Below are 116,525 nucleotides of genomic sequence, written 5' to 3'. Positions count from 1 at the left end.
TAGATAAAATATTATTTTTATTTAGGTATGCGCTGATTCGCGATTTCAGGATAGACTCATAAATTTTCGCGAAATTTGTAATAACAGATATTGGACGGTAGTTCTCCAGTTTGGTTCTATTTCCAGATTTAAATATTGGTGTTATAATAGCAATTTTGAAGGGGTTTGGACATATTCCACTACTGAAAGACCAGTTTATCAGGTAAGTTAATGGTTTTGCAAGTTCTTTAGCTATTAATTTGATAGTTTCTGCTCGGAGATTGTCGATTCCGGGACATTTTTTATTTTTTAGGTTCTGTATAGTTCGCTCGATTTCTAATTCATTGGTTTCTTCTAGGAAAAAGGATTTAATTTTTCTATTTTTCAGATAGTTTTTTCTGTAATTTGGCCTTTTAAGAATGTCATTTGCTAGGTTTTGACCAACTTTCGTGAAATATCCGACGAATTCATTGGCGATTTGTTGGGGATCATTAATTTTTTCACCATCTTCTAAACAGATTTCTCTTATTTCTTCTTTATTATTTCTTTTGTTAGTAATTTCATTTATTGTTTTCCAATGCCGCAACAGATTTTCAATTATTTCATCAGTTCGGACTTCCATTGTCTAATATGATATAAATTGATTTGAAATTCCTGAAGAAATATTAGAAAAGAATAACCGAAAATAACAATTATATTTGAACAAAAAAAAAACTGAAATTACAAAGAAATAACATAAAACCAAACAACAACCAAAAAATAAAAATTGAAATATCAATAAAAGCTGAAAATTAAAAATTATCATTAACAAAAAATGAAAAATAAAAATTAAAAGATTTCAAACCAAGTTACGTCACGACGTTTCGATTGTCAGTATCCACAATCGTTTTCGGGTGATAACTGGACTGTTTCGCCGAAACCCATCTTGATTTTAGTCAGGTTGAAGCCTGGCTCCCTTCCCCTTTGAACTGATGTTTGCCAGAAAGACAAACGGGTCATAACTGATATGGGTGTTAAATGGTATGGCGGTATGAATATGTCCTCAGACATCAGTACCTCCCTTCACGGTGTACCCCTACCTGGCTGGGGTGGGTTGGATGAAGAAATTGTTCATCTTTCATCGGAAGATATATCAAGAACTTTAACTATATGTCATCAAAATATCCAATGTCTTGGCAACAAAATTCTACAGATTGATGAATTAACGGACTATGAACTTAAATGTGACCTATTGTTCATCTCAGAACACTGGCAAAACAATATGCAACTTGATGTTATAAAACTGAAAAATTTTAGTTTCTGTTCGTATTTTTGTAGAGTTTTCACTAAAAATGGTGGTGTAGCAATTTACAAGAATGATGAAAGCAGGTTAGAAATTTCAATAATTGATTTAACCAATTTCTGCATTGAAGGGGTCTTTGAATGTTGTGGCATTGCGTTATCTGAAAACAAAACGGTTTTTGCATGTATTTATAGACCTCCATCGGGTAGCTTTAAATGTTTTCTAAATTGTTTATACGGGTTACTGACATTATTAGGTGACAAATATGAAAACATAATACTAGGCGGGGATTATAACATAAATTTTGGAGTTGAAAGCAGAGAACTCAATCTCTTCAGTGATCAGCTGGCATGTTTCAACATGATATATACTATCAAAGAACCAACCAGAGTAACGGCTAAATCAAGTACGTGTTTAGATGATTTCATTATCAGAGATGATTCTGATTACCAAATAAAAGTTGAAGACTTCAGGCTGTCTGATCATTATGCTCAAATCATTGAAATTCAAGTAGAAGATATAAAAAAAGCAAATAATAATGTTCAAAACGTCCGGCGATTTTTTTCAGAAGAAAACATTCAAAACTTCAAGGCTGTCCTACTATAAAGAAATATGCCCAAACAAAGCTTATGAAAGTTTCAACAATATTCTTCAATATTATATTGAATTGATTTTCCCGGTGAAACGCTTCCGAAAGCAGACAAAAAAGCATAATTTTGACATTTTCACTCCGGAACTTCACGAACTGAAACACCAAGTAAACCTCTATTCAGAATGTGCTAAAGTTGATAATAATTATACGGAGATATATAAGAGAGTGACCCAAACGTATAGGGAAAAACTAGAAGCCAGTTATAAGCAGTGCGTAAATGACAAAATGTCTATCTCCAGCAACAAAGTCAAGTCAATGTGGCATATCGTACATACTATTCAAAAAAAAGAATACGTGGTAAATGAAATAAAAATTCAACAAGATGGTATTGAAGTATCAAACATAGACATGGCCAACAACTTCAATAATGAGTTCTCAAATTTCATACAGCCGCGAAATGTAGACTTCGATTACATGAATAGCAATATCTCAATATGCGAAAAATCAATGTTTTTGCGTCCACTAACGGAACCCGAAATTATAAAATTGATAAAGAGCTTAAAGCATTCAAACGCAAGTGGTTACGATGAGATATCAAACAATTTATTGAAAAAATGTTCTTATGAACTTTGCAGCCCAATGACGTATATCATAAACTTGTCTACTGAAAATGGAATTTTTCCGGATAGTCTAAAACTAGCAAAAGTAACACCAATTTATAAAAAAGGGGATAGAAACTCTCAAGTATTTCCAAGATTTTTGAACTAAATTTAAAAAATCAATTAATGTCTTTCTTCACAACAAATAACCTTTTTTCAGAAAACCAACACGGTTTCACCAAGAACAAAAGTACAGAAACAGCACTTTATGAGTTCAATGAGCATGTGGTTAATGCACTCGATGGTAAATTCCATATTTGCGGATTGTTCATAGACTTCTCCAGAGCTTTCGATTGCGTTAATCATGACCTGCTATTAGGGAAATTGGAAAGATATGGTGTAAGAGGAGTTGCCTTAGATTTAATGAAATCCTACCTGGAAAATAGAGGGCAACGTGTCAGTGTTGGAAACACTCTCAGTCAGTTGGCAACCATTAGGCAGGGTGTCCCACAGGGATCAATCCTTGGACCTATACTATTTTCGATATATGCAAATGACCTGATGAAATATTTTCAAGGATTGTCAACTATTCACACAGTAGCGTATGCAGATGACACAAATTTCATAGTGAAGGAAATTGATGTAACGACCCTACAGGAAAGAACCCAGGATGTACATAAACAAGTAAACATATGGGCGGAAAAAAATCACTCAACACTCAATACATCTAAAACTGTGATGATGAAGTTCACAATTAGTAAGTGGCCCGAACATTTTGTTATCCATGAAAATGGGGATCTGCCAATTGAATCTTGTACTTCTACAAAAATGTTAGGCGTCACCTTGGACTACAAACTCACATGGACTCCTCATATTGATACCCTCTGTATTAAATTGAGAAAAAACTGCTATGCTCTGAGATTCATGGCTAATTTTTGTAGTAAAGAGATTTTACTGAGCTTATACTATGCGACCATAAACTGCCACTTGAGATATGGAATTTTGAATTGGGGTACCGGATCTGCTGCTGAAAGAATATTTATTTTGCAAAAATATGCAGTAAGAATCATTGCCGGTATTGGTTGGAGAGAATCATGTAGAAATGCTTTTAAAAATTTCAAGATAGTAACTGTTGCTGGTCTCTATATTTATGAATTGTGTATATACTTTCATAGAAACAAGCATAATACACCTTTCCAGCAACATAATTATCCAACTCGTTCTAGAGACAAACTGATGCCCAATATTCATAGAACAACTCTTTATCAGAAAAGTTTTCTTTATCTTGGACCAAAAATGTTTAATAAATTAGAAGAATCAATTGAAATATCACCAAATCTTAACATTTTAAAATCAAGACTGAAAAAGGCACTTATTGAAAAAAATTGCTACACACTTGACGAATTTTAAACTGTTTTTTTATATTTTAATGACAAAATATCACAACTATGTGATAAAATTGACTTTCATTTATTTATAGTTATTTTTTTACATAATCTAAGCCAAACAAAAAATTATATGTATATACCTATATGTATCATATTTTTAGATTATTGATTACTACACATTATACTCTGTAACGTGTCCTACCCTCAGACGTTTTCCTTGTCACTGTACGTATAACAATGTACTTTTTAACAAGGAAATAATAAAAAATTATTATTATTATTATTATAGGGGCCTCATTAGACAGAGTATCGGGGCCTCCTATATCGGGAGGGGTCGTCTACAGTATAATCCATAGCTTCCCTGACTAATGGGTTTTCATGAGTTTCTGCATCATCAAAAACTCTTTGATTTCTCGACTCGATGGACTGCCAAATGGAAGGCAGCTGCAAATCTCTGCGGATGGCTTCATTCCGCACGAACCAAGGAGCATTCACAATCATCCTTTTTAGCTTGTTTTGTAACCTTTCCAGAATGGAAATGTTGAAGGGAGCCGCTTGTCCCCAGACGCCTGAAGCATACATGATGACAGACTTGAACATCGTATTATAGATGGTAATCTTGTTTTTAAGACTCATTTTAGATTTTTTGTTTATCAGAGGGCACAGACGTGCTATCCAACCCTCGATCTTAGATTTGACGCACATTATGTGTGGGTTCCAAGTGAGCCTACGGTCGATTAGAAGGCCGAAGTACTTTACCCGCGCTTGCCAGTTAATCTCCCTCCCAGAGATTCTCACTTTTCTGGCCGGAGAAGATTTCAGTCTTGCCTGTGCCTTATCCGGGTTCACTCGGATCTTCCAATCAAGGTACCAGCGCTCGAGGTCGTCCAATGCCCGTTACATGTAGACGACACCGAGCTCCCGACCCATGAAAGATGAGAGGAGAGCCGTGTCATCGGCGTAGAGAGATATCTTCACACGCTCAGGCCTCGGAAGGTCACTGGTGTAAAGTGAGTACAACGTCGGAGAGAGCACGGCCCCCTATGGTACTCCAGCAAGGATCTCTCTGTTGTTAGACAGAGATCCCTCTACTCTAACCTGAAATGTCCTGTCTTTCAGGAAGGACTCGATCCACCGGACGAGGCCCCGAGGTAGGTCGAAAGCGTTCAATTTATGCAGAAGACCTTCGTGCCAAACACGGTCGAAGGCCTTCGAGATGTCTAATAGGACAATATGTACTTTTTTATTAGTGTTCAACTTACGGATGGTGTTTTCGACCAGCCTTAGAGCCTGTAATTCATAATCCAGTCATTTGAGCTTAAATTAGGTGAGAATCTCGGAATTCGAGATACCCAGCCGTGAGTCTGTAAATACTTGTATATTGACACCCTGAAAGTTGTCTCAAAACCTACATATGGTAGGGTGTAAGCAACTATTAAATTTCAAGGTCAAAGGTCACAAAAATCGGTTTTTTGCGCTTTTTTTGGAAATATCTCATTTCCTATGGGTTTTTTCCTATTTGTATTCATTATCAATATTGTAGAATACAAAATTCTCTACAAATTTTATTCAAAAAAATTTTTTATTCGGTGAACCGTTTTCGAGATAGAGGGCGGAGAGCGCGCGGTCACAGCATCACTTCAGGTCAACCGGTGCCTCCGGTCGAAAACGCGCCATATATAGTTGATGAACTATCGATAAATCAATGATTATAAATATTTGTCAATTTTTATTAACTATTCTATTATATTTTATCATTTTCTTCATGCATTAAATCTATATCTATTCAATAATACTGATAACCGTTTACAAAAACGTTCATTATTGTTGGCGGATTTCTTCTTCATCATGTTGTATGGAGCAGAGAAGATACTTTTTCTATTATTTTTGATAAATACATGAATTATTTACAAAGGCATTACAGTTCCAAAATAATTGTTGTATTTGACGGATATTCAGACTACAGTAAGAACGTAAAAGCTATGGAGCAGCAGAGAAGACCTGCTGCACTTTCAAAAACCTATGAAGTTTGTTTCGATGAAACAATGGTTGTACCATTTACTCAAGAAAAATTCTTATCAAATCGAAATAACAAAGATAAGTTCATTAATATGTTAATTGAAAAATTACAAGCTGCAAATATTACTACTAAACAAGCCAGAGATGATGCGGATGTTCTTATTGTTGAAACTGCAATTGAAGAATCAAAGTCTAAAAAAACTGCAGTTATAATAGGACAAGATATTGATTTACTTGTCATTTTAATTGGGCGTACACTGTCTCACGAACAGGAAATTTTCTTTAAAAAAGTTGGGAAAGGTAATGTAAAAACGGAGATATACTCGACTGAAAGTTTTGATAATTATCCTCATTCTAAAAAACATATTTTATTTCTGCACGCATTAAGTGGCTGTGACAAAACTTCTGCGCTTTTTAAAAAGGGAAAAAAATCATTTTTGAAAGTTTTTGAGAAACTGACAAATTTGGATGAACTAGCTGCAGTATTTGAGGAAGAAAATTGTTCGGCCCAGAGATTATTAGAGAGTGGAACTCAAACCTTATTGGCAGTCTATAATGCTCCGAAATCTGTGAAAAGTCTCGATCATCTTCGTTATATGCATTACGTCAAGTCTACAAAACTTAATAAACCTGTGCAGCTTTCAAATATTCCACCAACAAGTGCAGCTGCTCATCAACATTTCAACCGTGTATATTATCAAGTTCAAACTTGGTTAGGACATGATTTGGAACTCCAGGTATGGGGTTGGGCAATGCGAAACGATTTTCTGGAGCCTATCATGACAATCTTACCACCTGCTCCAGAAGATTCGCTAAATACAATTTTCTGCAACTGCAAGAGTGGTTGTGGTTCGCGATGCGAATGCAGGAAAGCGGGCTTGCAATGCTCTTTAGCTTGTGGCCAATGTAATGGGCAAGCTTGTCTCAATGCTCTACCATATCAGAGCGACATTAACGAAGATGGAACCTTTGACCCCGAAATCATGGAAGAACTTGAGACAAATGTCGTTGAAGACGATAATGAAGACCAGTTTGAAATTTACCAGCAGCCAGAAGACGACGATGAAGAGGAAGAAGATGATTAAAATTATAAATTGTAGTTTTTGTACCCTTTATTCCATTTCTTTACTTTCAATAAAAATAAATGTATTCAATGATATTTTTTAATAAAAAGATTAATTCATAATTTATTTGTTTTTTTTTCATCATCTAAGAAGTTATAAATATTAATTAGGTTAAAATTCAAATATAATTCCTATATTTTCATTAACAATTCTGCAATTACATGGGTAGGTAGGACTTACAACTGGGTATCTCGAATTCCGAGGTGAACTTAAAATTAAGCTTTTTCAAAATCCTTAGGATTCAGACATTGAAACCCTGGCTCCGGAAGTCCAAATGGAAATTATTGATTTACTGTGCAGTGATATGCTTGAGAACAAATATCAAAATTCATCTTTGTTGGAATTTTATAAGAGTTTCCACTGGAACAATTTGATAATTTGCATAAATTTGCTCGTGGGTTATTTTCTGTTTTTGGTACTACTTACTTGTGTGAGAAAACGTTTTCCAAGATGAAGTACACAAAGAATGTTTACAGATCTCAATTAACCGATGAGCATCTTAAATCTCTTTTGATAATTGGTACAAGTAAAATTGATCCACAACTACAAAGTATTGTCGGTGGAAAATCACAATTACATAAATCTCATTAGTGTTTTTGTTTTACTGTGATTCATTTCAATTATTTGTTAGTTATTAATATCCTTAAACTTAGATACTTAAGTTAAGTTTTCTTTGTCATCATTTCTGTCGTTAAGTTTTACCTTGCAAGTAAATAAAACCGAGTAATTATCATTCTGTGTTTTCTTCTTCAACTTATCACAGCAATAGAAACAACAATTAGGTAATCATTGGCTGTCGCGGGCCAGACTGATGACAGTAAATCATTGGCTGTCGCGGGCCGGATTGATGACACTGGCGGGCCGGATTTGGCCCGCGGGCCGTAGTTCGGAGACCCCTGGCCTAGAACATCGAAGAAAAGTTGTAGATTCGTATCTCTCCTATAGATACTTCCACGGGAAGGGTTCAAGTGACTTGGCACTTATGATTCCACCAAGAGCGCTACATATCAGAAAAACACGACGGACTGTGGCTGCTCATCGTTTTGAGGTTCAACTCAGTACACCTCGAATTTCACTGTTTCAAAAAAAATCAGAAATGACAAACGTTCTATTGCAAATAATGTTTCATTCAAATATGTGTCTGTCTGTTTTTCCGTTAATCAGCTGTCGTCCCCATACGAACGACCACTCTCAGAAGTTGAGAAACTTGTGCGAGCTAAGGACTATCGAGGTCTTACCTTTCAACGTGTGATTCCTAACACGGTCCATACGAGCCTGGATATATATTTGGAAATTGAAATACATTCGAGAAAAGTTATCAGCTTTTCAAATTCAATTAATTGCTGTCGACCGGTATTGAACTATTTTAAGTGGAGAATTAATTGGAGATAACAATTTATACTGAATTGGTGAGTCGTTCAATTCTTTCCTTATTTCTGTTCAGTCGATCAATCCCAAGAAGACTGAAATGGTCCTTTTCACCAGGAGAAGAAGTTTAACGGACTTAAAACCTTCCGAAATCTTCAAAAGCAAACTTAACTTATCTGAAGAGGTGAAATACCTTGGTACTATCCTCGACAAGAAGCTAACATGGAACTCTCATCTACAGAGTAGAGCAAAAAGAGCATACGTGGCTTATGAGCAATGTCGGAGGACAGTGGGACGCGCATGGGGTCTTTCACCCCATGTGGTCACCTGGATCTACACTGCAATAATAATACCTATGTTAACGTATGGAGCCATTGCATGGGGACCGAAAGTTCTACAAGCAACGGCCATCCAAAAATTGGAGATAACAATTTATAATGAATAGGTGAGTCGTTCAATTCTTTCCTTATTTCTGTTCAGTTCGTTTCTGTGTCAATTTAGGAGATCAAATTCAATTAGTAAATCATGTTAGAAAATCAATTAAACGTTCTCAATCGCAAAAGAGGTATTGTTACGGAAAAATTAACAAATTTCATAAAGTTTCTGGAGGATTTTGCTCAAAACCAAAACTCATATAATGATGATTGGATAGTGGAACTAGATTCACGATTAGAAAGAGATTCTTGTTTGCTTGACGAATTCGAGCAAATCCAATTTGAGATAGATCTAGTTGTTACTGATGATGATTATCAGAGTGAAGCTGAGAGTAGATTAATTTTTTTTTTTCACCGTATTGTGCGCTGGTCAGGCCCTATCCCCCGAAGCCCCGATACATTCGGGAGGGCGCGCCAGCATAATCAACCAATGACCACTCCCCACACCGTGGGGTAAGTGATCATTGGGTCCGAGAATCATGTGCCCTGAGCAAACGCAGTGAGCCAAGAATGACAGCCTTCTGCATCTGTGCGGCTAAGATTTCTGCCTTAGTGCGGCAAGCCGGTATGATTTTGAGATTCGAGAGTAGAGAAGACATCATTCCACCAAGGACTCCAATAATCAGAACGACCATCTTGACAGAGTGATCTGGATAGAGTCTGCGGAGTTCGAAGAGAAAATCTCGATATTTTATCCGTTTTTCCTCCTCTTTTCTGACGATATTCGTCTCGCCAGGAGCTGAAAACTCCACGACAAATATCGTTTTGGTCTGGTGGTCGAGAAGGACTACATCAGGCTTATTAGCTTGTATGAGCCTGAGGGTGGGGAACGAATAGTTCCAATAAATTCGGCACTTCTCGTTCCCCACAACGGATTCAATATCCCCCGGAGCGTAGGGCAACACCGGTGTCTCGTCAATACCGTAAGAGTGCCGTAGATGGTAATATAGCACTCTTAGGGCCGCGTTATGTCGATGGATATAGGCCGAGACCGCATATGCTGGACATGCTGATAGCAAGTGCATTAGGGTCTCGGGCGCTTCGCGGCAGGCCCTGCACCTTGTGTCAGGAACCTCTATACCCATCACGCGACTGCGGTAGACTAAGGTGTTGAAGACACCATCCTGGCAAGCCATGATGAACCCCTCAGTTTCCGACTTCAGCCCACTCGACCTGAGAAAAGCGAACGTCAGGCGCCAAGGTCTTCAATGTTATTGAAGAAGACCCCATGCATCGGCTTATCCCTGTGTCTCCGCAGAAGTAAGGTGATCTCTGCGGCTTTTATCTGAGCTTTTTGCTGAACGGGTTCCAACTCGGTGACAGAGTTGTAGTCACCTCGTTCAGAGTCGAAAACTATACCGAGTTCATCAGCTGCTCGATCAGCTGCCCTAAGGAGAAATGCTCCAATTCCTGCTCTCTCATGGTCACGGACCATGCAGAGAAGGGGATCCGAACTCCTGACGACTTTACAGGCTGTATCCAGTACCATTCTGTCATGTAGACACTCCAAACTCAAAAGTCCACGACCTCCCTGTTGTCGGGGGAAGTACAACCGTGGAACGGACGATTTGGGATGCAAACTCCTATAGAGATGCATCATTTTTCGGGTCCTTATACATAGTAAAAACAAGTTAAGTTAATAAACTAAGAAGTCACATAAACTGTTTCCAGTTTGTGTGTGACTGTGAAATTACAATCAAAGTTAAAATCACTTGAAGAAAACTAATAAAATAATAAAAATACAACATTCATATTCAACCCTAGATATATCCTTATTTACACTTACATTAGCTAAAATACATATATACACATATATACATATATATATATATATATATATATATATATATATATATATATATATATATATATATATATATATATATATAAATATATATATATATATATATATATATATATATATATATATAACAGAATAATTAGTGACTGGATTAACTATAAATCGATTTAATTCGTGAGGTTGCAACCTCACGAATTAAATCGATTTATTTATATATATATATATATATATATATATATATATATATATATGAAACCAACAAATAATGGGGCTAAGCAGCAAATGAAAGAGTACTCTTTAAAGTTTGTCCAAGCTTTCGGAAATTTAATAAATTGTTTCCATCATCAGGGATGCTACAATTTGAGGGTGTAAGTAATATTAATATATAATTATGAATGGTTAGACTTACAACTTTTTGAGGATGTTTCATACGATGGTTATGTAAAATATTGGACACAACATGATGGATGAACATTGATACAATACATTTATAAAACTGGTTAAAGGATGTCTAATATTGGATAAAATATTTGTGAAAAACGTTACAGTTTAAAATTAATTTGAAGGAAGAATAATGTCACATGTCGAAATTTCACAAAACATTATTTTGGAGGGATTGACAGATAGTTGACATGACATATGTCAGTGGTTCTAGTGATGAAAGCTGTTACCAACTTTGACTTGTAAAGAATTATTTTTGGAAATTTCTACCTGTGCAGCTTTTATTAAAGTGAATGTAGATAATAACATTTGGATTGAAGTATAAAGTACATTATTCTATTAATGCTAGATTGGGTGAATTCATTGAAACGTTGTTATATGGATTTTTATCTAACGTCAAAAGATAGGAATATATCTCACTAAGATGATTAATATCTGTTTTTTTGTTGATGCAATTTTTATTTTCAGCAATGAAGGCCATGAAAGAGTACTCTTTCATTTGCTGCTTAGCCCCATTATTTGTTGGTTCTATATATATATATATATATATATATATATATATATATATATATATATATATATATATATACATGATATGTTTTATAAAAATACTGGAGTTTTTCTTGTTAGAATAATTGGAGTTCGAAATCAAGGAGATAAACCCAAACATAGTAAATATAGGGCTATTCTTATTTTAAAGCTGTGATAATATGGATGTTGAAAATTTTCCCCGACATAGAAATAACTATTTCACAAAACATAAGTATTTTGTTTACTATACACAATTCGCAATAACATCGATTATAAAAAATGAGAGATAATGATATAAGTTCCACTTGATAATTCAATATCAGTGTTTACACGAATCACAATGATTACAATTATGTTCAGTTCAACTGTATAGTCAGCCCATAACATACTAACATACTGGTTCGAACTGAATATTGAAATTTCCATTTTTCTGTTGTACCTCTTTTCGAAACTTGATTCACTGGCAGTTGCAGGGTGACATTATCATTTCGAAATCCATTTGCAAATATTTATTTTGTTATTTGATAATCGACTTTGACAAGGGATATTTTTGATAACACCGTAAGTTACGGTCAAAATGACTATGTTATAGTGATGTTCAGCACTAAGAACATCAGTAACTGTAAAACCTTAAATTTAGCATTGAAAAATATCTTACCCATAAGCAAAACGACAAATATTGTACTACTTTCAGAATGTAATGATCCAATAGATCACATTATAAATGATAAATTGAAAACCGCTATAAGCCGTTTCTCTCGACTTAATAGAAATGTTTCTATTGTACTCTTTGTCGACAGAAAACAACAGGGAAGTAAATTAAAGATTTTTCATAATCTTAAGAACCATTTAAATACGTCAAAATATAGTAATGTTGTTTTAAAAACAATATGTAGGACTGAGATAGGCGAAGATGAACATGACAATACAGTCGTGAGTATAGATACAAGCTCAGCTTATGATGACTCAGTAGTAAACTCAGAATCCTGTTCTGCTGATCAAGTAGAAGAGGACTCTTTTTTAGATATAAAAATTGTAAAAACGGTACATCTCTGATGCTCTTGAACATTCAGTCAATAAGAAATAAAGTAGATGAACTCTATATATTCTTAGATGACCATAAGTTCCCTAATATTGTTTTGCTAACAGAACACTGGCTGGAGATGGAAGAGCCTCTGCACGTACCAAATTACATTACTATTGCAAAATATTCGAGGCAGAACAGCCAGCATGGGGGCACATTGATCCTCATCAACATGGATTTTATTAAAAATAATTATTTCACTGAGATTAAAAACTTTGATTGTATGTTGGCTGAGAAGGAGTTCGAATTCTCTTGTATATATAGTGAAAATCATAAATTATTTATTATTTGTCTATATCGTTCCCCATTATCCAGTGAAAATCGTTTTTTAGAAAGATTGGAAGTCTTGCTATCACAGATTCCTTATAATGCGACTGTAATTCTCACTGGAGATTTCAATATAAATTTTAAAGACAAAGCCTCAATGTCAACAAAATCGTTGGAAAATTTATTAATCAGCTTCAATTTAGAGATGCATGTTGAATTGCCAACACGTCACTCAAAATATTCTAGTTCTATAATTGACTATGTTTGTTCTAACATGAAGGGTATCAAATGCGACGTCATCAATGCAGGTCTATCGGATCATGAAGCAGTAATGTTTTATTTACCTCAGACATTTGAAAAAAGTAGTAGAAAAAAATATATGGGTAGGATATTTAGCAAGAAAAACTTTGATGGATTTAAAAGAAGAATTGTAATATGCTCAACTGGGATCAAGCAATGATATGTAAGGATCCTTTATCCAAATTTCATTCAATTCTTTCTGATGTATTTAATATAAGCTTTCCTCTTAAGCTAATCAAGAAAAAAGCTAAAAAACCCTGGTTGACAAAGGGTATCAAAATTTCAGCGAAAAATCTACGATCCCTACATATGATTAGAAAATTTGCCAATGAAAATGAAATCTTCACTTCTTTTTATAACAGGTATAGGTCCATTTATAGAAAAACCTTGAAAATGGCTAAAAAGGTATACTATAGGAACAGAGTAGAAAATGCAAGTCACAGGCAAAAAGAGAGCTGGAAAATTGTCAATGACTTCAGAGGTAGAAACAACTCTGCTCCTGTGAAAACAAATTTAGAATGCAACGATATCAATGAATATTATTGCTCAGTTGCAGAAACTGTTTCTAAACAGATTATTTCCTCAAAGGATCCACTGATTTATTTAAATCACATCTCTGTTTCTGAATCTTTCTTTTTCACGCCTACGGATACAGTAGAGATGAAACAAATCTTTAATGAAATTAAAAATAAAAATGCATCTGGGTGGGATGACTTATCTATAAAAATATTTTCACATCTTCCCGACTCGGCTATTATGGTACTAGTTGAATCAGTAAATGTTTCATTTGCAACAGGAGTTTTTCCATCATGTTTAAAAAACGCAATAGTAATTCCAATACATAAGGGGGGTGATACTGATAATCCCGCAAATTTCAGACCAATTTCAATGTTACCCACACTTTCAAAAATAATAGAGAAACTCGTGAAAAAAAGAATAATGGCCTTTCTGAATAAGCATAACACTATTATTTCTACACAATTCGGATTTCAAAGAGGGAAAGGAACAAATGATGCAATTTTCAACCTTCTTCAAAACGTTTACCTGAATCTGAATGATAGGGAAGTTGCAGCAGCAGTTTTCTGTGATCTGACAAAGGCTTTCGACTGTGTTAATCACAAAATTCTGTTGCAAAAATTAGAGAAATATGGGTTTAGAGATGTAGCAATCCAGTGGTTTGAGTCTTATTTATCCGGACGGAGTCAAAGCGTATTTCTTCAAGGCAACTTATCACACAAATTAGAAATTAAATGGGGGTACCTCAAGGATCAGTTCTGGGACCCACCCTTTTCTTAGTCTATATAAATGATCTAGCCTCAATTGATATTTCCGGAGAGTTCACTCAATTTGCAGATGACACCACAATACTTTGGCATGATAAAAATGGCACACAATTGCATCAAATGATTGAGAATGATATTAGAAAAGTTAAAGATTGGTGTGATGCTAATAGGTTGTCTTTCAATATATCAAAAACTAACATCCTAACTTTCAAATGTAATCTTCAAGAACTTCATATAGGAAATCAGGTGATAAGTTATATGTCGGAAACAAAATTCCTGGGTTTATATATAGATGATAAATTGAAATTCGAAAGTCACATTGAAAAACTCAGAAGAAAATTGGCATCAGGATGTTTCGCTGTAAGAACCATTTCATGGGAACTTGGTGTAGATATGGCAAAAAGTGTGTATTATGCTTTAATCGATTCACATTTGAGATATGGAATCTGTTTTTGGGGATCATGTAGTCGATATGTCTTCAATATGATTTTTGTTTTGCAAAAACGAGCAGTAAGGTATATGTGCAAAGCTAAATTCCGGGATTCTTGCAAGCCACTCTTTATAAAACATAAAATCTTAACATTACCTTGTATTTTTATCTTAGAATCAGTATGTCTCATGCATAGCAAATTTAAAAACAAACCTCATGAATTGTCTCAATACAACACAAGACAAGCACTAAATATAACCTTACCAATTCCAACATCGACACAAATAAAAAATTCCATATTTTATAATGGTAAAAAATTATTCAATCACCTACCAAATGAGATAAAAATTTTAGATAGCAAAAAACAATTCAAAAGTACCGTAAAAAAACTTCTATTGACGAAGGCTTTCTACTCATTAGATGAATTCTACTGTATGAACTTTTAATGCGTGAAATTCGACTTCGTTATACATTATTATGTATGTGTTTCAGTGATACTTATATTTTATTTATATTTATATGAACTTCATTTTATATTTACACCTCTTTGTTGTTAATATTCGTACAAAGCAAATTTTTATTGTGACAATTTTAATATTTTATGTACATGCATTGTATAATTGCACATGTTGTTGTTAAGTGTTTTAGAGTTATATATGTATATGTGTGTGTATGTGTATGTATGTATATGTGTATATGTATGTATGTGTATATGTATGTATGTGTATATATGTGTATATATGTATATAAAATTGTGATCATTTTTATTATTTTCATGTACTTATATTTCATATATTGTATTTTATATTTCATATTTCATATTTTGTTGACCATTACGAGGATAATGTATCAAATTTCCTTTGACTCAGATGTGCGTCTATCGTAGTCCAATTATAATTATTATCACTTTTTCTACCTCACTATTTATCATATCGATATATATCTAAAGGTGATTGTTGTGTTATTTTGTTCTTTTATTTTGTAAACGACTTTGTCAATGAGAATTATGTTCTTCAGACAATAAAGTATATTTTGATTTTGATTTGATTTGATTTGATTTATATTTCGAATAATTACAAATCAAACAAAATGGAGCATACGTCGGATAGCAAATGCGCAACTTTTCTCCAAATCAACCTTCTTCGTATCCCTCATGGTTTTCGAGATCCCAATGGTGAGGATCGCATTTTAAACACATTTTAAACAAGGTTGCCCTTTTTTTCTCATGCAGACCTACGACTTTGTAGGTACGTGTGGCAGATACCCAACGGAAAAAACAGCAGCTAAGCCAGGTAATACCGCGCAAAGAGTTGAAGTGAAAACATTAGGCACCTGTGCAACGTTTTCGACTTGGAAGATTTGTCCCAAGTTATTCCCCACTATGAAAACCGGGAATTAATTTCGTTTGGTCGATTCGACCACCCCGGAGTATGCTTGTGGATTTGTTTCCTGGCTCTGTCTGCAGGTGGCGCAGTGGACCTCCCACTGAATCAACTGCAGAGATATTCTATGACTAGCTACAATTATATTTGTTTGGTCGTAATACTCAGACGGTTCACACCGTTCTGAAGGGACCATGCTCGGTACTGATGATGGGCCAATCACCCGAAACCGATCTATCGGTTGGTCGGATCGACCAAACGAAATCCATTCCAGCTTTCCGTCGTGGAAAATAACTTGGGACCAATCTTCCAAGTCGAAGACGTTCCACAGGTGCCTGATGGTTTTAGTTCAACTGTCTGCGCGGCATTAGCTGGGTTAGTTGTTTTTCTGTTGGGTATCTGCCACACGTACCTACAAAGTCGTAGATCTGCAAGAAAGGAAAGGGGCAACCTTGAGCATGTGGCGCGAGTGGTTACCTTCTTCAAAGGTTTTAACCTTTTCGGCTTCGTAAAGCGTATTTATGCCTCTTCAGGTAATCAGTTGTATATGTACCTGTACTCATTCGTATTTTATTACTTTTTTTTAATAATGTCCTATACCTATCTCTATCTGTTTTCGAGATAAAAAATAAATTGTGCTAAATATGGGCCAAGACATAGCCTTAATTGAAATTAAGTACATCAGTACTCTCGATTCATGGAAAGTTGATATTTTGATGATAGTTTGGACGAACTCGAAATATTCAAATAACACCAAGAAATCGACTCCATATCATACAGGGCGTGCTTAAATTACTATTATTTCCATTGGGCATAAAAGTAGTCAAAAGTTCATTTTTTCAAATGAAACCCCCTGTATATTACTAGATGAATTGAACCATGGTGAAAAATGCTTCTAGATGATATACATGTCCCTGTACCTAAATCGTCAAGTTTTCTTGATAAAGCCGTTTTTGTGGAAAAATAGTTATTCACGTTTTACCTACAAGTGTTGAAAGTGGCATTTCATTTTGGGAGAGGGGATTATTGCAAAACGAGCGTCAGCAAGTGGAGCAAACTCACGAGCAAAATAAAATCACTTTTAACAAATGTATCATACAGATTTTTTTGTATAACGTTACTGCTGATAATAAAAAAAAATTATAGGGTCCATGGGATTTGAACACACGATCTTTGGATTACAAGGCATATGTTACAACTACATACGCCAACTCACGTTATTTTAAGGAGGATTATTGGTTAGTTATGAAGGACTTCCTACAGTGGGACTCAATTCTACTTCGTCATCGTCAGTAACTTCACAGGGATTTAATATTACCAATAGCACGAACTGCATGTGTGAACTTTTCTAAATGATTTTTTGGTAGGTGTTCTGATTGAAGTGTTTCTATCAAAGAGATTTTCAAAAACAGTTGTACAAAAAATAATTTTTAAAGAATTTGATTTCTAGGTAGCCGTGGAAATATCAAGCTCATGACAGTTTGGTGACTTTCATAAGTAATTGATAAATGGTTATTGACGGTGTTTCAAAAAATCGCCAAAAATGAATGCAAATATTGATTATTCAAACGAAGTTCCTATGAAATTATTTATTATACACGGACAGTGTGATCAAATCATTGCCAGAACTTGTAGAAAATTCAACCAAATGTATCCTGAATTAACACCAATGAACGAGAGGAAGTTTGTAAGATTACAAAATAATTTCCTTAACTATGGCTCCATGTTAAAAGCGCCTTCAACATTACCAAAACCTGTTACTTCAAATGAGGACAATACTGTTAACGTTCTCGCATATTTTTATGCATATCCAGAAGCCTCCATTTGCAGTGCAGAAAAAGATTTAGGTGTATCACATGCTTCAGTACAACGAATTTTGAAAAATCACGGAATGCATCCGTATAAATTTACCAAAGTTCAAGCTCTAAAAGCAGAAGACTTCAAACGTAGAATGCATTTTTGTGAATCCCTTTTGATTCATACACAGGAAGATCGGGAATTTTTGTCAAAAATAATTTGGAGCGACGAATCAAAATTTACGAGGGAAGGTATTTTCAATAGGAGGAATAAACATTTTTGGGCTGATCATGATCCTCATGTTACAAAAGAAATGAGTTTTCAAGAAAAATTTGACCTGAATAACAATAAACAATAAAATTTGCTTTTTTATTTATGAAAACACACTGAAAGCAGAGGGGTATCTTCAAATATTTAGGACGACTGTAACCGATTTTCTTGAAAATTTGCCTTTAGAGGAATATAGGAATTCGTGGTTTCAACTGGACGAAGCGCCAGCTCATTCCACCGAGGAAGTTTCCAGAAAACTTGACGAACTCTTCGACGATCGTTAGTTTAGGCGTTTAGGGCCGTGAAATTGGCAACCGAGATCACTTGATCTCACGCCTCTTGACTTTTTTTCATGGGGTGTTTTAGAAGAAAGGATATACAGTACTCCAGTGCCTACCAAAGAAGAATTGCGACGGCGAATAGTGCGGAGTATTGAAGATCTGGATCCCCAGGAAATTGAAAAAGCAACCACAAGTCGCGTACAAAAAAAACATATCAAAGTGTTTGGAATGTAATGGACAACATTTTCAGCATTTATTGTGAAAATGTGATATTTTATTTACAATTTTGTTAATTTGAATCATCCTATTCTGTTATTGTCTGTACTTTCACATGTTTTAGCCCACATAATCTTACTTTTTACCTAGAAGTTACTGATTTTTGGTACAGTTGTTCCCTGGAAACTTTGAGCCATAGCTGAGGAAATTATTTTGTAACCTTACAAACTTCCTCTCGTTCATTGGTGTTGATTCAGGATACATTTGGTTGAATTTTTTACACGTTCTGACAATGATTTAATCACTTTGTTCATGTGTATAATAAATAATTTCATAAGAACTTCGTTTGAATAATCGATATTTGCATTCATTTTGGAAGATGATTCGAAACACCGTCGATAACTATTTGTAAATTACTTATGAAAGTAACCGAACTGATATGAGCTTGATAATTCCACTGCTACCTAAATCCAAATTCTAAAAAAAATAATGTTTCTAGAAGAAGCGACTTTATTGAGAAAACTTGACGATTTAGGTATAGGGATATGATGTATCCTCTCGAAGCATTTTTCACCATCTTTCAATTTACCGAGTAATATACAGGGAGTTTCATTTGAAAAAATGAACTTTTGACTACTTTTATGCACAATGAAAATAATAGTAATTTTAGCACGCCCTGTATGATATGGAGTCGATTTCTTGGTGTTATTCGAATATTTCGAGTTTGTCCAAACTATCATCAAAATATCAACTTTTCATGAATTGAGAGTACTGATGTACTTAATTTCAATTAAGGCTATGTTTTGGACCATATTTAGCACAATTTATTTTTTATCTCGAAAACAGATAGAGATAAGTATAGGACATCATTAACAAAAAAGTATTAAAATACTAGAGCAATTACAAAAATGTATTAATATACGGGGTGTTCCATTTAAAAAAATAAAGTTGCTAGGACTTTTTGATGGAAGTGGCAACGCCGCAATGCTGAAAATATTTTAGATCAATAGAACAGGTAAGGGAATGTGAGAAATGAAATTTTCAGAAAAATCTGCTCTGCGTTTTCCAGAAACGTCTAACCTACCATCGACCGTGAGTCACGCTGTATATATCACATACTGAGATATAAATGCATCATTGCATTTCAAGTGGCTGATAAAATTTGTTTCTTTGTTAACTATTTCCCTTTCCCTGTGAGAAATCTCTATAAAATATCGTGTTATTACGGATTGGATTAGTTTGTGTCAATTTGGTCTGTGAAGGTTTTTCAATTTTTACTTTGAAAATGATTTATATGTTTTTTTTGCTCTTATGTTTCATTCTCTCTGGAGGTAAGAAAAACTTTCATTGAATTAACTCAGGTTATAGTATTGGACATATAATTTTTCTAATGTACCTCCTCTCCACATTTTTTTTGAGAGAGAGGTTAGATGAACTGCATACAGACTTATGCACATTGCCCATTGCACAAATCAATTCCATGCAGAGTGCAACAGACTGTTGCTTGGCACTGAAAGTCACAGCATTCTGATAATGACCTCTGACTTATAATAACGATAATAATAATGATAACGTCTTTATTATTTCGTCTTTTGATACATTTAAATACAAATAATCCTTCAAAATATATTTAAGAAAATAAAGGGCGAAGTTCAACTCGACAGCGGAGAGTGCTACTCTGTTGTTCTTCCACTTAACGCTGGAAAATACCGATGCGTACTTGTAGAATGATACAAAAGAACAATGTATAAAAAAATATTAAAAAATGTCTATGCAGTTTTTAGTGAAAGCGGCAGTTTTCAACTTTGTTATGTGAAAATAATGAATAAAAACCTACTGATAAGTCCTGAACAAAAGATTTTCAAGTTGGGTTTCGAAAGTTTGAATACTTCCTGTTTTGAAATTTGGTGGAAATTTGGTGGCTGATAACTAAACGATCTCCTGAAGAGTTCAGTTCTGAATGAGGGGGACAATATTCCTCGATGTCTAATATTGACATTATGAACATCAGTGCGGAAGGTTATTTTCTGATGAAGATAGGAAGGTCGTCCGGTAAGGATGATTTTATGAAAGAGATTTTCAGAATGTAGAAATCTTCTGTTTTCCATATTCAACCTGTTTCACATATCTTGTTGGAAATTCTTTCTCGCTTCCTTATTCCATATATTAATCGAAGGCAAGTATTTTGTACTTTCGTCTAATCTATATGTTAGTTTTTTATAGCTATCTTATGGGGAATGTTCCTCAATTTGGGTTATTACAGCAAATGCAAGTTTGAACAAAATAAAGTTGAGTTTAATTCATGAGTTTTTCAAATTCACTTTGAAAAGTATTAAAATTGATGTTTCAAATGTTGGGTTTTAATTTTTAAAGGGATTTGTTTCTAATTCACATATTGGCAACAGCGCCTATATCAAGTTGAAATAATTTATAAGTACCTAGATATTCTACTTTAAAAAAGGAAAATCATCTTTATAAATCAACAATTGAGGCAAAATATTAATTATAGTTCAATACCACCTCCACAAGCCTCATTAAGAACAGTTGTTTTGTTATTTATTTATATAGAGGAAGATAGGTTAGGTGCACAAAATGTCTATATGGCACAGAATATCTCGGAACTCGGAACATAAGTGAACAGAACAGCACGCCTCTGAAATATGCCATCTTTGTTTGTCTCATACAGGTAACAGATTCATTGTCCTTCATTAGCTATAACCGATGTTGCCAAATGATGAAATAGAAACGAATCCCTTCAAATGTTGAATGCATTATTTCATTCTTCTTCTTTTTTTTTAAACTACTTGATTTTCGTCAGGAAGAACATTCCCCATTTTGAGAGAGATGACTATTTATAGGTCGTTCGAGTACGTTCACTTATCCCCGCTTTCCATTTTTCGCTTCACTGGTTCCGTGGGAGATGACCGTTTTGGCGGGAAATGGCCATTTTTCGCTTGATGATGGCTTTCCAAATGTTGCGTATTTCTACGCTGGCTTGGCTGAATAAGTTCTTGGACAACATGTATGCGGCTTTCTTGAATTTTCTCCTAAACCAATGTTCCTCTCTGTGCAAGATCTCAGCTTGGGACCACTCGATGTTGTGTTGATGGGTCCAAACATGGTCTGCTATTCCTGATTTGCTGGTTTCCCCTCGCTGTGTGTGTTTCTTGTGCTCGGCAATGCGAAAATTCAATGACCTCTTAGTTTCACCAATATAGGATTTTCCGCACTCACATGGTATCCGGTAAATGCAATTCTTGGAATCGCAGTTCGCGTTTGGTGGCCTGGGTTTCGTGAGGCTGCTACGGATAGTGTTACCGGATCTGAAGCAGGTTCTGATGTTGTACTTGGAACCAATTCTTCTTATCCTCTCCGATAATCCTCTGATGTAGGGAAGTGCAAGCACTGGTTGTGACGGCTTCTCTTCCTTGCGAGGCTCCTGCTGTCTTCTAGCCAAAGTCTTTTCTACCATCGCTTTGGAGTAGCCATTCCATTGAAGATCATTTTTGATGATGTCTAGTTCCTTCTCGAGACCTTCGTATTACAGAGCCCAAAAGCACGGTCTAATAGAGCCTTGATGATTCCTCTTACAGTCGATTGATGGTGGTTGGATTCGTGATTCAGATACTGTCCCGTATGAACACAACACAACATTGAGTGGTCCTAAGCTGAGATCTTGCACAGAGAGGAACACTGGTTTAGGAGAAAATTCAAGGAAGCCGCATACATGTTGTCCAACAACGTATTCAGCCAAGCCAGCGTAGAAATACGCAACATATGGAAACCCATCATCAAGCGAAAAATGGCCATTTCCCGCCAAAAACGGTCATCTCCCACGGAACCAGTGAAGCGGAAAATGGAAAGCGGGGATAAGTGAAAGTACTCGAACGACCTATAAACAGTCATCTCTCAGAGGAATCAGTCCAGTCATCACCCGAAGACGATTGTAGATACTAACAATCGAAACGTCGTGAACTAACGTGACTTGGAATCTCTCCACTTTTTATTTTTATTTTCTTTTTCCATTCCTTTATTTTTATTTATTCAATTGTTCTATTTTTACCTGTATTTTATTTCACTATTATTTCATTTCAGGTTTATTTTGGTTAATATAATTGTTATTTTCAGCTATTCATTATCAATTCTTCTTTTTTAGTTGTTTCAGGGATTTCAAATCATTTTATATAGTAGACAATGGAAGTCCGAACTAGTAAAATTCATCATGAAACATTGTCAATCACCTTCAATCAAACGATAAATAGGGTTAGCTTCGTAATGTTTCCAGTTTAATCTTCCTCTTGAAAATGATCACTTGGTGATCGAAACACGTGTCGAGGTGTTGAAAATAACAATATGGTGTTCGGAAAAAACTCCGGTAATATTCACTACTGCACCAAAGGTTCCAAACAGTGCATTATAAGTTCATTTTTCAATGTCAAAAATGGAAAAAATATTTCATCAGTTCGGACTTCCATTGCCTAATATAATAAAAATTGATTTGGAATACCTGAAAGATTCTGTAAAAAAAAAAAGATTAGCTGAAAAATAACAATTTTGTTGAGCAAAAAACCGAAATTACATAGAAATAACATACAAGTCACAACCAAGAAAAAAGAACTATTAATACGAGCTGAAAATAAAAAAAATGGAGGAGGAACAATGGCTTTGGAGAAAATTCAAAAAAGCCACGTATATGTTCTCCAACAACGCGTTTAGCCAAGCTAGAGTAGAGATACGTAACATATGGAAATTTCTAATCAAGCGGAACACGACCAACTCCGTTAAAACCATTGAAGCGGATTGAGGGAAGAAGGGATAGGTGAAAGCACTCGAATTACCTATAAATAGTCTGATCTCGAAGGAAAAAGTCCAGTTATCACCCGAAGACGATTGTGGATACTAACAATCGAAACGTCGTTGAGTAACTTGGTTTGGAATCTTTCAATTCTTAATTTTCATTTCTTGTTGATAATAATTTTTCAATTCTTTTAATTTTCAGCTCGTGGTTATAGTTCAATTTTTTTTCGATATTTTTGGTTGTTGCTTATATGTTATTTCTTTTTAATTTCAGTTTTTTTTCAATAAAATGGTATTTTTCAGGTAATCTCTTTAATTTTTTACAGGGATTTCAAATCAATTCATATCATATTAGACAATGGAAGTCCGAACTGATGAAATGCATCACGAAACATTGTCAACCACCTTCAGACATAGAAAAAATAATTATTAAGAAATCTGTACCACTGGGTTCACGTACTTTACTAGTTTGTACATGTTCTTTGTTAAATGACTGTCATATTTTTCTGTACATTGAGAAATTCACAATGACTCCTAATATATTTTGGGCAAATATGAATTACCAGTACTAAATGCTATTAATTATTATATTTGAGGTGTTCAATCTATTGATTACCTAGAATTCAAATTATTATCTTTCATTTATTTCCAAATTTGGAAATTTGACTTGGAAATCAACTTCAATTTCAATTATTTTCCATAGCTCATGGAAACCTAGATGGATATGTTGGTCAACAAAAAGGGATAGTGGTAGCTACAACCATTAACGAAACTGGAGGTGAGCCCTAAATTTTATGAATTTATCATTGATATTGATGATTGTGGAGACATAAAAAACTGTCTTCATTTTTCAGATGCATCTTTCATGGATTATCACTGGAGAAAGTATGACGGTGTCATTCCTCCTGATGCTGTATCTGCAGGAGTTGATACTGACGGTACCCCTGTATATGTTGGTCAGGTGGGAGCAAGCTTCAATAATAATTATGGATTGATACCAGGTGCCATCAGAATCACTTCGGCTTATACCTATGTCACATTAGGAAATGGGGACTATTATGGATCCAATGTAAATGTTCAGGTACATACTAAGAAGTATAGGGTGTTTCATCAAGTCTTTCCTATCTTCAAATTGAAATAAAACAAACCTATTGATGCCACTATGTATAGAATATAACATCTTTCAAGGATCCGCCACGGTTCCTTTGGGAAAAGCGCATCCAAAACGTCCAATCTTTCATGGCTCTGGCGCATAAATCAGGCGAAATTTGACCAATGACAGGGGTTATGCTGGTTTTGAAGACCGCTATGCTGTTTGGCTTATTCGCATACACCTGGGACTTAATAAAACCCCACAAGAAAAAGTCTAACGAGGTCAAATCGCGTGATCTCGGTGGCCAGTTCACATCACCTCAACGTGAGATGACTATGCCTTCGAATTGTAAGCTCTTGTAGCTTGTACCTCTTCAATGGCTGTGGTAATTTTACTTGCTGCTGCATGATTATGTTTGGTTTTGATGGATACATTGCTTTTGTCCTGTATTAGTCTCTGATTCCTTGGGCATTGCTGTTCTCAAATAATAATAATAATTAATAATAATTCTTTCATTCCATCTGGATCATTTACATGATATTGGAAACGTCACAGTCACAAGAATATCTCATTCAATGATAGAGTATTCTAAGGAATAAATATAAAAAATGTATATAAATATGAAACACATTACTAACATCACTAAAACAGTCGCTAAAACAGATGATTGAACATTTCATTTAGAGCAGTGTTTCCCAAACTTATCTAAAGCGCGACCCCTTTTTGTTAAAAAAATTGTTCACGACCCCCTACTCATCACCCAAACCAAAATAGCGACAAAAATAGCGTGCCTAATTTACAACTGATGGTTTCTCAAATTTTATTTTACTTTACTGTTTAAATTCAAACTAAATACATTTAAAAAATTCAACAATTATTTTAATAATTGCGATATGTCCCACTAGTACACTAGTAGTACTTCTGCCAGACTAGTATTTACAATAAAAATAAATAATAAAAAGTCGACTGCACATTGTACACCGCGACATCTTTGTGTCTACATCGTAATACTTTTCCATGATATTCGCGAAGGCTCTACTCCTTACTTCGCTACTAGATGGCACTCTGGAACGTTCTCGTAGCCTCGTTTTGGCTTTATATAAGCGGCGATGTGCAATGAGACCTCAGTTCGAAACAGCACGTTGTGGCGAATGCAGCGGTATTAAGTAATGAGTAAATATTTTGCGACTTACGTATTCCAGTTTACGTATTTACGTCTACGATAAATTACAAATTATGGATGAGTTTTTAAAAAGAAGTGCAGAACCATCTACGTCTGAAAGTGGCAGTAATAAAAAGAAAAACAGACTTTACAGTGATGAATATCTTAAATATGGTTTTACCATTATTTCCAATAAACCACAATGTGTTATTTGTGGAGAAGTATTGTTAAACGAAAGCATGAAGCCATCAAAGTTACTTCGACATTTAAATAGAAAACATCCAGATAAAAAAGACAAACCCGTAGAATTCTTTGAAAGAAAGCTGAACGCCCTTCACAAACAGCAAGATACTTTTCAATTGGCAACCACTACTAACGAAAAAGCATTATTAGCAAGTTATAAAGTTGCTTATCGCGTTGCCAAAACTAGTAATCCGCACACAATTGCTGAAAATCTGATTTTGCCAGCAGCTTTCGAAATGGTACATATAATGATTGGTGAAAAAGAGTCTGCAAAGTTAAAAACAATACCTCTGTCAAATAATACTATCCAAAGAAGAATTAGTGATATGGCAGAAGATATTCAAGCGCAAGTTGTGGAAAATCTTAATAAATGCACATACTTCTCTCTTCAAATGGACGAATCCACGGATATATCTAACTGTGCCCAATTTATTACGTTTGTAACCCACATAGCAATAGATATTCCAGGTATATTTTATGAATATACATTTAAGGATATTGTATTATGCTATGAATATGCCATGGATATATATATATATATATATATATATTTTCTGGAGAATATTCCCTGGAAGTGCTCCTGGCGAACCTTTGATATATTCTAAGAATATTCCTTGGGAATATTCTTGGAATATCTTATAATATTCTTAGAATATCTAAGGTATATTCTATTAAGAATATTCCAGGAATAGAACCCGAGGAATATTCATAAAATATTTAGGATATTCTTAGTTTATTGTAGGAATATACAATAGAGAAACACCATAGAATATTCTTTAAATATATTTTATGAATATTCTAGGAATATTTGGAATATTCCAAGAATGTGACGAGTAACCGCTATTAGGCATGTATATATTGCATTTTGATACAAGATTCACAAAAGTAATAAAACACATAATATTCATAAACAAATATATTTTAAAAACAATATACACTGAAATATTTGACGTTTCAACCATTATTAAAAATAAAAAATCTAATTCAAAATATTTATTCACTGAATAAAATTTTCCTGAATACTGTCATATTACAAATATTAGAAATGTATTCAAATTAGGATATTCCTACTCTCAAACAAATGTATACTAAAAAATATACTAAAATAACAACTCTGTGAATTCATCAGCACTAATTAAAAAATAATAAATATATCATTTCATTGAAAAAGAAAAAGTGTATTACATCAAGAAATAGGTTAGGTTAGGTTTCTCACTTAGAAAAATAAACCCACAAATGAAGTATTTAAAATGAGTAGTATGATGGGTTCTTCAATGAATTTCACTTACTTAAAGTTATTGAAACTTTGCTCACCAGAATAGTTTTCCTTATATTTGTCCAACAATGCATCAGCCAGTGTTTCAATAGTAATACCTGGAACAAAATGTACATTAACGTTCATTATCACTATTTGAAAGTGGCACAATAAAACTGGAATAAAAATCAAATAGATATTTTTCGCATAGGTTAGTCATGAACATTTACAACATTTTATGACTTGGAGAGCAACTTGCATTGTCTTGTTGAAAAGTAATCATTACGTTTTCAGTTCCTTGGCGCACCTGCCTGTACCAGGTACCACTCTGTTTCCTTTTGGGCAAACTGATACTATCTTGAAAACGAGTGATAAAAATCATGAAAACAAATGATACAAAAAAATGTGTTATTCACTTACTTTTCTCTATTGAAGATACACAACTGTACTTAGTCAAACCAACAAATCCCACACACCAACTCTCCTCGAACCTAAAATGAGGTATAGTAGGTTAATCACCATGACTTTACTATCGATACTTTTGCATTTTACTTACTTTTCTTGAAGACTGAATAGATGCAACTCTCCTGTTTGAAGATCCAAAATCAAACTATTCGCTGTACTGCAAATTGGACAACCCCAAATTATAAATGGTACACTGAACGTGACAGAATTATACTTTGATAATAACACCAACACACCATGCATTACACACGCGAACCTGCCACGTCAACCGCCATGTTGAATCAAATGTCGAATTTAACGCAAACGCAAATGTACCATGCATTAAGGGACAGCCGCTTTCACAGAGCTTATTCGACTGTCGCGCGCTACACTTCAATTGACCAATGAGAAACGTTTACTCCAATTATTCAATTCCCCATTTCTCTGTTTCCTGGATTTTTCGCTTTGTAATCAAATAATTTCAAATACAAAAAGACAAATAGGATGAGAATTAACCAATTTATTGATGCAACTGGTTCATTTATTGGCCCATTCAAATTTTTTTGTCGTTTCCAACAGTTGCTGTTGGAGCAATTCATCCAGAATTTTTGCGTTGAGTTCAAAACTGGTTAACACTATCAGGGTTATATACATTAGGTTATGCATTCGATTAAGATCTTCAAATATTTTTGTTTTTAATAATATTGAATTTTTGGATACGTTATTATAAGATAATTCAAAATTCCATTGTATAGAATATACCAAAATATACCGTGGGGATATATTCTAAGAATATATCATATGGTATATTCGATCGACAATATTCTTAGAATATTCAAGGGAGAATAATCCATTTATAGACATTCTATGCACATTCTTTCGGAAATAATCCTGCCATATTCATTCAAGCATATTCTATGAATATTCTAAAGGCATGTATATATTCCAAGAATATTCTATGAATATTTGGAATATATACGTTCGTTTTATGATATACAGGGAATATTCCATGAATATCTAGTGCTGTGTGGGAAGATATGATACAAATAATGGCATTCAAGAAGATATTTTATTTTGTTCCCCATTGGAGACCAATACCACTGGAAAATGTTTATTCGACAGTTTTGTGAAACGCACAAGTAAATATGTTATTGACTGGGGAAAATGTATTGCTATATGCACAGATGGCACTAAAGCTATGACAGGACATCAATCTGGTCTTGTCGTCAGATTACAAGAAATAATGCCTAATGCCAAATGGAGACATTGTTTTTTACATCGAGAAGTTCTGGCGTCAAAAGCTTTACCTCCTGAAATGTACTGTGTTATGAAATCCATCATTAAAGTTGTGAATTCCATTAAAGGAAAAGCTTTACAGACCCGATTTTTCGAAAAATCTGCGAAGACATGGGTGCTATATTTCAAAATCTTCTTTATCACACCGAAGTAAGGTGGCTTTCAAGGGGCAACGTCTTAAAAACAGTATTTCACTCAAGAGCAGAGCTTTTAATGTATTTGAAAGATGAGAAGTCCCCATATGAAAATCAATTTTCCGATCCTATTTGGCTTTTGAAACTAGGTTTCCTTGCTGATATATTCGAACAATTAAATATTTTGAACAGTAATTTGCAAGGTCGCGACATTAATATGATTACAGCCACAGATAAAATTAAGGGGTTTATAAGAAAAATCGATTTATGGTCAACTTCACTTGGCAAAAAGCAGCTCGATTCATTCCAGTGCGTTCAGGAAATTATAGAAAATGTATGTTACAGTGCTACAAATTTTGAACAAGTTTATGCAGGCATGCAAGTTACTTTGCTTAATTTAAAACAACAGCTCTGTGATTATTTCCCCGAAGAAATTCAAAACAGTTACGACAGTTGCAGATGGATACTGAATCCGTTTTTAGCCTTTCCTTTCAACATGCTGAAATACCAATAAACATGAAAGAACAACTTATTGAAATATCAAGTGATGGAATGTTGAAGCTCCAATTTTTTTCCCAGAACCCGGACGAATTTTGGACCAAAAAGATGCAGGAATACCCTCAGTTGGCCAATGAAGCTGTAAAATGTTTGGTTCCATTTGTAACATCATATTTATGTGAGTTAAGTTTCTCGTCTATGACTGCCATTAAAACAAAAGTGACAAATCGTCTCGTACTTGAAAATGATATAATTGTGTGTGTCTCAAATACACAGCCTAGATTTGAAAGACAAGTCTCATTAACATTGTAATATTTGACTTTATTTTCTTCTTTTACTTTTAAGGACTTTTTAAGGACTTTTAATATTAAGTTTTATGTTTCGTTTGATAATTAATTGTTAATTTTTATTCACGGCTTTATTAAAATAAAAATACATGATTTAACAAAGTAGTGTTTTTGTTTTATTTTGGAAATTTCCGGCGACCCCCCTAGTACCTCATTGCGACCCCCCAGGGGGTCGCGACCCACACTTTGGGAAACACTGATTTAGAGTGTATATAAGTAAAACACATTACAAACATTAATAAAACAAATGATTTCAGTTTCACTAGTTCGGACTTCCATTGTCTATTATATAAAATGATTTGAAATCCCTGAAACAAGTAAAAAAGAATAATTAAAAAAAAATAGTTGAAAATAACAATTATATTAAGCAACAATAAACCTGAAATGAAATGATAGTAAAATAACCTGCAAGTAAAAATATAATAATTGATTAAATGACCAACACCAACGTTCCGGTCGAAGAAGCACTCCAAATCATACAGAGAAAGCTATCCGAAGACGGGAACCTGAAAGAGAGAACGAATCTACCTATAGAAGTAATTATGGAATTACTAGGATGCTGTGTACGAAACTGTTATTTCCAACTGAAAGACGAATTCTTTACACAAGATGAGGGACTGCCAATGGGATCGCCACTTTCACCAGTCATAGCCAACATATATATGGAGTGGTTTGAAACTCTGGCCATTGAAGAAGCCCACAAGAAACCTCGAGTCTGGTTGAGATATGTTGACGACACCTTCATAATATGGAACCATGGGAATACTGAACTAGACGCCTTTCTGAAACACATCAACAGCGTGAGATCTTCCATCACTTTCACAATGGAGAAGGAAATCCACAATGGATTGCCATTCGTAGACGTTTTGGTGAAGAGGACCGACACTAAGTGGGAAACATCTGTATACCGAAAACCCACTCATACGGGACAGTATCTGAACCACGAATCCAACCACCATCAATCGACAAAAAAAGGAATCATCAAAACTCTATTAGACCGTGCTTTTGGGCTTTGTAATACAAAGGAAGGTCTCGAGAAGGAACTAGACATCATCAAAAGTGATCTTCAGCGGAATGGATACTCCAAAGCGATGGTAGAAAAGACTTTGGCCAAAAGACAGCAGGAGCCTCGCAAGGAAGAGAAGCCGTCACAACCAGTGCTTTCACTTCCCTACATCAGAGGATTATCGGAGAAGATAAGAAGAATTGGTTCCAAGTACAACATTAGAACCTGTTTTAGATCCGGTAACACTATCCGTAGCAGCCTCACGAAAACCAGGCCCCCAAACGCGGACTGCGATTCCAAGAATTGCATTTACCGGATACCCTGTGAGTGCGGAAAATCCTATATTGGTGAAACTAAGAGGCCATTGAATATTCACATTGCCGAGCACAAGAAGCACACACAGCGAGGAGAAACCAGCAAATCAGGAATAGCAGACCATGTTTGGACCCATCAACACAACATCGAGTGGTCCCAAGCTGAGATCTTGCACAGAGAGGAACATTGGTTCAGGAGAAAATTTAAGGAAGCCGCATACATGTTGTCCAACAACGTATTCAGCCAGGCCAGCGTAGATATACGAAACATATGGAAACCCATCATCAAACGAGAAATGACCAACTCCCGCCTAATCGGTCATCTCTCACGGAATCAGTGAAGCGGAAAATGGAAAGTAGAGAAAGTGAAAGTATTTCAACGACCTATAAAATAGTCATCTCTCGGAGGAATCAGTCCAGTCATCACCCGAAGACGATTGTAGATACCAACAATCGAAACGTCGTGAACTAACGTGACTTGGAATCTCTACACTTTTTTATTTTTATTATTTTCTTTTTGCATTCCTTTAATTTTTATTTATTCAATTATTATATTTTTACTTGTAGGTTATTTTACTATCATTTCATTTCAGGTTTATTGTTGCTTAATATAATTGTTATTTTCAACTATTCTTTTTTAATTATTCTTTTTTACTTGTTTCAGGGATTTCAAATCATTTTATATAATAGACAATGGAAGTCCGAACTAGTGAAATTCATCACGAAACATTGTCAATCACCTTCAAACAAATGATTTCAGTTTTGCCCGTGTTGAAGAAACTCTGTAGTACTATAAAGCGTTCTCCAAGAGGTATTTTTTGAGAGTGGATTTGAAAGTAATTTGACTGTTTACCTCTTGTACGTATGTGGGAAGAGAATTGAAAAGTTTCATGCTCATATAAAATGGACTGTTCTCATATAGAGCTGTGTGATGTTTGGGAAGCCTGATAGAGTTTCCTTGTCTTGTGGAATAGCTATGAAAATTAGAATTTTTTTCAAACATTTCCTGATGGCCTCTGAGGTATAGAATGCATTTATAGATGTATATGCTAGGCAGAGTCAGGATTGAGTTCTGATTGAAGCATGTTCTGCATGAGTCTCTTGGACCTAAACCAAATATCAGCCTAATAATTCTCTTTTGGGATATGAAAATTCTATGAGCGTGTGATGTGTTGCCCCATAATATTATATTATAAAATATATGAGAATGAATTATGGCATAATATACGTTTAGGAGTTGCATGTTATCCAGTGCAGTTTTAAGCTGTAGAATTGCATAATACCCACTACTAATTTTTTTTTTATATAGAGTTAATATTGTTTTCCCAGCTCATATTTGCATTCAAATAAGACCCCAAAAATTTTGTAGACTCTGATATTTTTATCAATTCATTATTGAGTATCACATGAATTAAATGATTGGAACGAGAAAATAACTTTTTAAAAAGAATTTATTTTACAAACCAGAGACGACTGTCTCTTACGAGAGCTACAAACAGAATGATAATTAATATAATGTTAACTGGATGGTAACTGCATGTCGAGATAAGGGATTCCTGGAATATCTCTTACTCAGCTGAATCTCCGTGTGAATGGCCGTGTCGTGGGAACTATGACCACGTAACTCCTCCCTCCTTAGGCCGAAAAAATAATGGAATTATTTTGGCGGCTTGGAACCATATCTTCGTCATTGGAATTTTCTTCTTTTTGGGGTGTTTTGAAGCAACAACATCCCAGTATACGGGTTTTAATCCAATTTTTCTTAAAAGCTGCCAATATCAGGACAATTATTGTGATAGTAACTCCTGCAAAAACGCCAAAAATGGTAGTGTTATTTTCGGAGTTGTTAAATTTGTGGATTGGTTTCAATCGGTCCACTATATTGTTGATTTCGTAGAGTTCTTCAAAATTGATTCTCGAGAAATTTTGTGTTTCATATATTGTTGACTTCTCGATATTTTTCATTTCAATTTTAGGTAAGATCAGTGGCTTGCCTGTTCCTGGTAATGGTAATCACCATCATTATCATGGTAATCACCATCTACAGTGATTTTCAAAAAGTTGGCACCATATGGGAAACTTATTTATTATCCATTTGTCAGAAAATTTTATACCTGATAAAAATTGGTGCATTGCGAGAAACTTGGATGATTTGAGATGTCAAAATCCAAAATTTCCGAACGGTGTACAGGGAAGAACAAAAATAGAAATTTTGATCAAGAGTAAACTACCCTTATTTTCATTGTTATTAACTAACGTTCACTCGCTTGGAAAGTGGTACAGGATTCTGATTTAGTGAATTCGATTTCAAATTAGAACCATTGTCTAAGGACATTGTCTGAGGATTTATAGTCGGTCAACCACAATGTAACACAATGGACGCACTGGCAAGAGCTCTGGAGTTTGAGGCTGTAAAACAATCCTGCAAAGTTCAAACTATGGAGGAAGACGGAAAAGGTTCTGCTGATATTGAGGCCACTTTTAGAAAGGTGATAAAAGGAGTTTTGACTGAAAAAAAATAAATAAGATGCTGGAACCGTGAGAAAATTGGGCATGTGCGTAGCAAATGTCCAAGCATTCAAAGAACCAACACCAAATCAGGAAAACTAGAGAGGTTCCGTGAGATGGAAAAATCGTCAGCCTGTATCCAGCAAGCCTCCGTAAGAAACGCAGATGTCCTGTCACCCGATGGCTGCTCACATTACCGACGAGCAGAAGAGAGGGAAGCAGCTATTTATAGAACTACAGCTGTAGACGACAACTGGAAGGACAATATGATCAGGGAAGACCAAGAGAAAAATCCAGATCTTGGTTTAGAAAAATAATCAAAGACCATCGTGGCAAGAGGTATCAGGTTATTCGCCAGCGGTTACCTTGGGAAACGGGGTTCTGAAGCGAGTGTTGGATTCTGAAGATGGTGAAGAAGAAAGGCGTCAGACCGTGGTTCCCAAGAACAGACGACGGTAGGTGTTCAAATAAATCCATGATGGATTCACGGGAGAATATTTGGGGGTAACGTAGACCCTCCAGAAAGTAAGGCAACGGTTTTACTGGGTTAATTGTCAAGCCGACGTCCGGGACTGGTGCAGAAAGTGTGCTGTATGCGCTGCCAGTAACGGACCTAGGATATGACCGAAAGCTCCAATGCGCTAGTATAACGTGGGTAGTCCATTTGAGAGAATCGCCATCGACATCGCCGGCCCGTTCCCAGAGTCCGACCATGGGAACAAATTAATACATCCTGGTAGCCATGGACTACTTCAGTAAGTAGGCAGAAGCCTATGCCCTGCCCAACCAGGAAGCCTTCAACGTCGCTGACGTCCTGGTAAAGGAATGGATATGTCGATTCGGTGTCCCATTGGAGCTGCATTCGGACCAGGGGAGAAATTTTGAGTCCAACCTGTTCCAAGAAATATGTAAACTGTTGGACATTCGAAAGACCAGAACCACAGCCTTACATCCACAGTCCGATGGAATGGTGGAACGAATGAATAAGACTATAAACCGCCACTTATCCAAGGTAGTCTCTGACCATCAAAGAGACTGGGACCAATACCTCCACCTGTTCCTGCTGGCTTATCGTTCGGCAGTGCACGAGTCCACCGGCCAAACTCCTGCCAGTATTATTATTGACCAAGAGCTGCGGCTTCCTTGCGACCTGAAGTTTGGGACGCTGCCAGAACAAGACACTGCGAGGAAAGACTATGCCAGCAAGCTTCGGCAGAGAATGGACGACATTCATGAACGAGTCTGTCTGAACATCCGGAGTGCCAGCGATAGGATGAAGGAGACCTATGACATCAAGGCGAATGCTGGAGGATTCGAAATCGGTGACCTAGTTTAGCTGTACAATCTTGAGCGACGGCGTGGTTTATCACCGAAGTTGCGGAACTAGTGGGAAGGTCCGTACAAAATCATGAGAAAGATTAATGACCTCGTCTACCGAATCCATAAGCCACCTCAAGGAAAGCCTAGGGTCTTCCATTTTAATAGATTGGCTCCTTATGCTGGAAATCACGATCAAGTTCGCGCACTCAAACCACCAGAGGATGGAATGGCGTTCCAGCAAGTCATATCCTTATACTCGAACGGACAGAAGGTCGTACGTGGGGTAACTCGAGAAGAGCCACGAGACCTTTTCAAGGTTCCAGTTGATCACGCACTAGCTCACTGCGTGGCAGAGGATCTCCAAATGTCCAAGGGTATCGCTGTGGTATTCAACAAGAAATTCGGTCAGCTCCAAACAGTACGAGAACAGAATCCAGAAGTCGGAGGAGTGCTACAGTTGAAGAAGGGTCAGAGAAACATCTTCTACTTGGTGACCAAAAAGCATTCTCGAGACAAACCGTCCTATGAAGATGTCTGGAGAAGTCTCACTAGACTGAAGGAGGCGATGCTCGACCAGAATCTCGTGGACTTGGCAATCCCGAAATTAGCCTCTGGGCTCGACAGGCTGGACGAATTGTGAAAAGCATGTTGGAAACGATCTTCAGATCCACATAAATAAAGCCAGTCTGATTAGAAACACACTCCACTCTACTTGATATTTCGATATATTAAAGAAATTGTTAGAAAATTACTAATGCCAAAATTAAAATTGTTGATATATCAATGTTAGTAGTGGAAAAAATGCTATATATACCTCGGCTGAGAAGGCTATTATTTACCTCGCACATTATATCCCTCGGCGCAAAATGCTCGGTAAATAATAGCTCACTTCTCACCCTAGGTATATAATATACTATTTATTATATTTAATAGTTATAAATAAAAGTGTGTGATAGCATATATCTACCTTTTATATGGTAGCCATTATATGCAAAATTCTGAGCCATAAATACGAATAAATTGGCCAATTCCATCATAAACAATTGAATTGGATACTTTTTAACAATGCACATTTCAGAATATCTGTAAAATTTTTATGAAAATTGATACCATAGTCGTTCTAATTGTTCAATATTGATAAACTTTTTTTGCTACAATTAGTAATTAGGACGAATTGTTGGAAGTTATCACGATAATTTTTTGTTTGAAGGTGATTGACAATATTCCATGATAAATTTCATTAGTTCGAACTTCCTTCCTTTGATACTATATAAAATGATTTGAAATTCCTAAAAGAATCAATAAGATTTGAAAAAAATAGCTGAAAATAACAATTAAATTGAGCAAAAAAACCGTGGAATTAAATTACAGTAAATTAAAATACAAGTAAAAACATCGAATGATTTTACGAACAATAAAAAAAAGTTATTGAGAAATTTCAATCCAAGTCACTTCACAACGTTCCGATTGTTAGTATCCACAATCTTTTTCGGGTGATGACTGGACTGATTCCTTCGAGAGATGACTATTTATAGGTCGTTCGAGTACTTTCACTTATCCCCCTTTTCCATTTTCCGCTTCACTGGTTCCGTGGGAGATGACCGTTTTGGCGGGAGTTGGCCATTTTTGCTTGATGATGGGTTTCCATATGTTGCGTATTTCTACGCTGGCTTGGCTGAATACGTTGTTGGACAACATATATGCGGCTTCCTTAAATTTTCTCCTAAACCAATGCTCCTCTCTGTGCAAGATCTCAGCCTGGGACCACTCTATGTTGTGTTGTGTTGATACGGGACAGTATCTGAATCACGAATCCAACCACAATCAATCGACTGAAGAGAAATCATCAGGAAGGTGGACAGGTCACTGGGAGACTTATCCTTTATATTGGCAGGTGTAGGCTGAGACTCGCCGAACACACACTCTTTTTGGCAACCTTGAGGTGTCTCACGGTGGCCTCCGCGAAGGATTTGGAAGGTGCAGCGACATTGCTGTCGTTGCGCGGCTTCTTCAACCTTCTTGGGGTTCCCTCCGTGGAGATGCACAAGTGAGAAAGCTTTCCTGCAGAGGCAGCCGGTTCCTTGCCTTCAGTCAAGGCGGAGCTCTTAGCGCCCGCCGCAGGAAGTGCCCTTGCTGTTGGTGGTGGAGTGGGGGAGGTGGAGGGTGCACTTATAGTTGCTGCCACTCCTGCCTCCTTTGCTCTCTTTCTCCTTTTGGCCTCAGCGCCGCAGATGCGCTTACGCCTTGGCCTTTGTATTACATCACGAGGTGATCTGCTATGTCCAGCCTCATTCCAAGCGGTAAATTGTGGTGGATATTTCTCAAATCATCCGAAAGAACAATTCGAATATTTCTGTTCATCCCCACTCACCACCTCAGATTAAGGTAGGCACTTCTGTCCAGCCTCGGGATTGGTTTTTATTTTTGTTGTTTCTGTTTTTGTGTTTGTTTCATCCATGTGTGTTCCCACGAGTAGCAAGGAAAGAGTTTGTCACCTCTGGCAGAGCTCCACATTACCAAGGAAAGGCTGATTACAATGAGGTTTCGCCCGGTTCCTCTAGAGGATCGTTCGTGACCCTGCGGCCATTCAGCTATCGGCACGATTCCTTTCACCTCAGCTTGGGTAGGCTGGTCCAGGGTGGAATGTTTTGCGAAGACTTTTGGGGAGTTTCAGTTCTCCTCACCCTGCTTATTCCTGCCACTGACCAGGAGTCCGGCGACCCCGTCCATGAGGCCACATTGGCTTCCCGAACAGGGCCGCCCGATAGGTAGCCCAACCCACGGGGTAGAGATGACAGTTTGGCGGGAGTTGACCATTTTTCGCTTGATTATAGGTTTCCATATGTTGCTTATCTCTACGCTAGCTTGGCTGAATACATTGTTGGACAACACGTATGCGGCTTCTTTGAGTTTCCTCCTAAACCAGTGTTCCTCCCTGTGTATGATCTCAGCTTGGGACCACCTAATGTTATGTTGATGTGCCCATACATGTTCTGCTATTCCTGATTGGCTGGTTTCCCCTCGCTGTGTGTGTTTCTTATGCTCGGCAATGCGAATTCTCAATGACCTTTTAGTTTCACCAATATAGGATTTGCCGCACTCACAGAGTATCCAGTAGATGCACTCCTTGGAATCGCAGTCCGCGTTTGGTGGTCTGGTTTTCGTGAGGCTGCTACGGATGGTCTTTACGGACTTGGACTCAATTCACCTTATCCTTTCCGATAATCCTCTGATTTGGGGAAGTGCAAGCACTGGTTGTGATGGATTCTTTTCCTTGCGAGGTTCTTGCTGTCTTTTAGCTAAAGTCTGTTCTAATATGATGGAAGGTCTCGAGAAGGTACTGAACATCTTCAAAAATGATCTTTAACGGAATGGCTACTCCAAAGCGATGTTTCTTTTATAATATTTGTTTTCAGTTAGTTTAACTCAATTTCTGTAAATGGTGCGATAACGAGAGAATTGTATTTATTTTCATTGGTTTTATCTTTAAGAATAATTATTATAAAGATAAAATCAATGAAAATAAATACAATACCAAGAACATTTGGAAAACCGTTAATGGAATTGTTCCATCAAAAAATGAACAGGAGATTAAACAAATACGGCTTACCGATGGTAGATCTGTAGACAAAGACAAAGATTTAGATATCGCAAACTCGCCAAATAATTATTACGTCAATGTACGTATAGAGATGACTAATAAAATAACTCCACACGAAGAAATAATACACAGACCTGACCCCGCGCTCCAATCCGTTTTTCTAGAACCAACAAATCGTACAGAAATTGAAACAATAATATCAAATCTGAAAATTAACAAGGCCCCTGGCTACGACGTCATCAAAACCGAAACACTAAAGCTCATTTCTGGAAAAATATCTCATCAGTTAGCACATCTATTCAACTCAATAATACAAGAGGGCTATGTCCCAAATGAATTCAAACTGGCAGTGGTCAAACCTGTGTATAAAAAAGGGGACAAAACCCTACCGATCAACTACAGGCCTATCTCGCTGATTACTACCCTTATAAAACTGAGACTAGAAATATATTTAAATAAATTTAAACTATTATCTAAAGAGCAATTTGGGTTCAGGGAAGGAAAATCAACAAATGACGCCATCAGTAATCTCCTAAAGAAAGTATATGAAGCTGGGTATGGGTACTCAGCCCTGTGTATCTTCCTAGATCTCTCCAAGGCCTACTAGAAACGTTGGAGAGAATTGGTATACGGGGAACCCCCGACAGGCTCTTCTCTAGCTATCTGTCAGGGAGAAATCAAATGGTAAGAATAAATAAAACCTATAACAATGAGAAAGAGATTCTGTGTGGAGTACCCCAAGGCACAGTACTTGGACCAGTTCCATCCATAATATACCTCAACGAATTAATGGCGCTGGATACAACTGGTGAAGTAATCCGTTTCGCTGATGATACCGTGATATTTTACACAGACACGAATTGGATGAACCTCAAATCCAAATGTCAAGGTAATATGGAAAAAATCCTGAACTGGTTCAGTTCACGAAAATTAACTGTCAACTACGAAAAAACGAAATACATGTCTTACACCTGCTATAAAAATCGACACCCAGAATTTAACTGCTTCTCCATCAAACATAAAAACGAGTCAATGAATATACATGCAAATTATGACATTAAATACCTGGGTACTTAAAAGTACACCTGAAACAGTTAATAATATTGCGAAAATACTTCCTGAAAATTATTCATAAGAAAGTGAGGAATTACCCATCTGAAAGACTATTCACTGAAACAAAGATTTTTTACTTGAGGCAACTCCACTTTTTCAACATTATGATACATACCTACAAAAACAAAAATAACATACTACAAAAATCAGACCACATTTACCAAACTAGACAAAAAGCAAATTTGTATACGAACACAACTGCAACTAAAAGGAATCTTGGCCAGAGAAATCACTATTACTTATGTTATTCAATTCAGTTCAATTGTTTCCACAGTACCCTTAGTTTAATTACGTTGTAATTTTTCGTAATTAGTAAATCAAAGTTTAACTGTTTGAAAAGTGCAGTAAAGAATAAATTATTGACTTTTCATTGATATTGGTTTTTAATTATGCTTATGTATCAAGCTATTTCGCAAAAAGTAGAAATAAAGTAAGATATTCATCTGTTTTTAAAAACTGTATCAACTTTGCATCATTTTTGGCATAATTTTTTTTGGTGTTTTAAATTTTTGCGAAATAAGTTGTATTTAGAATTGCAATTGGTAATAAAAATGCGTTGGAAAGATAAGTTAGGCATAAAGCACTAGGTTTGTTGAGGTTTGGCTAAATTTGAGAAATCGGCAAATGTCAAATTTTCGAAAAACTGTAATAAAAATACATTTGTACTAGACAGCTAGAAATTGGTATATGGGTAAAAAATGAAGAAACAATCATCTTTTCTCTTCCCCGATTTTCGAAATTTCGAGCTGCTTTTCTGAACATTTTTTGAAAAAAATGTCAAATTTGACAGGAAAGAAAAATCACTTGATCGGTTATATGCATGTCATTTGGCATCATTTTTGAAGCACAACCTAATGGAGATATCAAAAGTTGCTTGAAGAGATGAACAAAAAAAAATCCCATTTGATGCGGACTTTATGTGTGACACTGTATATTCAGTTTGCAGAGAAATTCTATAAGTGACTTTCTGAATTGAATATGAGAAATAGGCAGTAGATTAAAATTCGTGTTAGCTAATAAATTCATTAATTTACGTAAACAACAACATTATTTAATGATCCCAATATTTAAAAAAGGAGATATTTCGTCCTTGGATAATTTCCGTCCTATTTCCATTATCTCAATTTTTAGTAAAATTGTTGAAATAATTTTAAAAAGACGCCTATATTCCTATTTTGAAACAAATAATTTTTTCTGAAACTCTCAATATGGTTTCCGCAAAGAAAGATCCACCTCGCAAGCTGTTTTAGATGTAGTTGGATATGTCATTGATGGCCTTGAAGATGGACTGCATACTGCCATTACACTTTTTGATTTATCTAAGGCTTTTGACTGCGTGGCACACACGCTGTTACTTGAAAAATTACAATATTATGGGGTGAGAGGAGTTTCGTTAACACTTATCAAATCGAACCTCACAAATAGATATCAAGCTGTTTCTTGCAATAATACCATTTCTCGCTTCAAACCTGTAGTACATGGAGTCCCTCAAGGATCTATCCTTGGGCCCTTAATTTTTATCATCTACGTAAATGATTTCTGCAATTTTATGGCGCCAAATAAAACAATTCTCTATGCTGATGATACCACCTTAATCTACGGTGGAAATAGTATCAACAAACTAACAGAAATATCGAAAGACATTGAAAATAAAGCAAATATTTGGTTTCTAACAAATAATTTGAAATTAAATACCAATAAGACACAACGTCTTCAATTCTTCACTGTAGACCCCTCAAATGATAGCGTGAAATTGCTTGGCATAACACTTGACAATACCTTATCTTGGCATCAACATACAAATCAGCTCAGGAACAAGTTATCCAGCACTATTTATGTTCTACGACAACTTCAAAATATTACCAGCTTCGATATATTAAAATTTACTTATTATTCGCTTTTTCATTCTCACATTGGTTATGGGATTGTTCTTTGGGGAAACTCACCTGGTTCTCTCAATATCTTTAGGTTACAAAAGCGAGCCATTCGAATATTGGCAGATGTAGGTTTTCGGGAACCGTGTCAGCCAATTTTCAAAAAACCAAGTATCATGCCTGTACCAACGTTATTCATTTTTCATGTTTTGCTAGAAATCCACAGATTTGCGAGTACCTTACCTAAACGTTCTAATATTCATCAGTACCGTACGAGAAACGCTGAAAAGATCTGTATAAATCGATATCGCCTAGCTAAATCACAAAAAATTCTTTGGATTACAACTTATATAACTGTTTACCAGTCAAGCTGAAAGATCTTAGAATGAATAAATTCAAACAATCCATTAAACAACTACTATTGGAGGGCTGCTTTTACTGTGTGTCTGATTACCTGGGGTATTTTAAAAATCGCTCCTAAGTCTCAACATACAAGCAAGATACTCATCTGACTACCGTAAATATGCTATATCATGTTGTTCTTTCATGTTTTTAATGTTAATCTTTATCTTGCTCTACTTTTTATCTTAAATTATATTTTATACTCATCCGATCTGAAATTACTTTTGCTGTGCGTAAACATATATGACAAATTTGTCATGACTTGCTACAAACATGTAAAGTGTAATGTGGTTAAATAAACTTCTATTCTATTCTATTCTATTCTAATTGCCAACTGAAATGGAAATTGCATTTTATGGCCATGATTACATGTATACTTACCGGATTCCCATGTACAACCTGGAGTTTCTGTGGGATTCATATTTGTTTACTGTAGGTTTATTCTGTAAACGTCACCATAACCATGCTCTTGGTAACTGAACATCATTATTACTAATTCTATTGTACTCTTTCTTTTTAATGATCTATAATATTCTTTTAGAATTGTAATGATTTATATTTTCTATTGTTATATTTTTATCTTGTTTCACAAATTTTACTGCATCAATTTTATCTATGTTGAAAATTTGCAACCTACATTGTATTACATAATTTTAATTTAAAATACTTGAGGAAGAAATAACTATTGATGAACCACCCCCACCGCGGACAGCCAATGGCTTTGCGGTTTCTCTCCTTGTTTATTGTTTTACATACTTCATAAGATATAATGTTGAATTTTATCCAAATAAACCTTATTATTATTGAAATGGAGCAGATGTAAATTTTCTCAAGTAATGAATACTCAGTCAGGGGTCGCGTAAATTATTGCATATGTTTCATTGTCCGCACAAATGTTTGATTTTATTTCCTTTTTTTCAGATTTTATGCAGCCAGTTCCCAAGTAGGATTCAGTGGTATCCTGCAAATGACGCTGATTTCTCAACAATTGCCAACAGAACGTCATTGGTAGTAAGTGGATTTGAATTTGATCAGAGCTCTACTGGTTACCCCTTGTATATTGGGCGTTCACAGAAGGGGATTCATCGTGTGGTTGGAAAAATCAGGAATGTGAACGTTGGAAACCATATTCAAGGCCGATTGTATTACATTCACTCACAAACAGAGTACTTCGCCTCCAATTATGAGGTTCTGGCTTTTTTTTGAAACGAGCGAATGAAATGTATTTGAATTAAATTATTACAAAATATCTCACGCTCTTTTTGAAATCACTTCAACCCTTCAACTATATAGAACGTTTTCAACCCCTGACTATCCTATAAATCTGTGTAACTTGTCAGCAACTTCAAAAAGACGAACATTCTTAAGAAAACAAATTAGAAACTGAAAAATTATTCAATAATAATTGTGATAATCTTGTGAGGCACTGCTTGGAACCTTTGGTGTAGTAATGAATATTACTGTAGATTTATTCCAATGAATATTACTGGAGTTTTTTCCCAACACCAAATCGTTATTTCAACACCTCGAAACGTAATAATCTTCAATAGGAAGATCAAACTGGAAACTTTGCGAAGCTAACCCTATTTACGCTCTACAGTTTTACCATACAGGTATACCACACATACAGGTATACCACACCTAAATTAATTTTACAATTTGCCTAATATATTATTTTACAATATGTCCTTATGTAATGTTTGAATGTTATAGCTATACAGGGCTTTTCATGATGAGCGTTAATTAGCCGTTTCTGGCAAACTATTCAACGGATCAACCTGAAAACTCCACGGTATGCATAAGTCAATATGACCTAGACGAAGCGGCGTTGTCGCTTCTACTATAAAGTAGCGGCTTCTTTAATTTTTCAAATGGAACACCCCGTATATTATATCATATTATCACTTATCAACACTTTGTCAACAAATTCCTATACTATTTCCCTATGCCTATCTATTACCGTTTAGAAGATATAAATTAATATCGATATTTTTTTTACCAAACATGAACTTTTATAAATGCTGATAATCTTGAACTCTCTTGAACTAAAACGATCAAATTTGAAATGGTGTGGAGTGGTACTATGAGGATCGTCACTCCGAGTCATATTTTCATTTGCCTCATACAGAGTCTTCAAAAAATGCAGATACTTTGATTTCATGAAAAAATTGAGTTCCACTCATAGAACACCCTGTATATTTCAACATTTTTGAGCTCTACATCCAATTTTAGATTAACTTTGTTCAGATATTACTATTTCTATTTTGAACCGTTTTCGAGATAAACTGTTTCAAACGGAAATTGACATGGTTTCCTTGTTCATCACTCATTTTTGTAAAACAGATTTCGTTTGATGTTTCTCAATTAGTCACAGATAATACAATGAAAAGATAATTATTCAAATACTCCTCAACCATCGAATGAAACTTCTCTTCAAATAATAGTTTTATTAACGCTGAAACACGAACTAAAAATGATAAACCCATAAATTAATGAGTTAATTTAATCGTTAGTGTATTTCAGAATGTGTTCAAACATATCATCACCTCTACTTAAATAAACATGTAATCTCTTCAAAAGATTGTCATGTGTAGCGCTGCTGATCAAGTCTGAAGTCAAACTATTGAAAGCAGTATTTTTAATGAAACCCCACACGAAATAATGTAATGGATTGCAACCTGGTGTTCTAGGAGGCTAACGAGAAGGTCCATTATTACCAATCCATCTGTCTTCGAAGATTTCGGTTAAAGCTTCGTTGACTGAATGAGAATTATGGGGTGGAGCACCATCCATTTGGTACCATACACGTTCTCTTCCTTATCTATTATTTAAAATCATTTGAATTCCATTCCTCAGTAAATCTTTATATTTTGATGCATTCAAATTATCATCATAAAACTCGATATAAAAAATTGACTCATTCTTTATGGCACAAAATACATTGAATTGCCATCTTTCTTGAAAACCCCTTTGGCGGACAACATGGGGATTTTCTGGCGCCCAATAATGACTGTTGTGTCTATTGAAAACTCCATTTTTTGTGAACTTGGCCTCATCTGTCCATATGATATGGTCAAGGAAATGTTCATCCTCTTGAGTCTTGACAAGTAACCATTCAAAGAATTCCACTCTACGAGGTAAATCAGTCTCTTCCAAATGTTGGACACATTAGAACTTATAGGGATGCCATTTATGCTTATTAAGAATTCGACAAATTGTCACGTAGGGTAGACCTATCTCCCTTTCAGCCTCGTGCAGAGAAGCATTTGGAAATGCATGAAAGTATCCCAAAACTGTTATACCATTGTCATCATCATCCACTTTAGTCTTCTTACGAATGATTTTTGGACGGAAGGTTCCATTCAACCTACAGTTTTTAGTAGTCGATTTATCACATTATTATTCGGCTTCGGAAGTTGTGGATATCTTTCATGAAATACTCGGCATGTTCTACTTGCAATTCTATTGCACTCACCATTAATCATTAATAAATTCAAGAAATATTCATTACTGTAACCTAATCTTGACATTATTCTATTATAATTGGTAGCTATCACAATCAGTCAAAACCACCAACGAAAGTCTGACGTTAAATAATTGGTTTATTTATTTTTTCCAAAGCACACTATTGAAAAATATTAATGTGTACTGTTGTACGTTAGAGACCAATACCTCAATGTATACAAATTGTAACTTTTTCTAAGGTAGGTACATACCAATTTCGAATTGACTGATCTGAGACAGTTAAAAAAACTGGATCAAAAAGAAATATTACTAAGTATAAAAAAATGTTGAATATCCAAAATAAGTGATGAATTCAAAAAAACGAGCAAGAAAACCACGTCAGTTTCCGTTTGAAACAGTTTATCTCGAAAACGGTTCAAAATAGAAATAGTATTATCTGAATAAAGTTAATCTAAAATTGGATGTAGAGCTCAAAAATGTTGAAATATACAAGGTGTTCCATTTGAAAAAATTGAGTTCCACTCATTTTTTCACGAGATCAAAGTATCTGCATTTTTTGAAGACCCTGTATGAGGCAAATGAAAATATGACTCGGAGTGAAGATCCTCATAGTATCAGTCCACTCCTTTTCAAATTTGATCGTTTTAGTGTAAGAGAGTTCAAGATTATCAGCATTTATAAAAGTTCATGTTTGGTAAAAAAAATATCGAAATTAATTTATATCTTCTAAACGGTAATAGATAGGTATAGGGAAATAGTATATGAATTTGTTGACAAAGTGACGATGAATCATAATATGATATTATATACGGGGTGTTCCATTTGAAAAATCAAAGAAGCTGCTACTTTATAGTAGAAGCGATAACGCCGCTTCATCTCAAATATTTTAGGCGTGTAGGTCATATTGATTTATGCATACTGTGAAATTTTCAGGTTGATCCGTCGAATAGTTTGCCTGAAACGGCTAATTAACGCTCATCATGAAAAGCCATGTATACAAATCAATTTCACAATATTGCCTATCTTTTTATTTTTACCATGTGTCCTTATGTAATAGTCAGTAAATCTAATACTATCTAATACTAAAATTTCAATAAGCTATATAGCAGGGGTGGTCAACCGGTCGATCGCAACAATTAGTCCAGTCGATCGTGGCAAGGCAAAAAATATAAATAAATAGACCAGACTGCGAAACGTAATCACCAGCTACTACAGCATCATCTTGTCATTTTTCAATCGCTGTTCCGTCACGGTATTTATCCTCTATTCTACGCAGTATAGTCTTTTGTTTTCGGCCCGCGATGACCAATAAGCGGGAAGCGTGTGAAATGCGGGGAAGGGACGTGTGTCAATCCGTCCCGTAGTCACGTCTCATTCAGTTAATTCATCAGTTATCCGTTTAAGGATTCCATTGATTATAGTGATATCTATGAATTGGCTACAAAATTCGCAGATATAATTCAAATGGAGCACATGATGTTACAAAACGAAATTATTACTCTGCGCTGTGACATATTTGTAAAAGCAAGGTCATCCTCAGGTCAAGATTTCTGGGCATTGGTTTCCAACGAAAAATATCCAAATTTGTAGAAATGTGTTGAACAACTTCATTCGTGTTTTGGTTCAACATATTTATGCGTTCTCGCTTAACAGACGCTCATACATTGGATTCTTTGAGATTGGCAATTTCCAACTACAAACCTGATTATGGTAAACTAGTGGAAGATACTGCGACGCAATGCTCACACTAATATATAGATAGGACCTATAAATGTTGATTAAACATCATCAACTCAGACTTCCATTCCAAAGTATCAAGTGAATTTGAGAAAACAATCTCATATGTGATACGAAAAGGAACTCCTAAGACTGTTCAATAAAAATATTTTATGATTGTGTACTAAACACTATGATGTTTCATTTAAGATTTCAAGAAGTATGTAAGTGGTAGATCGCACAAGGTTTCGTTAGTAAACAGTATGTCTAATCAAGTTGGTTACCCCTGCTATATAGTATGCTATTTGGTATTGGTCCGTCATCGTTATCCATAATATTATTATGTTTACTTATTTCTATACTCTCATAGGCATCTAGTTGCCTGTTTTTGTCAACTTGTCTAACTAATCTTAATGAACTGAAGTCTATGGAATGGTTTTGTTGCAAAATATGATGGGCGACTGCTGATTTTTCAGGTCTTCCATATTTCAACTGTGGACACCAAAGGTGTGGTATACCTGTATGTGTGGTTCACCTGTGGTATACCTGTAGGGCATACCTGCATGGTACATCTGTATAGATAAATAGGGTTAGCCTTGCAAGTTTTTCCAGTTTATTCTTCCCCATGAAGATGATAACTTGGTGAACGAAACATGTTTCGAGGTGTTGAAATAACGATTTGGTGTTGGAAAAAAACTCCAGTAATATTCAGAATTGATGATATTAAAAAAGTTGGTCAACTGTCACAGAAACGAAAAGACAGTTGTTTTTTATCCTTGAAAAAAATGAGTACTGACTTTCTGACTGAATGAGTTTATTGTATTGTCCAAATTTCCTGATATTCCACTGGTAAGTTCGTGAGTTATTGTGTTAAGAGTGACACCACTTCTGTTATTTTCAAAACACTGAGAAAAAATACCGTTCAAGCGGAGCAATGGCTTGAACTGTGTTATAAGGACTCTCTCCATCAAAAAAGATGATCAAACGTTGGTTTGCTGATTCCAAACGTGGTCGTAGAGACACCGATGCAGAACGCAGAGGACGTCCAAATGAGGCGGTAACACCAGAAAACATAAAAAATCAACAAAATCGTTTCGGATAATCGGAAATTGAAGTTACGTGAGCTAGCTGACATTTTGAAGATATCAAAAAAACGTGTTAGCTTCATATTGCATGACATTTGACTATGAGAAAGCTCTGTTAAAAGTGGGTGCTGCGCGAGCTCACTGTTGATCAAAAACAAAAACGTCTTGATGATTCTGAGCAGTGTTTGGCCATGTTTGAACATAAACCGGAATTTTTGCTCCGGAATCAAAAGTATCCACATCAGTGTGGAGAGCAACTGGTGAACCTCGTTCGAAGCGCTCGAAAGCACAACAATCGGCTGGGAAATTAACAGAGCTCTTCTTACATTTTCTTATTAGTCAATGGGCTATGCTTGAAGACTGGCAATAAACAAATCTAAAGCAAATGGAACTTCAAACGTTCAAGCCAGTCTCTATATACCTACACAGTAGGTTTAATGGACTGACGCCTATCAGAAAACAACTACTTCCCTGGCTAATACCACGAAGGGCGTTGGATTATATCAGACAGGCGTCAGTGCAGGAATCTTCACAGAAAATGTCCGGTTTCGGGCTTATTAGCCACTCATCAGTGCAAGATAGTGACCATCATCGACCTAAAGTCAATGATATTCCACAATTGAAAATCGGAATTCTTTCAGAGTATTTCATTCCTCTTCCGAAGTTGGAGCGAACATCAAAAATGTCACTCCATCTAGTGGACGAGGAACTAACCAACTGCACATCCGTAATTTGCCCGATTCCTCTAAATAAGGAATAAAAACTTTCTTATTAGTCAATGGGCTATGCTTGAACCTACTGTGTAGGTATATAGAGACTGGCTTGAACGTTTGAAGTTCCATTTGCTTTAGATTTGTTTATTGCCAGTCTTCAAGCATAGCCCATTGACTAATAAGAAAGTTTTTATTCCTTATTTAGAGGAATCGGGCAAATTACGGATGTGCAGTTGGTTAGTTCCTCGTCCACTAGATGGAGTGACATTTTTGATGTTCGCTCCAACTTCGGAAGAGGAATGAAATACTCTGAAAGAATTCCGATTTTCAATTGTGGAATATCATTGACTTTAGGTCGATGATGGTCACTATCTTGCACTGATGAGTGGCTAATAAGCCCGAAACCGGTCTGCAAGCGTGCCCGTTCCATAATTGAAGGTCGACTCTTTCAGTTGTATTGCCAATTGCATATGCAGGACATTTTCTGTGAAGATTCCTGCACTGACGCCTGTCTGATATAATCCAACGCCCTTCGTGGTATTAGCCAGGGGAGTAGTTGTTTTCTGATAGGCGTCAGTCCATTAAACCTACTGTGTAGGTATATAGAGACTGGCTTGAACGTTTGAAGTTCCATTTGCTTTAGATTTGTTTATTGCCAGTCTTCAAGCATAGCCCATTGACTAATAAGAAAGTTTTTATTCCTTATTTAGAGGAATCGGGCAAATTACGGATGTGCAGTTGGTTAGTTCCTCGTCCACTAGATGGAGTGACATTTTTGATGTTCGCTCCAACTTCGGAAGAGGAATGAAATACTCTGAAAGAATTCCGATTTTCAATTGTGGAATATCATTGACTTTAGGTCGATGATGGTCACTATCTTGCACTGATGAGTGGCTAATAAGCCCGAAACCGGTCTGCAAGCGTGCCCGTTCCATAATTGAAGGTCGACTCTTTCAGTTGTATTGCCAATTGCATATGCAGGACATTTTCTGTGAAGATTCCTGCACTGACGCCTGTCTGATATAATCCAACGCCCTTCGTGGTATTAGCCAGGGGAGTAGTTGTTTTCTGATAGGCGTCAGTCCATTAAACCTACTGTGTAGGTATATAGAGACTGGCTTGAACGTTTGAAGTTCCATTTGCTTTAGACTTCCTACATTTGACAAGCTGTAGTAACGAATAATTTCGTACATGCCTTCGGTCAGTAGGAATCCTTCAAGGTTATGTCAAATATAAATACATCCAAACAATTCGAAATCATTTATTGATTGAAATCAAAAAAAATTCACTGATATTTTCATTGTTATAACTAATTAGATTATACGTTCCATTTTTCCAGATTTTCTCAGTTGGTAGTGAATTTAAGAATCAATATTTTCAATATAACTATATAATGTTTCGTACATCTTCATGGGTAAATTGTATTTCCATGCCATCAGGTACACTAGCATTCCTATTTGGGCATAATTCCAAATTCTTGCCATCACTAAAAATCTGAAAAAATATTCATTGAAAAAAACAAGTGATATAAGTAATGTGTTCATATTAAAAATTCCTTGCCTTGCTAGTGGTTTGTTTAATAATGCGTTTCGCTTGTTTTTTCCAACACTATTGATTGCTCTATTGGGAATAATTATCTAATTGAGTTTGAGAAACATTTAAGGAAAAATTGAGGCAGCTAGTTTCAATATCAGATAAGTCACTTTCAACATATTTCACAAGAGATTGACAAAACTAATAAGATAGCTATTTGGGTTACGTTTCAAAATGAATATTTTAGAGTCATTTTATAGCCTATAAATACCTCTACTGAGGAAGCTACTGTATTAGCGAAACTCATTCAAAAATTAAAAGGTTTGTGAAAATTGTTTGATCATTATCATGAATATTGTTATTAATTTATATGAAGTAACGGTCAGTCCATTGTCATGATAAATACAACTCACACAGCACCAGATATTCATGAAATATTCCCTGTATATCATAAAACGAACGTATATATTCCAAATATTCATAGAATATTCTTGGAATATATACGTGCCTTTAGAATATTCATAGAATATGCTTGAATGAATATGGCAGGATTATTCCCGAAAGAATGTGCATAGAATGTCTATAAATGGATTATTCCCCCTTGAATATTCTAAGAATATTGTTATCGAATATACCATATATGGTATATTCTTAGAATATATCCCCACGGTATATTTTGAAATATTCTATACAATGGAATTTTGAATTATCTTATAATAACGTATTCAAATAATTCAATATTATTAAAAACAAAAATATTTGAAGATCTTAATCGAATGCATAACCTAATGTATATAACCATGATAGTGTTAACCAGTTTTTGAACTCAACGCGAAGATTCTGGATGAATTGCTCCAACAGCAACTGTTGGAAACGACCAAAAAATTTGAATGGGCCAATAAATGAACCAATTTCATCAATAAATTGGTTAATTCTCATCCTATTTGTCTTTTTGTATTTGAAATTATTTAATTACAAAGCGAAAAATCCTGGAAACAGAAAAATGGGGAAGTGAAGAATTGGAGTAAACGTTTCTCATTGGTCAATTGAAGTGTAGCGCGCGACGGTCGAATAAGCTCTGTGAAAGCGGCTGTCCTTTAATGCTTGGTACCTTTGCGTTAAATTCGACATTTGATTCAACATGGCGGTTGACGTGGCAGGTTCGCGTATGTAATGCATGGTGTATTGGTGTTATTATCAAAGTATAATTCTCTCACGTTCAGTGTACCATTTATAATTTGGGGTTGTCCAATTTGCAGTACAGCGAATAGTTTGATTTTGGATCTTCAAACAAGAGAGTTGCATCTATTCATTCTTCAAGAAAAGTAAGTAAAATGCAATAGTATCGATAGTAAAGTCATGGTGATTAACCTACTATACCTCATTTTAGGTTCGAGGAGAGTCGGTGTGTGGGATTTGTTGGTTTGACTAAGTACATGTTTGAACTAAAGTGATTTCAGTTGTGTATCTTCAATAGAGAAAAGTGAGTGAATGACACATTCTTCTGTATCATTTGTTTTCATAATTTTTATCACTCGTTTTCAATATATTTGTTTATGAATATTATGTGTTTTATTACTTGTGTGAATCTTGCATCAAAATGCAATATATACATGCCTAATAGCGTTTATTCGTCACATTCTTGAAATATTCCAAATATTTCTAGAGTATTCATAAAATATATTTAAAGAATATTCTATGGTGTTTCCCTTTTGTATATTCCTACAATAAATCCAAGAATATCCTGAATATTTTATGAATATTCCTCGGGTTCTATTCCTGGAATATTCTTAATAGAATATACCTTACATATTCTAAGAACATTATAAAATATTCCAAGAATATTCCCAAGGAATATTCTCAAAATATATCAAAGGTTCGCCAGGAGCACTTCCAGGGAATATCATCCAGAAGATATATATATCCATAGCATATTCATAGCGTAATATAATATCCTTAAATGTATATTCATGAAATATACCTGGAATATCTATTGCTATGTGGGAAGGTGTCAATTTGAAAACTTCCCACGCTCAATATCTTCCGTTCAATAAACAATATTAAAAAAATTGTTTTTAAATTGTTCAATTCGCCCAATGAATAATCGATCAGAATGAATACGTTCATTCAATTTGCCACATAGTTATCATCGATTACTCGATGTTTATTTTCAACACGCTTATATTAGCTTCACCTGTATGTATGTTTGTTCGTAACTCTCCTTTCCATTTCATATCGGTATCTGTATTTGACAGAATTATCGACATTATTGCTTGATCTATTCATGGGCAGATGGCGCTGTACGTAACTATCAAACATTACTTGATCTATTCGCGGGTAGATGTATGTATGTATGTATATATGTATGTATGTATGTATGTATGTATATATGTATGTATGTATGTATATATGTATGTATATATGTATGTATGTATGTATGTATGTATGTATGTATGTAAATATATATGTATGTATGTATCGAGTGGTCCAACGAAAAGTATGCACCTTGCTTTTCTCCTTTTTTTGTAACTTAACGCAAAAATGCTCGGACAGTTCAATTTTGCTTTTGAGGGGGACACATTTTAGATGTATTTTTCGTTCTGTATTCTGTTATTTTCTCCGGTCTTTCAGACCATGAGGCTTTATATGTGAAAGAACTTATGAAAATCAAACACTCTTGTTATCATAGATATGGTAGAATTTATAGCAGAAAGAACTACAATAAACTCAAAGGATGTTGTGAAATAATCAACTGGAATAGTTCCTATGCTAGATGATGAAGAACTATTACTTGTTTTTCATAATACTATGACAGACATTTTTGATAGATCTTTTCCTGTGTATAAACTGAAAAAGAAAATAAAATAAGAAACAATGAATTACAACTGGTATAAAAAATTTTGGAAAAAATTTAGGATCATTACCTACATACTTTAATAAATAACGAGTGGTCAAACTCTTGTTATCATAGATATGGTAGAATTTATAGCAGAAAGAAGTACAATAAACTCAAAGGATGTTGTGAAATAATCAACTGGAATAGTTCCTATGCTAGATAATGAAGAACTATTACTTGTTTTTCATAATACTATGACAGACATTTTTGATAGATCTTTCCCTGTGTATAAACTGAAAAAGAAAATAAAATAAGAAACAATGAATTACAACTGGTATGAAAAATTTTGGAAAAAATTTAGGATCATTACCTACATACTTTAATAAATAACGAGTGGTCAAACGGAAAGTATGCACCTTGCTTTTTTCCTTTTCTTGTAACTTAACGCAAAAATGCTCGGACAGGTCAATTTTGCTTTTGAGGGGGACACATTTTACATGTATTTTTCTACCTGTGCCTTCAACCCCCTAGCGAGGGTGAGTAACAACCCTAAAATTTTAAATAGAAACTGGGTTCGAGTGATATATCATTTGAAAGGGCACAAAATTATTTTTCCAATGATACCTAATTTGTTGTATTTACTTGAATAGTTATAAAAAAAGCAAGAACATTTACTCAATATTTTTGGTGTTAATGAAAATGCGGAAAAAACGGCATTTACGGCATTTTTATCACTACTACATTCCTCAATTTCTCTCGTGCGTTTTTTGGTTTAAATAACTACAGCAGATAAGTGTACAAAAAAAATCTAGGCAAACGTTCATTGATTCAGTTCGGTTGCTTTTGAAATTATTTCAACTTTACTGTAAAAATGGGTTATTCCATTCCTGAACGAGTTGAAATTGTTAAACTTTAGTATCAACATAATAATTGTGCTAGACTTACAGCTCGCCTCTTTAATATCAGTCATCCCGGGAAAAATGTGAATGATTCGTACGTTGCCAAGTTAGTCCAAAAGTTTGTCGATACCGGATCTGTCTATAATGTGAAACACCAGCCACGGAAACCGATCAGAAATGAAGCAGTGGAAGTCGCTGTTTTGGGAGATGTTGAATTAGATCATACTCAAAGTACCCGTCAGCTTGCTGCAGCCTCAGGTGTCACCCGTTCGTCCATATTACGGATATTAAAAGCCTATAAATTTCATCCGTACAAAATTAAATTAGTACAGGAACTCAATGAAGATGATCCTGATAGAAGGCTGCAATTTTGTGAACAACTCAGCCAGCTACTAATTGATGATTCGCACTTATCATTCAACACGTGCTTTTCCGATGAGAGTACATTTTTTTTGAATGGAGCTGTGAATAGGCATAATTGCCGTTACTGGGATGACAGTAACCCACACTTATTCCGAGAGGTCCATACCCAGTAGCCTCAAAAAATGAATGACTGGTGTGGCATATTAGGTAGTCATATCTTAGGGCCACTTTTTATTCCTGGGAATTTACCTGGTGGGATCTACCTGAACATGCTTGAAGATACAACTGATCCTCTTATAACAGAAATAATTGAAAATGACCAAAATCATAATGATGATCGGCTTCATTTCCAGCAAGATGGAGCCTGAACGGTGGATTGGAAGAAGACGCCCCATCGAGTGGCCTGCCAGGTCACCTGATTTATCGCCTTTAAACTTTTTTCTTTGGGGACACTTGAAAAATAAATGTTTTGCTACGCAGCCCGAGTCCATAGAAGATCTTCGCCAACGAATTACAGCAGAGTGCAGAAGTATAACACCTGATATGCTACAGAATGTTAGGAATAGATTTGAACAAAATCTGTATTATTGTATGGAAGCAAATGGGTCACATTTTCAGCACTTGCTGAAGTAGGTTTCTACTAAGTCAGTTACACATTTCAAAGTACAGGGTTGTAGTTGTTTTTCTTCATAATACCTACATGTTTGAGTGAAATACAACAAATTGGGTATCATAATAAGGAGAATGTTGTACGTTTTCCAATGATATATTACTCGACTTCACTTTCTATTTAAAATTTTAGGGTTGTTACTCACCCTCGCTAAGGGGTTGAAGGCACGGGGAGAAAAATACATCTAAAATGTGTCCCCCTCAAAAGCGAGCATTTTTGCGTTAAGTTGCAAAAAAAAAGAAGAAGAGCAAGGTGCATACTTTTCGTTGGACCACTCTATACATACATACATACAGAGTGGTCCAACGAAAAGTATGCACCTTGCTTTTCTCCTTTTTTTGTAACTTAACTTAAAAATGCTCGGACAGGTCAATTTTGTTTTTGAGGGGGACACATTTTAGATGTATTTTTCTACCTGTGCCTTCAACCCCCCTAGCGAGGGTGAGTAACAACTCTAAAATTTTAAATGGAAAGTGGGGTCGAGTGATATATCATTTGAAAGGACACAGAATTATTATCTTTCCAACGATACCTAATTTGTTGTATTTCACTCGAACATGTAGGTATTATGAAGAAAAACAACTACAACCCAGTACTTTGAAATGTGTAATTGACTTAGTAGAATCCTACTTCAGCAAGTGCTGAAAATGTGACCCATTTGATACAATAATACAGATTTTGTTCAAATCTATTCCTAACATTCTGTATCGTATCAGGTGTTATACTTCTGCACTCTGCTGTAATTCGTTGGCGAAGATCTTCAGGTGACCTGGCAGGCCATTCGATGGGGCCTCTCCTTCCAATCCATCGTCCAAGAAACCGGTCATCTAAAAACTCTCCTACCGGAGCAACATAGTGAGGAGGTGCTCCATCTTGCTGGAAATGAAGCCGATCATCATTATGATTTTGGTCATTTTCAATTATTTCTGTCATGAGAGGATCAATTGTATTTTCAAGCATGTTCAGGTAGACCTCACCAGTTAAATTCCCTGGAATAAAAAGTGGCCCTACGATATGCCCTACTAATATGCCACACCAGATATTGATTTTTTGGGGCTACTGGGTATGGACCTCTCGGAATAAGTGTGGGTTACTGTCATCCCAGTAACGGCAATTATGCCTATTCATAGCTCTTTCAAAAAAATGTACTCTCATCGGAAAAGCACGTGTTGAATGATAGGTGCGGTCATCAATTATTAGCTGGCTCAGTTGTTCACAAAATTGCAGCCTTCTATCAGGATCATCTTCATTGAGTTCCTGTACTAATTTAATTTTGTACGGATGAAATTTATAGGCTTTTAATATCCGTATTATGAACGAACGGGAGACACCTGAGGCTGCAGCAAGCTGACGGGTACTTTGAGTATGATCCAATTCGACATGTCCCGAAACAGCGACTTCCACTGATTCATTACTGATCGGTTTGCGTGGCTGGTGTTTCACATTACCGGCAGATCTGGTATCGACAAACTTTTGGACTAACTTGGCAACATACGAATCATTCACATTTTTCCAGGGATGACTGTCATTAAAGAGACGAGCAGTAAGTCTAGCACAACTATTATGTTGATAATAAAGTTTAACAATTTCAATTCGTTCAGGAATGGAATAAACCATTTTTACAGTTGAGTTGAAATTATTTCAAAGGCAACCGAACTGAATCAATGAACGTTTGCCTAAATTCTTTTTGTGCACTTATCTGCTGTTGTTATTTGAACCAAAAAACGCACGAGAGGAATTGAGGAATGTAGTAGTGATAAAAATGCCGTTTTTCCGCATTTTCATTAACACCAAAAATATCGAGTAAATGTTCTTGCTTTTTTATAACTATTCAAGTAAATACAACAAAATAGGTATCATTGGAACGAGAATTTTGTGCCCTTTCAAATGATATATCACTCGACCCCACTTTCCATTTAAAATTTTAGAGTTGTTACTCACCCTTGCTAAGGGGTTGAAGGCACAGGTAGAAAAATACATCTAAAATGTGTCCCCCTCAAAAGCAAAATTGACCTGTCCGAGCATTTTTGCGTTAAGTTACAAAAAAAGGAGAAAAGCAAGGTGCATACTTTTCGTTGGACTACTCGATATTTATTAAAGTATGTATGTAATGATCCTAAATTTTTTCCATAATTTTTCATACCAGTTGTAATCCATTGTTTCTTATTTTCTTTTCATTTTCAGTTTATACACAGGGAAAGATCTTTCAAAAATGTCTGTCATAGTATTATGAAGAACAAGTAATAGTTCTTCATCATCTAGCATAGGAACTATTCCAGTTGATTATTTCACAACATCCTCTGAGTTTATTGTTGTTGTTTCTGCTATAAATTCTACCATATCTGTGATAACACGAGTGTTTGATTTTCATAAGTACCTACTTTTACACATAAAGCCTAATGGTCTGAAAGACCGGAGAAAACAACAGAACACAGAACATTCGCTTCATCTAAATTTGAGCACGAATAATCAGAGAAGGTAACCACTGGAAGTATTTTCATTTCAACATACGTACAATACTTTTACGCAATCAGTCATCATCTCTGGAGTTATACTGATCTAAATGACACTGCTGGAGAGCTAATACTCCAGAGGCAAAGGGATGATAACGAAACCTAATTACAATATAATACTCACATATGATACCTCAGCACTTCATTTTTTGATGCTATTGGTTTTTCCTTCAACAGATACACTTTCGTGGAGATGTAAAATTGTTTGAATAAATAGTCATGTCGATTTGTTCGGTGAGTTGTGAATTTTTCCTTATCAATATCCAAAACAGCTTCATCTAGCGATAAATAGTTTTTATTGATGCTTTTCCATTCATTTTTCAGAAAACGTATCACTGCCAAATTTGATATGTAGATTCGTCTCCTAATTTTCAATATTCTGCAACAGAGATAAAACATTTCACTATTCATTGAACAGAAATCTGTAAGTAGTGATGAGAGTTCTGCAAATCCTTTTGGAATCCGCATCCGATGCAGTATCTTCGGGAGAGACAATCGATGCTTTCGTATTGTCTTCGTACTCTCTACTAGTTATTTTACTATTTCACGCGTTTTCTCGTGTAACGCTATCTAGGGGACTAGACAGTAACTATTTCCTGTCCGATAGTTGTCAAACTGTACAATAGATGGCGGTGAGCTTCAATGCGAAGCGAGAAGATTCCAGTCTCCATTCTCGAAAGAACTAGGCCCGCCCAAAACAAGTGAATTTAGTTAGCGACTAGCTAGGTGAAGTGCTGTACGTGCAGTGATTAATTATGTGAGTGGTGTCATTAGCAAGTTTTTAAAACTCGATTCTTTTTGAAGACAAAATTATGTCGGAAGCAAAAAAAAAGAAACGGCAGTATAGCGCGGAATATATAAAATATGGATTTATTGAAAATCCCACGAATCTATCTTCGCCGATGTGCCTTCTTTGTCTAAAAACATTTTTGAATGAAGCGATGAAACTCTCAAGGCTTCAAAATCATTTGAATAAAATGCATTCAGATAAAAAAGACAAAAGTGTGACTTATTTTCAAGAACTGGAAAGGAAACACTGAGCTCAGCTAACTGTGCCAAATCTTTTTTCAGCGGTTTTCAAGCAAGACGACGACGGACTCCGAGCTTCCTAATAAATCTCCTTGCTCATTGCTCAAACAGGTGAACCTCACACTATTGGCAAAGATATGATTTTACCGGCAATAAAAGAAGTAATAACTACTGTACTCCATAAACCTGCGGCAGATATTATCCGAAAAATTCCTTTGAGCAATAGTTCCGTGCAAAGACGAATTGATGAGATGGCTGAAAACATTGAAGAGTCATTGTGCAATCATCTGAAGACTTCTAAATTCTCAATTCAGTTAGATGAGTCAACTTTACCAACCAATGAAGCATTGTTGTTGTCATACGTGGGGTTTATTGAAAATGAGAAAATATATTAAGAACTACTATTTTCCAGAAATTTAGAGACGGGTACAAAATAATAAACCATATATAAAACACTGGAAAAATTTTCTGATGAGAAAAAAATTCCACTGAAGAATATTATATCAGCTGCTACGGATGGCGCTCCGGCTATGACAGGACGTCACAAAGGCTTCATATTGTTCTTGAAAAATGAAATTCCAGAGGTGCTCGCTGTACATTGCGTCATTCATAGGCAACATTAGTTTGTGAAAAATTTAAGTGAACGCCTGTCTCAATCATTGCAATCAATATATCATCAAAGCAGTCAATTAAATCCGAAACAGCTCTTCGAATGACGGATTATTTAATCAGCTTTGTTGTTGCTAATGATGAAGATATCAAACGATTGATATTCCACACAGAAGTGCGTTGGTCATCAAGAGGTAACTGTCTGACTCGATTTTACAATCTATTTGACTCTGTAATAGAGTCCTTGAAAAACAAAAGGAAGAATTGCACGACAACCTCATCACTTGACAGACCTGTATGAATTATTTAATGATGTCAATCTCCAAATTCAAGGTGACGACTTGAATTTGATAAAAACTAAAACCGTCATTGCTGCTTTTGTAGCCAAGTTACTCTTATACAAGAATAATATCGGCAGACGTGAGGTTGTAACGAATATTTCGTTACATTCATATATTCTTAATGTTACCTATAATATCAATAGTTTAATCACCACAATTTCGATCATATTAATCTCCGTAAACGGTATAATAGTCACTGCCAGCTGGATCTGCGAAAAAAAACGCAAAGACCGAAGGCATTCTTTTTCGACGGAAACGATAGAAAGATCACTTCCTTCCCAGCGTTTGACGAGAACGGTTGATATCTGGTACGTGTTGACTTTTTGTTTGAAATTATTTTTATTCATAGTAAATTTGTGGAGATCTGTTTAAGTATATCTTTTGCCTTTCCTGGATTTTCTATTCAGTCATAGAAATCAGTTTAATTCTGTAATTTGTGATGATTACACTGCATGTGGTTAAGCTCAGGTAAGGTTATTTTTTTCAATTTACCTTATACTGGCTTTTATTCAGTCATCGATGAAATTTAGAGTCTTGCAAAGATTGCTAATTTACTAAATTATCATTTCTTGATATATTTTTGGCTAGAATTGTTCTAAGAAGGAATTCTGCATCGTGGTATTTTTTTAGGTTAGAGGATTCATTTCTTTTTATTTTCGTAATCTCAAGTCATCCTTTAAATACAGTGAGATCAGAGTTTCTTCTTGAGAACATCAGATTACCTTGGTGATATTTTTTTTCTAAAAATTGAATTTGCTCTGAAAATAAAAAAAGCACAGTTAGTGAAGTATCTGCTTTGCACACCTCCTTCATCTTTGAATTGCTTAAGGAAATCAGTATCTACGCTTTATAAAATTTCAGATACTGGATACTTGGCATTTTATTTCTACTAAATACAATTCTCGAGCTACCTGTTGTTGCAGTGACGTTATCATTATTACTAGGACATTTGGAAGTGGACAGGAGAGTTGAAGTTGATTGCTTGGTGACATTCACGCAGTACCTTTCCAGGACAATTCCTCAGGTAAGCATTTATTTTCTATATGACCTACTTTTGGTACAAATAATTTCTCTTTGAGAAATAAATGCAAACTTGAGAGAATTTGTTTTCTGGCCTGATTTGTTCTGTAGTAGTTGACTGATACCATTCTATCCTTATCTTCCGATTTATCTTATCAAGAATACTTAAGCAGTCCATTTTATCTGAATTAACGTTATCCTATGAGGTCAATCAGATATCCTCCCTTCCGTATATATGCACTTTGCTTGTTATCTCCTTGGCATTTTTTTATTAAAAGGATTTGCCACCCCTAATTGATTCAAAATCGATAGCTTCGGTTTCTCATTACTTCAAAGTACTGACAAGCTATCAAAGATTGTAGCATATTTTTATTTGCCTTCAATTTAGTACCTTATCTTTAATATTTCCTTGGATTAGTTGTCAATTTGTTTGATGATTTTCAGTCTAGTATTAAAATAATTGATTATTGTCAAACTATTATTTCCTTTCTTTTTTTTTAGTTTTAAGATACATTACCCTTTGATGTAACTGAATTAATCTTTTTAATTCAGAATATATTATTAAAATTCTGAGGATATCTGTGTTTCCCATCATAGTAGAATTGTATCTGATTCATTTCATTGTTTCGCTTGATATCGAAAAACTGTATACTGGGTGAAGGATTGATACAGGTTCCTACTAAATAACTTAATCAAAGAGGCACTCCAACGTGAGCTCTAAATCCATCTCCAGCCAGAGCAGGTGGTTACAAGTCTCTGCAGCCCTCTTCAAGACTCTTCAGCCACCCCAGGTATTCCAACCAGTGAAACTGAATCAGACAACTATCGACACTGTAAATATTCTGAATTTTTTATTATTATTTTATATTTTTAATATTATATCACCATCTTTATATATATATATATATATATATATATATATATATATATATATATATATATTTCCGGCTTTGAGCCATTTTATAAAAAGGAAGTAAAGTTGTTAATTTTTTTATATTTATTTTGCCTTTCAATCCAAGCTAGGTACAAGTTATATCTTTCTCTTTGGTTTTGTCTTTTGCAACCTGGCGCCCAAATATCAGAATTAGTCAAATAAACTCATGGTTTATTTGGTTAATAGTAAACTAATCTGTTATAGCTATTGATCAGACATGTGTTGAACTTATTCACACCCTCCCGTATCAAACTGAGCAGCCTATCAGTGAAAGGTGTTGGCATCCCTAATTTTGAATTATTAAATTTGCCTTTTCAAAATTTGGGGGGTTACAAGGTTCGCAATTTCGCTAAATTGTCAGCAGTATCCTTCAACAAAGACAACTTGCTTGTTCACTGCCAACATTTGGAGAACCTCCACAGTGATTCCGCAGGACATTTTAAAATTGGAAATACCGGACTGGGTGTTGGATCCTTGTTCAAATGTCAACACAGCAGGATCACCCCAGCTGGAAGAAGAACTCATAGAACTGATAACGAACAAGGAAATAAAAATAAAATTGAGAAATGGATACCAAGGATTTTGGCTAGAAAAGCCAATCCCGCAAATGTAACCTGGATTGTGGTCCATCGTTCAACGATTTTTGATAGCATTTTCATCATCGTATTTGTGTGAACGTGGATTTAGTTGCCAACTAAAATGAGGAATTGGTTGCAGATTACCGAACGCAGTGACTTACGGCTGTTTTTGAATAAATTCGAGCCTGATATTAACAAAATTGTTGAAAATCATCAAATTCATCTTTCACATTAGGTTAGTTTTAAAATTCAAATTGAAATATTTGTTTTAATGACACGAATACAAGTTTTCCTAATATTATATAATGGTGTTTGACATTACCCTCATCAGAAAGTCTTATTTTCACATGACACACATAATTCATCGTTTGTTTGAAGGTGATTGACAATGTTGCATGATGAATTTCACTAGTTCGGACTCCCATTATCTACTATATAAAATGATTTGAAATCCCTGAAACAACTAAAAAAGAAGAATTCAAAATGAGATAGCTGAAAATAATAATTATATTAACCAAAATAAACCTGAAATTAAATAATAGTGAAATGAAATACAAGTAAAAATAGAACAATTGAATAAATGAAAATAAAGAGATGAAAAAAGAAAGAAAATAAAAAGTGAAGAGATTCCAAGTCACGTTAGTTCACGACTATTCGATTGTTAGTATCTACAATCGTCTTCGGGTGATGACTGGACTGATTCCTCCGAGAGATGACTATTTATAGGTCGTTTGAGTACTTTTACTTATCCCCGCTTTCTATTTTCCGCTGAACTGGTTCCGTGATAAGAGGATTATCGGAGAGGATAGGAAGAATTGGTTCCAAGTACAACATCAGAACCTGCTTCAGATCTGGTAACACTATCCGTAGCAGCCTCACGAAAACCAGGCCACTAAACGCGGACTGCGATTCCAAGAATTGCAATTACCGGATACCCTGTGAGTGCGGAAAATCCTATATTGGTGAAACTAAGAGGCCATTGAATGTTCGCATTGCCGAGCACAAGAAACATACACAGCGAGGGGAAACCAGGAAATCAGAAATAGCAGACCATGTTTGGACCCATCAACACAACATCGATTGGTCCCAAGCTGATATCTTGCACAGAGAGAAACATTGGTTTAGGAGAAAATTCAAGAAAGCCGCATACATGTTGTCCAACAACGTATTCAGTGAAGCCAGCGTAGAAATACGCAACTAATGGAAACCCATCATCAAGCGAAAAATGGCCAACACCCGCCAAAACGGTTATCTCCCACGGAAACAGTGAAGCGGAAAATGGAAAGCGGGGATAAGTGAAAGTACTCGAACGACCTATAAATAGTCATCTCTCGGAGGAATCAGTCCAGTCATCACCCGAAGACGATTTTAGATACTAACAATCGAAACGTCGTGAACTAACGTGACTTGGTATCTTTTCACTTGTTATTTTCTTCCTTTTTTCATTTCTTTATTTTTATTCATTCAATTGTTCTATTTCTACTTGTATTTTATTTCACTATTATTTCATTTCAGGTTCATTTTGGTTAATATAATTGTTATTTTCAGCTATTCATTTTCAATTCTTCTTTTTTAGTTGTTTCAGGGATTTCAAATCATTTTATATAGTAGACAATGGAAGTCCGAACTAGTGAAATACACATAATTCAATTATTTAAATATTGAATGCGATTGTGATTCTTGAATTGGGGGCCGCTAGAAAATAATTGATTTTCGAAGTGGGTGGTAGACAAAATAAGTTTGAGAACCTCTGGTGTAGAGATTTCGTTCAAAAAAAAGACTGACATTATGTGTTGCAGAAAATGGTCGTCCTTTCAAACATCTTTTGGACTCCTCTAATCAATAAAAAAATTAGGGGTTATTGTATATATTGAAAAAGTTTAAAAAGTTTGAGTAAGTGAACGTAAATAAATGAATTTTATTATTTACAAAATTTTTTAAACTGGGTGTAACTTATATGATGGAATTGGCTGATGAAAATTCGTAACTAATGTATTCAAAAAACACTTTATTGTGAGATTTTCACTGAACGATTTTACAAAAACGCAACACGTGTTTCGCCATACAATGGCTTCTTCAGGCGTGTCTTCACTGATTAATTCTACACATTCAATGCTACATATACCTTATTCTACAATTCGCAGTACCTACATTTCAAGTACCTGTGTTTTACCTGAAATTGTAATGAATTAAATTACCTGAGCTCATGTCCCTGTTTCCACATCTGAAAAAATGTTTAGTAAAGGGGAGTTATTCAATTCTAATAGATCATTCAGTAAATTACCAAAATGACTGAATCTATTTATTTCTAAACATTCTAGAAGATTGAATTTCAAACTTTTCTCTTCTAAATGTAACACATCGTATTCATGACTGAACTCATGTCCTTCTGCTAAAGGGTGGTTTGCAAATGAGGAATTGGTCTTTCTATCCTACTACTACTACGCTCTACTTCTATGCTCTTCAATTCTTTGGGAAAATGTTCTCCTTGATTGGCCAATATACAGTACAATAGTCAATTTATATACGCCTGATCTATTCGACAAAGAAGTTTTGTCTTTATTGTTTTTAATAAATTTACTTGAGATTATTATTCGTTCTGTATGCTACGTTTACGCATTCTTTATTCAAAAAACGGGCAATATTATTGGTGTGTTTACCCAAATATGACAAAGTCCTAGAACTGACGTTATCGCATCTTGAATTTGGGTAGACCAGGTCCATGGCTTGCTTTTGAAGTTTTTTGGTGAGAATGGAGTCTATAATATCTACCTTATAAACGTTGTTATTATCTCTGGAAATCACTCTCAGACAGTGGAATATTCAATAGTCTGTGCAGCAACTTTATGCTGGTGAGGATGTGTGGAGGAATAATGTATGATAATGCCCGTGAACGATGGTTTGTGGAAAATTGCAAATGCATGTTCATTGTTATTTTTCGTAATGGTCAAGTCTGGATGAACCAACCAATGATATTGCCCGTTTTTTGAAGAAAGAATGCGTTAACGTAGCTTCGAGAACGAGTAATTATCAAAGTAAATTTATTAAAAACAATAAAGACAAAACTTTCGTATCGGATAGATCAGGAATATATAAGGTGTCTTGCGGCTCTTGCCCAGAACTGTATATTGGCCAAACAGGGAGAACATTTTCCCAAAGAATTAAAGAGCATCGAAGTAGTTTTGTAAATAGAAACACCAATTACACATTATCAAACTACCTTCCAGCAGAAGGACATGAGTTCAAACATGAATACGATGTGTTACATTCAGAAGAGAAGAATTCGAAAGTCAATCATCTAGAATGTTTAGAAATGTTGGTCTCGCTCGGCTGAATCGTCCAGTATGCAGGAAAATGATTTTAAAAGATAGTATTTATTGATATGACTGCGAAAATGAATTGAGCAATTCGAAAAATTGTTTTCCCTGATAGCAATGGACCGAGGGAATCTTGTTGACTCACCCTGTATTTTCGAACGCGTTCACAATAGTCGAACGCATACTCAAACCCCTCAAAGATTCTATATATTTTGTGACCTATGAATCTGACCACTTTCGTTCCATGAATGGTTTACCGCCGGTATTTGATTTTTTGTGGTACTTTTGGTAAACTTTTGTTAATTTTAGAATGTCCAAACTTTTAGATTTTTCGCATTGACAAAGTAAGATCATCTTCTGTAAGAATAGCTAATTGTTTTATTCTTGGCATTTGGATGCTGGTAAAACATTCAACTCACTTGTTGAATTCAATTTCTTATTAAAAACCGGATTTTACTGATTTGAATCTTGTCTTCTTTGTGAAACCATATAGTTTAGTTCACATGTACTTTTTTTGTAACATTTTTCAGCCCTGTCCAAAAATTACGATAAAGATGTCATTCGATTCGTATGTTTGCCTAGAAAGTTTAAAGAAAGGTCTGAAAACGCGCCGAAAAAAATCACAAAAGTTATAAACAATTAGGTGAAAAAAAAAATGAGGCTTTAGTTTTTTCTTAATATCTCGGAAAATTTTCAAAATTTTGGAAATTCGAAAAAAGATTTGGAAATATCAATGAATTTGCGTAACAAAAGTCCCGACTCTCGAAACTGTATCTCGATTATTTATAATTTTTACAAAGCCCTGAAAATAGAGCCAAAAGCGGGTAGTCTGGCTTCCGCGCGCCTTTCGTCACTCTGACATAAAAACAAAAAAAAATTATTTAAACATATTAAATGTAGATATTGAGGAATGAAAAAATTCTTGTGATGTTAGGATACATCAATTAACAGTGATCTGCAGTCAAAAATTTTTTGTCTCAATTTTAACGTTAATTATAAATTTGTTAATTAATAACTTTTTCTGAATTGAAAGTTGATATAAAAATCCCTATAATTATCAAACTAAAACCCTGGTATTTTTTTCCTTCAGTGAAGTTATCCTCAATAGGCAAAAAAATAGATTACCGTTGCCAAAATAAAAAAATTGTTATTTTGTATTTTTTTTATTAACAATTGAAAATTATATTTTTATGAAAAATACATTACAAAATTTGTTTTACTTAATTTTTTATTGTTTCAATGTCTCATGGCTAAAAACTTATTGATAATTTTTTTTAATATTTTACAGCTATTGATAATAAATTTATTATAAACAAATATATTGTTTATAAGCAATTAAAAATTTTTTTTTGCATTATGTTCAATTGAAAAAAATCATGATTTTTAGAAAAGAATGGTTTCTTGAAAAAATTTCTTTGTTGCTAAAAAATGCGTTTGTTGATTAGCAATCGTTTTTTGCAACTAAATATTAAAATTAAGGAACCGTTTTTTTTCCAAATCATGAATTCTATCGTTCTTTGAGGTTTTTGAAAAACTTTTTTCATTCTTTTTTTAATTATTTAAAAAAAAATTGTTATAAACAAATTTTTTTTCAATAGTTTGTTCTATAATAAAAGTAACTATTTGTTTTTTATTTGATTCATTTTATTTTTTATAAAACTCCTAATATTGTGATACCTTGATACTTGTGTTTTTCATTCGCTCCTTCGCTTTTATAATTATAATAACTTTTGAACTATTGCAGTTATGACAAATATGCTTTGAGTCTTTTTGTTCATTATGAATTTATTAATAATTCAAGCCTTTTACTAAAGTTGTAGTCCTAGTCCTGGAGATATATAAATGATGTATAAATGATGTATATAGATATATAAATGATGGGTATAAAGGTAAACCCTCCAAAACTGTAAGCAGATGTTTCTTCCACGTAACAAAAAAATATCGCATACAGGTATAAACCTGAATTTTAAAGTGATTTAAAAACTTGTGAGCATCGGAAATTTGAAGAAGGTTAATGAGTAAACTCATTAAAATTAAATTAACAGAATGACTGATTGCTTCATTTAATTTTCTTAAACTCCATACAAATATGACAATAAGTGAATGTTAATGATCCTACAACTACTAAAAGTGCAAGTAATAAAATCTTTATGATTTATTGTAACATGACACGAAGTTTATGTTGAAAATACTTGAATTTTTTTATTTATTTTTTCAATGAATAACGATCAATAATCAAATGAATAGTAGGACTACAACTTTAGTAAAAGGCTTAAATTGTCAATAAATTCATAATGAACAAAAGAGACTTGAAGCATATTCATCATAACTGCAATAGTTTGAAAGTTATTATAATTATTAAAGAGAAGGAGCGAATGAAAAAGACAAGTATCAAGGTATCACAATATTAAGAGTTTCATAAAAAATAGAATAAATTAAAAAAAACACATGGTTACTTTTATTATAGAACAAAGTATTGAAAAAAAAATAAAAAAATAATCTGTTTGTAACAATTTTTTTTAAATAAACAATTGAAAAAAAAAATAAAAAAAAAATGTTTTTTTAAAACCTTGAAGAACAATAGAATTTATGATTAAAAAAAAACGGTTCCTTAATTTTAATATATAGTTGCAAAAAACGATTGTTTTTTTTTCTTGAAATCATGATTTTTTTCAATTAACATAATGCAAAAAAAATTCGAATTGCTTATAAACAATGTATTTGTTTATAATAAATTTATTAACAATAGTTGTAAAAAATTAAAAAGAAATATTATCAATCAGTTTTCAACCATGAGACATTAAAATAATAAAAAATCGAAAAAAAATATGTAATGTATTTTTTGTAACATAATAATTATCAATTGTTAATATAGAACTAGAAAAAAACATTTTTTTTTATTTTGGCAACGTGAATCTATTTTTTTGCCTATTATGGATAACTTCACCGAAGGAAAAAAAATCCAGGGTTTTAGTTTAATAATTATAGGGATTTTTATATCAACTTTCAATTCAGAAAAAGTTATTGATTAACAAATTTATAATTAACGTTAAAATGGGGATAAAAATTTTTTGACTGCGGATTATTGTTTACTGATATATCCCAAAACCACATGAATTTTTCCATTCCTTAATATTTACATTTGATATGTTTAAATAATTTTTTTTGTTTTTATATCAGAGTGACGAAAGGCGCGCGGAAGCCAGACTACCCGCTTTTGGCTTTATTTTCAGGGCTGTGTAAAAATTATGAATAATCGAGATACAGTTTCGGGAGTCGGAACTTTTTTTACGCAAATTCATTGATCTTTCAAAATCTTTTTTCAAATTTCCAAAATTTTGAAAATTTTCCGAGATATAAAGAAAAAACTAAAGCCCCATTTTTTTCACTAAATTGTTTATAACTTTTGTAATTTTCATCGGCGCGTTTTCGGACCTTACCTTAAACTTTCTAGGCAAAAATACGAATCGAATGACACCTTGATCGTAATTTTTGGACAGGACTGAAAAATGTCACCAAAAAGAGCTAAATCGAGTACATGTGAACCAGACTAATATAATGACTAATTAGCTTGTACTAGTTCAGGATATTTGCGGCTGCTACAGTAGAAAAGGGGAGGAGCGATAAGTGAACACTGATATTTGGATGGGTGCCAAGTAAATTACTCCACAAATAAGTATCCCGCCAATTTGTTGGAATTCCAAATTTCTCAAATGTTTGTATTTCTATTCTTCTCTACTGAATTGGTATGATTTCAACTCACCTCATTTTGTGTCCGAATATCCAAAGTAATCCATCAAGGAGTATAGCCGGTGATATTTGATAAATCAGATTGATCAATGAAAACATATAAAAGCAATTCGTGAACCTGAGAGAAAATGGCCAAATATATGTTTCTGGTGGGTTTTCAATTACCATCTTCCGGTTTCTGTAATTAAATGACAGCGATTGAAGTGCGTCCGAAGAAGTGTTACAAATCAGTACTTCTTGTGTCTGTTTCCTGAAATTGAGAGACAAGCATCGTTGAATTTATTGACATAATTTCATCTCAGAAAACTAATCTCAGTGTAGGTACTATGAAAAATTGAAGTTTGACATTGAAATATTGCATAGAATTTAGAAAATTGTTACCGTCAGATGTCAGATCATGGAACATCATTCAGTACCAAGAATGGTTTACTGTTTCATTCATCCCACTGATCATAACATATAACATGATGAATATCCAATGCCTAAATCAAAACAAACTTGATGCTATCAATCTGGATATTTTGTAGTCAATATTGATATCATATCCCACACAGCACTAGATATTCTTCGAATATTCCCTGTATATCATAAAACGAACGTATATATTCCAAATATTCATAGAATATTCTTGGAATATATACATGCCTTTAGAATATTCATAGAATATGCTTGAATGAATATGGCAGGATTATTCCCGAAAGAATGTGCATAGAATGTCTATAAATGGATTATTCTCCCTTGAATATTCTAAGAATATTGTCGATCGAATATACCATATGGTATATTCTTAGAATATGTCCCCACGGTATATTTTGGAATATTCTATACAATGGAATTTTGAATTATCTTATAATAACGTATTCAAATAATTCAATATTATTAAAAACAAAAATATATGAAGATCTTAATCGAATGCATAACCTAATGTATATAACCCTGATAGTGTTAACCAGTTTTTGAACTCAACGCAAAGATTCTGGATGAATTGCTCCAACAGCAACTGTTGGAAACGACAAAAAATTTGAATGGGCCAATAAATGAACCAATTGCATCAATAAATTGGTTAATTCTCATCTTATTTGTCTTTCTGTATTTGAAATTATTTAATTACAAAGTGAAAAATCCTGGAAACAGAGAAATGGGGAAGTGAATAATTGAAGTAAACGTTTCTCATTGGTCAATTGAAGTGTAGCGCGCGACAGTCGAATAAGCTCTGTGAAAGCGGCTGTCCCTTAATGCATGGTATATTTGCGTTTGCGTTAAATTCGACATTTGATTCAACATGGCGGTTGACGTGGCAGGTTCGCGTGTGTAATGCATGATGTGTTGGTATTATTATCAAAGTATAATTCTGTCACGTTCAGTGTACTATTTATAATTTGGGGTTGTCCAATTTGCAGTACAGCGAATAGTTTGATTTTGGATCTTCAAACAGGAGAGTTGCATCTATTCAGTCTTCAAGAAAAGTAAGTAAAATGCAATAGTATCGATAGTAAAGTCATGGTGATTAACCTACTATACCTCATTTTAGGTTCGAGGAGAGTTGGTGTGTGGGATTTGTTGGTTTGACTAAGTACATGTTTGAACTAGAGTGATTTCAGTTGTGTATCTTCAATAGAAAAAAGTAAGTGAATGACACATTCTTTTGTATCATTTGTTTTCATAATTTTTATCATTCGTTTTCAAGATAGTATCAATTTGCCCCAAAGGAAACAGAGTGGTACCTGGTACAGGCAGGTGCGCCAAGGAACTGAAAACGTAATGATTACTTTTCAACAAGACAATGCAAGTTGCTCTCCAAGTCATAAAATGTTGTAAATGTTCATGAGTAACCTATGCGAAAAATATTTATTTGATTTTTATTCCAGTTTTATTGTGCCACTTTCAAATATTGATAATGAACGTTAATGTACATTTTGTTCCAGGTATTACTATTGAAACACTGGCTGATGCATTGTTGGACAAATATAAGGAAAACTATTCTGGTGAGCAAAGTTTGAATAACTTTAAGTAAGTGAAATTCATTGAAGAACCCATCATACCACTCATTTTAAATACTTCATTTGTGGGTTTATTTTTCTAAGTGAGAAACCTAACCTAACCTATTTCTCGATGTAATACACTTTTTCTTTTTCAATGAAATGATATATTTATTATTTTTTAATTAGTGCTGATGAATTCACAGAGTTGTTATTTTAGTATATTTTTTAGTATACATTTGTTTGAGAAGAGGGACATCCTAATTTGAATACATTTCTAATATTTGTAATATGACAGTATTCAGGAATATTTTATTCAGTGAATAAATATTTTGAATTAGATTTTTTATTTTTAATATTGGTTGAAACGCCAAATATTTCAGTGTATTTTGTTTTTAAAATATATTTGTTTATGAATATTATGTGTTTTATTACTTGTGTGAATCTTGTATCAAAATGTAATATATACATGCCTAATAGCGGTTACTCGTCACATTCTTGGAATATTCCAAATATTCCTAGAATATTCATAAAATATATTTAAAGAATATTCTATGGTGTTTCTCTATTGTATATTCCTACAATAAACTAAGAATATCCTGAATATTTTATGAATATTCCTCGGGTTCTATCCCTGGAATATTCTTAATAGAATATACCTTAGATATTCTGAGAATATTATAAGATATTCCAAGAATATTCCCAAGGAATATTCTTAAAATATATCAAAGGTTCACCAGGAGCACTTCCAGGGAATATTCTCCAGAAGATATATATATATATCCATGGCATATTCATAGCATAATACAATATCCTTAAATGTATATTCATGAAATATACCTGGAATATCTATTGCTATGTGGGATGTTTGACAGAAACATGGTGTAAAAAGGAATCAGTGAACTTCCATTTAAATGACTTTCATCTTCAAAGCCATTTTTGTCGAGAAGAAAAGAAAGGGGGTGGTGTTGCAATCCTGACGAGAAGTAACATGATAGTGATGTTTGAATCTCAAGAATGATTGTGTTGAACAAGACTTCGAAATATGTGGAATCTCATGTTCTTACCTGCACGTACAAACCTAACTGTAATATGATATTTTGTGGTGATTTCAATATTGACTGCTATAATGGTTATATTAATGAAAAAAAAAAATATGTGATATTTTTAACTGTTTTAATATGCCCCCAGAAGTGAGTTGGCCAACAAGAGTTACAACTAGTGCAGTCTCAACAATTGATAATATATTTTTCGATTTCAGAAATGAATCATGCTGTGTAATAGACAACACTATATCTGATCACAGAACGTTACTATTCGACTGCGGAATGAGAGCACTTGAAACGGGAAATTCGTGGGAATTGAAAAGATCATTCGATAATGATGGAGGTTTACAGAATGAAGACTGGTCAGACTCAACGAGCACATCTGACATGAATGGTGCTTCTTTTAAATTTCCATTGAAATTCTCATACCATTTTGAGATAAATTTCCCAAAACGTAAAAAAATACTTGAATAATAATAAAATCAAGGGTTGGGTCAATACCGAAATTGTAAAATCAAGCCACAATTTGAAAGATCTTTTTAAGTTGAAACAAATTTTTCCCGAGTTATTAACTTTTTACAGTAAGGAGAAACTAAAACATTTAAAACTGATCAATTCGAATAAAAAACGATACTACCAGAGTAAAATAGAAAACGCGGACAATATTCATAAAGCAGCGTGGGGAATTGTATCTCATTCAACTAATAAGTCAAATAGTAAGCAAAAAAATATAATAATAAAAGACAATAACCGTATGGTTGAATCACCAAATTTGATTGCCAATATCTTCAATCATTATTTCAGAGACATTGCTGCAGATATAATAAATAAGATAGATAAAAACAGTGTAGGGTATGAGCTCTTCTTGAGGAATATTGTATCGCCTACGAACTCATTATATCTTAGTCCCTATACGGAGACTGAACTATATAGCCTTTTACAAAAAAAATTGAAAAATTAATATTCTTCCGGCTTTGATGAGGTCCCAATGTTTGTTTTGAGAAAATATCTACCAGTCTTGATGAGGCCATTGGTCTATTTGGTGAATTTATCCTTTACCACTGGATCATTTCCCGACCCTCTTAAAATGGGAAAAATTATTCCAATCCATGAAAATATTGTTGCCAATCCTTGGAAAATTACAGACCCGTGACAATCCCATCTTGCTTTTCGTAGATTTTTGAATACACTTTCTTCAATCGAATGATACCGTTCTGTGATAATAATAATGTCTTTGCCAGAAATCAACATGGATTTTCAAATAAGAAGTCAATGATAACAGCAATACATTCATCCTATAACGGAATAATCCAATGCATCGATGCAGGAGAGTGCCGTGTTGGGATATTTTGTGATCTCAGCAGAGCATTCGACTCTGTAGATCATCAAATTCTAAAAGATAAACTGTACAAGTATGTCATACGTGGTCTTCCGTTGTCTTGGTTATTGGATTACCTCTCTCATAGAAAACAGTTTGTAGAAGTTATCAAAATGAGATCTGATATAATTTCTATGGACCTTGGGGTGCCACGAGGATTCATATTAGGCCTAATACTGTTTCTGTTTCATATAAATGATTTGGCAAACTCAATAACGGAAGAAACAGTAATAATGTACGCTGATGACACTTCTATTATCGTCTCGGATAGGTATGATTTTGACCATACTAAGTGCAGGTGGCCACAATTTTAATAATCAGTTTTGGTATTATTACTAATTAACAAATTTGTGCTATTCGTTTAGACTTACTGTCACAAAATAAAATAAAACTCGTTTTTGTGAAAAATTAATTTTTTTGCAGATTATGTTTTCAAATATTATTAGGAAATTGGTAATGCGTTATGAAGCAATTTTCAGATTCTCATTCATTTCAGAATTGATCTAATTTCTTAATTTGCTTTCTGTCGATTTTTATTTTTTTGAGTGAAAATCATGCGTCGGACGAAGAAATACCAGAAGATCAAATTTTCTCAAAACTAAATGAGGATTTTAAAAATGATTTTATTTTGAAAAGAAAGTATTGGCGTTGTACTTTTTCCCCAAAAATATTCAATGCGAAACCCGTAGGGATGCCACTGTTTGAAAAAATACAAATTTGTGTACATCAGAAAATGCGCCTTGAGACATGGAACATATGTACCAAATATGCCAAAGATGTCTACAAAATGTTCTCAGTTATTATTAAAAAACTGTTATTATTTTTGAAAACTTTGCCACCCTGTATCTCAAAAGTTAAGGCGTTTAGGACATACGTCCACAGGAAGTTTTTTCTTAAAATGGGTCTAAGAAATACCTCCTTAAATATTAGCATGTGTTTGAGGAACACACTGTATAATACAGTAGTATTATAGGACAGCCAAGAAGTAGCATATTTATATTAATTTCATCTGACCCTATGGCTCTTGTTTCCATTCCTAAAATATATTTGTAAACAATATTTTCTAAGTTTGCTACCAACTTTGTGACGGTAACTTCTGAAATTCGGTACAACATACCGTCTCTGATTCCAATAAAAACTCGATATTCTTTGAGGAAGTTTCGGAAATACTAATAACGATAAGTAATCTAAATAATATATCACCGAGTGGATTGGATGATATAACAGTGAAGGCTCTAAAGTTTGTCATCCCAACATTATCGTGAAGCTTATGATAAATATTCGTGGGATTTTCTCCTAAAATCTGGAAAACTGCAAAGGTATACCAATACATAAAAAACGTTCCCAAGTAGATATTGACATTTATCGCCAAATTTCATTATTACGTGTTCTATTCAAATTACTAGAACCACACATTTTTGCAAATAGAATTGTTTTATTTCTTGAAGAATCTGATAAGTAACATGTCCCTCTTCTATAGATACATTTGATTTCACCAAAACAACAATAATTTACGCAATATACACAATATACTCACTCGGTTGCCATTTTCCAAGAAGCCACCAGCATTGCTTTAACCAGATTATCGACATAAACATAATCCTGCCTGACATTCATATCACAGTATGAAGTGTTCATAATACCTGTGGATAAATCAGAATATCAAATGAAAATTCATATTCCGTACTATAGATTAATACTCTCACAAAACAGCAGATGACTCTGATTACACTTGCACCATAATTGTTCTGTTTTGTTCCATAGTTCAACATAGACATAAAAACAAATCAGTTTTCAAACTGAATCACATGAGAGCTGTCAGTGTCAACTATTTCATTATCTCTCTCTGTGGTCTACAGCCACATGGTTTAGTATTTTATGATTTCAAACCATATATCAATTTTATTATGTAAATTTAAATAACCTTCTTTATGTCATTGGGGAGTCAAACCTTTTTTAATGTGGTGACTTGTTTTATTATATTGACATGTTTCAACTGGTTGTTTTTATATGGTTTCGCTTGCGTAAGTTGTATGGATTTGTTACCTGTTTTCCTACCTGACGATTGTTGATGGCTTTTGGTAGTTCTCCTACCTGTTTTTCTACCTGAGGGTTGTTAATGGCTTCTGGCGGTTCTCCTACCTGCGATGGAGAGGAGAACAGGCAGCTACCTTTCCTAGACCTACTTATAACACGAAAACCAACTGGCAACTTGGGTTATACAGTTTACCGAAAACCCACACACACCAACCGCTACCTACAAGCAGCATCACACCACCACCCTACCCAGCTACAATCCGTAGCCAACACGTTAATATCCCGCAGTTTTCGCCTAACAGAACCAACGAACAGGGCAACAGACTTGAGGGAGACAACAAAGGCTCTGCGACAAAATGGCAACGGACCAAAGATCATTCAAAAGGCCATCGACAGACAAAGAAGAACCAAAAAAACATCCACTAGATCGACAGAAGGCTCTCCACACGACAGACAATCTGTGACACTACCTTATGTCAAAGGTGTGACCGACAAAATCGGGAGAATACTAAGACGTAAAAACATCCGGACAACCTACAAACCGCACAAAACGATATCCAGTTGGCTGCCCAGACCGAAAGCGAGAATTTCCCTAGAAAATCAAGGAGTATATAGCATCACATGCGAGGACTGTGGTCAACAATATATCGGTCAGACCAACAGACGTATATCTGCCAGAACCCAGGAGCATAAAAACTCTATACGAACAAAACAAACCTCCTCTGCCCTCTTTCAACACCATCTACAAACAGGTCACAAGATTAATTTTGAGTCCACAAAATAGATAGCACAGGTGCAAAACCCAAGAATTCGACAAATCAGGGAAGCTATCGAAATCGAAAAGCAAGGCCTCATCAACAAAAGGGATGACTCACTAAACATCCCAAGGATTTGGAAAACAATAGTTAAAAATAACAACCCCCAAAACAACCACAAATTGATAATGAACCATCGCAGGTAGGAGAACCGCAAGAAGCCATTAACAACCCTCAGGTAGAAAAACAGGTAGGAGAACTGCCAAAAGCCATCAACAATCCTCAGGTGGAAAAACAGGTAACAAATCCATACAACTTTCGCAAGCGAAACCATATAATAATATATAATAATTCCAATGAATTCCGTACTTCTCCATCCCTACAACGGATTCAATATCCCTCGAAGAGTAGGGCAACACCGGTGTCTCATCAGTACCTTAAGAATACCGTAGATGGTAATATAGCACTTTCAGGGCCGCGTTATGTCGATGGATATAGGCCGAGACCGCATATGCTGGACATGCTGATAGCAAGTGCATTAGGATCTCGGGCACCCCGCAGCAGGCCCTGCACCTTCTGTCAGGAACATCTATACCCATCAAGTGACTGCGGTAGACTAAGGTGTTGAAGACACCGTCCTGGCAAGTCATGATGAACCCCTCAGTTTTCGACTTTAGCCCACTCGACCTGAGAAAAGCGAAAATCAGGCGCTTTGATAAGCCAAGGTCCCTAATGTTATTGAAGAAGACTCCATGCATTGGCTCATCCTTGTGTTTCCGCAAAAGGTGAACTCTGCAACTTTCATCTGAGCTTTTTGCTAAATGGGTTCCACCTCGGTGACAGAGTTGTGGTCACCTCGTTCAGTGTCGAAAACTATACCGAGTTCATCACCTGCTCGGACAGCTGCCCTAAAGAGGAATGCTCCAATTCCTGCTCTCTCATCGTCACGGACCATGCAGAGTTGATACAGCTCCTCCCGAGTCCACTTCACTACTCCAAACGATTAGAGTAAGATTGAAACGGCGACCATATTTGTTGCAGTAACCTTGTTCTTCCCCGACAGTTCCGATGACCAGATATATCGAAGTTTGTGCTGATACTTGCCGCGGAGAGAGTTTTTCACTGCTGTTACGTCTTGTGAGTGGCGTTGTTCCACCCCGAAGTAAGTATACGTCTCTTCGGCATCCAGATGGTGTAGAATTCTTCCATCAACGAGCTGCACATCCTCTCCGTAGTCCCCGTATCGTCCTCTTTTGAGATGGACCATACCGATAGCATACGTGTACTCTTCCACCACCCTCAAGGGCTGATGGAGATCCTTCTCTCCAGAGGCATAAAGTTTAAGATCATCCATATAAAACAGATGGGTGACCTTGTGCCTCCGGTTTCCAGGGGTGCCACAGTTATACCCTCGAGTGTTTCTGAGCGCAACGTATAATGGCAATAGTGAGATGCAGAAGAGGAGGCTGAGAAGAAGAGAAGACTGAGGGAATCACCCTGAAATACACTCCTTCTGAAAGTGACCCACCCTGTTTGGACTCTTGCTTGACCAGATGTTATGGTGAAGCGAGTTCGCCAAAGTGGTATCAGTTGTTCAATGCATCTCACTATGTTGTCGGGTACCGCAAGGCATCTGAGCAAATGCAAGATGAGCTCATGCGAAATTGTATCAAATGCCTTACGGTAATCGATCCAGGCCATAGAGAGGTTACGCTTATATTGTATCGAGTCCTGCGTTACACATCTATTGATGAGCAGGTTCTCTTTACATCCAGCGACCAGTGGTCTTTTACCACTGTTAAAATAATAGATTTCCTAGAGTCAGTTGAACCATTAGTCAAAATAATTTTAATCCGCTTTGTACGTACTATTCTTCAAACTCCCTATTCACCAATTAGTAATTTCTATCAATTGAAATTGATAATTTATTCGAATTGCATTGTTCACCATTGTATAGTACCAGACCAACTGTGAGGCTGAGGGCACGAAAATGGCGACGGTCGAGCGATGGCGAAGCGGCACGACTGCAAAACGGTGACACACAACAAACTAGTGTGATTAGATCGCTCGCGATTACGGTAGTGATGTGTAGAAAAATATTATAATACCAACATCAAATGGAAATTGATAATGAATCATTTATCTCGTGTATTGTCAAAATCTGCTCTATGGGACATTGAAAAGTTCACCCTAGCTTGTAAGGAAGGGTAGAAAATCACCAAAATTACTTCTTACTTCATTTATTGGATGAACATCATCTCTAGGTAATAATAACTTCATTCTCATTAGTATACTTGGATTCAATAGTTTTCTTTGACCTTAACTTTTGTTACGATAACGTGACTGTTGCTCACAACTCTACTTCGGCACGACTGACCGAAGTTTCGTGCCCACGCGGTCGCCATCGCTTGATCGTCGTGATTTTCGTGCCCCCAGCCTGAGTCTATATTGTGAAGATTTGTAATCATTGGTAGTTATAAATGAATTATTCTGCCTCCGCATTTATGAAAAGGCTCGAACTCCTCATAATTTCCAAATCTCCTCACCTTTAGCTGCTGCGATATTCAATGCCACTGGTCCGTTGAAGTTATCTATCCATCCCACAACGGGTTCAAGTACAGTTGGGGCAACTAAAAAAAAAAGGATATTGTGAGAAGTTCAAAATATTGTTCATGGTAAATATTTCTAGACGTTGACTGATCCCAAAATAATTTGTTCTCATCAGCTCTTTTTTGTCTGACCATCAACGAACTTACTAGAAGCTTATCATCCGAATTTAATTGTTGGTATTTGGATGATGGCTCAATCGCTGGCGATGAAAATACTGTTTCAGAGGATTTGGAAAAAATCATTGATTATTCAAAACATCTTGGACTTGAACTAAATTTTGAAAAATGCGAGTTGATTACTCTTTCAACTCCGAATAATATTTCCGAATCCATTTTGAAATTGGCTCCTGGCATAAGAATTTTGGAAAAGTCTAAATGGAGTCTTCTGGGTGCTCCTCTCTCTAAAGATTCACTTTCAGAACATCTTCGAGAAAAACGGGAATCACTCAAATTGCTGACCACCAGATTGAATGAACTTCCAAAACACGTTGCATTTTTTCTTTTAAAAAATTGTTTGGCGATTCCAAAACTCAGATGTTCCCCCACTTGGTCAAGTCAGTTAGAACTTGACGAATTTGATAATTTACTCCGCCACACGACGGAATATGTTACAAACAATCATTTCAATAATGATTCATGGCTCCAAGCAACTCTTCCTGTAAACCTTGGCGGATTAGGGCTACGTTCGGCTTCTTCCTTAGCTTTACCAGCGTTTCTATCATCAGTCAATAGTGTTTCCGATCTTATCGATTCCATCCTTCCTTCCATATTTATCAATATCAAAGACGTTTTTTATTCTGAAGGTGAATCACTTTGGCATGCTGCAACTAATATTGCTCCTCCTACAGATAAAAAGAAAATACAAAGTGTATGGGACCGACCTCTCCTGAACATTATAACTGATAAACTCCTGAAATCTACAAGTGTATATGATAAGGCTCGTCTGAAAGCAGCAATGATCAAGGAATCGGGTGCTTGGCTGAATGCTTTACCTGTTGCATCTCTTGGAACACTATTAGACGATGAATCTTTCAGAATAGCAGTAGGACTTAGGATGGGTTCATCTATTTGTGTTTCTCATACTTGTGTTTGCGGTAGTATATTTGATGAGAAAGGTACACATGGTTTGAGTTGCAGGAGAAGTGCAGGGCGTATATCTCGACATCACCAATTGAACGACATATTGAAACGAGCTATGTTGTCAGCAGATGTTCCTGCAATTCTGGAACACTTAGGTACCAGTCGAGATGATGGTAAACGACCAGATGGTATGTCTCTCATACCATGGAAATACGGTAAACCTGTGGTATGGGACTTTACTTGCGTTGACACGGTCGCGACTTCCCATCTAGCCGAAAGTTCCAAGTCTGCTGGAACTGCAGCATTGTCTGGCGAGAAATTGAAAAGGAAAAAATACCAAAATCTTGGAAACAACTATCTGTTTCATCCAGTAGCGGTTGAAACTTTTGGTGTTTATGGCCCGGAGTCTCTGTTATTCGTTCATGAACTCGGAAGGAGAATAGGCCAAGCAACGAAAGATCACCGTTCTACCTCTTTTTTGATAGAAAGAATTAGTATTGCTATTCAACGTGGCAATGCTGCTTCAGTACTTGGAACTATTCCTCCTTCACATAATTTTGATGAGATCATGCATTGCCCTAATTTCAGTACGGAACTGAAACCTCTTCGAAACAAGCCAAAATATGTGGATATTTATCAGTCTCCTATCAAGGTTAATTCACAAGTGATTGATCCACCTTCTTCTTTTTCAGTGCGGTCAGTGGACTCCGGTCATTCTTGGCCCCAAAAAATGAGTTGCATTCCTCGTAGAATTGGTACCATTTCAGTGGAAGCGCTTCTTGAAGCAAGAGCCGAATCGATCCCTCTACGAAACCCTTTTTCACTTGGAAGGATCGATTGCAGTTTGAGAAATGGTTCTTTTGGAGATTCTGTGAAACGTGTTTTTCCTTACGAATCAGTAGAGAGTTGTCCTGAAAATCTAGAGAAGAAAATTGGATTGGATAATTTAGGAAACACTTGTTAAATGAATAGCATTTTACAAGTGTTGTTCATGACGAAGAATTTCAAGAACGAAGTTTTAATGATGAACGAGAACGGGAATGTTTCCTGCTTATTCATCAAACTCAAACAACTGTTCATGCAGCTGCAGTTTCGTAAGAAGGTATCATCTTTTTCTCCAACCGATTTCTTGGAGTCTTTGAAGTCCACTAGATACTCGTTAGGACAACAAGAGGATTATTCCGAATTCTTGGGGTTCTTGTTGAATATTCTTAGTGAGCAAAACAATAGCAAAATCAATACTCCCAGCCGCTCTGGACTGAATGATTCCATACAACCCATCTCGTCTTGTGTTTGTGAATCTTTTGCTGGAAAAATCCTCACTTGTTTACTTTGTGGTAAATGTTCAAGAAGTACTGAAAACTTATGTGAATTTCTGGAACTTCATCTAGCTTTTCCTAATACGACTAATTACCAGTCCGTGCAAAGCTTATTGTTAAATCATCTGAAAATGGAATTTTTAACAGGTGATGATCGACTGTATTGTCAAACATGCGCCAAACTAACTGACTGTTATAAGGAAACCAGTATAGCTGAGGAACCAGTCAATCTGATAATAACACTGATAATTTTCAAACAAGACTCAACCTCTAACGGAAGCAAGAAACTCTATGGAAGGTTCGAAATAGATGAACATTTCAACCTAGCAGACCACTGTTATAATATTCATGCAGTCATTGTTCACTGTGGTTCTGGCGTTGAATGTGGTCATTATTACGCCTTGGTCAAAGAAGAAACGGACTGGTTTAAGTTTGACGATAGTCGTGTCACGAAGTGTTCTGGCGATGCATTGAATTTATTGGAGCCTGTGGAGACACCCTACATTTTGTTTTATAAGAGAGAGGACATTGTTAGATCAAGATCTTCAGATAATGTGGTGCTGCAGGTTTTTCCGGGTTTTCCTGCAGCTGAAAAAGCAAATGCGCCACTGGAATCAATGAAGTCGCCCCGGAGCGCCAATTAATTTTTATTGTTGTATTTATTTTATTTTTATCGTTGTTTTAACACATTGTTATCTATAAAGAGTTAAAACTTAAAAACTTGACTGTAATTCCGTTATTTTCAGCAGAAGTATCACAATAATGCACTTTAGATCCAAAAAAAATTATACCACCAGAAAATAATATTTGCCTAATAATGCCCCTTATTATGATAGATTTTTGATATGGGTTTTTCTTATTTTCATTGATTACAAGAAACAAGAAGGTTTATAACAGGTTTAAAATTTGAATAATAATTATATGGTATACAACTCATGAAAAATGGAAATGGCAACACCACTTCGCGTCCTCCTCACTATGGAAGCTCTTTGTAGAAGTCTGCAGATCAAAATAGATTCCCTTGACTTAATTTCCACCCGTTTATACGATTTAGCAATGTATACTTCCTTTTTCTTACTGAACCATTGTTTCATTCCTAAACTACTGTTCACTTTTAGATGTTCTGCTTGCTGGAAAAGTTAAGTATACCTTAGGAAGTTTGATGACCACGTTACCAACAGCTGTTTCACTGATATTTCTTGGTCTCAAACTACATTGCCTGTAAATCGCGGAGGATTGGGTCTGCGCTCAGTGTCAACGCTGGCTTCACCAGCATTTATGTCTTTCATCAACAATGTTTCGCAATTGATAGAAATGATACTTCTTTCACCAATATAATAGATGACTTAGCCGTCGAAGGCGGATTTATCTGGTGTTTACAAACCAACCTTCACTGGATGTTGCTTCTGTCTCCATCACTTCATCCTCGTTCTCTCTATATGAAAAAGCTCGCTTCCAAGCCGTCAATATTGAAGAATATGGTTCTTGGTTGAACGCATAACCTATTGCTACTTTGGGAACGTTATTAGGTGATGATACTTTTAGGGTAGCCATCGGACTCAGATTGGGTTAGATATTTGTTCTCCTCAAAAATGTTGTGTTTGTGGTAGTGAGGTGAATGAAGAAGGTACTCATGGTTTGAGCTACAGAAAGAGTTCTAGACGTTTTCCTGAACATCACCAAGTCAACTACATCATTGAAGGGCCTTCAGGTGATAACAGTTATCACCTGAAGACAATCGTGGATACTAACAATCGAAACGTCGTGTAGTAACTTGGTTTAGAATCTTTAATTTTTAATTTTCATTTCTGATTTGAGTGGGTCTCTGATAACTTTTCAACCCCATGGCACTGTATACCTACCAGACATAGACAGTGTCACCATCGTCTTCAAACCAACGAAGGAAATATCGAAGTACCTACGATCAAACAGCAGAGAACCACTAAAACCATCGGAAGTGTACAAGATTTCATGTAACTGTGATAAAGTCTTTATGGGTCAGACGAAAAAAAGCATTGGTATAGTCGAAGTAAACGATATTGTGCACACTTAAAGTTGGCGGAACTCTCAAAGGCCAAAAAAACCAATACATAGAAATAAACCGGCTGCGAACTAGTCGTGGACTGTAGAATTGGCGGTTCGTATTGGGTAATTTTTCTAACCGAGTTTTATGATTGTCAAAAAATTCATAAAATCTAATTTGAAGTCATATAAGGGTGACGAATAGAAATCAGGGAATGCGGGAACGGTTATCGCCGCCGTGTCATCAATGTTTAGTTCAGAAACTGATCCAGATTTGAGTTTTGGAATTCGATATTGGTGCAGTTATAATTACTTAAAATTTTCGTTATCTATTCAAAATGTGGCTTCCTTGGGCGAGTAGTACTAGTAATAACGAGTGTGATAAGAAAGCAGACTTTTTCCAGTGTAGTGATTTCAATAGCGATGGTGAAAAATGCGAAAAAGAGATACCAGTGAATAATATTCGAATGCATTTGAATATTGGAACACAGAAAGCATTAGATTTGACCTAAATTCCTTCCTCAACTTCACGTTGAGACCACATGAAGTGATACAGGATATCAAAATCTTCAGATGTTCATCTGATAAAATCATTGAAAAAAACATTTTACGACTGTTACAAAAGCAATGAGATTCCTATAACTGAAATCATAAGGAAGAAAGTGAATACTTCCGGCCACAACATGAGCTGCTGTGACAAAACTCTTCAGAATTGGATGAAGAAACTACGATTTAGATTTAAAATGATAAACAAACGTCAAGCATTTATGGAAAGCAAAAGAATAGTGGAATTGCGTAACAAATACTCTCGACACAGTTACGAAAGGGTGGACTGATGGTTCAAGAATGTGTACGCCTAACATGCCTGCAAACAAAGGATCGCGACTAATCATTGTGCATTGCGGAGGAAGTGGAGGATGGGTTCTAAATTCTTTGAAATTATTTGGAAAAAACTTGGGGACCCCAATGTTGACTATCATAAGAACATAGAAGCTAATATTTTCGAGGAATGGTTTGAAAACACATCGATCCCAAATTTGGATACGAATAGTGTAATAGTTCTTGACAACGCTTCGCAACAGCTAATCAAAGTACCGAATAAAAATTCGATGAAAGATGAAATATAAAGTTTTTTAATGGATATACATTTGTTATTTTGAAGATTACTTTACTAAAAGTCAACTACTTGAAGTTATACAGACATACTGACACCATACTGAGCCTTGCTCCCTATTTTTGTGTTTTCAATCCCATCGAGTTGATTTCGAGAAATTTGAAACAAAGCATCAGGCGTGAAAATAATTTTCGAAATTGTAATGAGAAGGTAATAGATCTAATTGAAGAAGAATATAATATTACCGAAAAAGGAAAGGATTAAAAAAGTAATTTTAGTTGAAAAAGACTATATGGAGATTGATCGCCTTCCATATTGATGGTGGAAATGAATCCATTATTAATTTAAATGACGACAGTGATTGTGAAACAAAGACTATGAAAGAGGAATTATCAGAAGCTTTCGAAGAAAGTTAGTGAGGTGTTTTTGAAGTGATAGCTTCACTGACGTTTCGACAAAATCTTATTTGTCATTATCTAGATGTGCTGTTACGTGTTCAGAAGTTTGTTGACGCTGCTCGACTCACTTCATACTATACTGGTAAAATGGTATTCGTTACGTGTTCAGATGATAGAGTGTCCATAAACTCTCTACTACCTACTACTCAAATGTTGTTGAGTTTTACCTGAGTTCTTCTTCTTCTTGGTTGACCTCATCTCCCCGTTGAGGTATCGAATATTAAATCTGAAGTTTTCACGGATAGGACTATGCTGAACTGGTTTTTCCGGGTATTTGATCCGTGTATGTGATATTATCTCTAATTTCACCGACGTTTCGACAAAATCTCATTTGTCATTATCTAGGTGTGCTGTTACGTGTTCAGAAGTTTGTTGACGCTGCTCGACTCACTTCTTCTTACTATACTGGTAAAATGGTATACCGGGTGTCCCACATTTTATGTGACAGGCAATATCTGGTTTTTTGAAGGAGATACACAGAAATGTTTCGTACAAAAGTTATAGGAGTTCATGAGAGCTATATTTTGATATAATTTTTAAATATACAGGGTGTTTGGTGTAGGTGCTACAGACCAAAATTCCATTTTTTAAAATAGAACGCCCTGTATATCATTACATATTCAGATGCTACGTTAAATTCTGATATCATTTCATGTTTGGTTTTTGAAATTCGGTTACGGCGTTGTTGAGTTATTGCTTAAAATGTAAAGTCTTGAGAACGACTATTATTTTTAAAAATATCTCATACAATTATTCTCTCTGCATCAGATCACATGAAAATTAGTCAAAATTTTGGGTGTTCGAAGTAATGGTTTCAATTTTGAGTTGTGGAATTCAGTCAGGAATCATATTGAATATGAAACAATTGCGAAATTGAAAGAGGTGTATTCGAAAACAAATCTTTAATTATTAACAATGTAAATAATATAACTTGATAAATCATTTCATAAGAATGGTAGGTACCTAGAAATAAGTCATAAAAATTGTTCAAAGTGATGCCCATTAGATATTATACAGGCTTCGAAACGTCGAATCACTTCTCCCGTACAAGTCGCTCTTATAATATCAGGCGTAATATCACTACACGCTAGTCGAATTTTTATTTTCAGATCATCCACATCCAAAGGGGTAGTGGTGAAAACAATATCTTTTTAATAACCTCATAGGAAAAAATCAAGCGGTGATAAATCTGGTGAACGAGCCGGCCACCGAATTGGACCCTTATTACCAATCCATCTATTTGGGTACGTTCTATCCAGATATTCAGTAACAACCTGTGAATTGTGAGGAGGAGCACCATCAACTGGATCAAATCATTTTCTTGAAAATGTAAAAATCGCAATCCATTGAGATTTTCATTGAAAAAGTAAGGTCCTATGATGCGGCCATTGAACAATCCACACCATACATTAATACCCCAAGTAGTTTGAAAATTACTTTCGCGGACTCAGTGGGGATTTTCTTGAGACCAATAGTGACTGTTATGTCGATTCACAACTCCTTTATTATCGAATCGCGATTCATCGCTCCACAAAATTTGACTGAATATGTTAGGACTTTCATGTAATATTACCTGAATACAAGCAATGAATTCAAGTCGTCGTTCAAAGTCCGTAGGTTTCAAACCTTGTACCAACTGAATTTTGAATGGATGGTATTTATTTTTTTTCAGAATTCTCTGTACATTAGATTTACTCACACCGACTTCTTCTGCAAGAGTACGGATAGAAACATGTGGATGAATAATAATATAAGCCAACACATTGATCTCTAAATCTTCAGTTCTAACAGATCTCGTGTGATGACGATGCTTTATAGTAGAAGGTAATGACCCAGTTCGCAATTTTTCCACAACTCTCGAAAAAGTCATTCGTGACGGAATGGGTCTGTCCGGAAAACGTTCTTGGTATAGACGTTGCGCTTGACGGCAGTTTTTCTGACATTCCCCAAAAATTAATAACATATCCATGCAATCACTTGGACTAAACGCGAAAGGCATACTGGAGTTTTCGCAAAGAATCACTGAATAGATACAAGTAGATACAATTCAACAACATTTGTTACTATGGCATCAACAAGCATAAACTACTTGATGAAATTGTGCAATATAAAGCAATTCACCCTCAGGTTAGTCACATTCTCAAGAATTTCAATATTATATTCAACTGATATCGATATCGTATCGTAGGAGTGAGAATAATGGTTTGTATTCAGTAGTAGTCTAGTTCAATTTAATAAAAGATATAGACTGGATTCGTGTACGAGTAAATAAGTTTTTTTGAAACTTTATATTTAAGGAAAAGTGCAATAACTCAACAACGCCGTAACCGAATTTCAAAAACCAAACATGAAATGATATCAGAATTTAACGTAGCATCGGAATATGTAATGATATACAGGGCGTTCTATTTTAAAAAATGGAATTTTGGTCTGTAGCACCTACACCAAACACCCTGTATATTTTAAAATTATATCAAAATATAGCTCTCATGAACTCCTAAAACTTTTGTATGAAACATTTTTGTGTATCTCCTTCAACAAACCAGATATTGCCTGTCACATAAAATGTGGGACACCCGGTATATATATATATATATATATATATACATATATATATATATATATATACATATATATATATATATATATATACATATATATATATATATATATATATATATATATATATATATATATATATATATATATATATATATATATATATATATTTATATATATATATATATATATATATATATATATATATATATATATATATATATATATATATATATAAAATGAATAGATTAGTACTCTTTGATCATTCCCATATTGATTTCAATTTAAGAGCCACCGGTATACAGCTGTTTCAGCCTATTGGGCATCGTCAGTACCGGGCAGGCGGTCCTCGATTGAAGACAAAATGAGAAAAAACCAAGAAAGTACTTGATAAAAATAGCTGCGTAAACGCAAGCGAAACATAAGTGGAACCACCTATTGGTGTGACACCCAAGTCAACTTGCCAAGTTTTTATTTAGTGTTGGTGGTTTGACCAATCAACCGACAACTGCGGTAGCAGAAATTTGGGAAGCTAACCTGAAATGCCATATATATATATATATATATATATATATATATATATTGAGAATATTTGTTTTAGGTTAGTCACGAATAAACGTGATCACATAGATGTGTGACCAGTGTCTATTTATAACTCAACTAAGACTCAGTTGAGATTTCAATCTTCAATTGAATGAAAATTGAAATCTAAATTAGATCTACATGTTTTCTGCATAAGATGACCGACAAGTTTTCATTGTTATGAAGGAACTGGATTCTCTCAAACTCACGATGTAAGTCCTGAAGAAGAAAATAAATATTTCCGAAAGCTTGACGTAATACCAAAGAGTGTTTCTTATTCCCTGACATCCTCAAAAGTGACTGCAACCTCACAAACAGAAATAACGTGATAGTTTCGAAGGTATTTCTTCAACTGGCTAATCACGACCAACCCAAGGTATATACAGGGCTATTCAAATTCGTTTCTGTACATGAGGATCTCGTAAACGATAAGAGATAGAGTGTCGGTTAAATTATGGCAAAGTTGCGTATCTGAGACCTATTCAATGATGTAAAGAAATCGAATATACCTCTTTTGGTTCTGGAGATATACAGGAAAAACCAAAAAATCCCAAATTATTTTTTTGCCTATATCTTCTTTGTTCGCAGACATATTGAAAATCTGTCCACATTTTGCTGTTGACATTTGATGAGGACTCTCAGAATATATCCATGAATCTTTTTTACAGGGTGTCATCTGACTTGGGCCATCCCATCTTTGAATTTTTTAATACGGACCTGTATTTTTTGTTGTAGTGTTTGGATCGTAGACGTACATTTGATACTGAGAAATTGAATTCAATTTTATATTTCGGGATTTTTCGGTAATATTCGATTATAATTGTTTAAATTATTCCCTTTTGAATTACGGCCCTGGCAATTGGTTGACTGAGTTGAATAAAAACACAATAGCAACTTTAACGTCTCCCTAACCTAACTTCAATATTTCCAGGCGCAATATCTCCTATGTTGATTATGAATACTAAAAATTTTGAAAATACATGAAAATATAAATGTTCTGAGTTTTATTTCCTTTTTGAATGGTATATTTACAGAAAAAAACTTGGAATCGATATTGTCAGGATAATACCACACATTTTTACCGATTCCTGTAAAATCATGTCAAAGGAAAATAGAAGGTATTGTCACATCACTGACGAAGGATGATTGTGAATGCTCCTTTGTTCATGCGAAATGTAGTCATCCGCAGAGATTTGCAGCTGCCTTTCATCAAGCAGTCCATTCAGTCGAGGAATCGGCGGTTTTTGATAGTGCGGAAACTCATGAAAATCCGTTAGTTGTAGAAGCCATAGATTATGCTGTAGACGACCCTTCACGATACAGAGGACCGCGACACTCTGTCGGATAAGGCCCTCATGTCCCACGTTAACGGATTAACAACTTTTTCACCCATCCCACCCCAGCCAGGTAGGGGTATCCCGTGAAGGGCGGCACTGATGTCTAAGGACTTCATGCCGTCATCTATCAGTTGTGTACCCATTGGCCCCTCTCAAGGTCAATAATCAGCCAAAAGGGGAGGGGAGCTGGTCTCCAATCAGATGAATACGAAGATGACACGAACAAAGCTTCAATTCTAGTCTACACGCCAAGATGAGTACTTCGACCATGCCACTGAAGATGATTGCCACAGTTGAGATTGTAACCAACGAAGACTACCGCAAAAAGCTGTAGTCTTCTTTGGTTAAGCCAATCAAAACATTAACTCAGATAATTTGTATAAATTGCATTCTTAGTTAGTTTAGAGTACCAGAATAACTCAGGATGCTACTTTGTAGGGCAACATGTTTTGGAAATAAATTAATATCATGAAAATTCATCATCATGAATAACAGTTCATTGTTTTTCTATTTCGATACCATTGAACTTACCAATAGAAGGTCTTATAATGACTGTGGGAAATTTGTTCTTGCACAAGTCATCAACAAGCAATTCTGCAACTGATTTCGTGAAAGTGTATGTATTCGGGAGTGGATGGATTATTTTTTGTGTCATCACTTCCATAACTCCTTCATCGCAATTTTCAGCCAAGAAAATTGCGTCTCGCCAATCATATCTGGGATATAATTTCTCCTCCAGAACCTTATTATCGGCATTGGCATACAATGTGGAAACGTGAACGAATACTTCTAAAGATTTCATTTCTGAAGCCAAGTTTATGATTTCTCTGGTACTTCTCACGTTCGTGAAGATGGCGTCTTTAAGATGATCGTCAAATCTCACAGAAGCTGCGGAGTGAAATATGACACTAACATTCTCAATCAAACATTTCCGGTCTTCTTCGCTGATTCCTGAAATTATAAATAGGATTTTTGAAGAAACAATGTGACGATGCATTACTGTTGATGATGATCTGAACAGGCCAAAAAGTGCAGTAAACAGGTCATGAGACCCAATTGCAGGAGTATACAGGGTGTTCCTTAAACACATGCTAATATCCAAGAAGGTAATTCTTAGACCCATTTTAAGGAAAAAACGTCTTATAGACGTATGTCCTAAACGCCTTAACTTTTGAGATACAGGGTTTTCAAAAATAATCAGTTTTTTAATAATAAATTGTATAATTTTGTAGACATCTTTGGCATATTTGGTACATATGTTCCATGCCTCAAGGCGCATTTTTTGATGTACAATTTTCCTAATTTTCTCTGCCAGTGGCGTACGTACGAGTTTTGAAATGTATATTTTTGTCAAAAAAATACTACGCCACTGCTTTATCTTTAATTAAAAATTATTTTTAATATCTCCATACAATTTTGAGCACATTTGATCTGCTGGGTTTTCTTTGTCCGACGCATGGTTTTCGCTCAAAAAATTAAAAATCGCTTTACTTAAGGATAAACTCCTTAAAAATCTGATGCGGTATCGTGCATCGACTGAAAGCAAACTAAGAGATCAGATTTGTTGCAAAATAATTGAGGATCTAAAAGGTATTTGTATGATGTCAGATGCACTGTTCTCAATTGAAATCACGTCATAACGCAGCACCGCTTAATAATTTTTGAAAACATAAATTTAGTTATCCTGGAATAAATGACGTGTGGCAGAATTTATTTACTGCACCTCTTGGAAATATGGAGTTTGTCGATATGTGATTTTTGTTTGAAGATTAAAAGCAGAAAAAACAGCGTACCCACCATAGCAATAAAAAACGAATTCTCTGTATGTACAAACGTCAGTAGCTAATATTGATGTTGGTTTAAAGTAAGGTGTTGGTGTTAAAAACTGTCACAGCGCGTTTTGATTGATTTTGAAGTGTTATTGAAGTTATTTTGGTAGTCCGCTGTTTTTCTGAATATCAGTAAATATGGTAAATTATACGAATGCGGAAATGGCGCAAATGCATTACGTATATGGCCTTGCTGATGGTAATGCAACAGAAGCCAGGCGCGTTTGTCAGGAAAGACATCCTAATCGTGCCTTACCAGATAGCCGAACCTTTTCAAATATTCATCGTCGACTTGGGGAAACTGGTAGTTTCAAGAAAGGGACTCCGGAAGGTAGACCTCGTGTAGTAAGAACTCCTGAAATTGAGGAAGCGGTGCTGCAAGAAATTGAGGAACATCCTGAGACGAGTACGAGGAAGATCGCTAGAACTCTGGATATTTGCCATCAAATTGTTTGGCGTATTTTGGTTGATTTTTTGTTATACTCATACCATATTTCAAGAGTGCAGGCATTACTCCCCAGAAATTTTCCACAGCGTGTGAACTTCAGTCAGTGGTATCTACAAAGTATTGCACTAAATCCGCAGTTTGAGACACAAATTTTGTTCACAGACGAAGCAAATTTTTCTCGAAATGCCATTCAAAATTTCCGTAACAATCATGTGTGGGCTGAAGAAAATCCCGATGCAATAACCGAAACCCATTTCCGACACCAATTTTCGGTTAATGTATGGGTAGGAATTATAGGTGATCATCTAATAGGCCCATTTTTTCTACCAGGACGCCTTGATGGTCGTTCTTATTTATACTTTCTCGAAGAAGACTTACCTGGGTTATTGGAAGATGTGCCACTTGCGTTAAGGAATCGAATATGGTACATGCACGATGGCGCCCCTGCTCATTTCAGTGTAATTGTCCGAAACCGTTCAAATACAGTTTATCCTAATCGTTGGATAAGTCGCGGAGGACCTCAGCAATGGCCAGCAAGATCCCCCGATCTCAACAGTTCAGATTTTTTTTATGAAGTCACCTTGAAACTCTTGTGTATAAAACTCCCGTTAATACTTTAGAAGATATAAGAGAGCGAATAGTTGCCTCGTGTGAAACTATACGAAATACGCCGGGAATATTTGAACGGGTGCGTAATTCCATGCGTAGAAGGGCGGAAGCATGCATACTAAGTGCAGGTGGCCACTTCCAATAATTTTTATAATCAGTTTTGGTATTATTACTAATTAACAAATTTGTGCTATTCGTTTAGACTTACTGTCACAAAATAAAATAAAACTCGTTTTTGTGAAAAATTTATTTTTCTGTAGATTATGTTTTCAAATATTATTAGGGAATTGGTAATGCGTTATGAAGCAATTTTCAGATTCTCATTCATTTTAGAATTGATCTAATTTCTCAATTTGCTTTCTGTCGATTTTTATTTTTTTGAGTGAAAATCATGCGTCGGACTAAGAAATACCAGGAGATCAAATTTTCTGAAAAATAAATGAGGATTTTAAAAATGATTTTATTTTGAAAAGAAAGCATTGGCGTAGTACTTTTTCCCCAAAAATATTCAATGCGAAACTCGTAGGGATGCCACTGTTTGAAAAAATACAAATTTGTGTACATCAGAAAATGCGCCTTGAGGCATGGAACATATGTACCAAATATGCCAAAGATGTCTACAAAATTATCTCAATTATTATTAAAAAACTGATTATTTTTGAAAACTTTGCCACCCTGTATCTCAAAAGTTAAGGCGTTTAGGACATACGTCCATAGAAAGTTTTTTTTTAAATGGGTCTAAGAATCACCTCCTTAAATATTAGCATGTGTTCAAGGAACACCCTGTATAATACAAAATGAAAAGCTTATATTAGTCCTGAAAAACAAAAATTGAAACATTAAACTAAATCTATAGTAGCATTACATACCATGCAAGGTTATAACATACAAGCATCAGTTTCAATCAGTTATGTATTGCATTATACAGTGTCTTTTTTTCAAAACTTTCCACCGCTAGTACTTCGTTTAGCAGGGAGAATTTGCCGTAGGCAGAAAATACGTCAATTTGGATATCGAGGGGGAAGTTCAAAATCAGTACCAGTGGTATTTTCGGTTTAACCCCCTTACCCCACTTGATAATTTTAAATGGCACCCCCTATCTTGTAACACATCATTTTGAAGATTTTAAAAATCCTCACTCAACCCCGTTTCGAAAACTGAAATTGGTTGATCCGTTCTCGTGAAAAAGTCAAAAATAAAATTAATTGCAATAAAAAATAAAATGATAGCTTTTGCAATTAAATAAATGTACCTTACTTTAGGTGTTCAAAAAGTTCACCATTTGTAGCTGAGCAAAAGTCCAATCTATTCTCGAATATCTATCGTACTTTTGTAGATGTTTCGTTATTAATTTGCCTGCGTGTGTCAGTAATCCGGTGTCTTAAATCCTGAATGTTCTGCGGGGGAGTTTTGTATACCATTGTCTTCAAATAACCCCAGAGAAAGGAATCCAATGGCGTTAAATCCGGAGATCTCGCCGGCCATTCTAGAGCGCCTCTTCTGCCAATCTATTTGTCGGACATGCAATGCGTAGTGTGGCGGTGCGCCGTCATGTTGAAAATGTAAATTTTGTTCATCCAAGAGCGGGTTGTCTTCTTCATCAACCTGGCGTTCTAAGGACTGTGTTATGAGTGGATCGACTACATTTTCCAATAAGTTCAAATACAATTGACCAGGTTGAATTTTCTTCAATAAAAATAGGGCCAATTATTTCGTTTCCCAAAATTCCAGCCCAGATGTTTATTTTTTGTGAGTATTGCGTATGATCCTCTCGAAACAAGTGTGGATTTTAATTATCCCAGTATCTACAGTTATGCTTATTTACAAAGCCATTAAGAAAAAAAGTTGATTCATAACTGAAGCAAATATGTTTTATGTAGAATAGAGAAAATACTTTTGTCTAGTTTCTACTGTGTTTATTCATTCGTTACGACAGGTTTCGGCTTATAAGGCCATTTTCAAGTAACTTGAAAATGCCAAAACCGTTCGTAACGAATAAATAAACACAGTAGAAACTATATTCAACATGAATTTCTACAAAATTATTAAATCATCAATCGAACAAGTCGAATATGTTTTATTAAATTTGGGTCATTTTGAATTCTCACAGTCATTATTTCACAAAATTCAATTCTCCTATCATAGTCATCCCCACTGAGTTGCTAAGGAATACTCATTTTATAAGGAAACAACTTGTTTAGTTTTGAAACTTTGTGTATAGAACCAACTGAAATATTTACTAACTTAGCGACTTTCGAAATTGAAGTAGTGGACTCAACGGCGAATTGGACTAAAATCTCAATCTGTGCGGCTTCCGTTAGAACTCTCGGCTGCTTTACTGCTTTTTGCACACAGAACCGGCCTCTTAAAATTTTTGAACAAGGTCTAGAACATATCGGTGACTCACATTTTGGCCTGCATGCCTTTCATTAAAAACCCGGGCTGTCCTACGAGCACACCTATCTCCAGCACCATAAATAAAAATAATTTCAGTTCTTTCTTGTAAAGTGTCCACCATTACGATTTGTATTAGTGTCAGTGCAACTGACACCAAAAGACAAACAGTTTTAAATCAGGAATAACTAATTCTGATGAATGTTTTCACCATCTAATTGTAATCCAGTCATTTAAGCTTAAATTAGGTTAGAATCTCGGAATTCGAGATACCCAGCTGTAAGTCTGTGAATACTTGTATATTGACACCCTAAAAGTTGTCTCAGAACCTACATGTGGTAGGGTGTAAGCAACTATTAAATTTCAAGGTCAAAGGTCACAAAAATCGGTTTTTTGCGTTTTTTTGGAAATATCTCATTTCCTATGGGTTTTTTGCTATTTGCATTCATTATCAATATTGTAGAATACAAAATTCTCTACAAATTTCGTTTCGAAACATTTTTTATACGGTGAACCGTTTTCGAAATAGAGGGCGGAGAGCGCGCGGTCACAGCATCACTTCAGGTCAACCGGTGCCTCCGGTCGAAAACGCGCCACATATAGTTGATGAACTATCGATAAATCAATGATTATAAATATTTGTCAATTTTTATTAACTATTATATTATATTTTATCATTTTCTTCATGCATTAAATCTATATCTATTCAATAATACTGATAACCGTTTACTAAAATTAAAAAATAATTAAGAGAAAAACTTAAATCATACTATAATTACATTCCCATTTACACTAATGACATTTTAAATAGAAAAACAACAAAATCGTAATTGTATGACAACATGAGCCCAATTGATTTTGTTCTCAATGAAAATAATGTGACGTTCATTATTGATGGCGGATTTCTTCTTCATCATGTTGTATGGAGCAGAGAAGATACTTTTTCTATTATTTTTGATGAATACATGAATTATTTACAAAGGCATTACAGTTCCAAAATAATTGTTGTATTTGACGGATATTCAGACTACAGTAAGAACGTAAAAGCTATGGAGCAGCAGAGAAGACCTGCTGCACTTTCAAAAACGTATGAAGTTTGTTTCAATGAAACAATGGTTGTACCAGTTACTCAAGAAAAATTCTTATCAAATCGAAATAACAAAGATAAGTTCATTAATATGTTAATTGAAAAATTACAAGCTGCAAATATTACTACTAAACAAGCTAGAGATGATGCGGATGTTCTTATTGTTGAAACTGCAATTGAAGAATCAAAGTCTAAAAAAACTGCAGTTATAATAGGACAAAATATTGATTTACTTGTCATTTTAATTGGGCGTACACTGTCTTACGAACAAGAAATTTTCTTTGAAAAAGTTGGGAAAGGTAATGTAAAAACGGAGATATACTCGACTAAATGTTTTGATAATTATCCTCATTCTAAAAAACATATTTTATTTCTGCACGCATTAAGTGGCTGTGACACAACTTCTGCGCTTTTAAAAAAGGGAAAAAAATCATTTTCAAAAGTTTTTGAGAAACTGACAAATTTGGATGAACTAGCTGCAGCATTTGAGGAAGAAAATTGTTCGGCCCAGAGATTATTAGAGAGTGGAACTCAAACCTTATTGGCAATCTATAATGCTCCGAAATCTGTGAAAAGTCTCGATCATCTTCGTTATATGCATTACGTCAAGTCTACAAAACTTAATAAACCTGTGCAGCTTTCAAATATTCCACCAACAAGTGCAGCTGCTCATCAACATTTCAACCGTGTATGTTATCAAGTTCGAACTTGGTTAGGACATGATGTGGAACCCCAGGTATGGGGTTGGGCAATGCGAAACGATTTTCTGGAGCCTATCATGACAATTTTATTACCTGCTCCAGAAGATTTGCTAAATACAATCTTCTTCAACTGCAAGAGTGGTTGTGGTTCGCGATGCGGATGCAGGAAAGCGGGCTTGCAATGCTCTTTAGCTTGTGGCCAATGTAACGGGCAAGCTTGTCTCAATGCTCTACTATATCAGAGCGACATTAACGAAGATGGAACCTTTGACCCCGAAATCATGGAAGAACTTGAGACAAATGTCATTGAAGACGATAATGAAGACCAGTTTGAAATTTACCAGCAGCCAGAAGACGACGATGAAGAGGAAGAAGATGATTAAAATTATAAATTGTAGTTTTTGTACCCTCTATTCCATTTCTTTATTTTCAATAAAAATAAATGTATTCAATGATATTTTTTGATAAAAAGAGTGATTCATAATTTATTTGCTTTTTTTTCATCATGTGAGAAGTTATAAATATTAATTAGGTTAAAATTCAAATATAATTCCTATATTTTCATTAACAATTCTGCAATTACATTGGCCGGTAAGTGTTGTTAAATAAATTAATACTGAATAAAAAGTGAATAAGTTAGGAAAAAAATGATACAATATAATATAATAGTTAATGAAAATTGAAAAATATTCATAATCATTGATTTATTGATAGTTCATCAACTATATATGGCGCGTTTTCGACCGGAGGCACCGGTTGACCTGAAGTGATGCTGTGACCGCGTGCTCTCCGCCCTCTATCTCGAAAACGGTTCACCGTATGAAAATTTTTTTTAACAAAATTTGTAGAGGATTTTGTATTCTACAATATTGATAATGAATACAAATAGCAACAAACCCATAGGAAATGAGATATTTCCAAAAAAATCGCAAAAAACCGATTTTTGTGACCTTTGACCTTGAAATTCAATAGTTGCTTACACCCTACCATATGTAGGTTCTGAGACAACTTTTAGGGTGTCAATATACAAGTATTTACAGACTTACAGCTGGGTATCTCGAATTCCGAGGTGAACTTACTATAATGACTGGACTATTGTAACTGACGCCAAGAAGCAACTGTGTGCCCTTGTCTCACTTTCAGCTAGAGCAAAAAACTCAGTGTAAGTAAATATAGGTAAAAAAAAAACTAAAAAACACGCTTTTGAAGAACATCGAACTGAAAAGTTGAAAATAATTTTTTCAAATGAGTATTATTGTGAAAAAAGCGACAAGCGCTTGATATACAAAAAATGGCACAAAGCGCCCACGCTTTTTTCACAATAATAATAGTATTTTTCGTTCGTTATTGTCTTAAGTTCATTTAAAAAAAATATTTTTAACTTTTAGTTCGATGTTCTTTAAAACAGCTTTAGTTTTTTAAACTATATTTATTTTTCAATTTTTAGTCCGATTCATTGTCAAAAATACTTTTTTTTAAGTTCTAGTCACTAGTATCATGAATCTTCAACAGACGGCGCACGAAGACGGCGTAAAATTTCTCTCAAACAACATAATAAAGTTTGAGCATTGGTTTGAGGTCTTAAATTCTATAGTAATAATGAGATGCAGTTAGTCTCCAACAGAGGGCGGACAGTTGTAGAATTTCTTCCGGAGGTAAAGAGAAAATTTGCAGTAATAATTTCAAGAAACAATTCAGTCTTGATGTTCTGATTTGAAACTTCATTCAAAATATTAATGGACTAAAAATATTTTTTCAGTGAATAATTTTATTTTCCAAGTCAATCTTTTGATTTGATATGTATGTCAAGCACCTTGATTCTAATTTTTCGATTTTTTTAAATATTTAAGTAACTGACTTTTTCAGGTGTACAATTTACGATAAAGTTTTCATTGCTGAAATTCATATTCTGGTTTGCTTTCAAATAATCGAATTAGATTTTAAAATGCATCTTCTGTTTCGTTCAAAACTTTTTTCTGTACTGAATCACGGGTAATTGTAAATATCTAAATATTTCATCTGTAGTACAAAATTTCGCTAACACTTTTAATTCTCAAAATATGTTTTTTATTTAGATTTTCTTTTGAACAACCTATCATACATACATACATACATACATACAGGTGAAGGTAATATAAAGCGTGTGAAAAGAGACATAAACATACCGTTATTGAGTCAGTGGTAGCGGTTCCATAAATTTTTGCATTTTGTTATAATTAATTTTCTTTCTGCCTTATTTCACGAGAACGGATCAACCAATTTCAGTTTTCTAAGCGGGGTTGAATGAGGATTTTCAAGATCTTCAAAATGATGTGTAACAAGATAGGGGGTGCCATTTAAAATTATTAAGAGGGGGTAGCTAAGGGTAAGAGGGTTGAAACTAAAATACTACTGGCACTGATTTTGAACTTCCCCCTCGATATCCAAATTGACGTATTTTTTGCCTACGGCAAATTCTCCCTGCTAAACATTTTAATTTGTTGACCCCACATTTTTGTGAATTTTTGGTTTGAGTTTTACTGTTTTTAATTAATTTGCTCAAATTATTGCTTGTTTTTGTGAAACTGTGTTTTGTTTGGAGTAAGTGAGTAAGTAAGTAATTTTATTTATTTCATGTCATTCAATCACTTGGTTATATGATTTGATTTCCTTTCGATTTACAATTCAAATTGTCAATAATAACCCCATCATAGAACCATGAATTATTAGACAATCTGTCATCACCTTAATTAGGCTTGTGTCGTAGCTCTTACAGACTGATATTGGTTGTGTTATATAATATATAATAAAATGAATACATGAAAGCTAGAATAGGTCGTTTTATTTTGTCATTAGATTTGTTTAAATAGGTTAATGAGCAGTATTTAATTGGTTCTTGTTACTGGATGGAATAGACTTCTCTGAAAGCAAAAGAGTATTTTTTTTTAATAATTTCATCTATTATGTTTGGGTCATAGTCATTGTTGTATACTGTTTGTTTTATAACATCGAGTTTTTTTGAAGTTGGAGTCTGACATAGGGATATTTAGTAGACTTTGTTTCATGCTGTTATGTTCTGCTAATTTATGTTGATGAGGATCTAATGAAGGCTTATGAATGTTATGTCCTTGTGTGATGGTTTATAGTAGATAGAAAACTTATGTCTATTCTCTAGAAAATGTATTAGGTCTTTTTGCTTCTATTTCTGATTTGAATGTAACATTGGGGTGTAGAGTATTGATCCAATTCTCAAAATCAGTGAGTTATCTTTGTGCTCCTGTATGAAAAATTGAAATAACGGGTATATATCTATGCCAATATAGAATAATATAGTATATAGTAATATTTTCTGAATTGTTCATGAAAATTTCAGCTAGTAGGGGGCTCAAAAGGTTAATGAGGGTTGATGAGGCAGGTTTTACTATTGAAAATGACGTTATTGAATGTAATCATCCAAACATGATTGTGGATACTAACAATCGAAACGTAGTGAAGTGACTTGGCTTGAAATCTTTCAATTTTTTATTTTTGTTCCATTTCGATTGTTCAATTTAAATTTTTTGCTTTATTTTTATTTTATTGTGATTTTTTTTCCAGGATTTTTTCACTCAATATAATTGCTATTTTCAGTTATTCTTTTTGATTTTAATTTTCATTTGTTGATTCAGAGATTTCAAACCATATCATATTAGACAATGAGAGTCAGAAATATTGAAATTTGAAATAATTTTGCTTGATAAAAATTTCTAGTAAGGATAGTATTTCTGTGTGGATTACTGGGTTGATTTTTTGCCGTGTTAACAGTTTGTCTATAGGCAATAGCGCTATAGAAATAGCGGAACGCGTCACATATCACAAATAGTAATAAATTGAGGATATTGGTAAAAAAAAGGGTTTCTCATTCAATTCCTAGGATTAATTTAATATCAAGTTTTTTGCGTTCGAAAATTCATGCCTTCTTCATTGTATTCAAATTTGTCAATGCATTTACGTTTTTGAATACGAGGCACTATGACCGATGGAAACGATTGGTGCTTCAGTTAGGTCAACCTCATTGTACTTCGTACATAGTTTTTTTACATTGAGCCAATTTTAATGAGATCACACAAACACAGTTATTTGTTTAACTAGCCAGTGGAGTTACAGATTAACTGCCACAACTAGCCGAAGCAGTAAATCTGTTTCTTTGTCTTGTGATACATACAGGGTGTTCCTTAAACACATGCTAATATTTGAGAAGGTAATTCTTAGACCTATTTTAAGAAAAAAACTTCCTATGGACGTATGTTCTGAACGCCTTAACTTTTGAAATACAGGGTGACAAAGTTTTTAAAAATAATCAGTTTTTTAGTAATAACTGAGATTATTTTGTAGACATCTTTGGCATATTTGGTACATATGTTCCATGCCTCAAGGCGCATTTTCTGATGTACAGAAATTTGTATTTTTTCAAACAGTGGCATCCCTACGGGTTTCGAATTGAAAATTTTTGGGGAAAAAGTACTACGCCAATGCTTTCTTTTCAAAATAAAATCATTTTTAAAATCCTCATTTATTTTTGAGAAAATTTGATCTCTTGGTATTTCTTTGTCCGACGCATGATTTTCACTCAAAAAAATAAAAATCGACAGAAAGCAAATTAAGAAATTAGATCAATTCTAAAATGAATGAGAATCTGAAAATTGCTTCATAACGCATTACCAATTCCCTAATAGTATTTGAAAAAATAATTTGCAAAAAAATAAATTTTTCACAAAGACGAGTTTTATTTTATTTTGTGACAGTAAGTCTAAACGAATAGCACAAATACTGATTATAAAAATTATTGGAAGTGGCCACCAACACTTAGTATGCATGCTGCCTTCTACGCATGGAATTACGCACCCGTTCAAATATACCCGGCGTATTTCGTATAGTTTCACACGAGGCAACTATTCGCTCTCTTAAATCTTCTAAAGTAATAACGGGAGTTTTTGTATACACAAGAGTTGTAAGGTGACCCCATAAAAAAAATCTAAACTGTTGAGATCGGGGGATCTTGCTGGCCATTGCTGAGGTCCTCTGCGACCTATCCAACGATTAGGATAAACTGTATTTAAATGGTTTCGGACAATTACACTGAAATGAGCAGGGGCGCCATCGTGCATGTACCATATTCGATTCATTAACGCAAGTGGCACATCTTTCAATAACCCAGGTAAGTCTTCTTCGAGAAAGTGTAAATAAGAACGACCATCAGGGCGTCCTGGTAGAAAAAATGGGCCTATTAGATGATCACCTATAATTCCTGCCCATACATTAACCGAAAATTGGTGTTGGAAATGGGTTTCGGTTATTGCATGGGGATTTTCTTCAGCCCACACATGATTGTTCTGGAAATTTTGAATGGCATTCCGAGAAAAATTTGCTTCGTCTGTGAACAAAATTTGTGTCTCAAACTGCAGATTTAGTGCAATACTTTATAGATACCACTGACTGAAGTTCACACGCTGTGGAAAATCTCTGGAGAGTAATGCCTGCACTCTTGAAATATGGTATGGGTATAACAAAAAATCAACCAAAATACGCCAAACAATTTGATGACAAATATCCAGAGTTCTAGCGATCTTCCTCGTACTCGTCTCAGGATGTTCCTCAATTTCTTGCAGCACCGCTTCCTCAATTTCAGGAGTTCTTACTACACGAGGTCTACCTTCCGGAGTCCCTTTCTTGAAACTACCAGTTTCCCCAAGTCGACGATGAATATTTGAAAAGGTTCGGCTATCTGGTAAGGCACGATTAGGATATCTTTCCTGATAAATGCGCCTGGCTTCTGTTGCATTACCATCGGCAAGGCCATATACGTAATGCATTTGCGCCATTTCCGCATTCGTATAATTTACCATATTTACTGATATATATTCAGAAAAACATCGGACTACCAAAATAACTTCAATAACAGTTCAAAATCAATCATAACGCGCTATGACAGTTTATAACACCAACACCTTACTTTAAACCAACATTAATATTAGCTACTGACGTTTGTACATACAGAGAATTCGTTTTTTATTGCTATGGTGGGTACGCTGTTTTTTCTGCTTTTAATCTTTAAAAGAAATCACATATCGACAAAATTCATATTTCCAAGAGGTGCAGTAAATAAATTCTGCTACACGTCATTTATTCCAGGATAACTAAATTTATGTTTTCAAAAATTATTAAGCGTTGCTTCGTTATGACGTAATTTTAATTGAGAACAGTGCATCTGACAACAAACAAATACCTTTTAGATCCTCAATTATTTTGCAACAAATCTGATCTCTTAGTTTGCTTTTAGTCGATGCACGATACCGCATCAGATTTTTAAGGAATTTATCCTTAAGTAAAGCGATTTTTAATTTTTTGAGCGAAATACATGCGTCGGACAAAGAAAACCCAGCAAATCAAATGTGCTTGAAAATGTATGGAGATTTTAAAAATAATTTTTAATTCAAGATAAAGCAGTGGCGTAGTATTTTTTTCGCCAAAAATATACATTTCAAAACTCGTACGTACGCCACCGGCAGAGAAAATTAGGAAAATTGTACATCAGAAAATGCGCCTTGAGGCATGGAACATATGTACCAAATATGCCAAAGATGTCTACAAAATTATCTCAGTTATTATTAAAAAACTGATTATTTTTGAAAACTTTGCCACCCTGTATCTCAAAAGTTAAGGCGTTTAGGACATACGTCCATAGGACGTTTTTTCCTTAAAATGGGTCTGAAAATTACCTCCTTAAATATTAGCATGTGTTTAAGGAACACCCTGTATATTGATTCTTTCCGATTGTTTGTACAGAGTGTGCCAAATTAGACATTATTAAAGGAAAACTCCTGTTCTCACACCACATAGATGAAAACTGATAGCTGTGTCTGGCAGTCAAATTTTATGACAAACTCAATGGTGAAAACTGCATATCGATGTCTATCATCGTTTCTGAGTTACTGCATGTTTTTCGAAAATGTGCATTTTCGAAAAGTTGTTGTAACATATTTCTTGTCGACAATTTCTTATTTCTAGTGGAACATTTCCAGAGTACTTTTTCACGTGGAATTCAATGGTGTGAAAAACTATTTTTTCTATTAGACACCCTGTATATTCTTGAATATTTCAATAGAACTTAAAATTACCTTTCCAAAAGTGAAGCTTACTTGATGTTTTGCTAGAGTCATCTTTGAAATACAGAGCTTTTAGGTTTTTTCAAGTAGACCTTACACTATGATCAAGTAGACTTTGGATGACGCGGAGATAAAACAGTATCTATCAAATGTTGAGGAAGCTTTTCAGAGTAATAATTGGAATACATACTTTCCATAAAACTGATAACAATTTATATTATGTTAACTACTAATGAATGAAACTTCAATAATGATAATGGTAATAAAGAACAAACAATGAAATACATTTCTTCAGACAAGATGTTCGAAATGCCTATCAGCTTCTCCTACACACAGGCGACACCTTTTTTGAATGTTTCTTGCCGAACTAATTAGTTCAATTGTAGTGACAGGAGCAAAATCGTCCAAAGCATACTCGATCGAAGTGTGCGTTTCAAAGTCTACATAACCTAAAAGCTCTGTATAGTCTAATCAACAAGTTCAAAAACATGATAAATAGAGAGAATGGTATTTAGTTTTTCGTTAATAACTCAAATACTATTAATATCTAAGCAATTTTGAAAAAAGCTCGTTGAAGAGGAGGAAATTTCCGATAAAAAAGTCCGGACTTTCGAAACTCTATATCTATTATTTATAATTTTAATTTGACGTTGACAATAGATGCCGCGCGGCTGTTACGGCATGCGTGCGCTGCCGCTAAAGAGAGTTCATGAAAAGAAATAATTTTTTTATAACATAAAATGTCATTTTTAAAATTTGATAAAATCTAGTATCTTCTTACACTTGAATGAACCGAGTTCGGTAGAAAATAAAATGTTATCACCATTTTTCAAAAAGTTATTCAATTGTTAACTAACAAATTTTTTTCCAAAATACTTGGCCTATAAATTCCTACCTTCGTGGAGCCCTTTTGATATATATACTTCATACGATTCTGCGATAGAAGTTCATACAAATTTATTAATGTGTTAATTATGATTTTTTATAACTATTGCAAAATGAAATATCCAAAAATTGTTGATAAAATTGTTTTTTCAATTGATATTTAGCTATTTCTGTTTTCACATCAAACAATGGCAGTTATTAACAATGGATATGAATTTTTTACGTAATTTATTTATTAAATTGTTATAAGTGAATAGAGAAATTCAATATTTTGAAAAAAAAAATTTTTGATATCTTGTTCAAAGATAATTATGATAAAAAATGTTTTTCCTAATTTTGATTTTTAATTTTTTAATCGTAATAATCGATTTTTTATATTTCGATTGTTTAAATAATCAGTTCAGAAATAATTTCGCTTCTGAAAATCATAATTTATATTTTTAAATCGTTTGTCGAGAAAAAAAAAATTTATTTATTATTTAATTGTTTATTAGTTTAACAATTTGTTGTAAACCAATATTGACCAACGTTAAATTTTTTCCTGAATTATATGCAAAAAAAGTGCCATAAAATTTTCCTTATCGAATGATATTAGAAAATATTATAATATATAAAAAAAAATATTGCATATTTTTTATATTCAGCTGATTTTATAATTTTTTTCTGCTTCAGAAAAAAATATAACGTTGCTCAATATTTGTTCATAACAGATTGTCAAAGTAATAAACAATTAAATAATAAATGAAATTTTTTTTCTGTCAAACTATTCAAAAGTTTAAATCATGATTCTTGAAGCAGAATTATTTCTCAACTAATTATTTAAACAATCGAAATATAAAAAAATCGATTTTAAACAATTGAAACTATAAATTAGGAGATTTTTTCCAAATCATAATTATCTCTAAACAATAAAATAGCAAAAAACAGTTTTTCAAAAATATTGACTCTCTCTATTTGTGTAAAACAATTTAATAAACAAATTTCGTGAAAAATTCATATCCTATGTTAATAACTGCCATTGTGCAATGTGAAAACAGACATAGCTAAATATCGATTGAAAAAAAAATTCATCAACAATTTTAAGATATTTCCTTTTGCAATAGTTATGAAAAATCATAATTAACAAATTAATAAATTTTTATGAACTTTCATCGCAGGATCGTAAGAAGTATATATATGTCAAGAGGTCTCCACGAAGTTTAAAATTTCCAGGTCGATTATTTATACCTACCTTTTATCCCATTTTTTATATTTATGCCAACGGAGATTGAGAAAAAATTTGTTAGTTAACAATTGAATTACTTTTTGAAAAATGGTGAAAAAACTTTTTTTCCTACGGGACTCGATTCATTCAAATGTTAAGAAGATACTAGATATTTTTCAAATTTTCAAAATGACATTTTATGTTATAAAAAAATTATTTCTTTTGATAAACTCTCTTAAGCGGCAGCGCGCGCATACCGTAACAGTCGCGCGGAACCCTATTTTCAACGTCAAATTGAAATTATAAATAATGGAGATAGAGACCCGGGAGTCAGTACTTTTTTATCGGAAATTTCCTCCTCTTTAACGAGCCTGTTTCGAAATTGCTTGAATAATAATACGTTTTGAGTTATTAACGAAAAACTAAATACCATTTTTTTAATCTAATTTTGTTAATGATAATTGCAATTTTTTACCTGCAAAAAACATTTTTCTAGAGGTAATTCCGAATCAAATGAGCTATCGCTCATATTCTTAGGACCTTTATCTCAATTTTTCATGTTTCTGAACTTGTTGATTAGACTAGTACTTCAAAAATGACTCTAGCAAAACATCAAGTGTGCTAAATTTTTGGAAAGGTAAGGTCTTTGTATAGAAATATGCAGGAATATAAAGGGTGTATCATTAAATTCAATTCTACGTTGAAAAGTGCTTTGGAAATGTTTTCATAGAAACAAGAAATTTTTGACATAGCAAAAATTACTTTTCGATTATGCAAATTTTCGAAAAAACATGCTGTAACTCAGAAACGATGATAAATATCGATATGCGGGTTTCACAATTAAGTTTGACATTTGACCCTCACACACAACCATAAGTTTCTATCTATCTAGTTTGAAAACAGGAGTTTCCCTTTTAAAATGTCCAATTTGGCCCCTCAATTTGACAAAAAAATTAAAATTTCAAGAGAACGTTTTTGTTGGATTATTTTTCACAACTTTCAACGTGGATTATCTCAATAAGAATGCGTCGATGAACTCAGGTCTTTGTTTGGCGATGAAGCACCATGAAAAAATAAATTTTTCAACAAACACTTCATTGTGAGATGTTCACTGAACGATTTTACAAAAACGCAACACGTGCTTCGCCTAACAATGGCTTTTTCGGGCGTGTCTTTACTAACTACACACATCGGAAAAGTCTAGAGATATTTTTATAACATACTGAATATCATAAAAATAAATGCATGAGGTTGTTTAATTTCGATTAAATTGGTAAACTCGACCACCCTGTAGATTTCTATGGGTTGAACAAAGCCTGCAGAAACGGTAACTAATCTTTTATCAAGTTCTGTAGGTTTTCGGCTTAAATAAATAATCTGAAAGTGTCGAGTTTGTACATTCTGTGCAGTTCGTGCTCAGCAATTGAACTGGAAATATTGTGCTTCAACATGGAACGCCATCACTTACCATTGGCTGAGATGAATAGAGCTGTAGGGCTTCTTCAAGGTGGCATGCGACAAAATGATGTAGCTCTTCGTTTGGGGGTCTCCCAAAGTGTTATCAGTCGATTGTGGCGGCGTTTCCGTGAAACTGGCAGTCCAGCCGAACAACATCCAGGGCGAGGACGCGCTACAACTGCAGTTCAAGACCGATTTTTGGTCTTAACCGCAAGAAGACAACCGACAATAACAGCACCTGAGTTGGTTAACGTGTTGCATCAGACGCACCAGGTAACCATCGGTCGTGATACTGTCAGAAATCGACTGCATGAAGCAGATCTCCACAACAGAAGGTCACTTAGATGTCCACTTCTGTCGAGAGGCAATCGCGGTAGAAGATTAGAGTGGTGTCAAGAACATCAAAACTGGGATGCAAATGATTGGGCCACAGTTTTGTTTACAGACGAATCCAGATTTGGATTTGATCCAGATTCTTGTCGAGTTAGACTGTGGAGACGACCTGGAAATAATGAACGTTTGAGACACGTCCAGGAATTCCACACATACAGAGGTGGTACAGTAATGCTATGGAGCGGAATCATGATCGGCGGCAGAACCGATCTCGTTTTTCCAAATCGCTCCCTCACAGCTCGACAGTACCTCGACACCATTCTTCTACCTATCGTCCGTCCGTTTGCTGGTGCTGTTGCCGAAAACTTCCACCTAATGCACGATAATGCTCGTCCACATGTCGCGCGTCTAGTGACTGACTGGCTCATCAACGAAGGAGTTGATGTATTGCCATGGCCAGCACAATCACCGGACCTGAATCCCATCGATCATGTGTGGGACATGCTTCAACGAAGAATTACTCCGCATATGGGGAACATTCACACAACGTTTGAATTGAAAGAGCTTTTAATCGCTGAATGGGCAAATGTACCTCAACAAGACATTGACAATCTCATTATGTTGATGCACGATAGATGTAGGGCCGTAATAAACCAGCGTGGAGGTCATACTTTGTACTGATTCCAATTTTTTTTGTATTATGATTTTTTTTCGGGGTGCCAAAAAAGAGCCATATTTTTTTTAGTTTTGCTTATATGCGCACTCAGTATTTTTGACCAGTTAATGAATTGTGTTGTAAGTTACATTCGTTTAATAATCACCCGTCATTTTTTTTCCCCTTAAGCGATCTAAAAAAAAATTATTGCCATTTTTAAAAATATCCCTAGACTTTTCCGATGTGTGTATATTCTACATTTTCAATGAATATTACTGGAGTTTCTTCCCCAACATCATTTACAAAATTCAATGTAAGGAATGCGATGCAAAATAACACGGACGGACAAAAAGATCTATTAAAATAAGATATAAGGAACTCTTAACACACTCAAAATATGGAAGACCAAAAAAATCAGCAGTTTTCCATCATATGTTGCAACAAAACCATTCCATAGACTTTCGTTCATCAAGTTTACTTTAATGGATTGAATGAAAACACTTTCGACAAAAGTGTTTATTCATTTCATTTAAGTGATCATGAATTACCATAAAATAAACAAGTCATCGATCACATATATTATTGAGTTTAGTTAGACAAGTTAACAACAACAGGCATCTAGATGCCTATGAGAGTGTAGAATTAAGTGAACATAATAATATTATGCATAACGATGGTGGACCAATACCTAATAGTATACTATATAGCTTGTTAATATAATATTTCATTTATTAGATTTACCTGACTATTACTTAAGGACACATTTTAAAATAAAGTCAAGACTAATAGATAAGGCAATATTGTGAAGTTAATTTAGGTAGATAGATAGATAGATAGATATTTATTTAACTATGTAACTCATACATGATATGGTTTATAGCAAGTCAATCACAATTAATATATCCTATTGAATGAATATATAATAACATTATCTAAAAGCCTTCAGGTATACAATATAAAATATATCACAATCACATAAATTGGGTAATACACCAAAAATTGAATTTTTGTCTGAATAAACTCGTCTCTAGAATAAAAACAGTGTTCGAGAAGATAATTTTTTACATTAATTTTGAACAATTTCTCGTTCATGGATCTAAATTCGCAGGGCAATTTATTATATAGTTTGAAATCTAATGAATTTTTCTCAGATTTGGACAACCTGTAACGTGGCAATACTAAATCATCAGCCGTAGCAGCCCGGGTAGTGTAATGATGCAGGCCAGAAACTTTTTGTATATTCTGCCTTTCTGAATGGATTTCTAGTAAATTTTGGTATATATACACACAAGGGAGTGGTAGAATCCTCATTGTTTTGAACAGTGGTTGACAGTGGTCTCTATATCTAGCCCCAGCTAATAGTCCTATTGCGCGTTTTTGTAACCTGAATATTTTTGAGGAATCAACAGCATTACCCCACAGAATCGCACCATAGCTGATCACAGAATGAAATAATCCAAAATAAACATTTTTTAACATGCTCGAATTGAGGCAGTACCTGAGCTGTCTAAGCAAAAATAAGAGACTGGATAGTCTCTTACTCAATATATCTATATGAGGAGTTCAGTTCAAACGATCATCTAAAACAACCCCAAGCAATTCACAATGCTTACCTAACGTGATCTGATTATTACAGGAAATTATGACGTTTTGTGTCTTCCCTTTATTCAGTCGAAGGTTATTGGCAGAGAACCAAGCTTCCGCTTTAGTCATCAAGGTTTCAGCATTATCAAGAAGACGTGAAATGTTGCTGTTTGAACTGATGAAAGAGGTATCATCCGCAAATAGGACAATTTGACATTTCGTCCTCATGTGAAAACATAGGTCATTAATGTAGATGATAAACAACAGGGGTCCAAGAACAGAACCTTGCGGTACTCCATGTTTTATGATTTTCAGTTCTGAATCAGAACTGTTGTTAAGATGGACAAACTGTTGTCTACCTTCTAAGTAAGACTTGAACAGGTTCAACGGCGTGCCTCTAATGCCATAGAATGTAAGTTTTTCTATTAAAAGTTCATGTGAAACACAATCAAAAGCTTTGGAGAGATCACACATGGTAAGTACTGAATGACCATGTCTCTCCAAACCCTCGACTATGCTTTCTAAAATCTCTAAGAGGGCTTTTGTTGTAGATTTTTTTCTACGGAAACCGAATTGAGCTGAAGACAACAGATCAAATCTCTCCAAATATCTCGAAAGTCTCTCTTTCAGCAGTATTTCAAAAACCTTAGAAAAAATAACGATAATAGAAATTGGTCTGTAATTGTCAAGCTCTTCCAGATCATCTTTTTTGTGTAGAGGTAAAATTTTTGATATTTTAAATGCATTTGGAAATATACCCTGGATAAAACAGTTATTAATCAAAACTGTGAACGGTTCTACTAAACTGTCTACAGTTTCTTTCAAGAGTGAATCACTCAAACCAAATATATCCGTTGTCGAAAACTTTTTCAGCATCTGTATAACTTGGAGTACCTCAGAGGGGGTCGTCTTGCACAAAAAGGAATTGCAATTAACCGGAGGTATTGATTTAAGGTAGTCTATAGCGTTAATAGACATATTTGAAATATTTTTTATTATTTTTTCAGCCACTGTAAAGAAAAATTATTAAAATCATTTGCCAATAGTATATCAGATCTTTTTGAGTTAAATTTCCTATTACACTCAAGGTACCTAGAAGGATATCATTATAAGTATATTTAGTATAATATTTCTCTTGAAGATGATCACTTGGTGAACGAAACGCGTGTCGAAGTGTTGAAATAACGGTTTGGTGTTGGGAAAAAACTCCAGTAATATGCATCAGTTTGTTCATTTCATAGGCTGCATTGTATTCAACTCACCAAGATTCAGTTTCCTTATGTCGCCATTCACAGGAATGATTTTGTCTACGAAATTTTCATTCTGCTTCCTCACTTCATCGAATAACTGTGGAAATACAATTTTATCAAATTTCAGATCACTTCGATACACATTTATCAAATATTTATTGCAGTCATACGCAAAATTTGATAGGCGACCTAATGACTTCTGATACTTCAAAGAGGACAGATTCGATAAATCGTTTGAAATCAAACTAGTCATTATAATGACCCATTGAAAATATTGAATTATAATAATACTAATAATGAGGGCCCTTGTTAGTTCCAAGGACTTTGCTGCTCCAGGCCCAGATGAGCTGAACACTTGTTGGTGGAAAAAACTACCGAGTACCCACCGCAATCTGGCCAGAGTTTTCAACTCATGGCTGGACGGAGAGTAGCCGATTCCGGAATGGTTTTTCGAGGGGCGGACCGTTCTCATCCCTAAAAGCGGAGATTTATCGAATCCTAAGAATTACAGATCGATAACATGCTTGAATTCGTGTTATAAGTTGTTTACAAGCATCTTATACACACGAATACTCACCGCAGTTGACCGAGTGTTCGAACGGATATATGAGCAGAGAGGGTCGAAGAGTGGAGTCGCTGGATGTAAAGAAATCCTGCTCATCGATAGATGTGTAACGAATGACTCGATACAATATAAGCGTAACCTCTCTATGGCCTGGATCGATTACCGTAAGGCATTTGATACAATTTCGCATGAGCTCATCTTGCATTTGGTCAGATGCCTTGCGGTACCCGACAAAATAGTGAGATTCATTGAACAACTGATAACACTTTGGTGAACTCGCTGCACCATAACATCTGGTCAAGCAAGAGTCCAAACAGGGTGGGTCACTTACAGAAGGGGTGTATTTCAGGGTGATTCCCTCAGTCCCCTTCACTTCTGCATTTCACTATTGCCATTATCCGTTGCGCTCAGATATACTCGAGGGTATAACTGTGGCACCCCCGGAAACCGGAGGCACAAGGTCACCCATCTGTTTTATATGGATGATCCCAAACTTTATGCCTCTGGAGAGAAGGATCTCCATCAGTCCTTGAGGGTGGTGGAAGAGTACACGCATGCTATCGGTATGAAATTCGGGATAGACAAATGTGCAATGGTCCATCTCAAAAGATGACGATGCGGGGACTACGGAGAGGATGTGCAGCTCGTAGATGGAAGCATCCCACACTATCTGGATTCCGGAGAGACGTATACTTACCTCGGGGTGGAACAACGCCACTCACAAGAGGTAACAGCAGTGAGAAACTCTCTCCGCGGCAAGTATCGGCACAAAATTCGACAGATCTGGTCATCGGAACTGTCGGGGAAGAACAAAGTTGCTGCAACAAATATGCTTGCCGTTCCAATCTTACTCTACTCGTGTGAAGTAGTGAAGTGGACTCGGGAGGAGCTGTATCAGCTGGACGTAAAAACCCGAAAAATGATGCATCTCTATAGTAGTTTGCATCCCAAATCGTCCGTTCCACGGTTGTTCTTCTCCCGACAACACGGAGGCCGTGGACTTTTGAGTTTGGAGTGTCTACATGACAGAATGGTACTGGATACAGCCTTTAAAGTCGTCAGGAGTTCGGATCCCCTTCTCTGCATGGTCTGTGACCATGAGAGAGCAGAAATCGGAGCATTTCTCCTTAGGGCTGCTGCCCGAGCAGCTGATGAACTCGGTATAGTTTTCGACACTGAACGAGGTGACCACAACTCTGTCACCGAGTTGGAACCCGTTCAGCAAAAAGCTCAGATAAAAGCCGCAGAGATCACATTACTTATGCGAAGACACAAGGATAAGCCACTGTATGGGGTCTTCTTCGATAACATTGGAGACCTTGGCTTATCAAAGCGCTTGACGTTTGCTTTTCTCAGGTCGAGTGGGCTGAAGTCGGAAACTGAGGGGTTCATTATGGCTTGCCAGGGTGGCTATCAGCATGTCCAGCATATGCAGTCTCGGCCTATATCCATCGATATAACGCGGCATATAGTGAAAGTAAACAATACTCTCAGTTCTGAAAGAGAAATTACTTATGGTATACCACAGGGTGTTGTGATAGGACCTATATTATTTTAATTATATATCAACAGCCTACTTGCCATGAAGATAGATGGTTCTATTCACAGTTTTGCAGATGATACGGCCATAATATATGCTGATGATAATAGGGAAAAATTGAAAATGAAAGTTGGAACCCAAATTAATGTATTGAAAGACTGGTTTGATCATAAGCCACTCATAATCAATTTTGAAAAAACAATTTCTACCCTTTGCAAGTTACGAAAATCAACTACCCAACTATAATGAATTAATGATGAATAACCAAGAAAAAAAAATAGAAGTTCTAAGAACATACCATATTAAATATCTGGGAGTCACACCTCAGACTGAATGAACATATTCAAGAAATAACTGAATCATTGAGATGTTTATTATATAAATTCAAGTACTTGAGATACGTTCTCGATATCAATCACCTCAAAATAATATACTACGCATTGGTACAATCTAGGCTCCAATTAGCCATACTCAGTTAGGGTGGCATATTAGCCACCTGAAAAAAGCTGAGGTATTACAAAAAAAATAATTGATATTATGTACAATAGGAAGAATGACTACCCCTCTAATTATATTTTTAGAGATTCAAAGCTACTTGATGTACGACAGTTATATATGTATAATTACAATGTAGGTTTTCACGGATGGTAGAATATGATGTGTTGTTTTTCCGGGTGTTCATCCGTTGTGTACTATTCGATAGACTATCGAATAGTACACAGAATATCAGTAATACTAATAGAGATATTGTTCATGATATACTCATGAATAAATAAATAATCCTCGTTTGTACTTTAAAATAAAATATCTACGTTGTCATTGTTCGTTCATACTCGTTTACTGCTAAGTGTATTTTCATTTATATATATAACATACCTTCATTCTTGAAAAATTTATCATTCATTTGTGTCCTTTAGTCTTAGTTTAATATTAAATTTTTGTCATCGCCAATTCTGCACATCAGTTATGCATTGCGCAACTAATGAATTCCCACGCACAACTTCGGTTTTAGTGGATTTTTCCATGTTTGTTTGTTTTGCTTTGTTTACGTGTTACTATCTTGTGCTGTTGTATATTTATAAACATTATTATGATCATTATATATTATAATTCCATAATGAATGTTAGGAATAGAAAAAGAATGTTCGTATAATTGAAATTAACTAGGTACTTTGAAATTATTTTTCATTTCGTGCAATTCAATATTCATGTGGAAGTAGTGGTTTCGGAAAGACTTTTTCTTTCGGTTAGTAGATGAAACTTCTATGCAGGATCTACAAGTCTTTGTGAAGATTATATTTTGAACTGAATTGCTTTCTTTCTCCATTCGGAACCTCTCCAAATTTTCTGAAAAAAGATGTAGAGCCAAAAAGTTTTTTCATATAAAAATCTATTTTTGAGATATGTAGTCCTTCAAAACGTATATATTTCCACCCGACACCGTCATCAGACTGATTTGGATTTCTGTCTATGCCAAATTTTGTTTGTCGTTCTCAGGAAGACATGAAAAATGTGTAGATCATACAGGTATGTCCAAGATACAATTACAAACAGTTATATAAAGAGTTTCTTATTAATTTCATTCAGATACAACTTATTTGAAATGGATTAAAAAAATGTGTTTTACTCACAGGAACTTTTGTCAAGTCGCTTATTCTTTCTTCTATACTCCTACCCTTTTTAGGTCTGATAATCATATAAATATTTTTCAAATCCGGACAAGATCTCAGCAATTTCTCAATCAGCACTCTACCTATGAAACCACTTCCACCTGTGATGAAAATATTTTTCCCTCGGAAAAATTCGGGAATCGATATGTCTCCATTCAACCGTGGATGAGACATTGTGTTATTTGCAACGTTTTGCCCATGAACTGATTGGAACTAATCGAAATACCTGATAATAATAATATTCGTAGTTCATATGACTTTCTAATTGACTTGAATAACGAACAATGGTCAATCACTTTCGGAAAATATAACCCCAGGAACCTTGTTTGCAAATTGATGCATTGATATCATCATGACAATACCGTATTGAACAATGACAAATATGAATTAATATTTTTTAAATCAGACTAATAACTCACAAACGAGTCAACTAATTAGATGGTAGATGCTGGTCCCACCCGGCATCTCCCGGTGAGATACCATCGCAACGGCTTCAATGGTAGGTATATAAGAAGAAATGCATGATGGTGCTCCCCAGTCGGTTCTCAGGGTGGGGGCTGATTCAAGGGCATCATTCTGCAGAAGTTATTCGAAAACCACTATTTTTGACAGTCAGCAGGGTCTTCCTAACATCAGTAAGGAAATGACATGGTAACTGTAGTTGCTGAAAGGCCCACTAACAACTTTAAAATCGATTTCTGCTTCATCAGAGGACTCAACTCAAAATTAAACTCAGTGCACCAACATCTGCAATCAAATAGTCCTCAGGTTCTTGCATTCACTGAAACCAGAGTCAGTGCTTCAACAAAACCCGTCAATTTTTTATATCCCGGCTACGATTTCCACTCTCGATTCAGACGTGACTTTGAAATATTTCTTTTTATCAGAAGCGATCTCTCCTATCTACGAGAGGAAATGCTGGAACTCCGAAACTTGCTATGTGATTCAAAATGATATCACAGAAGATCAACAGATTCATATGCTGCGGCCATCTAGCAATACCTAATAAGGAAACTATTCCCTTCACTTGCATATACCATTAACTTTCTACAAATCAATCATCCCAGTGCCGAAATTACTGGTTATATCTTTGGACAGCACTCCCAGCTGGTTATGTCATATTGAACAGCTTAAAAGTAAATTATGTACTACACTTTTCATCCTTTGTCAAATAAAAAATGTTGTCAGCTTTAGCACGCTGAAGACAACGTATTTTTCTCTTTTTCATTCCCTTATCAGTGTCCTACTTTGGGGTAATTCTACTGGTG

General features: G+C 34.9%; 3 protein-coding genes across 3 annotated transcripts; 1 reads left to right on the top strand and 2 right to left on the bottom strand.

The window, feature by feature from the left end:
- The first annotated feature begins 20,043 nt into the window (after nucleotides 1–20,043).
- Nucleotides 20,044–43,524, top strand: LOC111516266 (uncharacterized). Its single transcript, XM_074176621.1, has 4 exons — nucleotides 20,044–20,199; nucleotides 24,369–24,443; nucleotides 24,520–24,746; nucleotides 43,197–43,524. The coding sequence occupies exons 1-4, from the start codon at nucleotides 20,154–20,156 to the stop codon at nucleotides 43,479–43,481; spliced, it is 633 nt and encodes a 210-aa protein (XP_074032722.1). The 5' UTR covers nucleotides 20,044–20,153; the 3' UTR covers nucleotides 43,482–43,524.
- Nucleotides 27,182–28,299, bottom strand: LOC141482801 (uncharacterized). The gene is made up of 3 exons (XM_074176622.1): nucleotides 27,975–28,299; nucleotides 27,839–27,909; nucleotides 27,182–27,537 (listed from the first exon to the last, which is right to left on the bottom strand). The coding sequence occupies exons 1-3, from the start codon at nucleotides 28,124–28,126 to the stop codon at nucleotides 27,449–27,451; spliced, it is 312 nt and encodes a 103-aa protein (XP_074032723.1). The 5' UTR covers nucleotides 28,127–28,299; the 3' UTR covers nucleotides 27,182–27,448.
- A 6,975-nt stretch (nucleotides 43,525–50,499) lies between the features above and the next one.
- LOC111507533 (putative fatty acyl-CoA reductase CG5065) lies at nucleotides 50,500–115,500 on the bottom strand. Its single transcript, XM_074176623.1, has 8 exons — nucleotides 115,219–115,500; nucleotides 111,495–111,579; nucleotides 90,453–90,872; nucleotides 79,388–79,471; nucleotides 75,587–75,692; nucleotides 69,660–69,896; nucleotides 58,193–58,447; nucleotides 50,500–50,748 (listed from the first exon to the last, which is right to left on the bottom strand). The coding sequence occupies exons 1-8, from the start codon at nucleotides 115,429–115,431 to the stop codon at nucleotides 50,616–50,618; spliced, it is 1,533 nt and encodes a 510-aa protein (XP_074032724.1). The 5' UTR covers nucleotides 115,432–115,500; the 3' UTR covers nucleotides 50,500–50,615.
- Nucleotides 115,501–116,525: the final 1,025 nt, after the last annotated feature.

Source organism: Leptinotarsa decemlineata, unplaced genomic scaffold (genome assembly GCF_025532065.1).
Source record: "Leptinotarsa decemlineata unplaced genomic scaffold, Ldec_3_MD MMD2_tig00001973_RagTag_RagTag, whole genome shotgun sequence".
Classification (NCBI taxonomy): domain Eukaryota; kingdom Metazoa; phylum Arthropoda; class Insecta; order Coleoptera; family Chrysomelidae; genus Leptinotarsa; species Leptinotarsa decemlineata.
The sequence above is the reverse complement of the archived record's forward strand: the minus strand, read 5'-3'. Positions and strand labels throughout refer to the sequence as shown.

Coding starts and splice junctions, on each gene's coding strand:
- LOC141482801 (XM_074176622.1), bottom strand. CDS start 28,126: ATGCATGGTGTGTTGGTGTTATTATCAAAGTATAATTCTGTCACGTTC. Junction 27,910..27,974: donor CTATTCAGTCTTCAAGAAAA/GTAAGTAAAATG, acceptor ACCTCATTTTAG/GTTCGAGGAGAGTTGGTGTG. Junction 27,538..27,838: donor TGTATCTTCAATAGAGAAAA/GTAAGTGAATAA, acceptor ATTTTGTTCCAG/GTATTACTATTGAAACACTG.
- LOC111516266 (XM_074176621.1), top strand. CDS start 20,154: ATGATTTATATGTTTTTTTTGCTCTTATGTTTCATTCTCTCTGGAG. Junction 20,200..24,368: donor ATGTTTCATTCTCTCTGGAG/GTAAGAAAAACT, acceptor TATTTTCCATAG/CTCATGGAAACCTAGATGGA. Junction 24,444..24,519: donor AACCATTAACGAAACTGGAG/GTGAGCCCTAAA, acceptor TTCATTTTTCAG/ATGCATCTTTCATGGATTAT.
- LOC111507533 (XM_074176623.1), bottom strand. CDS start 115,431: ATGTCTCATCCACGGTTGAATGGAGACATATCGATTCCCGAATTTTTC. Junction 111,580..115,218: donor GCGACTTGACAAAAGTTCCT/GTGAGTAAAACA, acceptor GTATTTCCACAG/TTATTCGATGAAGTGAGGAA. Junction 79,472..90,452: donor CATTATAAGACCTTCTATTG/GTAAGTTCAATG, acceptor TTTTTTTTTTAG/TTGCCCCAACTGTACTTGAA.